The following is a 144179-nucleotide window of genomic DNA, read 5'->3' on the forward strand; positions in this document are numbered from 1 at the left end:
AGGAATATACAGGATATAACGGGTTATAAGGACGGGATTAGTTATACGGCCGGAGAGTATATAATATATATAATATGAGGAATATACAGGATATAACGGGTTATAAGGACGGGATTAGTTATACGGGGGGAGAGTATATAATATATAATATGAGGAATATACAGGAATATAACGGGTTATAAGGACGGGATTAGTTATACGGCCGGAGAGTATATAATATATAATATGAGGAATATACAGGATATAGCGGGTTATAAGGACGGGATTAGTTATACGGCTGGAGAGTATATAATATATAATATGAGGAATATACAGGATATAACGGGTTATAAGGACGGTATTAGTTATACGGGGGAGAGTATATAATATATAATATGAGGAATATACAGGATATAACAGGTTATAAGGACGGGATTAGTTATACGGCCGGAGAGTATATAATATATAATATGAGGAATATACAGGGATATAACGGGTTATAAGGACGGGATTAGTTATACGGGGGAGAGTATATAATATATAATATGAGGAATATACAGGGATATAACGGGTTATAAGGACGGGATTAGTTATACGGGGGGAGAGTATATAATATATAATATGAGGAATATACAGGATATAATGGGTTATAAGGACGGGGTTAGTTATACGGGGGGAGAGTATATAATATATAATATGAGGAATATACAGGGATATAACGGGTTATAAGGACGGGATTAGTTATACGGCCGGAGAGTATATAATATATAATATGAGGAATATACAGGGATATAACGGGTTATAAGGACGGGATTAGTTATACGGGGCGGAAAGTATATAATATATAATATGAGGAATATACAGGGATATAACGGGTTATAAGGACAGGATAGTTATACGGCCGGAGAGTATATAATATATAATATGAGGAATATACAGGATATAACGGGTTATAAGGACGGGATTAGTTATACGGGGCGGAGAGTATATAATACATAATATGAGGAATATACAGGATATAACGGGTTATAAGGACGGGATTAGTTATACGGCCGGAGAGTATATAATCTATAATATGAGGAATATACAGGATATAATGGGTTATAAGGACGGGATTAGTTATACGGGGCGGAGAGTATATAATATATAATATGAGGAATATACAGGATATAACGGGTTATAACTAAGGGATTAGTTATACGGGGGGAGAGTATATAATATATAATATGAGGAATATACAGGATATAACGGGTTATAAGGACGGGATTAGTTATACGGGGGAGAGTATATAATATATAATATGAGGAATATACAGGATATAACAGGTTATAAGGACGGGATTAGTTATACGGGGGAGAGTATATAATATATAATATGAGGAATATACAGGGATATAACGGGTTATAAGGACGGGATTAGTTATACGGGGGAGAGTATATAATATATAATATGAGGAATATACAGGGATATAACGGGTTATAAGGACGGGATTAGTTATATGGCCGGAGAGTATATAATATATAATATGAGGAATATACAGGGATATAACGGGTTATAAGGACGGGATTAGTTATACGGCCGGGGGAGAGCATATAATATATAATATGAGGAATATACCGGATATAACGGGTTATAAGGAGGGGATTAGTTATAAGGGCCGGAGAGTATATAATATATAATATGAGGAATATACAGGATATAACGGGTTATAAGGACGGGATTAGTTATACGGGGGGGGAGTATATAATATATAATATGAGGAATATACAGGGATATAACGGGTTATAAGGAGGGGATTAGTTATACGGCCGGAGAGTATATAATATATAATATGAGGAATATACAGGATATAACGGGTTATAAGGACGGGATTAGTTATACGGGGGGAGAGTATATAATATATAATATGAGGAATATACAGGGATATAACGGGTTATAAGGAGGGGATTAGTTATACGGCCGGAGAGTATATAATATATAATATGAGGAATATACAGGTATATAACGGGTTATAAGGACGGGATTAGTTATACGGGGGAGAGTATATAATATATAATATGAGGATATACAGGGATATAACGGGTTATGAGGACGGGATTAGTTATACGGCCGGAGAGGATATAATATATAATATGAGGAATATACAGGATATAACGGGTTATAAGGATGAGATTAGTTATACGGGGGAGAGTATATAATATATAATATGAGGAATATACAGGATATAACGGGTTATAAGGACGGGATTAGTTATACGGGGGAGAGTATATATTATATAATATGAGGAATATACAGGATATAACGGGTGATAAGGACGGGATTAGTTATACGGGGGAGAGTATATAATATATAATATGAGGAATATACAGGGATATAACGGGTTATAAGGACGGGATTAGTTATACGGGGGAGAGTATATATTATATAATATGAGGAATATACAGGGATATAACGGGATATAAGGACGGGATTAGTTATACGGCCGGAGAGTATATAATATGAGGAATATACAGGGATATAACGGGTTATAAGGATTGTTAGGTTGAGGTTGTTGATCCAGTGAGAAATCAGAGGCCATTTTGGAGTCAAGAATTATCCCCCCCCCCCCTTTTTGATGCAGAATTGGAAATCTGTTCTATGGATGTTTTTTTTCTGCTCCGGGACGAGCGGCGAGGATGATCTTGATGGACAGCAGTCCGGTCATCGCTCATCGCCACTTTCATATGGCATGACTGTCATTCAGAGAGAGACATAAGACTCCATTGTGAGTTCTAAGCACGGTGCACATAGCAAATCTGAATATTTAAAATAAATAAGGGCACGGTGCTCTTCCGAATATACTCGATACATTGTATGATTTAGAATACACACCTCTTCTATAATCAATACCACAATTCTGGAACGGAAAACCTTAGAACCGTCTGTTTTATTTCATATTGCGTTATAATTCAGAAGACTCAGACATCCCGGCCCACGTCTAATTCTTTACACAAAATTATTTTTCCCTTTTCCCCTCAAATTAAACCAAATTTAACAAATTAAACCCTCGTAGCGCTTAGTGCCGCTTTTTCTCCTGTCGCCTCGCGGAGTGAAAGTTTCACCGCCGCGGGTAACGTCTGCGTTCCGTATAAATAGGGTTTATGTCACCAGGGGTTTGATGTCAGCGACGTCCTCCCCTACATCAGGAACTGACCTAAGACTTTCTGACGCGCGCCCCCCCCCCCGATGGCGGCTGCCAGCCTAAACACGAGAAGATATTCGATCGTCGCTGGGTAATAACAGAAAAGGATTTGTTTCAGTTCGCTGATCTCACGGTGAGAAATTGCATAGCCATTTTTTTTTTTTTTTTTTTTTTGAACCCAAACGCTGGAGATCCTCAGGGTTCCAGAAATACTTCAACAAGTAAGGTAAACAGCCCCGTCCTCAAGTTCCAAACGCTGCGTCCTGGAGGTAAAGCAGAATTAATCTTCCTTGCGGTAAACACTATAATAATTCCACGGGTCATACATCTCTGTATAAAGTACACAGTTATAAAAGCGTCAGCCATTCTGAAATATTACAGAATATAAGAGCAGACCCCGCATGACCCCCCCCTCCCCATCAGTTCTTTCCCAACAGAATGTTGGAATTTTTGATAATTAACTGGAAATTCTTAAGCATTTTAGTATTACTTATTTTAATTGTATTTTCAGAAGGACCAGCGAGATAAGGATTGGAGGACTTGGGTAGATGACTTTACAGAAGGACTCAAGAACCTGGATGCGTCCAGAAGGTATGTTCTCTTAACGTATGTTTAATCTTATAGGTTTTCCCAATTTGGGTTTCCGTTTCTCTTAAGCGGAGTGTAGGGTCCGGAGCTCGGGTCTTGGGAAATGCACCTTAACAGACTAGAGCGTGCAAATGTTTTGTCTAAAATGTTTTAATGCACAGGCGCGTCCTCTGAGGGTATAGTGCAGGGGTGTCCAAGTTTTTTCTGCAGTGGGCCACTTCATCAGAAACATATGTGTGCGGGGGCCGCACTCATTTTTCACTGAGAGAAAATATGGCCTTTTAGCTTTATAATGCATACTAATACAGGGTTAATTTGGAAAAATGCCAAAAAAAAACACCGAAAATAATCATCCGCAGGGGCCCTGCTGCTTTCCTGTGTTGCTCAGCAGCGTCTCTTGCTCCGTCGAGGGGACGCAGGAACCCAGTGGAGTCACCCTTTACGTGACTCCGCTCTGTTCCTGTTCCCCCGGGCAGGTGGAGAGAAGTTCAAACAGACTGCGAGCAACGCAGATGGAGACAGCACCCCTGCGTAAGTCTGCGAGCGGCACCGGAAGATCTGCAGTTAAGATAAGGGTGGGGAAGGGTGTGTGAATGAGTGTACGTGAATGAGGGAATGAATGTTTGTGATGAATGAATATGCATGTGATAGCATGGATGTGTAAGTAGGGGGGGCAGGGCACAGGGAGGCTGTAGGTTATGTGCATGTATTGGCTGCTTGTGCATGATAGGAGTGTCATTGCTATGTTAAATATATATGATTACTAGCAGCAATCACACTCCTATCATGCCCAGGCATACCCAGCTTCCAGCATGTACTGGCTGACTTGGCATGATAGGAGTGTGATTGCTAACAGCAATCGCACTTCTATGATGCCCAGGATCCAGCATGTACTGGCTGCCTGTGCATGATAGGATTGTGATTGTGGTTAGTAATCATATATATTTAATCTAGCAATAACACTCCTATCACGCATAAGCAGCCACAGTACAAAAGCAAGCAGAAATTACACTTTTATCATGTCCATTGGTAATACTTACATTTTTGTTTTTTTTACTTTTTCCTGCTCTCCTCCAGTGTGATGGCCCTCTCCTTGCCACGAGGAACACCTTCTGTTGGCCCGCCCCCCTTGAACATCCCTCGCTCAAAGCCGCACAACGGCTACTTTGAACTTCGCAGCCGGGCAGCCTACGGACCGGCAGACCACTGTGTGAGTGAACAGGACCGGCCAGGCCGCACGTTGGACGCCCCTGGTATAGTGGATACATGAGGCGAAAGCTCTTGGGTGGTCTTGACCTTTAAAGAACCTACATACTAATTTGATACATCTTAACAGATGTCACAAGAAGAAGAAGCTACAGCCCTAGCAGATAGAGTGATTTTGCTGTATTTTCTATAAGGCACTGCGTACTCTGTGTACATCAGATACCCTTTAAACTGGGGTTAAAGGGCATTATATACAGGACGGGGAATACGGTAGTTAGTGGACCAGAATTATATACACGACGACAGAACTTTTCAGTTTTTAAGAATTCCAATTGGTCGTTAGCTTCTGCTTGCGTTTGGCCAGCATCAGACCAGCGGTCTCGACATCCCCGTAATTCCCGAATTCCCTGTCCACATCAACCCGGATCATTGGAACAACTGCTGAGAATATCTGGAAGCCTTCAGCTGCTGAGAACCCGAGCCGAGTAATAGATAACCGCGGCGGCAGAAACCTCGCGCAGCAGGAGAAGTCACTCGCTCTTCTACGCATCGGATCGGAACGCGCCGCTAAACGTTTAAACGCGGAATTAGCCTCTACCGCTTCTGCTGGGAGCGTGAGGGATCCGGGCGTCTGGCGGCAGGGGCTAATGCAGCGTGGGGTGTTAGCGTGTATAGCTGTGTTAGCGTGTACAGCTGTGTTAGCGTGAGTGTTTGGATGTGTGTGTGTTGGCGTTGAAGGTCTAGTTGTGTTAGTGTGAGTGTCTGAATGTCAATATCCTTCTAGAGATGGGTGTCTCCAGAACCGTCCCCCAATATGCTAGGTGAGGCCTGACCAGTGATCTGCCCCTAGCTATACAACCCGGCACCCTGCTTGCTTTGTCACATTGCCCACTAAGTCCTCAGACATAATTACTTCCGGTCGCATCTTTGTGATAACCACCACCCTCGGTAGATATGGCTTTCACAAATAAACATTTTCTAGAGAAAACATGGAATTTTAGGTAATAAAATGAGCAGAAAGTGTAGGACGGTCTCTTAATAACAAAGAGAATGAATGTAAGTTTCAAAGCATGGCGGCTTTAATATTATCCCTGAAAGTCAGAGAACGTACAAAAATACGCAGATAACTACATTGTTGCATATTTGATCCCGCGGGTGCTTTCTGCCGGGGTGCGGCCTGAGGGGGGCGCTCGGGGGCGCGCGGGGACACGGACGCCCAGATGCATGATCAATGAGAGCGGCTTTTGGGCAAACGACCGCGCGTCCGTGCTCTGTCGTGACGGAAGGATGGTTTGAAAAAACTCATAACAAACCTAAAGCCGTTTAATTAAAGAAAAATAAAAAAAGGGGGGGGATTCCTACGAATAACAGAAGAGACGCATTCACAGACACGCCGATAGCTTTTCATTTGGTTGCACGGATCCTGAGATTTATTCGAGAAATTAAATACAACTGAATTTCCGACATCTTCGTTCGAGTCATGGAATTATAATAATATCAAAAAAAAAAAAAAATCAGCAAAAACAGATAAACCGCATTCATTTTTAAACTTACCCTGGCCAACAGGTGGCAGCGCATGCGCGTATAGTAAGGCTGAGATCGGCCAACCCGCCTCTGGTTCAGGCTAGTCCCGTGTGAAATGTAGTCCCCGGTATAGCGCGACGCGCATGGGTAATCATTTTGGGGTTATTTAACCCGTTGTACCCAGTTAGGCTGAGTTTCTATGGACGCCCAATTGGCCAACATTAAAAAAGTCATCGCGCTCTAAATATGCATCAGATCCAGCTGTGAGATAATCACTAAAATACTGGTTCTATTCCATACCGGGGTTAAATAGCAGGAATTATTCTAGTAAACGAATACTGCATGGCAAAAAAATAAAAATAAAGATATATTGCGGGTTCAGGGGCGTTAAACCTTTAACAGAGTTAATATTTGGAGAACAGAAAGCTCGTTTAATCATCTTATTAAAAAAAATAAAAAAGGCCCAAAGCTCTGATCTGTGATCTATACGTGGAGTTGATCTTTTTAAATGGATCAGCGGTTCTCGTGATAAGACCTGGGCGCCTATCCCCTTTCCGAGCACGCACGTGGCCGACGGCGGCTAACTTATTATACGACTGGTGCAGGACTCGCGGGGAAGATGCGCGGGCCCTGGTCAGTATAGACTAAAGCCCAGCATACAATGTGTACGTGCCTCTGATAATGCATAGTTTTTTACGAAGAGGTTTTTTGTTTTTAGCGAGGGGTATTAATTAGCGGATAATTTATATTCGTTTTATTTACGCGACTACGTAAATTCCTTCAGAATGTTCAATTATCAACGGAATAAAAGCGTCTCGGAAGTTTCGGAGGGTATTAAAAGTCCGCAGGGAAGGATGTCAGCTGTGTTAAGGTTATTTGGCTTACAAAGTTTAAATAAAGTTTTTGTTTTTTTCTTAGTGGAACAGAACCTCTAAAGCTGCTTAGTGTTTTAATTGGCTCTTCTGTTTTTGAGGGAGGAGGAGCTTCTTCGCTTACGAACGCCTACGGCCCCCACGGAGCCGACCAACCCCAACTCTTACTGTGCGGACGGCCTGTAAACGATGGTCTAAAGTCCAGCTTATGGAATCGACCACTTTGGAGCCCAAAGGCTTGCGCTCTAATGATTTTTTTTCCATTATACCCCACCTGGGTAAGGTTTTTAAAATATGGAATGGCCAAAAAAAAACAAAAAAAAAAAAACCTCCTGATGGTCAACATCAGGAAGACTGCAAATGAACTTTAGACGGTGACTAACATTCTAAATATTAACCGCTTACAAAGACGTCCAGCTGTGATTAACGAGGGAGGTTAGTTAAGCATGCGCGGAGTTTTGAACAGAAATAACAGAGAAAACATAACCTACATGGCACCCTCTCCGCCTCACATCGAAAGGTCTTTATTCTTTCAACCACCAGAAGAACAGCCTTTGAAGCGCTCAGTCTTTTCGGAAGGAATGTAATAATAATAATAATAACGCGTGATGTGCAAAGAGCTTTGTCTCGGGGGGCCGGGAGCCGCCGGGGTCTGTTTATTTGTCGGAGCTTTTGCGCGGCCTGCGGAAGCTGGACACGTTTTCGCTCAGTGCGTAAATCCTTCGCGAGAACTCCTCAAACTCGCCCAGAACTTGCTCGTCGCACTCCACGGCCACGGCGTGGTCCACGGGGATGCTGTTGAAGGCCTCCAGCTGGCCTTCGGTGCCGACGATCTCCTCCGCCTGCTCCACGGCGCAGAGTAAACCGCCGGCTTGCGGGGAATGTGCGGGGTGGTGAGGAGGCTCGGCCCTGGCGCAGTCCGCTCGCTCGCTCTGAAGCAGAGTCCCGTTGACGGAGCAGGAGTTGTCGGAGGAGTTTTCTCCCTGGCTTTGGTCGTTGCTATCGTTGGTCGCTGCGCTATCACAGTTAAGGCTCTCGGAGAAGTCGTTTTCCTTGGAGACGTCCGCGCTGGCGTCCAGAGACGAGGACGCGTGCCGTCTGACTTCTTTCACGGGGACTACGATGGCGACGGGTTCGGCCCCTGCCGGTACGTAGCCGGGCGGAGTGCTTTTGTATTGCAGCCTCTCGTTTTCCGAGCTGGCTCGCTTGCGGAGTCCCTTGTCCGGGGTGGGCGTCCTGCTGGAGAAACCGACGTCTTGGCCTTCGAACGTGGCGCTCGGCGGTCTCTTTGGAACCGGGATGGCACTTGAAATGTGATGCCGGTCACTGTTGTAAGAAAGTAACAAGAAAGACAAAGTAAATTGTGGAACATCGCGAAGTCCAAGTCTGCTGTAAAGACTCAAACCTTAATCAGTCGCTGGTCTCGTCTTCAGGAGCCGTATGTCTGTCCCGCGCATGTCTACAGTCCTTAAAACTATACACTTTATTATGAATAGAATTACCCATGCTTTTGGTGTATTATATGTGAAAGTATAATACATATAATATATGAATATTATATTATATAATGTATAATACATGTATAAGATTATATAACATATGATTATATATTATACATATAACATATGATTATATATTATACATATAACATACGATTATATATTATACATATATTATACTATTATATATTATACATATATTATACTATTATATATTATACATATATTATACTATTATATATTATACATATATTATATGATTATATATTATACATATATTATATGATTATATATTATACATATATTATATAATAATTATATATTATACATATATTATACGATTATTATACAATATTATATAATTATACATATATTATATGGACTTTCCTTTTACCAGGTATAATAAGTCATAATGAACCGTGGGTTATTTCAGGCAAAACAAACAATAAATCAGTCCGTTTGTCACGGCGAGCGTACGTTATATTAAAAGACTAAATTGATAAAAAAAGAGCAGAGAGAGAGTTTTTAAGAAGGGACGGGCCCTATAACAATCTCCTTAACCTGCAATAAAAACAGAGACTTCCCAAACAGCCGCGACCGCTTCACGGACTGTCTCGCGTCGAGACCCCTCTGAGCTGGCCCGGCAGATGTACAGAAACTACAGAAAGTAACCGATTCCCAGAAAAAGAAAAGATAAATGGGGTGAAAATAAAAAAATAAACGGAACGAAGTCAGCTGTATATACGGCGTTAATGATTCGCATCCAACACTTCAGAGCGATTTATAATTTATAAAACTCAATCGGGTATCCAGAGAAATCAGCGGATTAGACAGCAGATGGCCGAAAGCAGGAGATCCTGATTGCCTGGAGAGCGTCCAAAGGCCACAGCGGATTGTTACGGCATGAGACGGCCCAGCGGCCACGGGGATTCTTTAATCTTTTATTATTTCATCCTTCCTTTTTGGCAAACTATGACATCATTGTTGTGCGAACTATAAATGGTGATGTTTAAGTTGGTTCTGTGCCACATGACGTTTCTCGAGCTTCGCGGAGAGCCAGCGCCGCGTCAATGCCACAAAACTACAATCACTTCTCACCATCGTAGCCTTTTCTTTATTATTATTTTAATGCAAGCAACCAAGCGCTAAAAGACGGCTGACGGGATATCGCAGAAGCGACAATGCCTCTTTGTTGACCAAATAACGGCTGGCCGAGTTATCGCCGTTGGCGTGGATGCATGCCATATCCATCAGGAAGGGCTCCGATAAATTAATAGGATTACGCAGACGCGATAAAACGCATGCTAGACATGTTCTTCTGTACGGTCTCGTTTAAGCCGACGCTTTCATAGCTTAACAATTACAAAATGAAGAAGCGGCAGGGTTATCCGTCGGCAGCCCCGGACACACAAACCGAACGGCACACGGCAGGCATGTAATACACTCAAAAGGAAAGGAGCCCGGAGCTGCGGGGAGGGCGTTGGTAACATTTGGACATTACATTGAAATCATAAAAAAAGCATGCAAGACCATAGAACCTGCTGGCAGATCGGCCCCATTCGGCCCCCGTCTAGTCGCCCGTTTCTCCTGCTGTAACGACTCAAACCTTAATCAGTCGTTGGTCTCGTCTTAGATTCAGGAGCCGTATGTCTATCCCATGCATGTTTAATACCCTTTACTGTATTACCCTCTACCACTTCTGCTGGGAGGCTGTTCCACTCACTCTACCACCCGCTCACTAAAGTGAACACCACCATAGCTATGCAGACAACTAAGGGAAGCTTACCATCTGACCATCAGCCCATGCTCCATGAAGGTTTTTAGGTTTGGGAGAGTCTGGCGTAAATCCGGCGTGCCCAGCGCATGCTGATACCTTAACTGGAAGAAGAAAAAAAAAAGAGTGGATTTTAAGTGACTTGGTTAATGAGTTTGAGTGGAGTGTATATCACACTGTATACATTCAACATGAAGAGGTTAAAACACTCGCCCCAAACGTAAAAAGTTATTTATTTTTTAAAGAATTCTACATTAATTTATAGATTTATATTGTGAGTTAGTGACATATAAGAAACATAGAACTCCGTAGCAGATATGAACCGTTCGCTCCGTCCGCCTGCCACATTTTAATGACAAAAGCACTCTGACGAGAGATGAATCCGTTATCTCTTATTATTATACTTACTTTTACAGGACGCACGTCACACACAGCTACAAAATAACAACCATGCAGACCTAAACCCTTTCTAAAATACCCCGGCTTATTATTATTATTAAAGAACGGACACAGAGGACCCGGCCGGTATTTATTTCCCAATAAAAAACTGCAAGTGTGAAGAAATAGAACAGAATATATGTATATTAATTAACATGATATAATATATATAAATCCTAATTAAAATGATATACTAATATATATATATGTATATTAATTAACATGATATTGTAATATATATATATGTATATTAATTAACATGATATTGTAATATATATATGTATATTAATTAACATATTTTAATATATATATATGTATATTAATTAACATGATATTTTAATATATATATATGTATATTAATTAACATGATAATTAATATACATATACACACACACACAAATATATATATATATATATATTAATATAATATGATATATTAACCCAAAGGGAGACAACCAGGTAACCGGCGAACGCCGAGGTCCGGAATTTGGGATTTAGTATGGCGAAGGGGGTCAGAAGTTTTAACAGGGGGGCCATCCGCGCCTCTCGGTACAACGTGTTAATCTGAGAAGGTCCTCGCTATTGGGGCTCATATGGAAATCATAAAAATGTTCCAAGGTCCGTGCGAATGAATCATTTATTAGCAGGAATCATTCACTGGGTGTTAATAAAAGAGGGCTATGCAATAACAAGTGAAAGAAATATTAAAAGTTCTGAACGAGCATCAAACCAACTCCAAAAACAGCATATAAAACAGGCCGTAAAACCGCGATTACTCCGCGGAATGCAAACTCCGGAAACTTTAATTAAGCGCATGTTTTACAGGGTTTGTCCTGTAATTTAACTCGGTGTGCGCTAAAAAAATAAATAAAAAATATATATAAAAAAAAAAATTTAAAATGAAATTGTTTAAACAAGGTAAAAAAAATGTAAAATACAAAAATTATATATATATATAAATAAAAAAAATCAGAAATATTTAACCAGCCTAGCGTTCTTTCTATGGAATCGTGAATATGCAATCTGTGAAAAGAAAATACTTTTTTTCCCCCAAAATCGTTAAATTATTACGCCCTACGTTTGTAATGGATTCCCGTTGTAAAATAACGTCCTGCTTCTCCGTAGTTTCTGGTTGAAAACATTCCGGCTCGAAGGTCTGTTGCTTTAAAAGAGACGGCTGTAGGAGGTCAGACCGCTGTCACGTAATGGAGGAGGAGCTTTGGAAGAATGGCAGGACTCTATTGCTAAGCAGCTCCAGCATCTCAAACATTTCAATGCAGTTAAGTGAGAAGGGACATCGAGAAAATGAAAACCTCAGGCGCAGCATTTATCTGGGAATATTTTACGAGGCACCCTAAGTGGAACAGCAGCTTTAAGGTTTGCGTACCAACTGCTGAAAGACACGTCTTGCATTAACAAAGATGGTGACCCCCCCGTTATGGCGTGGGGGGGGGCTCAAAGTGTTTTCAAGGAGTAATTGACCGTTACTATTCTTCCGTGACACGGACTCGTCAAATATCATAATTCTGTATAATGTAGAACGGGACATAGAGGACACATGGAAGGCATTAAAGATTTGACAGCCATGTTCTCCTGCCCCCCCCCATTAGAACTTGACCCTCAGTTTGGCGGACAGCTACTGTTACAAACAAAAAATGTTTAAATTATACGTAAAAGAGCCCAAAAAATAAAATGGACAGCTTAATGACCTCGCTTCACAAAGCCTTTAGCAGGCGCAGCCGACGGGATTAAGCAGAGTCCTGACCCCGCGTAACGAAGCCTCGGCCAAGGAATTCTAGCTTTGGAGACGTAATCTAGAACTGGTTTTCTTCTGTTTAAGATAAATCGTTACACGCCGGACATCAGACGAATAAACAAAAAGGAAAGGAAAGATATTCCGTGTATCCTGGCTGGGACAATTAATGGTTCTCAGAGACAGCGAGGAAACCCCCCCCCCAATAAAAAAATAAAAAGATAAATAAATTCAAGAAAGAAAAATGAGCAGAAATGAATATTTTCTTTGGCCCCTGAAAAGTCGAGTGGATTGAGTGACATCACGCGACGGTAGACAGCGAGACCCCGCTTGTCGTTTAAACCGACGGACGATAATCCGCGGGGCCGCCGTAGCCGGTGTCTAATGGCGATGACATCATACTCCGTAGACGTGTGACAGACAATAAATACAAGATGTAGCAACGTTCTAAACGCCGTAAACGTGCGGGGGGCGCCGTAAACATGCGGGGGGCGCGCCGTAAACATGCGGGGGGCGCGCCGTAAACCGACCGTCGCGTGCGTTGATAAAATGTAACAAATAAATCATTCTTTGCAGTATCAGATTACCGCAGATGGACTGAATGTCGTCAAAGATATTTTTTATTTTTTGGGTGACTGTAATCAAATTCTGCTGCTACTACGAGTGTTCCAAGTGGCTTGCGAAGAATTGTTTTTTGTTACATTATATTAACGCATGCGACGGTCGGTTTACAGCGTTTAGAACGTTGCCACATCTTGTATTCATCCAGCGCATCGGTCGCTAGAACATTGCTGGAAACCTTCGCTAAAAGACTCTGTAACTTTCCGCTGTCTAACGGCTCGTTTGTTTCCACTTTTTGTCATCGCTGTGACTGTAAAAGCGTGCAAAAGCGGAGACGGCCGCTCAGAGACGACCAGAAAACGTACGACGAGACAGGCGTTCCCGGGCTGCTGTTAACGAAAGCCTCAAAGGGCTGTTATTTACGGGAGGATGACGTCAGCTCATCGGTAACATTTCATTCGTCCGAAACATTCGAGATGTTATATTTGGAACGCATGCTCGAGTCTAAGAAAGTCCTCGGCTGCGCAATCATCATAATCTCTCATCGGAGGATTCCACGCCGCTAAACGGAACGTTCCTTCCATGTCCCCATAATAATAATAATAATAATAATAACTAATAATAAATAATAATAATAATAATAATAAATAATAATAAATAATAATACCAATTTTTTTAATTAAATTAATAATAAAACAAATAATAATATCTGCCATCCTAAAGAGCCTGAAAAAGTATCACAAATGGACTTTGGTTAAATTCTCATTGGAATTGTCTCTTCGTTGGATGGTTCCTCCTCATTCGGTCTCATGGAGTTGGCGGAGTTGGTACGAGGATCTGATGGGGGGGGGTCGGTTCTGATGGGACCGACTGCATTCAGGAGGCTCTCACGGGTCAAAGCAGGACTCTAAATGACAGTTCTAGAAATCAGGGTCGTCCTATAGTGGGGGGGGCAATAAGCCAAGATACTTTGAGACCACCCAACGATGACCGCCATAAGGTCCCCCACTACAAGCAAACATCTGCAAAGCTCTTCGTCGAGAGACTAAACAGCACAGATCCGTCTGATTAGATATATTTTGGGGAGAATTGAATGGGTTCACAGAAAGCGCCGTTCACGCGGCGTGGGAGGGAGCGTTTTACCGTAAAACGGGCCACAATGACAATTCCTTGATGTTTTTATGGTCTTTAGTCTTGCACGGAAAAATTTATCTTTTTGTCATAAAAAAAGGAAGGCGCGTGGGGATTGGTGGACGTGACGGGCGGATGATGTCACTCGCCGGGGCGATTGCATTTCACAGAGTAGTATCTACGGGGTCCATTAGCGCGGCGCGCCGAGGTGCGCCCGGATTGGATTATCCTTCAAGGGCCAAACGGACGAGTTAAGTGGTAACAATAGAAGGAAGAGAGTTTATAGAGTGCATTAGCGCTCGTTTCAGCCACTCGCAGACCGCGTTTACGAGACGTCTACACGAAGAGCAGTGAAGCGCTGCCAATGTTTGGGGAAGATCGTGGGTTTTTTATTATTATGTTCTTTTTACAACAAATAACCTTTATTCTCGAGGCTCATAAAAAAAGTGATGGATTACATGGGGACGGGGAGCACATTAATCTGTCTTTATAGAATTCACGGCGCTCACGTGCTCTCAGAGTACTCGCCGGGTCAAGAGACAGCAACGCCGGACGGCTGGGAACATGCGCAGGAGAAACGCAGGAGAAACGCAGGAGAAACGTCTTCGCTCGTCTCTACAACCTAAACCGGGGCAAAAAAAAAACTGGGGGTCTTCTGCTTTCAAAAAAGAGGGTATCCACTCAAGAGGGGGGTTATTAACACTTTGATACAAAGTAAACTTCATAATGAAGTCGTAAATCTGGGTCTAGATGGGTTTCAATTTTTACCAAAATACTGTATTCTTAAGGAATTTAAACACACATGGGATAGACGGCTCCTGAATCTAAGACGAGACCAACGACTGATTAAGGTTTGAGTCTTTACAGCGGGAGAAACGGGCGACTAGACGGGGGCCGGATGGGGGCCGATCTGCCGGCAAATTCCGGGTTTGTGGCTATAATAGAGACGTAAATTAAAAAAAATAAAAAAAATTGAAATAGAAAAATGCAAGGATGAAAATACCCAATTAGGCAAAAAAAAAAAAAAAAAAAACCAAAAAACACAAAACTGGAAAAAAAAAAAGACAAAAAAACCCCCCCTAACTGTTGAGTAAAATTGAGTAAATTATGGAAAGTCGGTAAAGACGAAGCCATTTGCCGGCTCCATTTAAATTGTTGTGGTTTAGCGTAAACGTTGGACGGGGAAATGAAATATTTGAAGCATAGATTACGGATTAAATGCTTTATTAGCTACACGCAGAAGACGACTTTATTTTTATTTTATTAAAGTCGGGAAAAGCCTCAAAGGGATTTTAGAATTTTTCCAAAAATGAACATGGAGTCGGATGCGATCGGCGTTTCATTTCGCTTTTGGGAGAGGTGGAAAGCGTGGATTCCTTATATACCGGTATATATTATATTATATAAATATATATATATATAATAAAACCTTAAAAAATACATTAAAATGAACCTAATTCACCTAATGTACCAATGTAAAATATTTTACTAAAGATTACATTACTAAAGAAAAAAACAAAGACTATCGTAAACTAATGTAATCGTAGTTACTCTAACGCGCTTTTGTCAGTGATTGTTGGATCGTAATATATTGGGCCGCCCGTTGCCATAGCGCATGCGCGATATCGGTGAACGGAGGTCAGTGTTCCATTTTATTGCATCTTGCGGAGGTCGCGAGAAGGTCGCGCTGGAACTTTTGGCTGGAGCGCACTACAGGTGTAAGGCTTCCGATTCTATTCCAACGGATAACTAATCCGAGCCTCCGGACTCCACCTTCACAGATATTATTATTATTATTCCACCCCGCTGTATTATCGGATTGTGTTCCAAAACAGAGCCCGTCCAATAAAAACACTAATCCCTGCCTCGCTGTAACCTGGAAATTCTCGTGTCAGCAGTATTTTTAAGGACGCGACAATTTCATTATTTAACGCCACGAAGCAGCAGCGCCGCTGCCTGCAGACCAAGTTCTTCAAAAAAAAGGCTTTTGCTGAAACGCCGCATTATTACACACGTTAAATCTGGAATTTCTAAGAAATTCACAAGGTAGAAACATAGAAGACCCCCGCCTAGTCTGCCCCTTTTTCCTGCTGTCTTCGTCCCCAGGAGCCAAAAGGCAACAAATGGCTTGTGAATACATTAAATAGTTGTCTATTCTAGAATCGGGATCTTTGGTGAAATTGTTACCTTTTTATTAGTTTTCAGGACTTCATCAAATCAAAGAAACTTCTGATGTCCTGAAACTACCATTTTTTTTATCAATAGAGCGCTATCCGCTCCCTTGTTATAACGCGTAATGTAATCTTGTTATATCGCGACTTGGCAGGAGTGCCCGATTCCTTCGCCTCCCGAGAAAAGCCAGCGGTGGAGCGCGATGAGGCGATCGGATTCGCTCCCCGGGTAGAAGCGAACGTGATCCTTTCGTGCCGTGAAATAAAGGAAGCGTGCGCGGTGGGGGGCTTTCCACAACTTCAAAAATAATTAAGAAGAAAAAAAAAAAAAAGATACGCGAACCGAATTGCAGATCCCTCGGCGCCGAACGAAGAACAAAACAAACGCACGCCTGCCAGAGCGTTAAAACAAACGCCGGCTTACGGGAAGGAGTGACACAAATAACAGAAAATAAGGCAAAAAAGGGAGAGATTTCACTGCCAGTGACCTTCATATCTTCTCTATACGGTATAACTCTGTCTACAGCGCGAGTTTGATAAGTTATGAACAATTGAGAGCCGCTACGACAGTCGGTGTGGGGGGGAATTGGGATTTTTGGCAGTAAGGGGGAAAAAAAACCTCACAGAAACATCTTATTTCACGCATCATGTTTTGATTTTGTTTGAACCGCATTTACTTCTGAGGCCGGGTTGTTCTAGGAGACACATATCGCCCCCCCCCACGCGCAGAAAAGCAGTATTTCAGTCTGTTGAAGCCGCGATACGTTCTACTACATCACGTTAAAAGCAGGAGTGTTCTGGGATCAACGTAACTAAGACGGCTACTCGGGGCAGGAGGACCAGGGGCAGGAGGACCAGGGGCAGGAGGACCAGTGTCACCCAATGTATAGAAGTAGGCCTGGAGTTCACCAGGGATGCCATGGACACCTTTACAACGTGCGTGGGCCAGATAGAAGAGGGCTATTCCTTAATGTAAGGAGGGGGCAAATGAGAGGCTTCTTACCCCGGCGCTGTTTGGTGGAGGACCAGCCCTGAACAGAAGCCCTTCCAGCGAGAGGAAAGCGTAACTTTGCCAACGCCATCTAGTTGGCTGACCCTTTGCTCGGTGTAACAATGGACACGCAGAGCTGGGAGAACGCATTGGTCTTCTGACAGAGGACCCTTAGAACGTACATGTACGTCCTTAAAAAGAAAAGCCCATCAGGACGTACCGGTACCTACTGACTTTGTTGCAGAGTCTCTTTGTTGGGAGGTCCGGGGACCTGAAGCCCACCTGAAGTTCACTCAAGGAGAGCGCATGAATCATAATCAGCAACACAGTGTGATCAGCACCGATAGATAAGGAGGAGAGGGAGATGATAATGAAATCTCATAAAATAAAAAAAAATAAAAAACAAACAAAACAAAAAAAACACATTTATGTGGAGCCCAATGATTTCATCATGACATCACCGGGATGAAAAATGTAGGAGAGGCCCGCAAAGGGATCTCGAGCCATACTGCACTAGGAACAAACCCCCCCCCAAAAAAATAAATGAGAAAATAAAAATATTTAAAGTGTCCATTAGCTCTACCACTAACAGTAAAAAGTTACTTAAAAAAACCAGAACACTAACCAAAACTCATAACGCCAATATGTGATATATGGTAACGAGTAAAGCATGGAGCGGGTCCTCGAACATAAATGATATAAATTATATATATATATTATATAGCGTATTATAGTATATACACGAGTATAGTATTTGTATCGATTCTCTCCATTTATGTTTTAAGTATTTTTAAGATGTCCCCATTTCTCCCGAATAAAACGACGTATAATTTGTGCGGGTTCATCCAATACGGAAAAGGGGAATCACGGTAAAGACGACAAAAAAATAAAAATGGGATAAACTGGGGTTGTTTGGGTTGCAGAAATATGATCAGCAGGCACAAATCAGAGATCTGTCCGGGGAGCTTTCGGGTCATAAAACTCCTAAGGTTGGAGGAGAGAAATTCCAGCAAAGAAAAGGAAAAGCTTTTCCCTGCAACAGTCAGGGCGGTTAAGATGCGTAAGCGTTCCGAGTTTTTCTTTCTAGTAAACATTCTGGGTTATAATAAATAACTTTATAGCCTTCGGGGGCAGGTAGGATTCCTTTTTTACCCTCTCAGCAGATGTGGGAACATGAAAGGGTTGGACCGGAAAACTAAATTAATAGGGAAAAAAAAATTAAGAAAAAAAAAAAACCATTAAAAAAACAAATAAAATTAAACATCGGCGGATACCTGGGCTATGTTTTTGTTGAGGAGGTAGACTCCATAGTCAAACTGCAGCTTCTCTCCACCTTTTGGATACAGAGGGAACCTAGAAAAAAAAAAAATATATATAAAACGGTGAAAAGAGGTGAATTAGCGGCGCCAAATCCACGCTAATAACGCGGAGGCCAATTCCACACTGAAAGCCCACTTTATGCGAGTGCGGGGGTCCTCATTGCATGTAACATTGTAACGTATCAGCGGGTCCTTCTGGGGTTAAAACCAAAGTGAGGGCCGGTAACAGTTATCTGTAAACGTGGGGTTCTGGGTAACGGAAGCAGCTCGCCCCCCCCCACCTGCTTGCTATGTGGGTCTCTCGTCATCTTAAAGGGACCGGAAACGTCACACACAAGGCGTTACATTAAAGGTGATATCGGTACCGGTCTGCTTCTAGCATTAACCCCACGTATCCCTCTGCAGTAAAGCCCGTTACAAAAGTTACCGGTTGACCCACAGAGCCGGTGTGACTGTTCCTTTAAGGAGTAACCCTTTCTGGATCAGACGTGAACGCATTGCAGACTCCCTGCTCCGGGTCCTCTGGCGGAACCCAATATACGTTCTGGCAACTTCAGACGGAGTGCGAAAGCAGGAATGAATCCAGAGAGAGGAAAGCGAGTAAGCGCGCATGTTCTAACGAGCTGAAACCTCGGAGGTGACATCCACCTAAAAACTCAGCAAAACCCCCCTCGCCTGTTACTCCGGATACCGCGAGCGTCGCGTGCATTAAACACCACGGAGCAGACATCGGGAGTCCAACAAAAAAAAAAAAGTTCACGCCGGTCGGCAGATGGGGAGAGAAAGTCTGCCGCGAGCTGCAAGTTACACGGAGCAGACATGTCAGACGGCGTCACGGGCTCAGAGTTTTATAGATCGGATCCTTCGTGCCAAGCGGAGCGCGAACCGCCAGCCAGACGCTTTCACCGGGGAATTAACCTTTTCAGCGTGTCACATTGTCACAGAGTATCAAAAATTTACACGGACGTCCCCAAATTAGTAATTTAGCAACAAGCTCACCAATATTTAAGTATGGAGTTGAAAGATGAAAAAAAAAACTAAAGTATTAACAATTCGCCAGTGACAGTGATCCGCTGCTTTTCTAGAATGTTCCATTTTATTTTGATAAAATCTAATTGTGTTTTCAGATTCAAATTAAACATCAGCAACCCCCCCCATCTGTGTACACAATGGGAGCAACCACCTTAACTTCCTGTTCTCAGGATCCACAAGATTAACACTTCCTGTTATCTCCTATCGAGAAGTTGCTGATTGTGGCTCATTGGTTTAGGATGGGGAGTGACATTAATAGCATTCCCGCAGAGCTGCATGATCGCCAAAACAGCTACACTGATTAACAAACCCCAAAAAACGTTTAATAAATTCAATTTATGACAGGTCCCTTTAAATCAGGGCAGGCCATGGGGTAAATCAGACCGCGTCACCGATCCCGATATCAGAGGTGTCAAGAATTTCAAAGCTCCGTCCCAATAAATCATTTCCACAGACCCGAGAAACAGTTAAGTAAAAAAATAAATAAATAAAATATACAAAAATTATATATATATATGTAACATTTGCATTTCCATGGTGATGAGGAGTTTGTCATCGTGAGATATTTCCTGTCAATGAATTTTAACGGCAGGTTTTGGTGCCCAAAATACACCAGCGTTTTCTAACGCAAACTTTCTCATGAATTTCGGGAACTTGCTGGAAACTCTTCCTTCGTTTATTTATTTTTCTTACCTCTAGGACTGATGCGAGACTTTACTGTATCCAGAGTTTGGAACGGTTTACATAAAAATATCATCGCTGGGGCTGATTTACCTTTAAAGGGATTCTGGCGCTTAAACCAATCCGTGAAGGTAATCAGCGGAGATTATCGAGTCCCGTCGTTTAAAATGATTTGTTACATAAACTTTCCGGAATAAAAGAGTTCATGCGGTGTGTGGTGACATTTTGGACACTCTGGGCACCCATCTATGGCTCCTCCTACTTCCTGTTTTCTGCTCCAATTATAACATGTAACTAGGTTTTAAAAGCTGTGAGTAGCCAATCAAGAGAGGAGGGGGACACGGGTGCATGCTGGGATATATCCAGCAAGAGATGCGCAATCTATATGTTTAAAGGGACACTGCCGCCATGAGTTTCCCCCATTTCAGGTTAAATCAGGATTTTGCACAATTATTTTACGTTTAAACCGTTTATAAAGCCGGTTTCCGCTGTTTCTATACACTCACAAAACTGAATTTAATTTCCCCAAAACAAAACCCAACAAGGAATTCTTCCCATATTTTTTATTCCCAGTATCTGATTTATAATACGCTTTAAAAAATACTGCACTTTTTTTTTTACCCCAGTTGTAGTTTTTTGCCCCCATAATATAAAGTTTTCAGGCAGCTGCATATCAGCCGTTTGTATGATTCCCGCTCTGTTATCTGATCCCCGATCTACTAAACACCGCGACGCCTTATCATACTAACTGTGGGAAACAATAGAATGGCTCAGTCTTAATCACCCAGCCGGACTCTCTCACTAATGAAAGTCTACGGAGGAAGGGACTTCATTAGCATCGCCATAAAGCATCGGCTCAGTGTGGCGTTTGAGCAGTAATCATGAAAGTCAACCAACCTCAATTTGCAACCAAAATTACTATTAAAAGTTTGAGAAGAAAAAAATAAAAAATAAAAGTCATTAAAAATTGCTAAAATAATAATAATAAAAAAGTTAATTTTGGTTCATTTCGTGGACAAACATTTTTTTCTGTAAAGTGCCGAGAATCATAGAACGGGGAGGACTGCTTAAAATCTAGAAGCAAACGCAAGGAATAAAACTAAATATAAAAAATTAGCCGTTTTGTGATTATCCGGGAACAAACGATCAGACGTCGTGGAAAAACGTCAGACACGAGTGGTGTCGGCTCCCCGAGATAATCTGCGTGACAGAAACCGCTGCTTACGGCCAAGCCAAATACACTCGATTCAGTAAAAGCAGGGCTTCTGAAGACAGACTCTGCGCAGACCCCGCCGGCCGGAGGATAAGCAGTCATTTCGGGGAGAGATTTTCCCGGTTTGATGAAACGCACATGCTGCACCATGAAATCTCACGGCCAAATCGCCTCCCCGCTACCAGACGTCTCGCAGAGAGCGCTCGCAATCTTTGGATTATACTAAAATCTGCGAGATAAAATCCATGGGGGGGGGGACTATCTCGCACCCCCCCTCTATTTCATTTCACAAAGGACGGCTGAGATAGCTCATCTAAATGTTTATTTATTAAATTGTTTTAGTCTGGACACTTCAAAGAGATTTAAAGATAAAAGGCTGCAGAGTTGTCTGAGAGTTAGACCCAGGACCCCCCCCCCAAGTTAGACCCAGGACCCCCCCCCAGGAGTCAGACCCGTCTCTGTTGACTGGACTTCCAGCTCGCCCGGCTTGTCGTCCTGTCCTTTTTTTTTTTTTTTAATCAGGGATGGTTTCTCATAATAAATTTCAGATAATGCCCTAAAAATTCAACACTTGTATATTTAACCCTTTCAGCAGCACGCAGACGACAGCACAGGAGACCGGAACTCATCCTGCCGAGCTGGCAGAAGAATTACCCAAGAATCAGCATCTCAACGGCGGATTTCACAGCCCGGACCCTCGTAACCCGGGACCCCCGCGTTCCCAGCGTCCAGACCTCAGGTTCCCAGAGCTCTCTCCCCCTGCCCCCCCCCAGTCCTGGCACGGGTCTCCCCGAAACGCTCCAACTATCTGCGGATTCCGGAGCCTCTGCTACTCACCAGAGGCGTTGAGATTTAACCCGCGGGGGCCGTGTTCACGCCAGAGGTTTAGTAAAATAATATTGCGCGTTACTAATCAACACATGAATGTTTTATTACGCTAGTAACCGACGCTCTGTAATTATCTCTCGAGGTCCCGAGCGGGGAGCGATCAACAAGAAAGCCAAGGAATGTTCCCGCGGAGCGTCCCAGCAGCGAACCGCTCTCTTTAATACGGCCCCTGTGTGTTTCTGGGGGGCCGCCGATGACCCATCCGTGTAACAGAGAACCGGCGTTTGGACCAAGTCTACCGGGATAGCTCTACGAGGGCTGCTTGGCAGCACGGAGGGGTAAGAAGGGGTCTGCGGGCGGGGGTGGGGGGGGCAATGAGAAAAAAGGAGAAAAATGAGGAAAGTCTGGTCTCTTACTCTCGTTCCTTCTCCGTCAGCTTGTCGTTGATGTTGTCTTTGATGGCGGATCGGGAGCCCTTGTGGAGGATGGGATACCGCAGGGGGACTTGCAGAAAGAAGGATATCATGGAGACCAAGTGGGCCGTATAACCCAGCGCCACCGCTACACTCCCATCATCCTTTGCTGCCAGGGAAGAAGAGGAGCCGTTACGCGAGGATTGCGTGCCGCGCCATTATCTTTTTAACTAAACTTACCCAAAATTCCCTCCACCCCCCCTCTAAACTAATATAAACAGACATAAAAATATATTAAAAAATATAAAAACATAATATATTTACAAAAAAATAATACAAACAACATGAACAAGTATATAAAAATGGCATTATTGGGATTATTTTTATTATCATTTTAAGAAGTCCCGTGATCACCTGATCAGTGAACACAGCGATCACGTGACATCAGCTGCTGCTATTGGTTTCCGCAGTACGGTCTCATTTGACAGCTAGTGCCCCCGCAGGTGGCGTCGCGCTACTACACCAATTTTTTAGGGCGCAACAGAAAGGAAAACCCCCAGCCCCCCCCCCCCGCCCCAAATAAAAAACAAACATACACAGTACCTTGAAAATCCTCTGAATTCGGTAATTTCACGCCGCATATGAAATAGTCCTTTTGGTCGTGCTGTTAAGAGAATAAATCACATGAAGCGCTACAGAAACGAGTCTGAAACAGAGATCCATGCGCAGGCGTCGGAATTTATTCATTTACTTCCCTAAATCAGATTTCCTGAGAAATAATGAAATAAACGGCTAATAATTCACTGGAAGAATCCATTGAAATCATTTAAGTGGACCAGCCTCCCAGCAGAAGTGGTAGAGATGGCTGAATTGAGGCCAGGTGATTGCTTTTTGGGCAGCCGGCTGGGGAATAATATTTGTGGATGTAATGAGTGTTACTCGAGGCGATGAGCAGCCTGAAAGAATAACGCTGAGTGGAACGGGGCGGGCTGAGTGACAAACGGGTCGGCGGATTAATCAGAGATTTAATGAACGGGCGCTGAAAGAGCTGGCGGGATGGAAGAACTCCATTAAGTTAATGATGCCCATTAGTCTCTGCCGGAATTACTACGAGAGCGGCAAACGACCAAGGTCACACGAGGACAATCCCTCGCTTACAGATCGGGGGCCACAAAGCCGGCCTCGGAGTCGCAGCGGGGCAAAGATTCTCCCCGGATACTCCGTTGTTTCATGAAGGGGTTAATAAAGGACAGGAGGGGAGTTTATTCCAAAGGAGGAGAAAAATTACAACAAGCGGAATCTAACACTAGAGAGTCAGAGACTGAGATGAGACGGAAGGGAGTTTTACTTTACTGAGAGGGCAGTAGATAAGTGGAACAGCCTCCCGGCAGAAGTGTGCAGACTGGGAATTTATCCTGCATTAAATACAACCATGAACTGACTCTCGGCTGGGCCAGGAAAGCCGCTCCTCGGGTAATTCCTCGCGAGCCAAGAGCATTTATATTTTTGGGACGACGACATTGATCACAGCAACAGATAAAGGAAGGGATTCTTTACAGCGAGGACACTAAAGGTACGGAATCCGCCGCCGAGGGAGGCGGTCCTATCAGAAATATACGTTAACAGGGCAATAAATAACAGAATAAACACTTAAGAGCTTTTTAAATGCAAGGAGGAATCATCTTTTGGAGTCAAGAAGAAATGTTTCCCCCTAAGTGACAGAATGTGAAAAATACCTGAATTGAGTTTCTTCTTTTTTTTTTTTTTTGTGATTCTTTTGAACCAAAAGCGGGACGGATCGGTAGGAGGTTCACTAAAAACGCACAAAAGCCGTAAAATAACGACGGCCTTCCCCGCTGGTTTGCGGATTACTCACCACGTCGATGGGATAAATATAGGAAAGTTCAGACAGCAGCTGCCGGCAACGGATGGTCAACTGAGCGTTGGTCTTCAGGAAGGATTCCCTGAAATTATAAAAAATAATGATAATGATAAAAACGTAAGAAGCGACAAATCCCTCTACAGACCTCACAAGCCTCCAGACCACGGGGGCCACAGAATGGAGACATCTACAACCAAGTAGAAAAACGCGTATCACTCCCATCACTCCTGGGTTCCAACGGTCCTTTATCACTCCCATCACTCCTGTGCTCCAACAACAGCCCTTTATCAGTCCCATCACTCCTGTGCTCCAACAACGGCCCTTTATCACTCCCATCACTCCTGTGTTCCAACAGCCCTTTATCACTCCTGTGCTCCAATGGCCCTTTATCACTCCCATCACTCCTGTGTTCCAATGGCCCTTTATCACTCCCATCACTCCTGTGTTCCAGTGGCCCTTTATCACTCCCATCACTCCTGTGTTCCAGTGGCCCTTTATCACTCCCATCACTCCTGTGTTCCAATGGCCCTTTATCACTCCTGTGTTCCAACGGCCCTTTATCACTCCCATCACTCCTGTGTTCCAATGGCCCTTTATCACCCCCATCACTCCTGTGTTCCAATGGCCTTTTATCACTCCCATCACTCCTGTGTTTCAATGGCCCTTTATCCCTCCCATCACTCCTGTGTTCCAATGGCCCTTTATCACTCCCATCACTCCTGTGTTCCAATGGCCCTTTATCACTCCCATCACTCCTGTGTTCCAATAGCCCTTTATCACTCCCATCACTCCTCTGTTCCAACGGCCCTTTATCACTCCCATCACTCCTGGGTTCCAACGGCCCTTTATCACTCCCATCACTCCTGTGTTCCAATGGCCCTTTATCACTCCCATCACTCCTGTGTTCCAGCGGCCCATTATCACTCCCATCACTCCTGCGTTCCAATGGCCCTTTATCACTCCCATCACTCCTGTGTCCCAATGGCCCTTTATCACTCCCATCACTCCTGTGTCCCAATGGCCCTTTATCACTCCCATCACTCCTGTGTTCCAGCGGCCCATTATCACTCCCATCACTCCTGTGCTCCAACGGCCCTTTATCACTCCCATCACTCCTGCGTTCCAATGGCCCTTTATCACTCCCATCACTCCTGTGTCCCAATGGCCCTTTATCACTCCCATCACTCCTGTGTCCCAATGGCCCTTTATCACTCCCATCACTCCTGTGTTCCAATGGCCCTTTATCACTCCCATCACTCCTGTGTCCCAATGGCCCTTTATCACTCCCATCACTCCTGTGTTCCAATGGCCCTTTATCACTCCCATCACTCCTGTGTTCCAATGGCCCTTTATCACTCCCATCACTCCTGTGTCCCAATGGCCCTTTATCACTCCCATCACTCCTGCGCTCCAATGCTAGGAACCCCAAGGAAGCTGCCCCATCAGCAAATAGCAAACCGGCCACCAATCTTATTCTAAAAGGAGGGAAATCAATCCAAATAATCAATTAACCAGCAAAACAAACCACAAAAGACAATTAAAATGTAACTTTCAGTAAAGTTTCCCTAAGACGCTTGGGGTGAAACACAAAGAAATAGGGCAATCAGAAAACCTTACATTAATTACAACTCATTGTGTCTACATCCGCTATTTAGGCAAAGGTTTCCTTTTAACGTATTTTCGAAGGATAAATGTTAGAACGAGAGGCCGTAACCTGAAACTATACAGTCAGAGGCTGAGATGGGATGGAAGGAAGTTTTACTTTACCGAGAGGGAGATAGATAAGTGGAACAGCCTCCCAGCAGAAGTGGTAGAGGGTAATACAGGGAGGGTATTAAACATGCGAGGGATAGACGTGCGGCTCCTGAATCTAAGACGAGACCAACGACTGATTAAGGTTTGAGTCTTTACAGCAGGAGAAACGGGCGACTAGAGGGGCCCGGATGGGGCCGATGTGGCCACAAACTTTAGGTTTCCAAAGTAGATATTTTTTTTCTCTTTTTTTGTTACCTTTTCGCCGTGGATTCTTTCCTCAGCTCACTCAGAGATTCTTTCTGCTTTTGTAATTTCTCGTGTTCCGCGTTAAACGTATTTCCTGAGATAAATAAAGTGAGAAGTAAAATAACGCCCATGCGCCGTCGCTCGGCCCCTCGCCCGGAGCCTGCAGGAAGCTATAAAAACCTCAGAACGCCCCATTTCTTCTCAGCGGCACGGAGCGGAGTTCTATTTTTTTTTTGCTGGTGATGGGATTTTTATGAAAAGGCCCAGAAACAAAAGGAAGGGGTGGGGGTGTTGTGTAAAGTGTCAGATGCGAACGCAAAACCATCACTAAACGGGAATAAAGAGAAGCGAAGTTTCCACACACGGAGTCAAACGTTCAAAGAAAGAACTTCACTGAGTTATCACGCTAGGGGGAAACATACAAGCCGCGCGATAATGAAAACAACGCAAACGCACGGCGGCATCGGCTTTAATTCCAGCCCGCCCCGAAAATACATATAAATATATATAATCAATAAAACATACAAATATATATATCAATAAGAGGATAACTGGCAGCCAAATTATGTTTTTTTATTATATTAAATATTTTACATAGGAAGTTAAATATTAACTGCTGTCATATTGAGGAAAGCAGCCAGAGAAGGGTCTGCACTTTAATTAAGATTTTCCTGATTTTTAATTATATTAAATTTCTGACCTTTGTAATATGTTAAAGGGTTAAGCAGGGTGATGGAATTTGAGAAACCAGTGAGCCGGCCCCCTGTATAATGTTTAGATAAATCAGTGACTGGCCCCCTGTATAATGTTTAGATAAATCAGTGACCGGCCCCTGTATAATGTATAGATAAATCAGTGACCGGCCCCTGTATAATGTATAGATAAATCAGTGACTGCCCCCTGTATAATGTATAGATAAATCAGTGACCGGCCCCCTGTATAATGTATAGATAAATCAGTGACCGGTCCCTGTATAATGTATAGATAAATCAGTGACTGCCCCCTGTATAATGTATAGATAAATCAGTGACCGGCCCCCTGTATAATGTATAGATAAATCAGTGACTGGCCCCCTGTATAATGTTTAGATAAATCAGTGACCGGCCCCTGTATAATGTATAGATAAATCAGTGACCGGCCCCCTGTATAATGTATAGATACATCAGTGACCGGCCCCCTGTATAATGTATAGATAAATCAGTGACCTGTATAATGTATAGATACATCAGTGACCGGCCCCCTGTATAATGTATAGATAAATCAGTGACCGGCCCCCTGTATAATGTTTAGATAAATCAGTGACCGGCCCCCTGTATAATGTATAGATAAATCAGTCACCGGCCCCTGTATAATGTATAGATAAATCAGTCACCGGCCCCTGTATAATGTATAGATAAATCAGTGACCGGCCCCCTGTATAATGTATAGATAAATCAGTGACCGGCCCCCTGTATAATGTATAGATAAATCAGTCACCGGCCCCTGTATAATGTATAGATAAATCAGTGACCGGCCCCTGTATAATGTATAGATAAATCAGTGACCGGCCCCCTGTATAATGTATAGATAAATCAGTGACCGGCCCCCTGTATAATGTATAGATAAATCAGTGACCGGCCCCCTGTATAATGTATAGTTAAATCAGCGAGCCGGCCCCGTGTATAATGTATAGATAAATCAGTGTCCGGCCCCCTGTATAATGTATAGATAAATCAGTGTCCGGCCCCCTGTATAATGTATAGATAAATCAGTGACCGGCCCCTGTATAAAGTACTCACGTCTGTCTCGCAGCGCTTTCTGCTCTTTGTGTAAGAGATCGCCCTCTCGGCCCAGGGCCCTCTTCTGTCTCTCCAGCTCGTCGTGAAGCACCAGGATCTTGAGCCGCAGGCACTCCGTCTCCTTCTTCTGCGGACGGCGGACACAGAAAGGCTTCGTCAGAAACCAAATCCATTTCCCGGACATTTAGCCTCCCGCGTCTGCATTCACACGGGGAGCGGAGATCGCGCTCATCCATTACTTTACGAGATCAGGAACTTAACGCGAGAGGAGAGGCAGCCGGAGGGGGGGCGGCGTTACTAATTAATTCCCCACCCCATCATTACAATCATTAACAATAATTATTAATCATTAACCATACAGATAACGAGAAGGGCCAGAGGCATAGAATTACAGAAGGGGTGGGGGCGACAATGACCATACCAACTCCCTTACAGAAATGTAATATGTATAATATATAATAATAATAATAATAATTATTATAATATTATATTATATATATACATAATCTAGATTGTAAGCTCCTGTACTCAGGGCCCTCCTCACCTGTTGTCTCTGTTAGTCAATGTTATATACTACTTATGTCCTGTCTACCCATTGTACAGCGCTACAGAATTTGATGGCGCTATATAAACAATAATAATAAATATATTATTTATATATAGTAATTAAATATATATATATATATATATATATATATATATATAATATCTATCTTCCAAACATTACCAGCTGGTTGCTGGAGGAAGTCAAGCGTAGTTTCTCTTCAATTTCCTTGCCCACTTTTTGGACGGTTACTTGAGTTTGTTTGATTGCGCACTGAGCCCGATGAAGTCTGCAAAACACAACAAATGGAGGAAAAAAGGGGGATTTAACTCTCCAAGCGCCAAATTTCCACAAATCTATATTCGATAAGATAAATAAAATATAAATCCAACGAAGCCAAACAAAGTCCATCGATTGGAGAAGGCTGTATGAAAGTGAAATGTGGGCAATACATGCAATAAAACAAAACACTTTAGATTGTAAGCTTGCAAGGCAAGCGCTCTTCACCTAACGTATCAGCTCGTCTTGGTCAGACCCTTGGAACGCAGAATTGTTGGCGATAAAATACATTTACGTATATTTGCATCATTTCTCCCACTTTCACCCGGTAGGATGTACCATAACGTTCTAAGATCTAAAATAACGTTCAAAACACATGTTCAGGAAGCGTTAAAACGCCGACCCCCGCGCACGTACGGGGGTCCGTCCGTTATAAGAGCGGACTTTAAAACATGTGGCTGTAAGTCAATCGTATCCGACTGCACCGAACCATCAAGAGGCGGCTTCATGCGCAACGAGGGATCTCCTCGGACCGCCGGGGGGCTAAGTGAGCAGATCTAGGGGGATTAACAGAGATCGCATCAGTGGGAGACCCTCGTTCAGGAAGGAATACGGCAAAGCCCCCCACGTTACAAAAAAATTAAATAAAATCCAGGACTCGAGGCTCGGCCACAGCAAAGAGCGAAAGCAGCAGCCTCGGCCGGGTGCAAGGAGAGGCTTCACGAATAATGAGTGTTTCGGGGAGGAATAAGTGGCAAAGCAGGGGCAGATGCGGCCATCATAAAACGAGAGCAAGAAAGTAAACAAAAAAATAAATAAAAAAACTTGTCAACTAGGTTTGTAATTTTGTGTAATTTGAAGAAATTGGTATATTTTTATGCCATATCTAATAATAATAATAATAATACCTGATAACACCGCTGGCTTTGGTCATACGGAGGTCAGAAGTTTTATTTCTTAATGCACGTTGGAGACCCTTTTCACGGCATAAAACAGGAGCATGCGCGGTTTAGTTATTACCATTAGAATATTAGACCTGCGCTTGTCTGTACACTTCCTGCACGTGCTCAGTGGCGCTCACACTGAAGTCACTGAAGCCGTAGCCAATCGCTACGTTAGAAAAACAACGCCAAAATATCATACATGCCGATACCCCTGATTAGTTCAGCCCAGCTCCTGTTGAACTGAATGAGAACCCTACTGAGCATGTGCAAGAAGCATACTGGGGTATGCAACCAGCCGTCGGTAAAGGCAGCAGGGGGAGGAGCAAGAAGGGGAGGAGCCAAACAAGACAGAAGAATGGCAATAACTTTAGAACGCCTCCCCCGATTGGGATCCAGTAAAATGCATCTGGGTGCAGAGAAAATGGACTCCAATACGCATTTTAACATAAAAACAAGGCTGGTGTCATTTAATGTTAACCCTTTACAACACCAATAAATTAGAAGTTTACTCAAATACTAAAAAGGTGTACTAACGGTTCCAAATTCTCAAAATCTACTCTACCCACTAAACCATTTTACAATGCTTTTTCTATATATATATATATATACACACATCATATCAGAGTCTCCCTTTTAATGGTTTTTTACCTCGTACAAATATACACTACCGTTCAAAAGCTTGTGACCACTAAGAAAATGCATTGTTTTAGAAAGAAAAGCAGATTTTGTCCATTAAAATAACAATATCCAGAGCAGACGGGGTTAATGTTGTAAATCACTATTGTAGCTGGAAACAGCTGATTTTTAATGGAATCTCTTCATAGGCATACAGAGGCCCTTTATCACTCCCATCACTCCTGTGTCCCAATGGCCCTTTATCACTCCCATCACTCCTGTGTCCCAATGGCCCTTTATCACTCCCATCACTCCTGTGTTCCAATGGCCCTTTATCACTCCCATCACTCCTGTGTTCCAATGGCCCTTTATCCCTCCCATCACTCCTGTGTCCCAATGGCCCTTTATCACTCCCATCACTCCTGTGTCCCAATGGTCCTTTATCACTCCCATCACTCCTGGGTTCCAATGGCCCTTTATCACTCCCATCACTCCTGTGTTCCAATGGCCCTTTATCACTCCCATCACTCCTGGGTTCCAATGGCCCTTTATCACTCCCATCACTCCTGTGTTCCAATGGCCCTTTATCCCTCCCATCACTCCTGGGTTCCAACGGCCCTTTATCACTCCCATCACTCCTGTGTCCCAATGGCCCTTTATCACTCCCATCACTCCTGTGTTCCAATGGCCCTTTATCACTCCTGTGTCCCAACAGCCCTTTATCACTCCCATCACTCCTGTGTTCCAATGGCCCTTTATCACTCCCATCACTCCTGTGTTCCAGCGGCCCATTATCACTCCCATCACTCCTGTGTCCCAATGGCCCTTTATCACTCCCATCACTCCTGTGTTCCAATGGCCCTTTATCACTCCCATCACTCCTGTGTTCCAATGGCCCTTTATCACTCCCATCACTCCTGTGTTCCAATGGCACGTTGTGTCCGCTGATCCAAGTTTAAAAGGCTAATTAATCGTTAGAAACCCTTTTGCAATTATGTGGGTAAAATCAACAAAGTACAGACAACACTGCTGAATGAATTCCTGGTGCTGTCCCCCCCCATTGGCCCGCTGCAGGGCATGCTGGGACAGGGTCCCACCTCAATCGGAATAAGCCGCATACAAATGAATTACCTTTTTTTTTTTTTTTTTTACAGTCTCCCCTCCCCCTTACAAAGGCTGTCTAAACCAATCAACATGTGAGAGATAACTTAACGGGGAAGAATGATCGTGGAGAACCTGAGAACAGGAAGAAAACATGTATATACACACATATATAACTATAAAATGTAGAATCTGTCTTAAGGGTTAAATATCTAATTTCTAACTGACGTCACACCCTCCGGCTTTATCAAGCATCCGGAATTCTTTTTCAACTCCAACTGATTCTTAATTCTCTTAAATTGAAATTAAGAGGGCAACTCGGGCCGATCCATTTAATAACAAAGGTGGGATAAGCGCAGAATTTACCTCTGACCCCATCTTTCAGCCTTCCTTTCCACTCACACGTGAATTATAAAGCTACGCCACATGCGTGTATACATCGCCACGGGATAAAGATTAGAGCCCGAGCCACGGTACGTTAAATATTTACTCGGTAATTCCGTATCAAAACCGGATTTTAAATGAAAGATACAAATTAATCCCCGTTTTGAAGTTTAAGAACTTCAATAACGTGAACATTCCGCGAGATAAAAGGAAACGACTTTACTTATTAATTACTCATTATTTATCGTATTATTTAACTAAGCAGATCCTGCGGCAACATGGCATCATCGATGAAAAAAGCTTGAACATGCGTAGGTCACATTCTGATTTTACATTTTTAATACATACATATATATAAATAAAATAAATATAATAAGTTTTAACATATATATATATATATATATTAAAATGTATTTTTATTTTTAGTTATCATAATCCCATTGCACAGCACTGCAGAATATGATGGCGATATATATATATATATATATATATTATATATACACACACACACACACACATATATATATATATAATAAAACAAAAAGTGCAACGTGAGATAGACAGCGCAGCAGTGCCACCTGGTGGCAACAAAAACGTACTGCATTAGCCTACAAGGAATATTGCACATATTTACTGCTCAAAATAATAAAAGGAACACTAAGATTACACATCCTAGATCTGAAGGAATGAACTAATCGTATGACATACTTCCGTCTTAGTTGAATGTGCTGACAACAAAATCACACAAAAATTCTCAATGGAAATCAAATTTATCAACCCATGGAGGTCTGGATATGGAGTCACACTCAAAATCACAATGGAAAACCACACTACAGGCTGATCCAACTTTGATGTAATGTCCTTAAAACAAGTTGCAATGAGGCTCAGTGTTGTTTAAGTGTTCCCTTTATTATTTTGGGCAGTGTACATTATTATTTATTATTAATAATAAAGGGCCAGCGCATTTTACAGAAGACACCACCCAGCGTACAAATATTGCACCAATAAATATGTTAGTTTGGAGCTATTAGACTTGGGTTTCTTATATTCATTTTAAACCATAAATGCAAAGGACAATGCGGTATAAAATCAAGAACAAAATAAATGCTTTTATTAACAGCCTGGATATACGGTACATTTCTACCCAATGCAGACCTGTGCGTATGTCAGGTATATCTCAAGTGTATATTACAAAATATATACATTGGATTTTTGTTTACAAAACCTTGGGAAAAAAAATAGCCAAGATAATGTCGCATCTGTAACAATTATACGGGAGAAGAGTGTGTGTGTGTGTGTGTGTGTGTGTGAAAGGCTTGACATCTGCTTGTCTGCCCTTTATTGAATTGGATAGAGAGCAGGTAATGAATGGAACAGACGGAGGATAAGCAACGCTCTTTTTGAAATCTGATTGGTGTTCCCTACGCAACGAAACTGAGAAAAAAACCCTAAAGTGCGAGCTTTTCTGTACATTAAGCATCACTGTACCTTTAAACGCCATGAGGAACCAAACAGAGTGTAATGGCGCCACCTTGCGGCCACAGAAATTACTGCAACAGCCTTCTTCAAAAGTGAATTGTGTTCGTCTACTTGTAATCCTGCTGGAAACCAATAGAGCAGGGGCGTCCAACCTGCGGCCCTCCAGCCTGCTGCAGGACTACATCTCCCATCCTCCTCAGCCAGCCCCTCAGCTGAAAGAGCATTATGGGAAATGTAGTCCTGCAGCAGCTGGAGGGCAGCAGGTTGGAAACCCCTGCCTTATAGGATGAACGCTGTATACATTATATGCCAGAGGCGGGAACAGAGATGTCCAACAGCAGGACCTAAATTATAACTCCATAGAAACATAAATGTAGAGAAGGAAAGGCCATTAAAAACGATTCCATCTGACTATATACGCTGCGCTGGAACGGGGGGGGGCACATCGCAAGTTTGACAACGGATTTCACAATCTACCCATACATTCCAAGGAGAAAGAATGCCCCCGGCTGTCTGCCTTAAGCAGAACGCCCCCTGCTGGTGCTACGCCACTAACCCCCGGATGGTAATATCATGCGCTAAACAGCTCCCACACAATAGCATCTGTATATACAAAAAAAATGATCTAATTGCCAGATTTTGTTTTATAAATGTAACTGGAAATATTACTGTACACGTGTAACCCCCCCCCGCGCCTTTTACTTAACAAATATGCTAAATAGTTCTGAGAACTGGTGAATTTCCCAAAACGTGCTGCAGAGCTGACGATCCGCGGGGCCGCACCAAGCACAAGCCTTCGCTTTTCTAAGATGTGGCTTTTAAAAAAAAAAATTTTTTAGAAACCCCACGCAGCGTTTTCCCTTTATATGCAGAATCGGCACTAAGCAGGTTTGTTAAAAGACGTTTAATGAGCGTCAGATGTGTGACGGAAGACAGATGGACGGAAGACAAATGAAAGTTATTACGGAAAAATCTAATTAATTAAATACTTTTGTTTTTAGCCCAAAATCCTGCAACTGGTATCTATTAGCATCTATCTTGGCTATTTTTCAGTCCTGCAGTTATGTTTTCCAGGTGGAAATATTTGGATCATTATCCATTAAAAAAATGATAATTCACCAGATCAGGACCACGGCCATCACGGCTTCACATTGCTTAAAAATGGAATCGTCAACTTATCGTATCAAAGCGGAAAGCTGGCCGACGCAGCGCGAGAGACCGCAGCGGCTGATTTACCAGCTGCCCGGGCAATAAACCGGCTGAGATGCGAGTCAGACGGCTGCAGCGATGGATCATTCGTCTTGATCGCTAGCCATCCGCACGAGGAGGGACTCGAGGGTTGCTGGTCCCCAAATGCCTCTTACGACGGACAGCAGAGGAATCCACTATGGATCTATTATAGCGATGGCATTAAAACTGACCATGAGATTAACGCACGCCAAGACCAGTGCAGAAGGAGGGGGCTCTGTTCTTTTGAGCTTACAATCTATTAGGAGGTCGAGGGGCAATGAGACAGAAGGAGAGAGGCTGCTTGGGTGAGGAGGGTTTGATTGCAGCGAGGGGGATGTGGACCGGTCACCGGTCTGGACTGAGCTCGGGTCGTAGGTATTAGGAGGACAGATTGAAAGCTTCTGCGGACGGACGGGGTTTTAAGGAGGAGAGAGTCTCGGAACGGGGAATTCTAGAACGCCGGCAGAGGGCAGGTAAAATCCGGGGTACGAGAGCGGGACGTCCGGGACAGAGAGCGCCCCTCTTACCTGAGCAACGAGAAGACGTCATACGAGTTCCGGACGCAGCTCTGATCCACCTGCAGATGGCTGTTCCTCTGGGACTCTGTGTGACTCTGCAAGAACAAACATATATACATTAATATAAATACCGGTATATACATACATATAAATATATACACATATATATACATATTTATATATAGGGAATTAATAGAATGGGAATAAACTGTAAAGATGAATAGAAAGCCCCGCTGTCACAACTTCCCCTTAAAGCGCTGCAGTCCGTACGAGACGACTCGATAAAGAATCTTATTATACAGATACATAGATATATATGTATATAGAAGCATAGATTATATATATCCTGGATATAACGCACACACACGTCATTTCATACAGATCATAAGCTCATGAAAGGGGCTCTCAGAAGCCCAGCATTCTTGCCAGGAAGTTTGTATCATAAGATTACATGGCAGGCTCAGCTTCTGAAGTATCTGTAAATGTATCTTTGTTATATATTTACCTTATTTGCTCGATTATAAGACAAGGGTTTTTTCACTTGGGGGGGCATATGAGGGGGGGCACAGTGGCAAGCCTGGGGGCAGATGTGCATAACTGGGGGGGCAGGTTGGCAAATAAAAGGAAATAAATTCAAAAAATATTTTCCCCAATCATATCTTTTATTAAATATGAAAAAAGTTTACATGAATTAATATTTACTGATAAAACTTTTCTTACAGGGTCGTCTTATATTCAGGCCTTTTCTTTTATTTGCAAATTAATATTCACATTTTGGGGGGTCGTCTTATAATCGAGTAAATACGGTAATAACCGCTCCACGTTTCATTGTACGGCGCTGGGGAATATTAGCCCATAATAAAGAACATAACAGACATTCGCTCGTCATTGAAAGCGAGAGCGATAACGAGTAAAGCGTATTATTACACAATGTTTCCGGCGAGCGCACCGTGTAGGTGAATGCAACAATCACCCTGCGTTCGCTTACCTTGCTTTCAAACGAAGCGCCGTAATAACCATCATTCAGGCCAAAGATGATTTCGTTGGGGTTACAGGCGCGAATCTGGAAGACATAAAGATGATTAGTGCGGGTCACGCGCTGTAACGAATGAACGCGCCCGCTCCGCGCGGTCATATTACAGTCTTAATTAAATATTGAAAGCGCGAGAAACGGACATTTTCCCCCCACTAGGTTAGTAAGGCTAACAAATATAATTTTAGTGGGACCCCACCCCCGTAGCAGCCGCGTATAATTTATATACATGTCAAATTGTGAATAAATGTTTTTTTCCCCCAAGTTTTTAAAATTTTATTCATAAAAAAAGTCTTATATTGTTATTATGTCTTATATTATTACTATTATATATTAATTATATATTATTACCATTATATAGTAATTAATTATATATTACTACTATTATATATTACATTATTACTATTATATATTACATATTACTATTATATATTATTACTATTGTATATTATTACTATTATATAGTAATTCTATATTATTACTATTATATATTATATTATTACTATTATTATATATTATTACTAATATATATTAAATTTTTACTATAATATATTACTATTATATATTACTACTATTATATATTACATTATTACTATTATATATTACTATTATATATTATATTATTAATTACTATTATATAGTAATTATATATTATTACTATTATATATTACTACTATATTATTACTATTATATATTATTATTATATTATTACTATTATATATTAAATTTTAACTATGATATATTATTACTATTATATAGTAATTATATATTACTATTATATATTACTATTATATATTATATTATAACTATTATATATTATTATTATTATATATTATATTTTTACTATTATATATTACTATTGTATATTATTATATTGTTATGGTTTCAAAAGAAAAAAAAACTACTTGTCTGGAGGAAAAAAAATTATTTGCGGGTGTTCACAATAAAAACACGAAAAATTCTTAAATATACTTACAAAAAACAAGCAATTCTGATCAACACCTCAATTATTTGATATTAGACTGTAAGCTCTAAGGGGCAGTGCCCTTCATTCCTATTGGACCCTGACCGGAACGTTCATGTGATTCAGGACTAATTATACTTTATCATCCTGTAAACGGTAAAGCGCCAAGTATATCCGTTACTGCTGTATGAACACATTAGATATACCTGAGGACCCAAATATCGCAGGCCATCCAGATTCACTTTCCACTCAATGAGCAGCCGGTAAACTTCTTTCTTCCCTCCCCAAATCCGCACCACAAAACACGACACGGACGTGTCCAGCCGGTCGGGCACCAGACCGAAATCAAGACTTCGCCACGTGGGGTTCTAAATCATAGAAGAGGAAACAATTTCACCAAAGCTGTGAAGAAGACTCACGACAACCCCCCCAACTCCTTATCATACTGCCTGTGGGAAATAATTATGGCTCGGTCTTGATAACCCAGAAGGACTCTCTGACTAATGAGAGTCTATGGAGGAACGGACTTCATTAGCATCGCCATAAAGCGTCAGCTCAGTGTGGTGTTTTGGTCGGGAAAGTCACCCAAAATATCACATGACTGACACCAACGGCGGCTCCAGGGCTGCAGATAAAGAGAGTTTATTGGAACAAAATGAGATAAAACCAGGTTTTTACCAATTTAGACTGTAGTTACTGTACACAGCGCCGGAGGAGGGGGAAATTAATGTATACAGTGCTGGAGGAGGGGTTATATTACTGTACACAACGCCGGAGGTTATTAATGTATACAGCGCCGGAGGAAGGGTTATTAATGTATACAGCGCCGGAGAAGGGGGTTATTAATGTATACAGCTTCGGGGGTTCTGACCCGGTGAGACAGATCAGTAGGCGAATGCCCTGACGGCAAAGCCAGCTCGTGGGACTTCTCTTTTAAAAACATGTTGCAGTTTAATAAAAAACATACTTAGAAGATAATGAATAAAAGTAAAAAAGCAATAAACACATTTTATTAATTTTAAAATAAAACGGCTGAAAATGTTTCTCGGCTTACCAGAGAGTCCCGGACGACTTCGCTCTTGTAAAATTCTGTAACAGAGAAATAATAAAGACACCAAAGTCGCTAAAACTTTCACTTCGTGGTCAGCGATTCGCCAGCCCCCCCGATGTTATTAACAATGACAAGACCGGGTCTTTACTGCTGCCCAGGAGAAAATACCCCACAACGGGATATTACGCTTCAAGGGGGCATATGCATGAAAGTCCCTATAATGGCGCGAGCCCCCCCTTTAACAGCGTGAAGACCACCCTGCTTTATTCCGAGCCGGGATATCGGGCTGTATTTTCAGAATCACACCAGACGGCGGTTATTGGGTTAATGTCGCTCGCATCGTGCACTTCCGTTTTATTTTTAACCCTTTCTGCGATACCTTTATACATTCTGGAGTCGTTGCACAGGTGAAGCGTGAAGTACGTGTCGAGGAGACGGTAGCCGTTTCTACTGACGACGTTCCTGGCGGCGATGGAACGCAGGTGGCGCAGGCGTCTCTGCAAAACACAAGAGCCAAGACACGGGTTACAGCGCAGCCAATCAGAGCGAGAGGGGGCGGTACAACGTAGGACGCCCCTGCAACAAATGATAAAAACAGTAAAAAAATACTAAATGATGAAAATTATAACAGTTAAATAAAAAATAATAAAAATAACAGTAAAAAACTCGTTAAAATTATAACCAGTCAACTAGCCTAGGACAAAAAGGAAAATAAATAAATATATTTATAATAAAAGGCGCATTCAAATTTGACTAACAGATCATTTTCATAAAACAATCACATGACCGAGTAACCGTGTGTGATTAGGACGAAATTACCCCCAAAGGGGATTTGTACAAATAACACAAGCATAGACCGGGGGGGATGTTAATCAGAGACTTGTGATTTGGGCTCATTTCACGAGAGAATCATGTGACGGCGCACAGAATCCACGAGTGCCCGACGTCCGAGAACAGAGAGCATGAAAGCCGGAAACAAACCGAAGACCGGATAAAACAAAGCGCTTTACAATTATTTTACCGTTTAAAATTGGTGATTTATTTCATTACGATTTCAGGGTAAAAATCCAAACCCCTCCCCCCCGGAATGATCTTTAATGACGACTTATGCTGTAAATGGAAATGGAATTACGCTGGTTTATATATAATAAAAAAAATAGACATTAACAGACCTCCGCTTCCTGGGGTGCAATATCAACAAAATACCCTCTTGTTTTGAGAGGGTGGTACATAAGTGGAACAGCCTCCCAGCAGAAGCGGTAGAGGGTAATACAGTGAGGGTATTAAACATACATGGGATACGGCTCCTGGATCTAGTGAACAGGATAGGAGCAACTGCCAGATATTTCTAAGGATGCTTGGCATTGCCGTGTTATTAAAAATGTACAGTCCCGCAGACTAAAAGCTCTCTTTTTTCCCCCCAGAATCCTGTTGGAATGCGAATGTAAAACTTCTTTAAGTAGCGCAGCCGGCTCACAGCTTAAAAGCTCATCTGAGACACTCGGGAGACCACAAATTCACATGTAGAAGATAACGGGGAGGAAAAACAAACCAATGAACAGAATACGGCAAACTACGCTAGATGAAGCTAGTAGGGACTGATCTTACCGCGCAGAGACACTTGATACTACGCGAATATTAGCCTCCAATACAGAATAGATCACGCTAGATTGTAAGCTCTTTGAGCCGGGCCCTCCTCACCTGTTGTGTTATATACTACTCGTTATGTCCTGTCTACCCATTGTACAGCGCTGCGGAATATGATGGCGCTATATAAACAATAACACACATTGTACAGCGCTGCGTAATATGAGGGCGCTATATAACACAATAACACACATTGTACAGCGCTGCGGAATATGATGGCGCTATATAAACCAACAATAACAGCAACGCGTAGGCCGTTCCGAGCGGCCACTTTATAGGCAGGACTGCCTTATTATTACAAATACACTCCCAAGATAACGTTGCCGGGTAGAATTAGATGCTGGGACCCTGCAGAATGCATGTTTTAAAAGGCACGTGGGGTGGAACGGAGCATGGGGGTAAACGCGGGGGCAGAAGGAACACTGGGGTCCTCCCCCCCATTTTTTTCCTCTAAAGCTGTCATTTGTAACAGAGCATGGCCGGGGTGATCAGCAGAGTTGGTACGCCGATTGTACCCCTGCACCTGATTAAACAAAGGCTTCCTCGTCAAGTCATTTAAAGAGACAGAAAAATAATCCCCCGGCAACCCTCACCGACTCATGGCAAGCGGCATCTCCGGCAGGGCAAATAGCTGAGGGGGGGGGCAAATGCATATGGGGGGATTCTGCAGGATGTGCCCCCATGTATTAGGCAATGTGGAGCCCACGGGAAGATAACGCGTCCTCTGGGTTAAATACCGGCGCTAAGCGCTGTAATAAATGATACATGGCGATCACACCGGCATCGGGTTTTATTGGGGTGGAATAATAACCGGCGCACGGATAACGCCTGTGACATCGTTACTCTATAAAGACAGGAAGAGATTATCACAATGTTACTAGAAAATCCTCTGCGAGTCGCTTTACACCCCGAACATTTAACCTACTCAGCACAAGACGGGTATTACCCCTCAAACACACACTAATGCGACAATCCACTTCCACGACAGCAGCTCATTGTCACGCGTGGACGACATATGTACGTTAACGCGTGTGATAGGTGCATGCAGGACATGTGATCAGCTGAACACGTCTCGCTGCATGTGATATACTCATGTGATATACTCACCTCCGGGCTGGGGGTCTATTCACCTCCCCCCCAAAAAATAAGTGCTCCCACTGCCAATCAAGGGGAAGGATCCGCAGACCATGGAGAAGGGTAAGTGGGCACTCACAGAGGGTTAGGGTTACTCACCGAGTATTTAATATGCATTCTTCTACACTGGGGGCTGTTAAGGACATTAGACTTTCAGGGGATCCATCGCCCAGAATTCCTACAGTCGTGTTGGTGTTCAGCGGGGGGAGCAAATTATATGGGAGGGGGGGAATCTGCAGACAATGGGCCACGCATTAAAGTGCACACGAGGCTTTCATTTGGAGTGCTTTCCCGCACAGCGAGCATTTGGCGAGCCTCCTCCGGGGGGGGGGGGATGATGACAGAATGATGTCATACTGAAATCATGCAACTTTGCAACACTTTAGGGAAAGCAGAATCTGGATCACACAGTGACTCCTCAAAAAATCTGCTGGATTAACCCCTTCCACCCCGGTCAGGTGTATAACCCCAGCAGGTATACATCTCTCATGTTACGTGCACCGGCTCCTTTGACGATGACCCCGTTTATTATGCGCTGGTAAATCCCACGCGTTCTGCCTGTTTAACAGCCACGCTGGATACGATCGGTAGATCCACCGAGAGAAACAGATGCAGCCCAGGAATACGATCGCAAGCGATATAAAGGTTACAAGCTTTTCTTCTCCTTTTGCCCTCATATTTCCCTAATCCCTTTAACCCGTAAAGGGCCGTTGGAACCCAGGAGTGATGGGAGTGATAAAGGGCCGTTGGAACACAGGAGTGATGGGAGTGATAAAGGGCCATTGGAACACAGGAGTGATGGGAGTGATAAAGGGCCGTTGGAACACAGGAGTGATGGGAGTGATAAAGGGCCATTGGAACCCAGGAGTGATGGGAGTGATAAAGGACCATTGGAGCACAGGAGTGATGGGAGTGATAAAGGGCCATTGGAACACAGGAGTGATGGGAGTGATAAAGGGCCATTGGAGCACAGGAGTGATGGGAGTGATAAAGGGCTATTGGAACACAGGAGTGATGGGAGTGATAAAGGGCCGTTGGAACACAGGAGTGATGGGAGTGATAAAGGGCCGTTGGAACACAGGAGTGATGGGAGTGATAAAGGGCCGTTGGAACACAGGAGTGATGGGAGTGATAAAGGGCCATTGGAACACAGGAGTGATGGGAGTGATAAAGGGCCATTGGAGCACAGGAGTGATGGGAGTGATAAAGTGATAAATTCCAGCCTCGCTCATCACTTCCAAAAAGGTTTCGAGGTTTGAGGTAGAGACGTCTCATTGAAAGTGTCAGCTCCTTACTTATAAAGTCGTTTCCAAGGAGTAGAATGTTAGAACAAGAGGCTATATCTAAGAGTCCAGGGTTTAAGGACTTTTTACTTTACAGATACGATGGCAGCCTCCCAGTAGAGGTGGTAGAGGGTATTAAACACGCATGGGATAGACATACGGCTCCTGAATCTAAGACGAGACCAACAACTGATTTTGAAGTTTGAGTCTTTACAGCGGGAGAAATGGGCGACTAGACGAGGGCCGGATGGGGCCGATCTGCCGGTGAATGCCAAGTTACTAAATTCTCAAGGAAGAAAGTGGCGGCTAACCGAACCGCACCCCCAACCCCCCCCCCCCCCCGGGATTACGTGTCTTTCCTGCACTGTTTAGCATGGAAATAACCGGAAACCCGATGCAAATCCTGTCTGTTTGTGAGGAGGGGGCCCTTTGTGTAAAAGATAGCGCTCTTTAACCCTTGGAGTGCCGGCCACGTACGGTCGGTGGCAGTCTGAGCCCATCCAACGTCAACTACAGTAACCGACTTCACCATTCGGCGTTTAAAATATCATGCAGAAGGAAATTAACTGCCCGTTTCTATATAATAATAATAATAATAATAATAATAAGGGAAGTGGAAAGCGGCCCCAACACTTTTGTAATGCATTTTATTACGCAGAGTTGGGGAACTAGGATTTGCACAACAGAAGCCAAAAAAAAAAAAAATGTTTAAAAATACAAAACAAACCATGAAGACTGTATCAATATTTAGTTTCTTGGTGCAGTTTTCTAAAGGAACACAAAGTTTCAAAAAACATACGCTTCTATTTACTGAAGATGAATAATATCGAATAATATCGCATGTGCAGGAAAAGAACGGCGAGAGAAATAAATACTGTAGAAGAAGAAGAAGAGACAACAGGACATTGGAAGAGGAGATGAGCCACGACTGTGGGCGCCTGCACACCATTCGGGCGCCTGCACACCATTCGGGCGCCTGCACACCATTCGGGCGCCTGCACACCATTCGGGCGCCTGCACACCATTCGGGCGCCTGCACACCATTCGTTTCTGGGACAGAAATTCCTCTTCTAGCTGCACAAAGTCCGTCCTTCCAAACAAACAAACCAACTCGCACGACCCAGATGAAAACTACTGAAATTTACTAAACATAACTTTTTTTAAAAAAATTTTTTCATTGGACAGAAAGAAAAGCAAACTGCGTCATTAGGAATAACATTCTATATTTTCATTTAAAAAAAAACAAAAAAAAATAAACTTATGGTCCCAGCAGAAAAATGATTTGTTGGCGTCAGAGAAGAGCAATTTTATTTACGCCTCGTCTCTCCGACTCTATTCTAATTGTATCGCACGTTTATGGGGTTAAATGTGTTTGATCGTCCCTGTTTTATTGATCTGCCCTGCCGTGATCAAAGATGTTTAATGTTAAAAAGAAGCTCTGCCGTTAAAGCCTTGGTGTCGGCGGCGGGGCGGCCGCGGCTCGCTGGGGCTTAATGGTACATTATTAATACTCTGCTTTGTAGCGCAGGCTTCGGCGGAAGTCGCTACGAGGCAGGGCTGGATAGGCGTCAGCACGGGGTCTCGCTTAACGAGCATTAAAATGTTTCTGGCCCCGGCTCGTGACACGCGTGAGGTGCAGAAAACACTACCCGGCTTCCTAGACAGCGGCTTCCATCTAATTGAAGTATTCAGCAGGCAGGGTATGTGTGTTCTGTATCCACTACTACTGCTCATTATCGAAAACAAAGGGCCATCAGGACGAACTACCAGATATCTGCCCCATATATCAATATCAAGACTACAAGAGAGGTAGAAAAAGTTACAAGAGAGGTGGAAAGTTACTCATTGGGACTGCAGCCTCAAACAAAAAAAAGCAACTTTAGTGCCTGGAAACCAATCAAATCTTACTGTCTACGGGGGGCGGAGTTTAGGATAACCTGTCGTCTCTGCTGTTCTTGCTCCGTACCCAGAATGCGCCGGGTTTTAAATAAAAGGAGTGTAGCAGATTTGTAAAACATTTTTTTTTTTTAATTTCTTCATATAATTCCAAATTCTGGTAAATAAAAAAAAAATAAAAAAAAAAAAAAAAAATCACAAAATGAAAATAATATATTTATGTAAAAGTTTTGGGAACTTTTTTTTCCCAGCGTGAAAACACCTGAAGCGGATTCAGTTTTTAACTTTTATCCAGAGCGCTAAAAATAAGAGGAATACGTCCGCAGCGGATCCGGTTCATCGAGTTCTACGGCGGCAGCGTTTTCCTCAATATCTACGGGTTCGCCGGTTTCTGAGCCCCAACTACCGATTACCTGGAAAAATCTTAGAGCGTTCAGTCGCAGATATCAGAACGCGGCTTTTCGTTATTTCAAGAGATAAAAGATTAAGAAAACAATGTGAAAAATACTGTGAAAGGACAGTAAAAGGAGGCTGATTCAGTAAATCTGTTATAACAAAGGAGGGGATTCTTCACAGTGAGGGCAGTAAAGGTATGGAATCCACCGCCGAGGGAGGGGCTCCATCAAATACACCGGATGCCTCCGAAAAGGGTAAAAGCAGGACATTCAGGGGTATAAATATTTTAGGGCTTCTTGATCCGAGGAGAAATCTGATCGGCTTTTGGAAGGAATTTTCCTCCTCAATGTTAAAATCCGAGAAATAGCTTAATTGGAGATTTTTTGGATCAAAAGCAGGAAGGATGGGAAGGAGGGATGAATTGGATGGGCTAAGGTCTTTTCTTTCAACCTGAATAACTATGTTACTGCACAATAACAGAGCATTTGCACTAGCTGTGTTATAAAACACGCTACATGCTTACATGCTACATGTTACGGAACATTGAACGCCGGCCGTGAGAGCCAAAGGCGCGACCTTGCGAGCAGGAACCTCCTCCAGGGCTTAAAGGGTTAAACTTTTCCGGCACGAACATTTAGAACGGCATTAAAGGAAACGATGTCATTGCTCTTATATCTCGCAGGCACCCTGTCGCAGCCAGTACAGCCTTAAACGCTTGGTTCTAATAACCCCCGGACGGGCTGCGCATGCCCACCTTCCTCCCCATTCGGATACATTATGCCAAAGAGGATGGTAGTCATTTGCCCGGAACTTCCATGGGTTTTAATGAGTGGGAATGCGATGACACCTAAACATTTCCTATACATTTCCTAGGAGAGGATAAAGCACAGCTTGTCATTTTAAGGGATTTTAACTAGTTCACTGCTGCAGGATGTTACAATTTGCAGTATTCTTATTTTATTATTGGTCAGTATAATGAATAACAGCTGGGGAGGATCACATATTAACCCTTTTGTTTTCAGAGGGGGCTCCAAAGCCAGTCAGTGTTACTCATGGCCCCCCAATGATATCGGTTATCTGCTACACACAGTACATGCCCCGTATCAGGGCTAATCGCCCTTGTAACAGGGGGCAAGACTGGGGGTGACCCCAGAAAGCAGCTGAAGGTGCAGAGCTGTGCATCTCACCTGCTGGGTGTGCAGCTCGACGTGCAGAGACCGGGCCGCCGCTCCGGGACCGGAGACTATCCCGACTCCGGAATTTATGGGTCCAGAAGACGCGTGCAAAGTGTCCCTCCCTCCGCGGGCGGCCGTGCCAGGCCCACTCATGGCGTCAGTATACAGCGGCCGCCGATTCTCTCCGTGACAGCGGCTGCAGCCTCCTCTCAAGCACCACTGCCTGCCGCTTCCTTCCGGGTCCGCAGCGCGCGCCACTGGCGCGCACGGTCTACGGAAGCCGAGGAGGCGTGGGCGCGCGCGGCGGGGGGGTAAAGGAACACGCGCAACGTGACCGCGCTCTAGCTCCTAGCCACTGTGTAGCCGCGAAGACTTGGAGTCACGCCCACTCCGCAAATCCGGATTGGCCTTCTGCTGGTGTTTACATCTGTCAGCCAGCGAGGAAAAATGAGACGAGCTCTCTGATTGGTTAATTCTTGAGGCAGCGTTATTTTAACAGGTAAGCTGCCCGTGACAGAAGAATGTTTGCTGGGTATGAGGGGATCGCAGGGTTCTACAGCCCTAAAAGCCCTAATAATGTGTATAGAAACAGCAGGAAATAATACTTTTATGGTATTTTGTGCCATTATTATCATATCCCGTGTGTCAGGGCTGCATGGTGTTTATTTACCTCACAAAAAATGCCACAGCGGGGCAATCCTCCAGGATCTGGCCTTCCCTTGGGGGCGAGGAGTAGGCCTCAGAAAAAGATGGGGGTCCGGTAGCCTTCTTCGCAGACGTACTTCTCCAGAAGACCTCGGCCTTTTACCTTAAATTCCGTTGAGTATTTGTTTAACCCGTATTGATGAAGTAAGACTATTTTTCCCGCACGCTGTTTATACTTGTAACGCTATATTTGTTATAAAATATAAAGCGTAAACAGAAATGAAGGAAAAAATGCAATTTTCTTATTTTTGCTTTTTTTCTACAGGTTAGGTGCCACCGCTGAAAAAAAACGATGTTCCGAAACCCCATGTGCATCGATTTTAACAGCCAAAATCCCTCGTTCTACACCCGTGACCACCTCCGTGCAGCACTCGGACCAGACGCTATATTCCTCCACAGTTACCTCTTCACTCGACGCTCCAACAGGTAAGTCCTGGGAGATCAGAGCTCGGCGGCGCCTCCGTGTGGCTGTCTAATGTGGAGGTAAGACCGTTCATGAAATAATGAATGACGACGACACACAGGTATGAAAGCAACACAAACGTATTCTCCATTTATAACCGCTCAAACCACTTGTATTTCCCTCCTCAAAGTAATCTACAACCTGGATAATAGAAAATACCCCTAGCTAAGCGATGGTGCGCTTGATGGGGCCTGGAGTGATGGGAGTAGCACTTCCCATTTTTTCGGCTTTGAAAGGAAAGCACTTGTTGTCGATGATGATTTCTGTCTGACTTTTCAAACAGCAGCTGGACCCGGATATCGCGGCGACCTTGCTGTAAGGCTCCTCTCTGCGTGGAAGGCAACCTGTTTCATCGGTCTGCTCAGGCTGAGTCTCTATCCTCCGAGTCTGATGCTGCGCTCTTATGCCGGAGTCCTGGCTCGTATATTCAGTCATCGGGCAGGGACGGCGTTTGCTTTTTCTGTATTCTCTACAATCTCTGCATGTCCTTCTCTGAGAGGGGCTTTCACTCGGGCTTCCCTACAAACCTCAGTCTGCTTGTATCAAAACAGGACCGCAGGGGCTCTCCTCACTCTCCACAGCCCCCTCTTTCAGCCAACGTCGCTCCTCTTTTCCAGCTCATGGGAAAATTGCTATTGGATGGGAAGCTGGCTTCTCCCATAAAGTCATTTGCCAGCTAGTCCTTAAGCATGCTGAATGTTGTAGTCCCCGTGAGGTTTACTCTGCGCATTTTTTATTTTTGTGTTATACATTCAGGAGTACATTTCTATTTTTTTCTCTGGGAGATGTATTAAAAAGGCATGACATACAGGGCTATAAATAGAATAACATTAATATTTTGGAGCTTCTTGATCCAAGGAGAATTATTTGCACAGTTGTTTGTCAGAAAGAAGTTCAATGTAATTAGGAGTAGATTGCAGAGGTTTTTCATAACTGGACGGCACGTCTGATGATATCATGTTGGCATCATTGGTTTTTCTAAGTAATTTCTTACTCGTGGCTCCAAACAGTGTTATTTTTCACAGGACAGTCCTGATTTTCAGGCATTGTCCTGCTAGCTGCTCCGGGGCAGTGGGGATCATGAGCCGGTTGGGGAGATCACCAGCCCAAGGCAGTGAAAAGCAACAGAGGTTTCTTGTTGCAGCACAGACCTCCATTGCAGCTCTCAAGTGACCACCTTGTGGTGCTAGCATCGCATGGAGGTTGCTATAGTAAGAAAGGTGGGTGGCTAGGCCATCGGGACCAGCAGTGCCCATCTCCTGTCATAAATGCCACACAGGTGGCCTGATTTGGACGCCTGATATGTTGGGGGGGGGTCGATTTTATCTTGTTTGCAGCTCCGCTTTCCTTAATTATATCTGTTGTGATAAATAGTTTTGCCAGAGACCCTGCAATGTATTTTTTGCACTAAGGGATCTTTCCTGCACTGTTATTGGTGACATATCAGGAATATTATTTTTCTATATGCCCTACTTAAGAATAGAACATCAGAATCCAACCCAGTTTTATCCATGGGGCAAATCTAGAATATGAAAATACACCTTTTTGGCTTTCTCTCTGCTACCCGTACTTTTCTGTGTTATTTTTTTTTCTTTTCTAAAAATGTGTAATTTTAAAACCATCCTGTAGATGGTGGAAACGCTGCACGGCACAAAGCAATTAATTTCCCTACTGAGGTCAAACTAATGGTTTATGATGTTAATGTGGGGCCAATTCTAGCAGGTGGAACACAACAAACTCCCTGTATTCTAGAAACCCAGAAGGATTCAGTCTTCCAAGTTCCAACCGTGTTAAAGAAACAGGCAGGTGTGTTCTTTTTCTAAGACCTTACTGATGCAAATAGTGTTAGTCTCTGCCTTAGTCCAACTGTCGAGACCTAATCCAAAGGCAGCTAACCGGGACTGTCCAGCAAAAAAGGGACACTTGGGAGTTATGTTGTTAATTCCATGCTAATACCCCTGTATATTCCTCATATTATATATTATATACTCTCCCCCCGTATAACTAATCCCGTCCTTATAACCCGTTATATCCCTGTATATTCCTCATATTATATATTATACACTCTCCCCCCCATATAACTAATCCCGTCCTTACAACCCGTTATATCCTGTACATTCCTCATATTATATATTATATACTCTCCGGCTGTATAACTAATCCCGTCCTTATAACCCGTTATATCCTGTATATTCCTCATATTATATATTATATACTCTCCCCCGTATAACTAATCCCGTCCTTATAACCCGTTATATCCCTGTATATTCCTCATATTATATATTATATACTCTCCGGCCGTATAACTAATCCCGTCCTTATAACCCGTTATATCCCTGTATATTCCTCATATTATATATTATATACTCTCCGGCCGTATAACTTATCCCGTCCTTATAACCCGTTATATCCTGTATATTCCTCATATTATATATTATATACTCTCCGGCCGTATAACTAATCCCGTCCTTATAACCCGTTTAGGGCTGCAACTAACGATTATTTTAATAATCGATTAGTTGGCCGATTATTTTGTCGATTAATCGATTAATCGGATAAAAAAAATAATGTATTTTAAATTGAAGAAAAATTGCAATAAAAAACGTACAATTAACACTTTCATCTCTTTATTGCAATGGCCTCTCTCTATTCACCTTCTTATTTTACTGACATAATAATAAAAGCTACAAGAACCCAAACACGGTGTTTCTCAAACCAGGTTTTAATACAAAGTTATTAGTAAATATTAATTCATATGTTAACTATTTTCATATTTAATAAAAACTGAGAAAAAAGCCTTTTGATTAAATTTTTTTATTTACCAAACTGCCCCCAGTTATGCACATCTGACCCCCAGCTTGCCACTCTGCCCCCATATATGCCTTATACCTCTTATATGCCAGATTCCACTGTGCCCCCTGATATGCCACTGTGCCCCCTGATATGCCTTATACTCCTTATATGCCAGTGATATGCAACTGTGCCCCCTGATATACCTTTTACCCCCAGATATGCCTAATATCCATATGCCTTATACCCCCTATATGCCTTAAAAATTCATAATACCCCCCATACACCACTATAACTCACCCATACACCACTCTGCCTCCTCCCCCCCTCCCATACACCACTCTGCCTCCTCCCCCCCTCCCATACATCACTTTGGCTCCTCCCCTACCATACATCACTTTGCCTCCTCCCCTCCCATACATCACTTTGGCTCCTCCCCCTCCCATACTCCACTCTGCCTCCTCCCATACACCACTCTGGCTCCTCCCATACACCACTCTGGCTCCTCCCCCTCCCTTACATCACGTTGGCTCCTCCCCCTCCCATACATCACTTTGCCTCCTCCCCCCTCCCATACTCAACTCTGCCTCCTCCCCCCTCCCATACTCCACTCTGCCTCCTGTGAACCTCCGTTTCTGACAAGACACCAGGGAGCCGGGTAGAGAGGCAGAGTGGCGTATGAGAGGGGGAGGAGCCAGAGTGGTGTATTGGAGGGTGGCTCCCATACACCCCTCTGACTCCTCCCCCCTCCCATACACCGCTCTGCCTCTCTTCCCGGCTCCGTTACTGAAGGCACTTTCACTGCAGCTTCATAGAAGCCACAGTGTAAGTGAAGGGCAGTAACGGAGTCTGTCTGTGCGATGCTGACCCTCACCGGATGACAGAGAGGATGATTCTCACATCGCACAGACAGACTCCGTTACTGCCCTTCACTTACACTGAGGCTTCTATGAAGCTGCAGGGAAAGTACCTTCAGTAAGGGTGCCGGGTAGAGAGGCAGAGTGATGTATGGGAGGGGGGAGGAGGCAGATGGGAGGGGGAGAGAGACGGAAGTGAGAGACCTGCCGACAGTGAGGGGAATCCAGGTCCCCTGCAGCGTTGCGGGGGATCTGGATTCCGGTGTTATAATCCGATCTCTGTTTGAGGTCGGATTATATAAGGAGAGGAGTTTTTCAGAGCATTTGCTCTGAAAAAAACCTCTTTTTATAATCGATAAAAATCGATCCGATTAATCGATAATGAAAATCGTTGACAACGATTTTCATTATCGATTATTATCGATTTTATCGATTAGTTGTTTCAGCCCTAAACCCGTTATATCCTGTATATTCCTCATATTATATATTATATACTCTCCGGACGTATAACTAATCCCGTCCTTATAACCCGTTATATCCTGTATATTCCTCATATTATATATTATATACTCTCCGGCCGTATAACTAATCCCACCCTTATAATCCATTACATCACTGTATATTCCTCATATTATATATTATATACTCTCCGGCCGTATAACTAATCCCGTCCTTATAACCCGTTATATCCCTGTATATTCCTCATATTATATATTATATACTCTCCGGCCGTATAACTAATCCCGTCCTTATAACCCGTTATATCCTGTATATTCCTCATATTATATATTATATACTCTCCCCCGTATAACTAATCCCGTCCTTATAACCCGTTATATCCTGTATATTCCTCATATTATATATTATATACTCTCCCCCCGTATAACTAATCCCACCCTTATAACCCGTTATATCCTGTATATTCCTCATATTATATATTATATGCTCTCCTCCCCGTATAACTAATCCCGTCCTTATAACCCGTTATATCCTGTATATTCCTCATATTATATATTATATACTCTCCTCCGTATAACTAATCCCGTCCTTATAACCCGTTATATCCTGTATATTCCTCATATTATATATTATATACTCTCCCCCCCGTATAACTAATCCTGTCCTTATAACCCGTTATATCCTGTATATTCCTCATATTATATATTATATACTCTCCCCCCGTATAACTAATCCTGTCCTTATAACCCGTTATATCCTGTATATTCCTCATATTATATATTATATACTCTCCCCCCGTATAACTAATCCCGTCCTTATAACCCGTTATATCCTGTATATTCCTCATATTATATATTATATACTCTCCGGCCGTATAACTAATCCCATCCTTATAACCCGTTATATCCTGTATACTCCTCATATTATATATTATATACTCTCCCCCCGTATAACTAATCCCGTCCTTATAACCCGTTATATCCTGTATATTCCTCATATTATATATTATATACTCTCCGGCCGTATAACTAATCCCGTCCTTATAACCCGTTATATCCTGTATATTCCTCATATTATATATTATATACTCTCCCCCGTATAACTAATCCCGTCCTTATAACCCGTTATATCTCTGTATTTTCTTCTTTGCAAATAAATAATCTAGCCCATATGTAAAAGACTTATAACCTGAGAAGTATGAGTGGTTTCTGTTTATTCTTTATCCACGTACTGAATATAAAACTGTGTTCAAAAACTCAGTTCTTGTGCAAAATGGTGAAAGGAGAGCGATTGGATAAATTAATTGGTTGCTCTGGTTCTTAGACTTAACTAAAACGATTTTTCCCCCCAAAAAACACTTAATATACCGTAGCAAGCTTGTGATACTGTTGAATTTTAATTTAACTAATTTTTACAGCCAAGAGAAAATCCCTGGAAAAATTCCAGAGTTCATACCGGCCAACGAGCAGAGAATGATATCCAGGACGGCAACGTCACATTATCGGGGTAGCTCTGGAGGGCAGGAAGCATGGGGCGGGGGGGGGGGTGTTAAATTGGTGGAACAATTGAATGTTCCTGTGTCTTGGTATGCTGTAGCATTAACATTACCCTTCATTGGAAATAAGGGTCCCAAACCCCGAAAAGCAGCCCCAGACCATTACCCTTCCTCGTCCAAACTTTATGGCAGAAGGCACTATGCATTCCGGCAGGTAGAGTTCTCCTGGCGCCCGCCCGATGGTTGGCATTGCACGTTATATATATCTCTTCGGTTTGTGTCCAGCTACGGACACCCATTTCATGAAGCTCCGCCCACACAGGGCTTGCGCCGATGTTGCATTCGTAGGTAGTTTGAAAGTTAACAATCATTTATATGCTCTAAACTCGTCTACCCCACTCTCCAAGTGTGAGTGTGGTCTACCACTCAGTGGCTGAGCCCTTTCTTCTATGTCACAATAGTATTGCTTACAGAGGACCGGGACAAAAGGTGGCATCCTATGACAGCGCCACGTTTTAGAGTCACTGAACGCTTCGGCCAATCCGCTGCCAACGTCTATCTATGGAGACGGCTGCCTGTTAGCAATGGATAGGGCTGAAACACCTAAACTCCGTAATCACAAGGGGGGGTGCATACCTTTGGTCATGGTTTGTGTAACCAAGCGACTTGGAATGGGTTTTAATTTTCACCGTTTAATGTATAAAGCCATTTCTATACACATTATCAGGCCTTTTATAGTAATGCAGTGAAGGTATTAAAAATGCATGGGAGAGGGCTCCTGAATCTAAGACAAGACCACGGCCGATTAAAGGCCCCCCTTTTATTTTTAAACGAACTGGTTGTACCGATCAAAAATAATTTGTTAATGTGTGATATGTAGGCAGATTGTTTGTGCTAGCGTCTTTGTTTTACAGAATAAATAAAAACCACACCATTTATTACAAATGAGCATTTAATATTTATTATATATATACATTCATCTCATTAGTAAAACATTGTAATTTTTCATCGGACAATCATACAATAAAAATTGCACTTTTCCCAAATACGCATGCCCGCATTACGAAATTAACACTGATTATAGCTCCTTTAAATACAGAGGACGTTCTGACAGAAGAGGCGGGCGAACCAAGGACGGCAGAAACTAAGGCAAAGTAGATTTCAGTTTATGCACCCAAAAAAACCAAAACTGGGGTAACCACTAAAAATTGCATTGGTTGTGCTTTTAGAAAGGGGAAAAAAGTTTTACCAAAGCCAAAGAAACTGCATAAAGGGTTCAGAAGATCCATCTCAAGGAAAATCTCAGTCAGGAGGAGCCAAACGCCAGGGGACTCGATCCGTAGACATACCTTTGTATAAAACCCAGGAACTCGTACTTTCCTAATCTGTCCAAATAGAACATTTGAGTGCAGCTGGAGATTTACTGTAAAGCAAACCGGTTGCTATACGCTTAACTTCCTTCTGCACCCAGTAGGATCAGCGGTCTACCAACATGGCTTCCAACTCCTAAAGGATAGGAACATCCGATAAGGGAAGGAAACGTTAGAAGACCCTATCTGGGAGCTGAAGACTTGGACCTTTCCCTGGAATTTAAACGCTAATATCACTGAAGACCACATGTAGAAGACATGGTCCACCAGCCAAATCCACCGGCTACTTGCACCCCTCGAGGGCACCCGGGACCCAGGCACTAGTCAATACCAATGCCAAGACATCGGTTTACCATCGGAGGTCTACTAGGACGGCGGCAGGACGTTTTCTACTCATTGGCTGTTCAAACGATCTTTGGAGTTCCAGACGCACCATGGGCTGAAGATTGCATACCTTTGCCAACCAAACCGCATGGCGATGGAAACTCAAGGCCAGAAGCCATATATTTTAACCGCTCGGCCGGTTACGCACACTTCCGGTTACTGTATAAGTTTCTTTTAAGTGCTACAGATCAGAAACTCACATGAACGGTTCCCACCAACACACTCCGGATTAAATCCCGAGAGGCTCATCGGGATTCAACCAAACCAGGAGAGCGTTTGGCACGAGAAACAGCAATACTTGCAGAAAAGAAAAAAAATATACAAAAAGTTTAGTGTTCTGGAGACCTAAACTGCTGTAGAGCGCTACATTTGGTATTAAATCTAGATGACTTGTACTCCACCCCCCCACCTCGCACATTCTAACACCAATTCACACGGCTTTACTCGAGAAACTCGCTCAGAGTAAAAGAAATCCTCTTTAGAAGGAAAAGAAAAATAAAATCTACGGAACGTGACACAGAAATGCTTGAACTGGAGAAAGTAGAGAGGTCATGCGAGGCGAACGGCGTTACCGAGAGGAGCAGATACCGAACGTTACGGCTTCCAACAGCAGTCCGAGTAAAATTTTTTTTTTCTCTTTTTCTTTTGCTAAATACATTCCAAAAAAAAGGACAAACACGATTGCTGTCAAGGTGAAAAATCGCTTTCAATCGTTGAGCCCATCAGTTGATTTCCAGCACCTCGGTCTCCTGGAGGCCGTACTTGGTCTTATACTTGTCGAAGAGTTTCAGAAGAGCGTTGAGATACATTCCGTGATACAGATCCACGTCTTTCTGGCTTGGGTTTTCCATTTTGGGAACTGTAATCGGCTCGCCAACTGCAAGGGGGGAAAAATAAAGAGGATATTGCTTCTAGAATCTGGACCGTTAGCAATTCTACACAATAGGCCGGTGACCCTCGTCTACATAACGGTAAAATTACCAAAGCAACGGGACACACTGAACATTTAACGGGTTTCCAGAACCACTCGTGGCAATGCTAGTTATTCCAGTGGAACGCCTGCTTTCCAGTAACAATTTTTAGGAGGACGGGCTTTGTGCAGCTTTTTGAGAAGACTCCATGAGTCCCTGTTAAGTCCCAATGAGTTAAATGAGAACACGGCCCAGGGTCTCAATTTAGGCCAAAAAAGATTTTTTAGAGGACAAACATTGACAGTGAAATATTATGAGACTCTGCATGACCTCAGAAGCCCGTTCGTCAAAAATAAATAATCCGAACATCGGTATCATCAACCCATATGTCAAACGGAGCACGATAAAAACCTACCAACAGTGTTTATGGGCGCTGCATAAGGCACCAGACCCCAGCTGTCTGACGAGAAGAAACCACAGCCGTGGAAGACGCATGGGGCAAAACCGATGTACTTCTGGAACTTCCTCTGTATCCACCGACCCCAAGAGCCTTCTTCAAACACCACCTGCTTATACGCTTCATTCTCACCGAATGAGTAGATGGGAACGAGGTCGGCCCTGCGACGTATAAAGATACATTAAACTCACAGGCTCAATAAGTCACATGCGTATCTGTACGTCACCGCGGTCAGCATCCGCTTACCCGTGCTGCAGGGCGATCTTTACAAAGCCTTTTCTTTGTTTTAACGTGACCACGTTTCTCCCCGGCGTACAGTTCAGGGACTCGGCGGCTCCACCAACAACTATAACTACAGCATTTCCGGTGCCATTTTTGGACAGAATGTAGTCTATAGCATCCCGATCAACCGGACATATACCTGCAAGATGGGATAAATAGCTTCAATCACTCTAAATAGTAGATTCTAAAACCTCTTATTTCAATCTTTTAAGATAATATGGTTCAACTTTGGTACGATGATTACTTTATTGGAAGGGTGGTAGATAAGTGGAACTGCTTCCCAGCAGAAGTGGTAGAGGGTAATACAGCAAGGGGATTTAGACATGCATGGGATAGACATACAGCTCCTGAATCTAAGACGAGACCCAATTAATGTTTGAGTCTTTACAGCAGGGGAAACGGACGGCGAGATAACAGAGACCCAAGAAGTTTTATTTAGTTATGTTAATGTTTTGTCTGGTAACGGTCGCTTTAACAGAGACGGCTCAAGGACTGAACTTCACAGACAACATTACCAAAGCATAATAGGTTTCATATCAAGCCTAAAATAGCCTGTAGTTAGGGAACTTTGCCAATAGCGTTTAACGTAAGATTTCGGAAGCTTGCCAACCTCAAAGTTCCGGCGACGGCTTTGTCAAGGTCAAGCAGCGCTGCCATTTAACTACCTAGGACTCTGCGAAGCACCTGGCATGCCGCAGACAAGAGCAGAAATTAAAGCTGGAACGGCATATACCCCGGATCATGATAGAACATTCTCCTGCCCTGGCTGTGGATGATTTTTTTCTTAACCTCCGTGATTTGGAGGGGGGGGGGGTTGGACACTGACCTCCCGACATCAAGTAGTCCCGTAGCACCGGCATGCGGAAATTCCCAGCCAGCGTGGCGAGATAAGGCTTGATCCCTGGGAACTTTTTCGACACGTTGGTGGCTTCCGTGCCAAAGTTACAGAACGCTCCCAGGCACATTATTCCGTGAGGATGGTAGCCGAAAATATAGTTCCTGCTAGGAAGCAGGTTGTGCGTTTTAACCAGCTGAAAGAGAGAGATAATATAAATATATAATCCTTAAATAGGGATATCCCAAAGGAATAACATTTAAATTCAGTGTCCGATTTATTAAGATCTGGTTTGGTTACCTGCAGAAACCGCACGGCCTCTCAACGATCACAAACACGCAGATAAGGACAGAAAGCACAAAGGCCAACTCTGTTATCACCTGCGGCGTTTACAGCCCAGACGAGCCACGGGCAGAACGCGTTGGGCAGGTAGCGGGGGACCTTGAGCCACTCGGGAAATCTATTGAAGCAAAGTCCTCGCAAACAGCTAAAACACGATACTCTGCCCATCTTTAACCAGAAGCTTCACTTAGAGCATAGGTGGGCCGTATGAGGGTCTTGAATGAATGCACCAGAGCAAGTAAGCGGTGGGGGGGGCAGGGGGGAGATATAAAGTGTGAGATATATATATATATATATACTCTGCCTATAGGTTTGTAGAATATTGTTAAAGCTTCATCATTTAATTTGATGTTCAAGTATTTTTATTTTTTAAGTTTTTTTTATTTATTTATTTATTTTACGGTGGGGGGGGGGGTTCTAGATCACCACAGCAGCAGACAATTATCCTGCCAATGGGTTGCCACGGCAATATGAAGTTTTTGAAACTTTGTACCAAAGTTATCCCCTGCTGACTCTAGCAAACAACGCTCATAAACAGTAGCCCAGAGTACAGAGCCGTGCACTTTACCCTTTCATCACCTATTAAGGCCAAAGTAATAAAAAATGTGTCATTTTCTCCAGTTATTGAGATTAAGCCGCTGTCCATTTACATTCATCGAGCGGAGAATAATTTCGAGGTCAGAGTACGAAGGGCAGACGATATGCAACGCTGTATCCAACGAGCGCGTTTCCCCGGCACACGTATTAAACGTATGGACGTGTATGCATTAAATCTCCCCCCCATTTAGAATACAAATCCCCCGGATGTAGTACATTAACATATTAATTAAAGCTGCCTTAAACCAATCCCGTCGATGAACATTTGAACTAATATACAAGCAGTCATATATAATGAATATAATATTAATGGCCGAGTAACGAGCACCTCTATGAACTCCAGAACACCGCAGAGCAGTTATCGTGGCCCAAACTACCAGACGAGCTCACCGAGTCCTTACACTAAACGATATAACGAGTCCTAATCGACCAGAGATCCCCTCGGACTAATTTAGGCTCATAGTAAAAGGGACCTCATAAGCATCGCCATAAAGCATCAGCTCAGTGCGGTGATTGAGCCGGGGAAAGTCGGCGACGGCGGCTCCAGGTTCTCTTTTTAATGTAGAGACACCTTTTAAAGCCCAAATATCTCACGGCAACTCTGGTTCTTTGACTCTAAACCCAAAAGACGACATCGTCTCATGATTTAATAAGTCATGTTGGACAGCGCGGGAATTTCTCTTACTTACCCTTATTGGGAAATAGTCTCTGAAGTAACGCCAGACAGCCCAATTCCGGACCCACGTGGATCGCCTCCCACCTAGGATAGGGATAGACATTTTAACCAAAAAGGTGTGGTTTTATTTTTATGCTTTATTCAGAACCCGTGATGTTATAAAGCACGTTCTGCCAACGCAGCAGATGGCCAGCTCTAAACTCTGGGTCGCTTCAGAACCCGGCGCCATTCTGGTCCGGTGTATTCCTACGGCACAGACTGCACCGGAGCCCCGCATTTCCAGATAGAAAGGGTGGGACGCGATGTACCCCTAAGAAGCAGCGCACGTCAAATACGGAGACAAGTGGGGCAAAGTCCAGCGAGAGCGATTACATAAAATCAGATGACGCCAATATAGGAAGTCATAAAGAAAAACCGGCGCTAGGCATAGTAAAGGAAGCCGACGTCACAGAATTAAAGATCCCGGACCACTGACGGAGCCGTATGCCTGTCCCATGGATATTTAATACCCTCAGTATTACCCTCTACCACTTCTGCTGGGAGGCTGCTCCACTTATCTACCACCCCCTCATTAAAGTAAAGCTTCCTCACATTACATCTCAGCCTGTAACCCCGTAGTTCTAGATTATGGTCTTTTGTTCCATCATTTTTCCTCCCCCCCAGTTCTCTTGTGCGCCATTACATTAGAGCCATTTGCCTAGGCTCGACCCCTCTTGGCTGGAAGTTGCCGGCTCTCCCATAACCCCGCCCCTTGGGGGAATTGATTGATTGATGGGTACGAAGCTCTAGCTTGTGCTGCTTTAACACAACTCACCTTTACGAGGAGTATTCCAGTCAAACACCAGCCAAGCGAGGTATACGGCCGCGATGACCCAGCAGTCCGTGCAGAAGACGTACAGGAGGACCGCAGTGCAGGTGACCCCTGGGACCAGCAGAAAATTAACCAATTTACAGATTAAATACTTTATGCCGGAGTCGGGAAACGTGCCGTTACCAGATCCGCGGCGTTACTAATTTATCACCGCGCAACGAGCAGCCATGGCATCGGGTATCACCTTAGATTAGATACCGGTTACCGTGTTAGCCTGCCCTATGGGTGCCATAATAGACTAATAGACGGTTAGCTACAAAAAAAGGACTAATCATTTTATCCCCCCCCCCCGGGGTTTGGGGTTCATCCAGACATATTTAGGGCGAAAGCCGCAGCCCCTCCAACTCTAAGCGCACGCGGCTTATTTATTATAATAATAACCCAAAACGTACCCATTATCAGGAAGCTGACGACCCACTGCAGGACGGAGATGATCTGGAGATGCCGCTCCACCCTGGATTTGTCGAGCCAGGGCACGGAGGCCAAGTCGTGGACGGCGGAGAGGATGCTGGAGCCGGTACCTGGAACAGAAGAGCGGCGGCGGGGAGCCGCGGTTACTGCGTGCGCCGGGACGGGGTCAGCAAGGGGCAGAAAAATCTGCATTTCATAAATCACACAATCCGACGGTCCATCAGACCCAGTCGCTCCAGCTAGGCCGACATTTTAGATCTATGCTGCTTGTATGAAGACTGTTAACCCTTTCACCTGTAAGGTCGCAGGGGTTAAGGCTTCCCTCTTCTCCAAGACTCATGCCATAGCCAGAGGTCCTGCCATTAAATCAACGACAGCACTTTCCGCGCATGCACAGCTTAACACGCGTGTCATTTACCGAGTAGTTCTATACGAAAGGCGAAATCACGACGTGTATGTTTAGTCATGACCGTTGTACCCACATACATTAGATCTACAGCCCCTTGTATTCTTACTGGAACATGTTCCATCATACAATAGTGACGCATCACTCAAACACAGAGTTTAAATCAGGGAGCTTCTCAGCCGTCACCTGTGTGCAAGCAGGGTATTCAACCAACACACTGTATGTCGGTCATGTGGGGATGACGCGCTGCCCTTGAACGCTGGCAGGAGTTCCCGTCACCAGGCGTATTGCGTGTCACCGCGCTGTTTATTTCCTACGCGCTCATAGAAATATTTATAAAGTCATTTTCTGCACGCGCGGGGCAGGGAGACACAGGAGGGGATGGAAAAAGGAACGAGATCCGAGTCATCTGGATTTTCCACGCCTGGACGCGACTAAACGTTCATGCGCACGACGGAAAGAACGGCTGGAAACTTTCTGATCGGACGCTTCATCCCCTGAACGCTCCGATATTGGCCCCAAGATCACACCGGCCCCCCGATTTTAATGCTAGAGAGTCCTGAATCAAAGGCATAGACGCTAATTCTCTTTACAGGCAAGTAGAACCCGCTGGCAGATCAGGCCCCCCCCCCCATCTAGATTCAGGAGCTGTACGTCTATCCCATGCATGTTTAATACCCTCACTGTATTACCCTCTACCACTTCTGCTGGGAGGCTGTTCCACTTATCTACCACCCTCTGCGTAAAGTAGGGAACAGGTCTCCAGCTGGACACCTCTGTTCTAGAAAACAGGAGCTATGCATGGTGGACGATACCCCTGATTCTGCGCAGGATACCACTATATTAACGACAGAGGCGTACAATGTATAGATTGGCAGGGGGATACAGACAGTTGAAGTGTGTATACCGGAGACCAGGAGGGGGTGGGCTTTTCACTAACAGGAGGGATGTTTGTAGAAAGAGTTAAACTCCCCACCATCACTGCGCAGGAAGGACAAGGTTGGCCGTCTATAACGCATACAACGAGAGATTTAACACTTACATCACCGAGTTATCTATACATGATACAGGGGCCGGCTCGCCGATTTATCTATACATTATACAGGGGGCCGGCTCAACCCTTCCTGCAGGAGAAGCCCTCTGGGGTAACGCAGTGTGATATCTTTCCTGCAGTTTAGTGAATAGACCCCCCCCGCATTACATCAGGACTCGCGTCTCCGCATCACGTCTCGATCCCCCGGTATAAATCACGCCAAGGTCCTCCAGAGATTTCACAATCGTTATTCCTGTTAAACCAAGGATGGGGCTTTTAACCGAAACGCTGGAGAGCGTTAAAAACTATTTAAAAAAAATCTAACCTGCGCAAACAGTTAAGGGGGTCGCCTAACGCTTCTTAACCCTTTCAGTACTAGAGATGCAGTTGTCATGCTTGTATCGCTTAACAGCAAAGTACAAAGTTACTGTGTTACAAATAATGTAATCCAATGTACTTTTTTTTGGGGGGGGGGGGCGACACAATATACGTTATCCAGTAAATTCGTTAAATTATCTGCTGCTGCCGGGGCTGGAAGAGCAGTCTTTATTTTTTGTGAAGCTTTATATAGTCCATTCACAGACAGTTATAATACAGAACATCGTATGGTCATAATGCGATTCCGTTAATAATTAAAAATAAGGTTATTTCGCACCAGAATATAAGAAAATAAATAAAAACCTATTCATAAACCAGATCATTACTCCAACAACAGAGTGCTTGCCTCTACCACCTCTGCTGGCAGTCCATTCCAGAGTTGAATTTGAACATCACTGGGTTTTTATAGAAAGATGCAAGTGCAGGGAATCGCATCCTAGCAGAGTTGGTGGCGGCAGCCTCTGTCAGACAGCAGCAGGGGTTTAGCTACATCTGAAGTTAGGTATCCAGGTGTCCGATGGAATTCTTATGGACAGCGTGATGCTCAGTTTAACACAGAAATATAGAATCTGCCCGAAACCCGAGTCAATCCTTCGTATTGGGTCAGGAGTTATATGCAGGTTTAAATTCCCTTCCTGTGTTAGCCTCTACCACCTCTGCTGGGAGGCTGTTTTTTTCTACAATAATGTTTATGTGCGAGGTTGAAAAATCATAAAAAAAAGCCTCAAGATATATAGCTATGCACAGGATTGGCCAACAAGTTTTACTGCAATACTAGCCGCACCAGTGCTAGGACAGCCAAGGGTCACATGGAGACAATTTCAAGCCCATGGGTCCTGGCATCAGCCTTGGAGGGCAGGCCTGGCACTCGGTGTTAAAAGAAGCACACCTCCAGCTACCTATACACAACACGTTCCATACCGAACAAGCCGAGTGTCCAGTAAACAATTACTCGCCGAGATTAGCCAGCGGATAAGCCATCGCCATAACAGGGGGGGCAACCAGAATCCTCAACCACTTTAAATTCCCAGTAGGGGGTACGAACAAGAAGGCTGCTACCCACATTCAGGGGTTAAAAATAATTAAAAAAAAAAAAAAAAAAAAAAGCAATTTATCTAAAATGTCCTCCAGAAATTGAGCTAAACACAATGGCATTGGTAACATCCTGTCAATAACATGACAGGTGAGTTACATTAGATTGTAAGCTCTGCGGGCAAGAGAATGCAGTATCCACCAATAATACAACTCCCACCATCTAGACCCTTCCATGGACACCTCGTTACCACCTGCTATAGGAGCGGGACAGGAATGTGTATTATAGAGAACAACAATAATCTGGTTGCATACCTTATATTCAGAAAGAATAAATAATAAAATAAAAAACCACAACCAAGAAGCAAGCCATGCATACATAGCAACCGGTAATTACCAAGACTTATGGATACAATGCATCCACCCATATAGATCGTTACACAAGCATTTGGGAAGTAGATTTAATCAGTGTTATATTATATAATTATCATTAAAAAACAGATTATTATTATTGATACAGTGCATCCAACACGAATATAGATTGCTGTATATTTAACCCTTAATAAAACAACAACATGGTGAACAAGCTCAGCATATAATTGCAGCTAATAGGAGAAATTATTAACCCTCCGTGTACCAGAGGGCAGATGATAAATGAAATAGAATATAGGTAGGTGTTATATGATACATATCCAACTGCACACAGGGGGCAGGTTAATGACCCCCTAACAGGTAAACAGCTCGTTGCTGGCTCACATACCCCCTGAGCCCAGGGTATACCTCCCAAAACGGGACCTTACCCCTTAGTACCCCGGAATAGGCTGCGATGATGGTTTTCATGGCTGCGCTGGGGGGTCTTTCTCAGCACACGAGAGGCAGACAGCTCAGACCCCGGCCACCGACCGAGCAGCTCTGACACCAGCAGCCGCCGCTCCCGCTTTATATAGCAGCCAGCACAGGCGGACTCAACCAACAGACGGCAGGGGGAGGGGGGACGCGGGGATCACCTGCCAGTCCTCCGGTCCAGAGGGTAAATAATGCAGAGATGTGGCCGGGTTCTGGCATGCGGGGTGCTGGCCAGCTGGCGACAGTAACGGCAGCAGCTGAGTGTCAGGGAGCAGGTGCTAGCCCGAGACCTCCTGCATGGTGCTTACCTGCTAGCCCCCTACTGCATCATACCCGCCTGCTAGCCCCTTACTGCATAATACCTGCCTGCTAGCCTCCTACTAAATAATACCTGCGTGCTAGCCCCTTACTGCATAATACCTGCCTGCTAGCCCCCTACTGCATAATACCTGCCTGCTAGCCCCCTACTGCATAATACCTGCCTGCTAGCCCCCTACTGCATAATACTTACCTGCTAGCCCCCTACTGCATAATACCTGCCTGCTAGCCCCCTACTGCATAATACCTGCCTGCTAGCCCCTTACTGCATAATACCTGCCTGCTAGCCCCCTACTGCATAATACTTACCTGCTAGCCCCCTACTGCATAATACCTGCCTGCTAGCCCCACACTGTATAATACCTGCCTGCTAGCCCCCTACTGCATAATACTAGCCTGCTAGCCCCCGACTGCATAATACTAGCCTGCTAGCACCCTACTGCATAATACCTGGCTGCTAGCCCCCTACTGCATAATACTAGCCTGCTAGCCCCCTACTGCATAATACTAGCCTGCTAGCCTCACACTGTATAATACCTGCCTGCTAGCCCCCTACTGCATAATACCTGCCTGGTAGCCCCACACTGTATAATACCTGCCTGCTAGCCCCACACTGTATAATACTTACCTGCTAGCCCCCTACTGCATAATACCTGCCTGCTAGCCCCCTACTGCATAATAACTGCCTGCTAGCCTCCTACTGCATAATACCTGCCTGCTAGCCCCCTACTGCATAATAACTGCCTGCTAGCCTCCTACTGCATAATACCTGCCTGCTAGCCTCCTACTGCATAATACTTACCTGCTAGCCCCCTACTGCATAATACCTGCATGCTAGCCTCCTACTGCATAATACTAGCCTGCTAGCCCCACACTATATAATACCTGCCTGCTAGCCCCCTACTGCATAATACTTACCTGCTAGCCCCACACTGTATAAAACCTGCCTGCTAGCCTCCTACTGCATAATACCTGCCTGCTAGCCCCCTACTGCATAATACCTGCCTGCTAGCCTCCTACTGCATAATACCTGCCTGCTAGCCCCCTACTGCATAATACTTACCTGCTAGCTTCTTACTGTATAAAACCTGCCTGCTAGCCCCACACTGTATAACGAGTGCCTGCTAGCCCCCTTTTGCATTTTGCTTGCTTGCTAGCCCATTGCTGTATGGTGACTGTCTACTAGCCTCCTGCTGCATAATGCTTGCCAACCAATCCTTTTTCAGCGTGGCCATACATATTCACCAAACTATACATACTTGGCACATACAGGGGCTTAGTTAGGACAAAGACTGACCAACGACAGCAGGACGGACCTTAACGGCGACGGCGCGCCTCGGCTTCATATACGTGTTTTCAGAAATACTGCCGACGATCGCAAACATATCAGCAGCCGGCGATTACACGTCACTGAGCCGCCGGCACTATATACAGTAATATAACCCCCCGCGCTGTATACAGTAATATAACCCCCAGCGCTGTATACAGTAATTACCCCCAGCGCTGTATACCGTAATATAACCCCCAGTGCTGTATACAGTAATATAACCCCCAGCGCTGTATACAGTAATATAACCCCCCAGCGCTGTATAGAGTAATATAACCCCCCAGCGCTGTATACAGTAATATAACCCCCAGCGCTGTATACAATAATATAACCCACCAGCGCTATATACAGTAATATAACCCCCCCAGCGCTGTATACAGTAATATAACCCCCCAGCGCTGTATACAGTAATATAACCCCCAGCGCTGTATACAGTAATATAACCCCCCAGCGCTGTATACAGTAATATAACCCCCAGCGCTGTATACAGTAATATAACCCCCCAGCACTGTATACAGTAATATAACCCCCCAGCGCTGTATACAGTAATATAACCCCCCAGCGCTGTATACAGTAATATAACCCCCAGCGCTGTATACAGTAATATAACCCCCCAGCGCTGTATACAGTAATATAACCCCCAGCACTGTATACAGTAATATAACCCCCCAGCGCTGTATAGAGTAATATAACCCCCCAGCGCTGTATACAGTAATATAACCCCCAGCGCTGTATACAATAATATAACCCACCAGCGCTATATACAGTAATATAACCCCCCCCAGCGCTGTATACAGTAATATAACCCCCCAGCGCTGTATACAGTAATATAACCCCCAGCGCTGTATACAGTAATATAACCCCCAGCGCTGTATACAGTAATATAACCCCCCAGCGCTGTATACAGTAGTATAACCCCCAGCGCTGTATACAGTAATATAACCCCCCAGCGCTGTATACAGTAATATAACCCCCAGCACTGTATACAGTAATATAACCCCCAGCGCTGTATACAGTAATAACCCCCAGCGCTGTATACAGTAATAACCCCCCAGCGCTGTATACAGTAATATAACCCCCAGCGCTGTATACAGTAATATAACCCCCCAGCGCTGTATACAGTAATATAACCCCCCAGCGCTGTATACAGTAATATAACCCCAGCGCTGTATACAGTAATATAACCCCCAGCACTGTATACAGTAATATAACCCCCAGCGCTGTATACAGTAATATAACCCCCCAGCACTGTATACAGTAATATAACCCCCCAGCGCTGTATACAGTAATATAACCCCCAGCGCTGTATACAGTAATATAACCCCCAGCGCTGTATACAGTAATATAACCCCCAGCACTGTATACAGTAATATAACCCCCAGTGCTGAATACAGTAATATAACCCCCCAGCGCTGTATACAGTAATATAACCCCCCAGCGCTGTATACAGTAATATACCCCCCAGCACTGTATACAGTAATATAACCCCCAGTGCTGAATACAGTAATATAACCCCCAGCGCTGTATACAGTAATATAACCCCCCAGCGCTGTATACAGTAATATAACCCCCAGCACTGTATACAGTAATATAACCCCAGCGCTGTATACAGTAATATAACCCCCCAGCGCTGTATACAGTAATATAACCCCCCAGCGCTGTATACAGTAATATACCCCCCAGCACTGTATACAGTAATATAACCCCCAGTGCTGAATAGTGTTGAATAGAGGGTGAAAATCCAAACGCATGGACCTTTCGCTCCCTCTAATCAAACGTTCTGTTATTGTTCACTGGTTCTGTCAGTGGCGAGTCTGCCCTTCCAGACACAGAGGCTCGCTGGACCCTACTAAATCATCAGTGTAGCCAACGGATCCTACAAAGACTCTTCACAGTGGTTGGCCACCAGCTGGACAACCTTGGAGCTCCAATCTTAGAGGCATACGGCATGGCGTCCTGATGCCTTCCTATTACATAGTGCAGGACGAAGTCCAGGTGGGGTAAAATATTAGTAGTAGAACATCTTCGAGCAGCCTTGCCCGTACCTGATTAGTCCAGGCTGTTAGACTCGCATCCAAATATTATGGTCAACAATGCTTACCCTCGGTGTGAGGACAACGCACTTGCAACACCGTCTGCCTACCTGTTACCTGATTGACCTTAAACTACCAGATTATCCAACATGGAAGGGATTCTTGGCTAGTATAGACCTTGGCATGACTGTAATTGTTGCTCTCCAGCTGAAGCCAGAAGATCAGGATGAGAATAGATTAGAAGCATGCTGGCCGGGGAGGTCGGGCGCCATTTATCCCGGTGGCCAAGTCCACAGAGTAGTCCAGTGTTATAATGTTCCAAAAAACAATTGGCAGGCGATATGCTTGGTGGGCAATATCCAGGCCCATCCTATACACATTTCCCTAAACGGGTGCATTGAAAGCACATATGTGGGCCACAGAAAGGATCCAGAGCGGGCAAATGCTAGATAAAGTTGCCTTATGCTCCTAGTGGCATGATGTGGAATTGCACTTAAACACAAATGCTTGAAGCAATAGCCCAAAATATTCAAATCGGACCCATCTAAGGGGGCAATTGCCCCTTTGCCCTCCTTGTCAACCCTCCCCTACATGCTGACAGAGACTTTAACCATATATTGGCAGTGGGTCATCGGAAGGTGGGACAGTATAGGATCCTAAAGAAAAACATACTGTAGCTTCTTAAATTTCTTTTATTATTATTTATCGTTTATTTCCAAACTGTGTTACATTGTACCCGCCGGATTATTGCGATGGCCAGTCACCCCCATGTGGGTTTTGACCGGAGTCTAGACAGTCGGAAACACATCCAAATATTACGATCAGCAATCATTTGGCCTTGATATCAGGGCAGCGTCCTTTCAACACACCGTCTGTCTGCTAACCATACGAATTCAAACCGGCAAATTACCCAACGTGGAAGGAATTCCTGGCTGGTGCCGAGCCTGACATGTAGGGCCGGATTCGTTTCATCACTTAATGGTCTGTAGGGGATAAGAAGGGTTCTGTGTCATGCTGAGCGCGGGTGGGAAATGTGGAAATTGGGTTAGATGTGGGCAATGTGAAGAATAGCTCTTGGTGTCTCTGGAGAGGAGCAGCCCTTGTAGTCAGTCTTGTGTAAGGGCCGCCATTGGCGTTGGAACAGAAACGTTGGGAAACGCTGACTCAGATTCTGTAGCTTTTCACTTACTTCTGTCTTGTATTTTTCCTTTTTGTTCTCGGTATAAGGTTCCCCCGCCCCAGAGGACGCGTTCCTTCGGGGCTCCTTTAACTTTTTAAAGGGATCTTCCGCCATGTTTTTTTTCCTTGGGCATCAAGACAGAGGACAGGGGTTTAGAGGTGAAAAGGGTTGGTAATAGGACTTGGCTTCAGCGGTATAACAAGATCATAACCAATATACATCTACATATATAACCTATATACATCTACATATAACCTATATACATATATACATATACCCAATATACACCTATATATAATCAATATACATCTACATATAACCTATATACAGCTAAATATAACCTATATACAGCTACATATATAACCTATATACAGCTACATATATAACCTATATACATCTACATATAACCTATATACATCTACATATAACCTATATACAGCTACATATAACCTATATACATCTACATATAACCTATATACAGCTAAATATAACCAATATACATCTACATATAACCTATATACATCTACATATAACCTATATACATCTACATATAACCTATATACAGCTAAATATAACCAATATACATCTACATATAACCTATATACAGCTAAATATAACCAATATACAGCTACATATATAACCTATATACATCTACATATATAACCTATATACATCTACATATAACCTATATACAGCTAAATATAACCAATATACATCTACATATATAACCTATATACATCTACATATAACCTATATACAGCTAAATATAACCAATATACATCTACATATATAACCTATATACATCTACATATAACCTATATACATCTACATATATAACCTATATACATCTACATATAACCTATATACAGCTAAATATAACCAATATACATCTACATATATAACCTATATACATCTACATATAACCTATATACATCTACATATAACCTATATACATCTACATATAACCTATATACATCTACATATAACCTATATACATCTACATATAACCTATATACATATATACATATACCCAATATACACCTATATATAATCAATATACATCTACATATAACCTATATACAGCTAAATATAACCAATATACAGCTACATATATAACCTATATACAGCTACATATATAACCTATATACATCTACATATAACCTATATACATCTACATATAACCTATATACAGCTAAATATAACCAATATACATCTACATATAACCTATATACATCTACATATAACCTATATACATATAACCTATATACATCTACATATAACCAATATACAACTACAAATAACCTATATACATCTACATATAACCTATATACATCTACATATAACCTATATACATCTACATATAACCTATATACAGCTACATATAACCTATATACAGCTACATATAACCTATATACAGCTACATATAACCTATATACATCTACATATAACCTATATACAGCTAAATATAACCAATATACATCTACATATAACCTATATACATCTACATATAACCTATATACATCTACATATAACCTATATACATATACCCAATATACACCTATATATAATCAATATACAGCTACATATAACCTATATACATCTACATATAACCTATATACAGCTAAATATAACCAATATACAGCTACATATAACCTATATACATCTACATATAACCTATATACAGCTACATATAACCTATATACATCTACATATAACCTATATACATCTACATATAACCTATATACAGCTAAATATAACCAATATACACCTATATATAATCAATATACAGCTACATATAACCTATATACATCTACATATAACCTATATACAGCTAAATATAACCAATATACAGCTACATATAACCAATATACATCTACATATAACCTATATACAGCTACATATAACCTATATACATCTACATATAACCTATATACATCTACATATAACCTATATACAGCTAAATATAACCAATATACATCTACATATAACCTATATACATCTACATATAACCTATATACATCTACATATATAACCTATATACATCTACATATAACCTATATACAGCTAAATATAACCAATATACATCTACATATAACCTATATACAGCTAAATATAACCAATATACAGCTACATATATAACCTATATACATCTACATATATAACCTATATACATCTACATATAACCTATATACAGCTAAATATAACCAATATACATCTACATATATAACCTATATACATCTACATATAACCTATATACATCTACATATAACCTATATACAGCTAAATATAACCTATATACAGCTAAATATAACCTATATACATCTACATATAACCTATATACAGCTAAATATAACCAATATACATCTACATATATAACCTATATACATCTACATATAACCTATATACAGCTAAATATAACCTATATACAGCTAAATATAACCTATATACATCTACATATAACCTATATACAGCTAAATATAACCAATATACATCTACATATAACCTATATACATCTACATATAACCTATATACATCTACATATATAACCTATATACATCTACATATAACCTATATACAGCTAAATATAACCAATATACATCTACATATATAACCTATATACATCTACATATAACCTATATACAGCTAAATATAACCAATATACAGCTACATATAACCTATATACATCTACATATAACCTATATACATATATATACATATACCCAATATACACCTATATATAATCAATATACGTCTACATATAACCTATATACATCTACATATAACCAATATACATCTGCAAGCATTTAAGACCATTAAAGTCTCTTCTTCACAGCTGGATGGGAACCCCGTAGTGCCATTTACTGATATATCACATGGTGCTTACTGGTTTCTAGAGGGGCAGCCAGTATTCCAGCTTTTTATCCTGAGATATCAGGAGTGGGACCAATACAGCGTTTTTTGTATGTTAAAATATTTTTCCTTCAAAACCCTTCCAGATTTTTAAAATGCTGAACAACAGGTAGTCAAATAACCCAGAGATCTATTAAAAGTATTACTCTCTGAGTTATAAGTTAAGTACATTAAAATAAGAAAAATACTACAAAATACTTATAGTTAAAAATATATAATTCAATATAATTACCATTAAATCACATATTTAATTCTATATTATTTAATTCTATTTAATTCATTCTTTTAAATCCTAATATTCCCTTAATAAATATAATTTAAAAAAATATATATTTGCAGTCCCCATGCTGTTGAATGTCGCTGGATATCTGATTTTTATTAACGCCATGCTTTGTTCACGTGAAGAAATCTATACTGGAATACAGGTGAAAGGATAAGCACACACGGAAGAGTGCAAGAGAGACCTTCAATGATGTAACCGTCCCGATACTTTCTGCACAGCTGTCTCATTAGAAGCCGGGGGCTGAAGCTTCGCCCTCTCACCCATTACTTAAAAAAAAGAGTCGGCTGAGTTCGTTCAAATAAAAATCCGAGCATCTTGTTAAGTAAAGAACCGAAAAGTAGAGATTCGAACTTTAATTCTAGCAGAGGGAGAATATTCCGTAGGATTTTCAGATTTTTTTTTTTAAAAAAAAATCTGAATTTTATGGCAAATAAATGGTTAAACCTCTTAAAGGTTCCACCTACTCGCCCTTAGAAACGTCATTTTTAGTTACTGTTCGCGGCTCGAACCTTTCCCAGAAATAATTCGTTAATCGGGTAAAATGTTGCGTTATTCATGAATCTTTAGGGAATGCTTAATCGTCATGTGACACAAAAGCAGGCACTGATAGGCTGTTGCCGTAGAAAGTGAAAAAAATGTATGTGGTTAAAAGCCCATAGTAAAGAATACAGCGATAAAAGGCTTTAATATTCAGTATTAATTGGCCTTTTTATTTAATTTTTTTTGCAGGACTTTTCTGACTGAGAGACCCCGGAATGGTTAAGAATTGCCGTTTTTGTTTTTTACACATTTGGAAAGAATTATAAAAAAAAAATATTTTTGCACAACAAAAATGTAGGTGCTCTCTGTCCCGGGTTTTGTAGACAAGTCCTTTATTAGGGGGATTCTGTCTAGTGCCCTCCGTTGTTTGAAAGAGTCAGAGGTTTAGATGGAATGAAAGGAAGCTTTACTTTAACTGAGAGGGTGGTAGTTGAGTGGAAGAGCTTCCAAGCTTAGGTGGTAGAGGGTAATACAGTGAGGGTATTAAACATGCATGGGATAGACATACGGCTCCAGAATCTAAGACGAGACCGACGGCTGATTAAGGTTTGAGTCGTTACAGCTGCACTCAATTTTGTAGTGTCTTTCATTTCACCGTACATACACACACACGCACCACTGTCAGCCACACACACACACATCTACTTTCTACAGCCTGTGTCTCCCTTCGTGTCACATGATAGGTGCTCCATCAGAAATGATGAATGGAGCGAAAATCTATGGAAAGGGAATGATTTCTGTGAATATTTTGGGGATCCAGCAGCCCCAGGAATGGCGTTTCTAACGCGGAATTGAGTTATAAAGAGTTAAATTCGGCAGAGTAGGCGGAACAGCAGCTTTAAACAGTAAGCTTAGTGCATCGCGGAGCAATGCGTTTCAGATCTTATCTAAAGCCACGAATGTGACCCTTGGGGAAAGGGGGGAACGTTAAAATATTTGGTGGATTTTATATATATTTCTTATTTTCGTCTTGAATCCAGGCCACGTGGGTTTATTTCGTGTGCCGAGCTGTGAAAAGATGTAGGGTTAATTTACGCACAAATCTTGAGTCATTTCTTTTTTTTGGAAATAACACAAATATTCCAATTCCCAAAATAGAATTCATAAAGAATTTTGCGTGTTCTGCAGTCTGCCAGCTGCTCGCGTTAAGTATATATATTATATTATATATATTATATGTTTAGCTACATTTTAATATTTTGGGCCATTACATGGGCATTTTCTTTGTGTTTGAATTGTAATTCCACAAATAGCCACCGGGGCATCTAGATACAGCATTTACATCTGCGCTAGATCCTTTCTGTGCTCCTGTGATGCATTTTCTATGTAGTCCCTTTATGTAAATATATTTACAGCACTACAAAGTGTACATTAAGGGTATTGTCTGTGCGGTGGGCTGCTCCTCCTTTCCAATAAGCCTCCCCTCGTTTGTTATATATATATATATATATATTCGTGTTATATATGTCGTGATAATGTGGAACCGTCCTGTGATGTCACAGAGGTCACACAGGTATTTAGAGAATAAAATGTAAGCTGTGAACTTGCTGAACTCTTATCTCATCTCTTTTATCTCGTTCCTGGACAGACAGATACGGGGGAAGCAAACCCTCCCTTGCATTAGTTTTTTTTTATTGATTTGGGTTTTTGTGCTTTTTTTGTAACGTTATTGCCAATCACGGAGTGAGGCTGTGTAATTGTGCATCATGCAGAAAGCGTCGAGGGTTATATATATAAAAGGAGATTCCGGAGACTCCGGGTAAACCACCGCTTCTCCGGGTCTCCGGGCCACCGCAGAGAATCTCATTGGTCTAGGGAGTGGAGTTCAGGCAATCTGGTTTTATCTCTTTTTCTCCCAATAAACCCCCTTTATCTGCAGACCTGGAGCCGCTGTTGCTGTCAGTCATGTGATATTTTGGGTGATTTTCCCGGCTCAAACCCCACACTGAGCTGATGCTTTATGGCGATGCTAATGAAGTCCGTTCCTCCATAGACTTTCATTGATCAGAGAGTCCGGCTGGGTGATTAAGACCGAGTCATTCTATTATTTCCCACAGGCAGTATGATAAGGAGTCGGCGGGGGTTTAGTAGATCGGGGTGGGAGTTCCCTTTCACATCAGAAGGAATCGATATCCTAAGGAATACGATCAGCATCATTTCATCAGCTGACTTTTCCCCAAACTGCTCCAGCGACAAATATTATTATATTACGCAACGAAAGCCAGCGATCCCGTAATCTTTGGGATGTCCGTCTGTCCAACGTCTGCTAATTACAGAGACCTTCTGAAGGTCAAAGACAGCCTGATGTCTGACTTTATCTCCGTCTCGGATTTCACATTAACCACGAGGCTTTTTGCCTATTTTTCTGTTTTATAAACTATTTTCTGGTGCTATTTTTTTTCTCTCTCCGGGTTTATGTTAAACGATTGGCTTTTTATTTACTATTATTTCTAGAATGCAGGGGGGGGGTCAGGGGCCGTTTGAAATTTTTATAAAGTTGGAAACAATGACCCACCAGAGAAGGAAGACAATAATAAGATTCGGGAATGTGAACCGTGGACTGGGGGGTTCATGAGAACAAGTTGCCCCGGACTGGAAATAGTCCCCCTCTTTGTGTTAATGGCGGTCACGCCACTCGGGGGGGGGGTCGGTGGGGGAAACGGGGCTGTTGGCTGAGTGTTCCGGAACTTTGTTCAGGGGAATAGGAGTAACGTTTTAGTCTTTTGTGTCGGTGAAATAATAAGTCAGTGTTCAGGATCAGGCACGGCCTGTCCACGCTCAGACATTGAGTTAAAGCGGTTTGGCCGTAGACAGCGGGACATGGTTCCCCCGCAGCGCTGAGAGAGACTCATCAATACCTGGTTTTGAGGCTCAGGGGGTAATAATTTTATCACATGGGGTTATAGGTGACGCTTCATTTTGGTTAATAAATAAACGATATAAGTATTGAAATGACGCTGTGGCTTTTATCTAATGTTGGTTGAATATCTAATGACCTTCAGCACCAAAAAAATGCAACAAAGCAGGAAATTGTTCCATCGGACTCAATGCTACTTATTGTAACGGTAAACGTTCACTAACAGCCAGCCTGTTCTGCGAAGCTTACAATCTACTCTCCTAATACCCACAGCCAGCATCCTGAAGAAACCATCCATGCTCCCCACCTTCGAGATACCCGGCCACCAACATCTCCACATCTACCTTCGTCCATCTCATTCCCTCTCAACCTCCCAATGGATACCCGCCGGGATATCGGCCCCATCCGGCCCCCGTCTAGTCGCCCGTTTCTCCCGCTGTAACGACTCAAACCTTAATCAGTCGTTGGTCTCGTCTTAGATTCAGGAGCCGTATGCCTATCCCATGCATGTTTAATACCCTCACTGTATTAACCTCTACCACCTCTGCTGGGAGGCTGTTCCACTTATCCACCACCCTGTAATTAGAACGTATAATTTCTAAAGTCTTTGGAGTTATTTCACAAAAACCTTAGTCAGTCGCTGGTCTCGTCTTAGATTCAGAGCTGTAAGCCTATCCTTTAACCCTTTAACTCTATTAACCTCTAATACACTGTATCGCCCTCCTAGTGTTATCTAAGACGCTGACCCTCTAGCTTTAGAATATGTTAATATAATCATTCTGTCTGACAAAAAATTATTTTTACTTATTTATGATGAAGTAGAGCATAATACTGTAATAATCATGAATCATCAGTCAGCATTATTCACACGGCGAGTGTCCAGACCTTTGAGCTCATAGAATACTTCGACACATTACAAAGGTTACGATTGTTTGTGTCTTCATACGAGTGATGCGAGCAGATTTACGTGTTACACCATACAGCCCAACATCTAAAAACTGTCTCTATACATTATCGGGGCTTTTAGGGCAGTAGAACCCTGCGATACCCTCATACCCAGCAAACATTCTGACCTCCTAGAAAAGAGGGGCATCAGGGGAGGAGAGAGGGGGCATCGGGGGGGGAGAGAGGGGTATCAGGGGCAGAGAGAGGGGCATCAGGGGAGGAGAAAGGGGCATCGGGGGGGAAAGGGGCATCAGGGGAGGAGAGAAGGGCATCGGGGGGGAAGGGGCATCAGGGGAGGAGAGAGGGGGCATCAGGGGAGGAGAGAGGGGCATCAGTGGGGAGAGAGGGGTATCAGTGGGGAAAGAGGGGTATCAGGAGAGGAGAAAGGGGCATCAGGAGAGGAGAGAGAGGGACTGGACAAACTAGACAGTTGTTGAGGTTCTTAGAAGGCCTATCGTGTTGAACAATATAGATTTAGCAAACCCTCCAACATTTCAATCCTCGAAGCTGGACCCTGTCGTTTGGGGGCATGGATAGAAGAGAGTCTGGGCCAGAACTATCCACCCAATGATGTATTAAACAGAGCCTGGATATGATGTCATATTGTGAACCTCTTCGACCATGATCACCAGTGCCTGCAAAAGCAAGACAGTTGGCAGCACTGTTCTCTTTGAAAAAGGACAGTTGGGAAGTACGGTTTAGAAAAATCAGAATACTTAGTAAAGAAGCCGCTACTCCTTCTGTGTTTCGGTTTAATAACCACATTCCAGAAATGCTGAATTCTGAAGGAATCCGGCCCAAAAAAAACCAAGGTGCAGAACGGGAGAAATAAATAGGCTTAATTACCATGGAACATAAAAAGGTTTTGTTTAAGGATTAATGTTCAGTTCCTATCGCGTGCAGAAGAAAATATTGGCTTCTGGAAACAGCGAAAAGTTACAAAGTTACCATGTCGGGCGACGTTTGGATGGTCTGGGGGGGCTGGAGCTTACTTTCCAGAACTTCTTAGAATCCAGAAGGCCGCGTGCAGTTACATTTAGTACAGATTTCTTAAAAAGTTGTGAAATTGGTTGTTTTATGACTGTAGAACCCGGTGATACCCTGCAAACATTGTGAACGCCTACAAAAAGGGCATCGGGGAAGAAAGTGGGGCATCGGGGGAAGAAAGTGGGGCACTCTCTGGCACTTTAAGGCCGGCAGCTGCCTAATGACATAAGCACAGCCGACAGACAGCACCTTAAGAACAGCCCCGGAGGGAAAAGAAATTGGACGGAGGGGCCACATGAATTTAGTGCGGACAAGGTACCCATGGTCAGGCCTGTTGAAGGGGTTAAGGCATGACTAAGGGAAATTTTGGCACTGAAGGTGTTAAGCTAGTGGCACGTGCAGGGGCCAGAAGGGAGGGGGTAATTACCCTCCCTTGGGGGGTATATAAGGAAGGGTCGTGGCCTATAGGGGCAACCATTTTAAAGAAAATTTTCCCACCCATCCCTCCCCTGTTTTGGCATTCTGCCGGGTACTCTGGTTTTAAGCTGGTACGGTGCAGGAGTTAACCATCTAGGTATGGTTACTTGTGGTGCACAGAGGTGTAAGTGCAGAACACTCCAGGGGCATGCGCCTCTGTGAATCGTAAGGTCATGTGACTGCCGCGCTGGGGGACGCCGGCAGTTTCAGCAGGGATACAGGTGGACACGCCCATACCAGCAGGTTACTGATGTGGTTATTAATTTGGTTATTAAGTGGTTATTAAAATGGTTACAATTGGTTATGTTATTTATATATAGTGTGTCAAATTGGTTGTGGTAATAATATTTGACACTTTGTAACATGTTAATAAAGGTTGAGTGTCGCGGTGCTGAAGTTATTTCAAGTCCGCACCGCGGACAAATAATTCCATATCTGACATTAATAAAGCTTTTAAAATAAAGAAGTGTCTCTTGTTTTATTTGTAAAGAGGTACCGAAACTGGACGCTACTACATTCATGCTTTTATGCTCACGTACCATGTCCACCCGGTGCCGGATCAGCGTATGCAGATCGGATGCGTATGAATCGATGTTGGGCGAATGGCCAGCTTCTCGTTGTCCTCGCTCTACAGAACAGAGCCACAGACACAGCTCTGAATTTTGTCCGAACTAAAAGGTCAGGAAATGGAAACGTTGATTTTATGGAGAAAGAAGACTGTATTTGAGAGAAAAAGTTTTATTAACAGCAAATAATTGGACGGATTTCTCTTTCATTTGAGGACAGAAAGGACCGAGCACCGAGAAAGGACCGCGACTGAGCCAGGCTCACAGACTGAATGCTCATGGACAGGGCAGAAGCTGGGTAGTCCTCAGGACGAGGCGCTTAGCAGGATGGCCCTTGGACAGATATCGCTTGTTTGGATGGCCCTTGGACAGATCGCTTGTGAGGATGACCCTTGGACAGATCGCTTGTGAGGATGACCCTTGGACAGATCGCTTGTGAGGATGACCCTTGGACAGATCGCTTGTGAGGATGGCCCTTGGACAGATCGCTTGTGAGGATGGCCTTTGGACAGATCGCTTGTGAGGATGGCCCTTGGACAGATCGCTTGTGAGGATGGCCTTTGGACAGATCGCTTGTGAGGATGGCCCTTGGACAGATCGCTTGTGAGGATGGCCCTTGGACAGATCGCTTGTGAGGATGACCCTTGGACAGATCGCTTGTGAGGATGGCCCTTGGACAGATCGCTTGTGAGGATGGCCCTTGGACAGATCGCTTGTGAGGATGGCCCTCAGGCAGGGCGCTTGGCAGGATTGCAGTTAACGAGGCCCAGCTGACACCATCAGAGCAAGAGTTCCCAAAGCCGTGAGAGCGGCCACTAGAGGCTCCAAGTGGAAATGGCCACAAAACCAGAATAAATCAGACAGGAGCCTGGAACGCAGGGTGGACTCGCACCCAATCCACCTTTGTCCCTCTTGCAATGAAGGCTTAAAGGGGATCTGTGTCCCAAAGGGGCAAAAAATCTTACAAAACCAATCAGCGACATAACAATAGGCGATCCTAAGAACCGGCAGTTTAGATGGCGGCTTCCATCGTATGCACATTAGGCTGTCTTCTAATCCATATACGGGAATATATTTTATTTTAATCTGTAAAGACAGACAAATGGGTTTATTTAGTCTGTAAAATGAAGATTTGGGAAGTGCATAGCGTGGCATCGCGTATCGTAATTCTTCCGCAACTTGCTATTTAGTAAATATACCCCAGAATAGAAAGCTGCGATTCCATTGAGTTATATTTTGTTTATTCATATTTTTTTTAGAAATAACATGCAATTTTTTTTTACATTTTATAAATTATATATTCAATTCTAAGATAAAAAAAAAACAAAAAAACCTGTATTTATTGGAATGTCTGAATGGTGTAAACAATAACAATTACATCAGAATCACGTTCTAGATTTGTTGTATGCCAGCAATATGAGATCTGATAAGCCGGGGGTCCGTGTGATATTCAAAGTCCTTATTCCGAGCGCGGGTCCTTCAGATAAAGGTCAGGTGCTTGTCGGCCGGGACGTTGTATTTGGTTTTGTGCTCTTCGAACAGTTTGCAGAGCTCCTCCATGTACGTCTGGTGCATCCGATCAATCTCTTCAGCCGACGGGTTGGAATTTTCGACGACTTTAATGGGCTTTCCAACTGGAACGGACAGCAAAAGAATCTTATTTACCGTATCTTATAATATAACGTTATATATCCAGGAAGAGACCGTGGCATGGCAGGACATGGACAATCTTTACTGTATTTTTTTTACTCTTTTTCTAACTTTTTTCTAATAAAACATTTTTAAATTTTTTTTTAGGAAAATGTGTATTTTTTTTTTTTAAACCCATAACTATTAATTATTTATTTATTATTATTATTATTTAAGTTATTAATTCTAAAATAATACTTAAAATTATTATTTTTTTTAAGTATTTTTTTTTAAAATAATACTTACATTTCCAAAATACTAATAAAAAAAAAAAAGATCGATGTATCTGTAAAGGCTAGTGATTATTTTATTTATATTTTTTAATCTATTATTGAGAATGTTTAATTTTTTAATAATAAAGCAAAAAAAAAAAATAAAAATGATGTTCAGAGTTCCGCTGAGATTTTTTTTTTTTCTATTAATATTTCACCCTTTTCTAGGTAAGTCAGCCAATGACGTCCCATCTGGACAGTTTGCTGATACTATTAATAAAGGCGAAGAGACACGATCTGCTGAATACGCCGCGTACGATGAAGAGCGCGATTAGCGCCGATCACACGGCCAATGGTTTATCCATCCATCTAAAGCCAAGTCCCCGGGAGTAACCGCGTGTTAGGCGTGTTGGGAAGGACTGCCGTGTTCCTCACTAATGGTGTCGCTAATGACCCACGCGGTGCTCTCTTGCGCTCTCTCGGCAACTAATTGCGGATGCCTTAAGTAACGGACAGACTCATTAAATGACATTTTTTCTAGAATTGTGATAGTATGTTTACTAACACTCAGTAAATCCAGGCTCCCAGGTCCCTCGATAGGACATTCTGCAGATGCAAGCATATCTCCTACGTGTGTCCTCATTAATCTACTAAATACACCTCCCAGCTGTCCTTGTTTAGTTTTACCAGTCCCTCTTTGCTCCACAAATCCCATTTTCTCCTCTGTCCCCTCCTTCATGCCTTGATACCCTCTGTTTCCTCCCCGGTGCCCCTTTTTCCTCCCCAATGCCCCTCTACCCTCCTCTGTGCCTCTTTTTCCTCCCTTGACACCCACCTCTCCTCCTCTGAGATACCTCTTTTCTTCCCTGATCTCCTTCTCTCCTCCCTTAATGCCTCTCCCTCCTCTTCTGATGTCCCTCTCTCCCCCCCTGATGCCCCTCTCCCCTCCCCTGATGCCCCTCTTTTCTAGGAGGTGAGAATGTTTGCTGGGTATGAGGGGATCGCAGGGTTCTACAGCCCTAAAAGCCCCGATAATGTGTATAGAAACAGCAGGAAACGGCTTTATACATTAAACGGGGTAAATAAACCCCATTATTCTTCTAATAAATGCCCCCCTCAGTTACACAAATAGCTATAAAAATGGCACAAAGTAATATAAAAAGTATTGGGAAATTTGTGCCCCTAACGACACCCCCTAAAATAAAAGCCCCCCTCTCCAGTCATGTTCTGGTTGATTTGTTCATGTATACTGTTTTATACTAGAGTTACAGTAAATAAGCTAAACAGTATCTTGTAATCATATATATATAAATATATATATATATATAGCTCCGCGCATGCACAGGCACCCAAAAAATGCACCATTTGCATATCTGTAATATCAGGTTCAATTAAGCTAACGTGGCCATAAAATGTGTCCAGATCCCCTTGATACTGAAAGTGATATATATATATATGAGATGTATATACATTTAAAACCCTGACTTTTTTTTTTTTTTTTTTTAAATATCTTCACTTTTATAATTTCTTGGGTTTTCCAGAAAAATAGGCGCTAATTTTATAGAATAATCAGATATTTTAATATCGGAAAGGAAGAATTACTGGAGCTACAGAAGGCCAAACTGAAGCTGGAACGTGTGCCCCGCTCAGCTTCCATTGGCTGTTCCGCGTTCCAATCTTAGAACCTTGAGATTCGATAGAAATGCATTCATTTCATAGATACTTTTGTCCTTTCCAAATACTTCAGTCCCTCGTTGGAAATCCCTGGAGTCGCTCCGACTCACCTACGGTCCATATGGGCTTTCTGTAGGGTAAGAGACCGAAGCTGTACTGAAAGACCCCGCGAGCGTGGAACAGCGGCAGCGCCACCCCCATGGCTTTCTGGAGCTTCTCCTGTATGAATCGGAGCCACGAGCCCTTCGGGTTGTCCACCTGGTCGAAGAGTTCGTTTTCCCCAAAAGAAAAAACGGGGACGAGAGACGCACTAAAAACACGAGAGAAAAGAACAAAAGAAGCGAACGAATTATTATTATTCATTCGTTTAGAAAGGAACGGTGGGCGTGGCTATCTTTTCAGGGGTGAGTTTGGGAGAAGCGACCCCCGTAGAGGATTCAGGGTGGGCTTTAGTTTGGAGGAAAAGCGAACAGCGGATTGGGGGATTAATCTATTGAGCTATGACATCATTATGATGTATCCAATCAGGTTGTCCGCATCCTGCGTTGTTGGTATACTGGGGACTCTCCAGGTTTGACCCGGAGTCTCCTGGTAAACCTTGCTCTCCAGGGTCTCCAGTGTTTCGCCAAACTCCCTCTCCCTCCACTCCCCATCCACTAAGGGCCCCTTCAAGGGCCCTATCACTATATAAACTAGCCACACCCCTTTATATAGCCACTCCCCTTGAAGAAGGAGATCTCCAGGTATCCCCACTTGGTGTAGAAAGAATCTTAACCCCGCCCTTACAAAGGCTGCCGGAACCAATTAACAACATTCAGCAACTTAACGATAGGGGAGGGATAACTTGTTGGGGAGGAATAAACAGGTCCTTATTGAAGCATAAAGCATTACCCGTGTTGTATCGCGAGTTTGACAAATCCCTTTCTGTTTTTCAGCAGTAGAGTGTAAGCTCCGGGTCGGGCATCCAATGATTCTGGAGCCCCGCCCACCGCGATTATAACGGCATTTCCCTTCTGTTTATTCTGTAGTAAATAAGCCGCGCTTTCTCGATCTGATGGAATGAGACCTAAAAAGACAAATATTCAAATATATATAAAATAAATAAAAATAATACATTAAAAAATACAAATATTCTGCATCAATTTAACTTTAAAAAAAAAAATAACGTTTTAATACAGTGTCCCAGCAGAAGTGGTAGATAAGTGGAACAGCCTCCCAGCAGAGGTGGCAGGGTAATACAGTGAGGGGATTAAACATGCATGGCATAGACATACGGCTCCTGAATCTAAGACGAGACCAACGACTGGTTAAGGTTTGAGTCTTTACAGCAGGAGAAACGGGGGCCGGATAGGGGCCAATCGGCCGGGAAATTTTGTTTTACTGTGTAGGATTGAGAGCTGTAGGTGATTTTTGGTTATTATGACGGTTGGGAAATGTTAGTAACCGAGCCACGTCATTAGGTGATGTTTGTAGGCTCGCTCTGTCCCGGCGCCCCGTTGAGTTGAGTGGAGACTTTTCTAAAAGACGCCACCGAGGCAGAACTCAAGAGTTTACCGCAGGCTCAGTGTGAAGTCAATACCAAACCAAACTTAAGCTGAAGTGCTCCTCACCTTCCCACGGCTGCACCCCGGGGGTCGCTGGATAAAAAGCAGGTGTGGCAGATCAAATAGCGTTACATAGAAACTCAGACCCTGTCGGCGGATTGGCCCTATTCGGCCCCCGTCTAGTCTGCCCGTTTCTCCTGCTGTAAAGACTCAAACCTTAATCAGTCGTTGGTCTCGTCTTAGATTCAGGAGCCGTATGTCTATCCCATGCATGTTTAATCCCCTCACTGTATTACCCTCTACCGCTTCTGCTGGGAGATTGTTCCACTACCATTCCATTGTATTGTGCAAAAGAATCCATGTAAGAATGAGTCAGAACACTCAGAGTAAAGAATGTATCTTCCCCTAATGTGTTACTAAAAACAAACAAACATAAAAGGTTGGCATAAAAGTCCGCCTGGCAAAGTGCAGGGTAAAGGTACAGCTCGGAGCAACTTGGCCTGGGGAGACCAACGGCTTCGGCGTCAGGAGTTAAAGGTCCGTAAGAGCGACTCTATTGGTCGCCGTCAGGGGGCTCCACTGGCCTCAGCCAATGAAGGGCAGCTGCGTAAAGGGCCAATATGGGAAGATGCGCGTTAGTCGTGAAAATATTTATTTCTGCATTTAGATTCTTTTGGTAACATTTCGTTTTTTTTGTGAATTTGCTTACAGCTTATTGACTAAAAACCCAGAATGCGTTAAGTTGGATCTCCTGGTTATAGAAATGGAATTTTTGCTAATCGCTGGACAAACAAAATGTGTTGAGCCGCGTCTTCCCATCACAGGAATTACCCAGAATGTATGTATTTCTGGTGCTTTGGGCTGCGCATGCCCTGGGTTCGGTTCTCCGCTGATGTCACACTAAGCTTGTTGTGATTACTTTTTATTTCGAAAGTTCTTACCCCCGCTCATAATATAATCCCTGAAAAACGGAGCTCGGAACCAGAGCGGAAGCATCAGGAGATACGGAGTGATTCCGGGGAAAAGTTCATGAAATCCCGTCGCCTCTGTGCAAAAATTGGTGAATCCCCCGGCTATCAGAACCCCGTGGGGGTGCGAGCCAAATATATAGTTCTGCTGCGGGTCCAAGTCGGCGGTTTTCACCAGCTGCAATACAGAAAACACAACAAAAAGACTGAACAATACGATATCATAATAAGTATAATAATTCACTGAGAGGGTGGTAGATAAAGGGAACAGCCTCCCAGTGGCAAAGGCTTAAAAAGTGAGGGAATTGATATGGGTGAATTCAATTTTGGGTGACCTTCCCTGTTTGAGCTGCTGCTTTATGGCGATGCTAATGAAGTCCGTTCCTCCATAGACTTTCATTAGTCAGAGAGTCCGGCTGGGTGATTAAGACTGAGCCATTCTATTGTCCCCCCACAGGCAGTATGATAAGGAGTCGGGGGGTTTAGTAGATCGGGGGTCAGATAACAGAGCGAGAATCATACAAACGGCTGATATGCAGCTGCCTAAAAACATTATATTTTGGGGCAAAAAACTACAACTGGGGTAAAACAATAAAAAAGCAATATTTATGAAATAAAATATTTTGAATTTGATGCTAGGAATAAAAGAATTTGCTGCGATATTCCCTTTAACCACTTAAAACATAGAAAAATGTATACAACAAAATGAAAAATGCGGAAAAAAAACAAGCATTTTTTTCCCGTCACTTGTTTTTGTCGCCGGAGATCATCCCGCCCAGGAATGCGTTAATCAGCGCTGACAAAGGTCGGTTTCGTGGCAGCCCCCCCTCCCCCGTATCACGTTATTTCACGCTCGTCACATCGATAAAGTAACGCGATAGCCATACAGGTTTATTGATCTGCGCTAATCTGCGGGAGATTACGGCAATTTAACAGATATGGTTGGTTAAAAACAAATACAAGTCAGAGACAAATATTTATGTTTTTTGCTTATTAGAAAAAAATCAAAATGCGATATTCCTCTGATTCACCCAAAAAGTGCTTTTTAGTCTTTAATTCTTTATTTTTCCATTTCAAAACAAAATGATCTCAAAATAAATCTCGCCACCCGCCTGTTTTCTGGGAACACCACACTGAGCTGATGCTTTATGGCAATGCTAATGAAGTCCGTCCCTCCATAGACTTTCATTAGTCGGAGAGTCAGCTGGGTGATTAAGACTGAGCCATTCTATTGTCCCCCACAGGCAGTATGATATGGAGTCGGGGGGGTTAGTAGATCGGGGATCAGATAACAGAGTGAGAATCATACAAACGGCTGATATGCAGCTGCCTGAAAACTTTCTATTATGGGGTAAAAAACTACTACTGGGGTGAAAAAGAGCACAATATTTTTGAAAACGATTTTTTCTGTGATCCTCCTATCACACTGAATCGTAACAATGTATGGTTAGAAAGCTAGAAAAAGACGTGCTGTATGTTGATGACGTTCAATGGATCCAAAACATCCCTAACTGCTTTGATTCAGGTGAAGGAAACAAAGGGGAACGGATCCTTCATAACCCCCTAGGTAGTGAGCATAAGCCCTGCATCCATGGGCTTTAAATTTTCCCTTGTACCCCTGAATACCCTTTTTTTTTGCTAAAATTTAACCCACTTTGCATTCTACCTGCTGCCAGCCCCACTACAGGTTACGGATTCCGTAGCTTTACGGCTCCTCTCTGTTACCCCCCCCCCGCTCTCTGTTTAAGGTGGAATTGTGTCTCTGCCGGTATTATTTGGAGTCCTGACGGATTCCTGGTAATCGAGCAGCACGGATTTCTGATGACCGACGCGCTCTACGCTGCTCTGTCGAGTTAAAGTCAAACTATGAATATAAATAAACAGGTCGCCGTCTTACGCCATCGCGCTCTAATACGTGACACATTCAAAACAACGGGAACGCGGTCTGGGTTCATTTACAGTTTGCAGAAGCCTCCAAAAAAATTATCATTAAAAAAAAACTTACTGTATCCAGACAAAAAAAATATAAAATTTAACAAAAAAAATCCCTGGTTTATTATTATTATTATTATAATTATTATTATTATATTGTTTTATTATTCTATTATATTTATGTGGTTTATATGATGTAAATCACGTAATAGAACGTAAATCGGGTAAATCTCCCTCTCGCTGCAACAATTTCATGTAAATAAAAGAAAATGACTCCCGCTGGAGATGAGCAGAGAGAGTTTTTATTGCCGATCTACCGTATAAAAGATTTCCCTGGATTTGGGTAAAACCAGGACACCCACCCTCTGCGAAATTAATTGTTACCTAAATTTGTTCAAAAGCCTTAAATGCCCCCGAGGCTGTTTACTTTGCTCATAAAGTTCAATGACTGATTAACGCTGCCAAAGTACCGGGCTCAGGATGAAACGAACCCGGGGGGTGAAATAACAATGACGTGAACACAAAAGTGTATAACAATAACATAAAAACAGAGCGGTCCCTTTAAATTACATATCATATGATAACTGAGTGTCCCCTTTAAATTACATATCATATGATAACTGAGTGCCCCCTTTAAATTACATATCATATGATAACTGAGTATCCCCTTTAAATTACATATCATATGATAACTGAATGGTCCCTTTAAATTACATATCATATGATAACTGAGTGCCCCCTTTAAATTACATATCATATGATAACTGAGTATCCCCTTTAAATTACATATCATATGATAACTGAGTGTCCCCTTTAAATTACATATCATATGATAACTGAGTGTCCCCTTTAAATTACATATCATATGATAACTGAGTGTCCCCTTTAAATCACATATCATATGATAGCTGAGTGTCCCCTTTAAATCACATATCATATGATAGCTAAGTGTCCCCTTTAAATTACATATCATATGATAACTGAGTGTCCCCTTTAAATCACATATCATATGATAGCTGAGTGTCCCCTTTAAATCACATATCATATGATAGCTGAGTGTCCCCTTTAAATTACATATCATATGATAACTGAGTGTCCCCTTTAAATTACATATCATATGATAACTGAGTGTCCCCTTTAAATTACATATCATATGATAACTGAGTGGTCCCTTTAAATCATATATCACATGATAGCTAAACGGTCCCTTTAAATTTCTATGTGGTCTGCTTTGCAAAAGCAGCCAATCAATGGAGAGAAATGTTGAACCACGGAGCAGGCATTCCACTGCAACTCTGGAGCTGCAGCTTCTCCCTAAGATAATTCATTCTACTTTCCAGGTTTAAAGAATCCAGATGAAGTGACTTAGACCACCCTCTAATACGCATTATTTTATAGTAAAGGGGCCCTTTAATGTAAGTAATTAGTTAGTGCACTTTGATTATGGAAATTGGCATTAATACGGCAATAACATGAAAGGGTCTTTAAACGCCCCGCCATGAAGAACTGCGCTTTTGATTATGTTTGTTGAGGTGCTTCACTAGAAGTCAAAAAGTTAACCCCTTAATGACGAAGCCGTACATGTACGGGCTCAAAATGCATTGTTTTCAATGGGTTTAAGGACGGCCCATTGTCCTTAAGGGGCACAATTTTGATAACGCATTTCGCAATGCTGAATATTTATCTCTATTTTCTCACATTGATGTTCCTGTAACTTTTTGAATGATCCCACGTCCGAGCCATAAATACTTAAGGAGGTAAATATTTATTATGGCTTCAACGTGAATTTTGAGGAGCTCCCGCGGAATCGTGCAGCGGGGGCAATAAACGTTATCTAGAAGATAGCTCGGAACCGTATGTTCTCGATAAACGATGCACAGCTTGGGATGGAGGGAGATCGGGGAGCGCGCCGTCCGTCCGCTTGCTTACATTTAATGCTCATGGTCACTGTTTTATTGAATTAATATCCTCTTCTTATTGGTTAATGATTGGCCCTTCAGTTACTACACGCGTGACCATGAACTCTGTTTAACCAGAAAACGTGGAAATAAACATGTTTTTCTTGGGCGCGCTTTACCATTGGGCTCTCGGCTCTGTTTAATGTTTTACTCCCCGCTTGGTCCAAGGTGATCGTTGTAGCGGAGCCGCGTTCCGCTGATAATACCTCGTATTTCTAAAATCCGTAGAACCAAAACAAGTTACGTACCTCTGCCCCGCACCCCCGGCCCGCCCAACAGAGACACGACGTTTAGAAACACCCTGTTTGGGAATGAAGCTGCCGCGTTATCGGCAGGACTCGGAACGCTCGAGTTGGACCCAGAGTCTCCGGGTAAAGAGCTCCTTCCCCGAGTCTCCGGGATCGTTTCCTGTTTCCTCTTTGCCCGGTCAGGAGAGCGACGAGTGGTCATACCAACTCTCTGCTCATGCTGGGCAGACCCCCAGCTCACTTTCTTCTCCCACCCAGTTCCTTTCCATTAAAGTTTTTGTTAGGTAACCCCTGTGTGTAACCAGCCTTGCCCTCGTGTGCTGTTTTCCCCACCCCACAGGCATCTAGGCCCATCCCAACCCAAAGCCCCTTCCCAAGTAGAGGAGGAGTGCTGGGTAGCCCATCCCGGAAAGTTTTTTTTAGGTATGGTTTTTCTTGTCTCTGCCGACAGGTTGGGTTGGGGTCACTCTGTAGGGGGGGGGGTCATGCCCCCCCCCGATGCACCAATTATTAAATGGGTCAGGTGGGGAAATCAGAGATCTGCTTCATAACTGACTCATTTACATACCTCCAAACAGTCTCAGTTTTTGTGGCAGAGTCCTGATTTTTGCCCAGTAACCATGCGTTAGAGGACCCTGTGGTAGGAAGGCGCCACACCTCTGAAAGAGTAAGAGGCAGGGTGGGAAGGGCATGGAGGGAGAACTGCATGAGCAACATGGATAAGGGGAGGGTGAGACAAAGTAAGAGTTTGTAGGTATGTGTAGGTGTATGGTGTTAGACTGGATGCACACTGTTTTAGTGTGTGTATGTACTGTTTATATGTGTAAGTGCATGGTGTTATAGTGTGTGTGTGTATGTACTTTATATATGTGTAAGTGCATGGTGTTATAGTGTGTGTGTGTATGTACTTTATATATGTGTAAGTGCATGGTGTTATAGTGTGTGTGTGTGTAAGTGTATGGTGTTATAGTGTGTGTGTGTATGTACTGTATATATGTGTAAGTGTATGCTATTAGAATGTATATGTATGTATGTGTATGGTGTTAGAGTGTGTATCCATGTAGGTGTTAGCGTGAGCTTGCGTGTTAGTATGGGTGTTGGTAGTGGGGGCACTGAAAGAAATACTGCAGCTAGAAGCTAATAACCCTAAGATCACCGTTGAGAACGCTGGAATATGACATCATATCCCGGCACTTAACTAAATGGACAGGGCATGGAGTTGAGAGCCGGGTGGCCACTGGGACCCTTCCCTGGGTCAGGCCTATGGGATCCCCAACCAAAATACACTACTGTGTGCTATCAAAATATTATTCCATCAAGTTAGAACTTCTCCCCCGATTTTGCTTAAAAAAAACATTTTAAAGAAACTTCTTTCATCTTTTTTTATCAAAGCAGAATTTGCTTGAGTTAACCTTTTCAGTGCCAGGAAGGTGTCGCACCCACATATGGCGCTGGAAGATGAAATAAGAAAAAGAGCTTTTAGTATAAAAAGAAAAGTAAATAATTCGATGTAAACAGAATCAGGATACTTGACAAACCAATTGAAGATAAAGAAAGCTTAGCAAATGATTTTAGGGACGCTTGGCTTGTATTCGTCTGCCAAAGACGTAAACAGATTCTCAGCAGATCAACAAAAAAAAAGCCAAATATTTGCTTCCTGTTCTGGAAATGTGGTTATTAACCCAAAACGCGAGCATTCCACAGATCTCTGTATTACGTTTTATTAAGCCTGCAAACAAGCAGGGAGAGAGGCAGAGAATGAGAGAGTTGATAAGGAACTTGGAGAGGGAGTGAGTCCGCATGCATACACGTATGTAAAAGCTAATGTGCGTGTGTTAGCGTGACTGTGTGTGTATGTGTTAGAGTAAGTGTGAGCGTGACTGTGCGTGTGTTATTATGAGTGTCAGTATTAGCAGGAATATGTATTTGTCAGTCTGTGTGTGTGTGTAAGTATAAATGTGTGAGTATAAGTGTGTGAGTATAAGTGTGTAAGTATAAGTGTGTAAGTATAAGTGTGTGAGTATAAGTGTGTAAGTATAAGTGTGTGAATATAAGTGTGTAAGTATTAGTGTGTAAGTATAAGTGTGTAAGTATAAGTGTGTAAGTATAAGTGTGTGAGTATAAGTGTGTAAGTATAAGTGTGTGAGTATAAGTGTGTGAGTATAAGTGTGTAAGTATAAGTGTGTGAGTATAAGTGTGTAAGTATAAGCGTGTAAGTATAAGCGTGTAAGTATAAGTGTGTAAGTATAAGCGTGTAAGTATAAGTGTGTTAGTATAAGTGTGTAAGTATAAGTGTGTGTCAGCATTAAAAAACCAAAAACTAAAGAAAACATTTGTGAAAGTGTGTGTTATGGCAAGTTAGTGTGTGGCTGCAAGGGCAAGTGTGAGCCAGTATGTTTGTGTGTAAGGGCAAGTGTGAATGTGCGTGCGTATATGTATGTATTTTGATAGACTTTACACACTTTTTCTGTTATGGGCCTTGATTCACCCGAACACACCTTTACTCCAGGGGCCACCCGAACACACCTTTACTCCAGGGGCCACCCGAACACACCTTTACTCCAGGAACTACCCGAACACACCTTTACTCCAGGGGCCACCCGAACACACCTTTACTCCAGGGGCCACCCGAACACACCTTTACTCCAGGAACTACCCGAACATACCTTTACTCCAGGGGCCACCCGAACACACCTTTACTCCAGGGGCCACCCCAACACACCTTTACTCCAGGGGCCACCCGAACACACCTTTACTCCAGGAACTACCCGAACACACCTTTACTCCAGGAACTACCCGAACACACCTTTACTCCAGGGGCCACCCGAACACACCTTTACTCCAGGGGCCACCCGAACACACCTTTACTCCAGGGGCCACCCGAACACACCTTTACTCCAGGAACTACCCGAACACACCTTTACTCCAGGGGCCACCCGAACACACCTTAACTCCAGGGGCCACCCGAACACACCTTTACTCCAGGGGCCACCCGAACACACCTTTACTCCAAGGGCCACCCGAACACACCTTTACTCCAGGGGCCACCCGAACACACCTTTACTCCAGGGGCCACCCGAACACACCTTTACTCCAAGGGCCACCCGAACACACCTTTACTCCAGGGGCCACCCGAACACACCTTTACTCCAAGGGCCACCCGAACACACCTTTACTCCAGGAACTACCTGAACACACCTTTACTCCAGGGGCCACCCGAACACACCTTTACTCCAAGGGCCACCCGAACACACCTTTACTCCAGGGGCCACCCCAACACACCTTTACTCCAAGGGCCACCCGAACACACCTTTACTCCAGGAACTACCCGAACACACCTTTACTCCAGGAACTACCTGAACACACCTTTACTCCAGGGGCCACCTGAACACACCTTTACTCCAGGGGCCACCCGAACACACCTTTACTCCAGGGGCCACCCGAACACACCTTTACTCCAGGGGCCACCCGAACACACCTTTACTCCAAGGGCCACCCGAACACACCTTTACTCCAGGAACTACCTGAACACACCTTTACTCCAGAGGCCACCTGAACACACCTTTACTCCAGGGGCCACCCGAACACACCTTTACTCCAGGGGCCACCCGAACACACCTTTACTTTAGGTGTTTATTTAGTATTGTTTTACATTAAAAAAATTGACAGTCTTCCTAAATCCAGCAACTGAGTCCACCCTGAACCCCGGTGCCATAACCCGTGTATGTGTGCTAGCGTACAATGCTAGGCCGCACACCAAGGATGTATGGTGCTGCTGGTGGGGACTCGGCGGGGACTTTAGTATTAATTCCTCTTTATAAGGGCTGTCAGGGGCCGTTTCCGGTCCCTTTAAATAATTAGGAAACAATGTTACTACGCTCCAGCTTTGCACATTAATAGCTACTCTGTTCATCTGTTATCACAAATGGAAGTTTAATACCCGGCCTACTCTAATATTTACCCCCGGGGTAAAGCGATAAATGTATAAAACATACTTTGACATGCAGCAGTGTGGTCTTGTCTTCAGGTTCTGAGGGGCATTCACCCCACATCGGGGTTTTAAAGTATTTCCGGTCATCTCTGTCCCACCGTTGCTGATATGTTTGTACCGCCTGTAGTTTATTTTTATTTGTTTTCTGTCTTTTGTGATCGCCCTAATGTGAAGAATGTTGGATGTGTGGGTTGTCTGTGCGTGACCCTGCTCACATTGTTGGTGGTACGCCTTTATGATACCTTGCTATTTTCTTGTAAGCCATGTCTTCTCCGTATAATAAAGAAAGCTAAACAAACAAAACATACTTGGATGTTAGAAATGATCAATCGCTCACCGGCAAATAAAATGGAAGTGATTATCCCCGGTGTTTGGCGCCACCTTGTGGTCATATTCTGTACTACAGCATCATCATCTTTCTGTTAAATTGGAAATATTTACTTTACTGAGAGGGTGGTAGATAAGTGGATCAGCCTCCCAGAAGTGGTAAAGGCTAATCCTGTGAGGGAATTTAAATACACATGGGATAGACCCAGGGCTCCTGAATATAAGAAGATACCAAGGACTGATTAAGCTCAAAGGGGAAATTTTTTCCTATTTAAAAGAACAATGATCCATTTGTGATTCTACAAGAAATTATATACACATTTGGAGTCACTAGCCCCCCCCCTTGGTATAACCAGGCAGAATTGGCCTTAATCTTGAAGTATAATGGCTATCATTAGCTACTCATTTATGTGCCCATCAAAAAAACGTTCTCCCCACTTCTCTCCCCCCTGTTTCTCTCCCCCCTGTTTCTCTCCCCCCTGTTTCTCTCCCCCCTGTTTCTCTCCCCCCGTTTCTCTCTCCCTTTCTCTCTGTTTTCCTCATTCTCTCTCACTTCTCTCTATTCATCTGTCATTATTCTCTCTCTCTCGACCCCCATCTCTTTTTTTGTCACCACCAGTTTCCTAAACATACACGATGGTCGTGCCTTACTTTCCCACAATGACAAGGCTACCGTATCCAGTATATAGAAGGATTACTCCAATGCTCCATTTCAGCCGTAGAAAGCCCCAGTCGCTCTCTTTTTTCCATCATGCGCAGTTCTCGGTTCTGGACGACATCTCCTATGATGACACTCTCTGGGAGAGCCCAGCTTCCAAGACTGTCACAACAACTTGGGGACTTTTGGCGACTATGAGAAGGGATTGAAAGCTTGCGCATGCATGCCTAAAATACTAGTGCAAATCAAACACACGTGCAAATCAAACACACGTGTGCGTGCAAACATGCCTGGTAGTGCTGCCTGACGGCAGACAGACGCGATATAGCGGTTGTAAATAAATAGCATGTTTGTGACATGTACAGTATGACGTTGAATAAACTATATATATATATATATATACTGTAAATTATAATATAAAATGGAAATATATATATACTTTATCCCAAAGAACAAATTAAAATGAACTATTGATCTGGTACTAAGAATCTGGTTCATAAATTATATCAATAGCAGATTTGGGTAACACACTTGGCGAGTGACTATATAGAATCTTCACGATTAAAGGGTTAATATTTCAGGAGTCTCAGGTTCAGCTCATTTAGAGATCTCCCAGGTTTGCCATCCAGGCAGCTCGGAGATTTGAGTTCATAAAGGTCATAAAAACATGAATGACGTCACCACCGCCTACCACTAGGTGGCCCTGTAGCACCTGTCCCATCCTGAAGAAGGAGACAGATTGGCCCAGACCGCAGGCGTTGGTTGAATTATTTAATTATTTCTGTCTTGTGGGGGGTTTTTTGCCCCTTAATGTTTAAATATAAGGAATGCGACCCTCGAGGGCCAAAAGCTGACAGTTTTCGATCTCTTCTACAGAAAAATGAACTTTATATGTTTTTTAACGATGGACTCGGTGTTATCCCAAATAATCCATACAATATACAAGGAAAAATGTATGGAAGGTATAGATCAACAGGTATGGATCAAAAGAAAATGGATTTTGAGTTAGTTTTTACTGAAAAGGGGCGTAAATAATATCTCTTTGTAAAAGTTGGAATAATTAGGAATTGAAAGAAAAAACCTTGGTAGCGTTTATACCTGAAACAATATTACTGTCTACATCTATATAATTAAAAAAATAATTAAGAATATATTTCAAAAATGTCACGTACCAGATCAACCAAAATCAGCATATAGTTTGTAACAGGGAGCAGATGTCTTGATGGGGAGGAATAATCACAGAGAGCTTGGAAACAGGAAGTTAACTTGTATACATATTCATTTGTTTGTAAACACCATTGTGCTTTTTTTTTTTTTAGCGAACTGTAGCACAATTTGGGAAGCGACAAATACGCTTAAATGAGGGTTTAAATTGAAAGCTTCTAGAACTCGGTGCGTGATTTACGATGTGTAATACCCGGAGACTCCGGCCAAGCGCTCATAAAACGATAAAATGGCCTTTTCTTGGGGGAATAAGATAATAAAATACAGACGAGTCAGCAATTAATGCGGGTCACAGATCAATGGGGGGGGGGTCGGATTCTTTGCTGAATAAATGATCTTTATAAATTATTATTGTTCTTCTGGCTGTGTTTAGCGGATAAAGCCTCTCCTCTGCCGCCGTTGCCCTCTCACGCCGCAGGTGGTCTCCCTGGTGGGCCGGCTAGTTCAGAGATCTGTGTGGCACCGGATTGTATTTTAGTTTACTGAGCGGGTAATCAATGAACGATGACTTTAATGAGACACAAATCACCGATCGGATAACAATTTGTTGGGTTCAGAAATGTTAAAAGTGAGACCGATCGATAATATCAGCGATCAGATAATAAAAACTAAAAAAGTGTAATGTAAAAAACAATAATAAAATATTTATTTTTATGTACAATGTGTGTGTGGGGTGGGTGGGGTGTGTGTGTGTGTGTGGGGTGGGGTTGTTACCTGTATGATTTGAAGGACCTTCCTCTCGCTTTCTCTCTCTATGATAGTTGTCAGTTATGGGAGGTGGAGGGGGGTCATCAAATCATAACGATCCGATCACTCCTATTGGTCAGGAATGATCTGATCGCCGTCACTACACTCTCTTGATTGGCTCTGCAGCAGTTTGCCCTGCTTGTACATGCGTAGCTGGCTGGCACTCTAGTCGAAGGCATCATTGGGCTCTCATAGCGCAGCCTCTGCAGGTAGTGAATTCCACATCTTTACTGCTCTTACTGTAAGGAACCATTTTTGTTGCTTTAAGTAAAGTTTCTCTTGTTCTTTGTAAGTCCTATTAAATATCACACGAAAGGAGACGGGTCCAGCTGAATGAAAATAGAATTGGCTCACGCTAATGCGTGTGAATGGATGCTGCGGACCCCCACCACTTACATTCCAGCGTCTCACAGATATCATTTCATTCATAACCTACACCTGAGTTAAAGTACAGAAAACGACTTTGCTTACTGTGATTGGGAAATAATCTCTCATGTATCTCCAGACCACGCTGCTCCTGAGGAAGTGGCTTCTTCTCCCGCCTTGGCTGGGGGTGTCCCAATCATAAAACCAGTAGACTCCGTACAAGACACTGATAATCCAGAATCGGGTGAAGAGGAGAGCGATGAAGATGATGATGCAGGTCTGGGCTGTCAGAGAAGCGGAGAGAAGGAACGTTACGGCGGAAACTCGGGACCCATGACTTAAAATACTCCTACTCCCACTATTATCAGCCAGCAACATCATTGGTTGGGCAGTAACACGGAAAGAGCGTAATATAGACTGAAACTCACCGAAATTATTAAAAAAACATGGAATGGGTGAAATAAAAGTCCTGTTTTTTTTTTTATTCTTGCATACCCTCACCTGAAACGCGCAAACCTGAAAGCGGGAAGCAACTCACATATTAACGGAACTGCGGGTTGTTTTGTGAGTGTGAGTGTGAGTGCGTCGAGTTTAGTCAGTCGAGATAAAAGAGATAAGAAACCATAACGCAAGTGACTTCATTTTTAGTGAATAGACTCCAAAATGATATTTAGCTCTGCATCTGTGATGACTGTACATACGCGGCTGCACAGCTATATATATATATATATATCTCATTGCAGGTGATATATTGTATTCTGGGGTGGAACTGAAGGCAGTCTAGGTGACAGCGCATGCACATACACCGTATACATATATATATATATACAACAAAGCAGGAGATGGGCGCACCCCCAGAAAGCAGGGTTTAAAACACCTGTCTGCGGCAGTAAATATTGGGGTTCCCGTCACACTATACGGCCGTCTATCGCCTCGCCTGTCACTACGTCGGAGTACCCCAAGTTTGGCGAGTCCGGTCTAATTTCGTCATGGCTCCAAGGAGCTGAATCAGCGGGACTTTAACCCAAAAGAGACTCTCATCCAACTGAAAGTCTTCACTCCATTAACGAAGCATTTGTGTGGTAAGTGGGGCGCTTAACCCTAAGGTTTGATCAAAACCTGCAAATCTGCACAAAAAAATACATAAGAATTAGAAATGAAAATTGGGGTACTTTGGCGTAGTGGCGGGGTGGGCAATAAATGGCCGGATATTGTGTCAGAATTTAAACAGTTTTTGCTGGGTGTGCTAGGAATTTTTGCTTTGTTTACATGTTGGGCACTTTAGCCGCAGTATGCTTTTAAGAGAGTGCTTTCTTTTCTGTATGAGAGAGATATATGAGAGAGAGAGATGTGTGTGAGAGAGAGAGATATATGAGAGAGAGAGATGTGTGAGAGAGAGAGATGTGTGAGAGAGAGAGATATATGAGAGAGAGAGATATATGAGAGAGAGAGATGTGTGTGAGAGAGAGAGATATATGAGAGAGAGAGATATATGAGAGAGAGAGATATATGAGAGAGAGAGATGTGTGAGAGAGAGAGATATATGAGAGAGAGAGATATATGAGAGAGAGATGTGTGTGAGAGAGAGAGATGTGTGAGAGAGAGAGATATATGAGAGAGAGAGATATATGAGAGAGAGAGATATATGAGAGAGAGAGATATATGAGAGAGAGAGATATATGAGAGAGAGAGATGTGTGTGTGAGAGAGAGTCAGAAATGTGTGACAATATGTCTAGCCGGTGACATTCGACATCGTCCTGAGGGCCGGTTCTCTCGGGGGCTCCCAGACCCTCATTCTGCATTTTTTGGATTGAGATTCATTAGTATTTATGCTATTTCAGCAGATAGAGATAATTATAGAATTAGTTGAGACAGCACCGAGGATATGAAGATAGAAATGATTAAAGTGACAGACCTGTTTTCATGCGCGGCGGAGCTCGTTTTGCACGCACCCCCATGCATTTCACTGCATGCAAATAGGTGCAGGCATTCTGTAGATAATGAACTTAGAAAATAAGACTGCTGTGTCCTGTAACTCCGCCCCCGGCTGCCTCTGCTGAAAGCAGGAAGCATTCCTAGGTACACTTCCTGCACATGCTCAGTAGCACCGCTGTTGAATTCAGCCAATTACAAACAGATAAATGGCAGAACAAATGGCCGGGGCCTGAACTGAAAGGGTCCGGGGTTCAGACGATGCGGATGAACGAGACACGGCCAAGGACCGAGAAAGGTTTGGGAAAATGGCCAGAGGAGACGGAATGAACGGCTCTTATCTGCTGTCAAAGTCCACGTTTAGAAAGCATTCGGCCAATCTACTCTCCCCGTTCTACCAGCTGCTGTAAAGCCTGACACTTTACTTAGTAATTGTCCCCTCACTGAAATGCTGGAAGGCTGTTCCACTTATCCACTACTATTTCAGAGGGGGGGGGCTTTTTAACATCGCATCGTAGCCTCATTGTAGTCCATGGCCTCTTCACCTGACATTCCTCCTCATTCCTCAATTTCAGCACTGGATTTAAATGTCTAATTTAACCCTCTAAATCCTGTTCCAATTTAGTTGACCTTCTTAACGGTCTCTTAGGATACCTCTATGTCAGGGGCGTCCAACCTGCGGCCCTCCAGCTGCTGCAGGACTACATCTCCCACAATGCTCTTTGAGCTAAGGGCCTGGCTGAGGAGGATGGGAGATGTAGTCCTGCAGCAGCCGGAGGGCCGCAGGTTGGACGCCCCTGCTCTATGTCCTTCTTGAGATGGCGTCTCCAATATGGGGCACAAAACGTTAGGCGAGGTCCTCCGGAGATCCTCTAAACCGGTTTGAACCTTTGAGGTCCAGACCGGTCTCACATCCCGGCCGACGCGTTTCTCTTATCTCCGCTATTATGCAATCGGGGGCAGCAACGATCCGGGATTCCTAGCAGCCTATCTCCGGTCATCGGGGCAAACGGAGCCGCAGGTTATTGGCGTTCATTCATAATTTAAAGTCCTAGCCAGAGATCAGGTCTGTCGGCTTCACTTATCAATGATGGGGGGGGGGTCGGTCGGGGGGGGGGGCAGGTCACCCCCCAAGAGGTAGAGAGAGAAGGGCCGGTTACAATGTAACGGGGATGATATTTAGCCAGAACTTCACTTAGGATCGCGGTTTCGAGAGTAAAAAAAATACTTTTTTCCTCCCCAATCTAGAACAGTTTAGGAGTCGCATATGCGCATGCACGCCAGTTTCATCACGCAACGACGCATGCATCAAAAAGTTACGGGGCCTGCTAATTATTTGTCAGAAAAAAGAGAGCCTCTCATATAGCTCTAGTAGCCTATAAAAAAAATAATAATAATGTAAAAATAAATAAATAATAAATAATAAATCTCCAAAGCTAATCCCAACAGGAAAGCGTATAAAGCAAACAAAAAAAACTAACAAGTCCTTTAAATAAAATACAATATTTATTCCAAAAGTAATATGTAAAAGTCCAAAAGAGAGCAAATACTTACAGAAATCATAAATAAAATTATAATAATAATAATAATAATAATGATAAAAAAAAATCCGCCCAAAAAATCTGCTTATTTTTCTATTTCTTTGAATTTTTTGGGGTATTTTTTTCTTACTTTATTTATGATTTCTGTGAGTGTTCAATGCTTTCCTTTTTATTTATATATATATATTCTATTTTATATATTATATATATAGACCGTCTATAGGCCTGGAACCCGTCCGTGATCCTCTCCTCCTCATTGAGTCATTCAAACAACTGGGCTGTTTTTAGGGCAAAAACAATGATTTTGAGGAAAGAATGCCGCGTGTGATGCTGTTCCTGATTGATCGCCATCATTTGGCGAATGCTTATACTTAGCATTATCAATGTGTAATAATAAGCATATTATATCGCGCAGCGTGAAGTCTGCGTCCTTACCCAGCGCGAGGAACGAGAAGACCCACTGGAGGACCGCGGCGGTCTGCAGCCTCCTCTCCAAGGGGAGCGAGCGAGGGGCGAAGTCGATCTTCATGCTCAGCGGCGGCGGCGGCGGCCTCGGGAGGTCTGTGCAGCGCGCGGAGGACACGGCGGCTGGGACTCGCAGGTCCAAAGTCTCCCTGTCGTTACGTGACGTGTTACAACGTTTCAGCGCAAAGCAAAAAAAAAGGTTACTTATTGGTGCTTTGTGTGGCTTTATCAGCGTGAGATAAGCTTCACACCCCGCGGGGAGGACATTTTCCTTATCTGCGGCCTTTAAGCCGGTAATGTTGCCCCGTTTCAGCGTTCCGGGCCGCTGCCGATGGGCTTTTTGTGCACGAGGAGTAACAAGGATTTTAGGAAGCATTTACACCATGTCTTGATCCTTTCCATGCTCCCACTATGTACCCTCATGCACAATGCATCGCCGGTTCCCCGCCGCGCTCCGGATTCTGCAGATCGTCTCCCCGTTTCAGGCGCCGCGCAGCGGACGTCACAGGGACCTTGAAATGTAAAAATAGTCGCCTATTTTTAGCCTGGCGGCCGGAGCAGCGCGCGCCGCGCACGCCGGGGATCCGGATCCTTTCTCCATCTATTACGGTAGAACAAACAGCATTAAATCTCATCCAACCACTGCATTCTATAGCTTCATTTATACATGAAATCATTATTATCATTTATATAGCGCCAGTAATTCCCGCGGCGCCTCTTACAGTCCCTACGTTAGACGGCATTCGGGGAAGACGGCTCGGCTCGCAGGCTTAGAGTAAAGAAAGAATAAAGTGATTACGGATTAAAAGAACGCCGTGTATGAAATAAAACCCGCCAGACGCGGACTCCAGTGGGACGGGTATCATTATTCACTTTTGTTTAATGATCTGTATAATTATTCCTCCCCTGTTGTTAAGTTGCTGGCTGTTCTTGATTGGTTCAGGCAGCCCTTTGGTAAGGATGAGAGACATGTGACCCGGTGGAGTGACATCACAAACACTAGTTGCGGGCTTGTGAATGGGAGGCGGGACTTTTGGCCTATAGGACTCCGCCTAGTGGCCCCATAATATAGCGATGCCTAAAATCAACGCATGCCGCTGTCCCACGCAGATTCACAGAAAATAAGTGTTGACCCCGTAGAAGGAGCATACAAAGGATTCATTCATGGCATTTACATACCACCCAACATTCCAGGTGTCCAAATGGGGACGCGCGTGTTGGGGGTGCGGGGCAGGAGGTGGGGGGTTGGACCAGTTCCGGAGCTGCGGTGGAGGTCTGTTCATTCTTACAGCTCCATGGACTGGTCAGGGTATATCCCCACCTGACCCACGATCCCCCCCTGCCCACAAAAGCGAGACAGTTGGCAGGTTGCCAAAGAACAGGACCGCCCTATAAAACATTGGCCTGTTGGGCGGTATGATACGGTATGATACTATAGAGGTGGAACGGCACCTTTATTTTACTCGATATCTTCTACTCGTCTCTCCGCGTCTCCACAGCTCTGCACCGTGTTCTCCGCTTCTTCATTCTTCCTTCTTCTCCATTCATCCGCTTCTTCCAATCCATCCAGGGGGGAGGGGGGGTTTTCCCCCATGGGCTGCAGAAGTGCTCCAGGTGGCCACGGTAACGCGGCGTATCACCGGAGACGAATGGACCAATGAGAGTAGGAGGAGGGGAAGTTGCCGTGGTGATAACAGCACTTTCAAAACTTTGAGCCACTTTTTATCCGTTGACACTCGGCGTTCAGCGGGGGCGGGGGGGTTATTTAAATTTTTTTTTAAAAAAAGAAAAGGACGATTCTCTGCGGCTCACAAAAAATGCAAAACTATTTAAAAACATGCAGAAGAAGGAGCTGTAACGGATCAGTCAGTGTGTAATGAGAGAGGCAAATAAAGAGGAGACGGAGAAAGCAGCGAAAGGTCGGACACCGAACTCTATTGGCTTCTGTAGAGGGTATTAATATTTCATACCGCTCCTTGTTTAACCCTTTGAGTGGCCGGGTCGGGCACTTCTATGACTGGACGGATTTTTGTAGTGTTACTATGTGATATATATTATACATGAGATGACATGGGGTTAATCGCGGGGTTAATGTGTCCGGTGTGGGGGGGGGCTTCTTTATAAACATGGAACAGCAGAAGTGGGGCCGCCCCCTGGAACTGCTCATCACTGCACACCTCTCATCACACCTCCACGGAACATTCTACCGACCGGGTGACGCATCACGGGTTACAATGTGTCTACAGGAAACATCAGATAAGAGATACATAGATAGATAGATAGATAGATAGATAGATAGATAGATAGATAGATAGATAGATAGATAGATACATAGATAGATAGATAGATATAATAAATAGATAGATAGATAGATGATGGATAGATAGATAGATAGATAGATAGATAGATAGATAGATAGATAGATAGATAGATAGATAGATAGATATAATAAATAGATAGATAGATAGATGATGGATAGATAGATAGATAGATAGATAGATAGAAAGATGGATAGATAGATAGATATAATAGATAGATAGATAGATAGATAGATAGATAATTGATAGATAGATAGATAGATAGATAGAAAGATGGATAGATAGATAGATATAATAGATAGATAGATAGATAGATAGATAATTGATAGATAGATAGATAGATAGATAGATAGATAATTGATAGATAGATAGATATAATAGATAGATAGATAGATGATGGATAGATAGATAGATAGATGGATGGATAGATAGATAGATAGATAGACGGATAGATAGATAGATAGATGGATAGATAATTGATAGATAGATGGATGGATAGATAGATAGATAGACGGATAGATAGATAGATAGATGGATAGATAATTGATAGATAGATGGATAGATATAATAGATAGATAGATAATTGATAGATAGATATAATAGATAGATAGATAGATGGATGGATGGATGGATATAATAGATAGATGGAGTGTAAGCCGCACGCAGTGGCCGCACAGGGTTAAACGTTTGGGGCTGTCTGGCGCTGTGATGTCGGACGGCGGTTCCTGTAATTTAATAGAATGAAAGCTGAGTCACTGTCCATGCGCGGCTCCGGGGGCCGAGGTTCTGTGCGAAGCGCGGTGGCTCATGGGGTTTATGGTTTTATAGAGAACCCAGAAATAGGTTTATTTCATATGACTGTTGTAGCTTCGATTCTCCGGGCTAGGCTTAACTCCCCACTAAAAACCCCCCGATAATGACCCCGCACACCATAAATATGGATGAGAAAAGGCCACAGCCAATTGTATTTATTAGAGTCATTGTCACGCCAAAACCTGAAACAATAAACATCGGTGCATTAACAAAGACAATGACTCACAACTCCAACATGTAAATATATACAATAAACACAATGAACACACCAAGCCTGCCAAGCAATCCAGGTACCAGAACCAAATGCCACTTAAGGAAGGGACACACCGAGATGCCCCCACCCTGACCTGAGGTTCCAGCACTGACAGCCAAGAACCTCCCACCAGATGTTACCAACCATTCACTTACCACCACATTAACCCCCTGGATACCGGGCAAGCTGCCGCCCCACAGACTGTGACAAACGACACAAACCTACAAACAAAAGAAAAAAGGGGAGGGAGGGTGGGACGCGCAACCAGGTAAGCTAACCACAAAAAATGGTTCCTGAGCCCGGGAAAGCAGCCACTTATATAATCTTCCCCCAACTCCACCCCCAAAATTCCCGCCAAAAAGCCTACCCCTCCTCCGCACAACAGTCAGGGCCCACTATAGCCCATGCTGGCCCCCCCGTGGGCATCAATAATGACTCTCAAAAAACAAAGCGCACGTATTGTGTTTTTGGGAATTAAAATAAGACACAGAACCCCCTCCCCCGAAATCCATTCAAAATATTTTAGGCCTGGTGAAAACCTAGAGCCCCCTGCCATTTAGAAACATAGAACCCGCCTGCTGACCGGCCCCATCCGGCCCCCGTCTACTCGCCCGTTTCTCCTGCTGTAAAGACTCAAACCTTAATCAGTCGTTGGTCTTGTCTTAGATTCAGGAGCCGTATGTCTATCCCATGCATGTTTAATCCCCTCACTGTATTACCCTCTACCACCTCTGCTGGGAGGCTGTTCCACTTATCTACCACCCTCTCAGTAAAGTAAACATCCCATGCATCATTTCACCAGTGAATGGGACAGATGTACAGAATGGGAAAATCCACCTATAGAAAATTCTATCAGATATAAGATCAAAAGAAAAATGCTTAGAGAATCTTCCGTCTTTGTGATGCATTTATCCAAACTCACGTCACAAATAGGCCCTGCGTTATTATTTATTGACTTCTATAGCGCCACCATAGTCTGCAGCGCTGTACAAGGGGTAAACCGGACATAACACATAACAGTTTGCACAGAAAAAGAAAATGAGGCGGGCTCTGCTCAAAGAGCTTACAATCTATTCGCGCTACATGATAATTATAAAGTAACATATTTGATAAAATACGTAAAGATATTTCAAAAGGGTTTTTTTTTCTCAAATTTTATCTAGCTCACTTAACTTTATTCATTTTATTTAATCAATAAAATTGTAGAAAAACTTATTGTTTTAATTTTCATTTCTGCCAGAAGCAGAGAATACCAGTATTTTTATTATTTTATTATTTACCAATATCCAAGAAAAAAAAATTAAAATAAATAAATATTTGCTCATTTCTTAAAATGTAATTCAGATTTTTTCTTCTATATCTAATAATAATAATAATAATAATAATAATATTTTTCCGGTAAGGAAAATGTGCCATCTCTGCTCTCTTTGACACATTGCAGGAACAGAGGTTGCCATGGTAACAGCTGTGCAGGGGAAATAACACATGAAGCAGGTAGTTAACCTCATAAGTGCTGGAGGATTGCCTTGGGCAATAAATAAAATGTTTTCTTACCCTGTTTCGTTTATTCAAGGTTTCATTTGCAGTCAGATATGGGTGGAATTGCTGTATATCTTGTTGGAATTTGATTGTTTTTATCTATTTTGTGATTCTTTTATAACTGGAAAGAAACCGAATAGTAATCTGCAAGCCATCTACCCTTTCATTGTGTTTTATATACATTCAATCAAATGAGAGTTGTAGACACTGAATGCAAAAGAGGTGTCTGAAATATCAATATAATTATAATTAAAGAGGGTGGTAGATAAGTGGAACAGTCTCCCAGCAGAGGTGGCAGAGGGTAATACAGTGAGGGTATTAAACATGCATGGGATAGACATACGGCTCCTGAATCTAAGACGAGACCGACGACTAAAGTTTGAGTCTTTACAGCAGGAGAAACGGGCGACTAGACGGGGGCCGAATGGGGCCGATCTGCCCACATGATTCTAGGTTTCTAAAGTAGAGAGAAGTTTTATTTTATGACACTCCCCCCGCTAGCCGGTTATGGATTTACTGGTTTTAGAATCAGTCCAGCACAAGTGGTGAATCTAAGGGGTTAATCATGAAATGATACAGAAATAGCCCCGATAGGTGAGTAATGGTGGATTGTCCCGGGGCAGATCATCCGACGTACCCCTGTGGTGTTCAGAACCGGAGGCGCTGGACAGCTACCCCACGGGAACGTATCTGTAATAGAATGACTGCGCGTTAATAAAAGAGAATGTAACAGAACTGCTACCAACACCCGCCTAGGGGTTAAAGGGGCAATTACAGCAGAAATGCCACCACGCTAAACAAAGAGGGGGCTTTTACATGAACTCCTTTGTGTGGGGCTGCCGACGCGGCCATTGATTGGGGGACAACAATAGATTGTGTGATTTTTACATGTAATTTAATTCTCTTTCACATGGCCCACACGGCAACCCTACTGGTTTGTTTTTTAAGTCCTCTCCGGATTATGAAGGGTTAAGAGCTCCCACCCTTCTTATTGAGTGTCTGACGCTGCGTGCTGACGAAAGAAGGAGCCGAGTCTCCCCATCCAACCAACCCCCACCCAGCCCTCCCCATCCTCATCACCCAGCCCTCCCCATCCTCATCACCCAGCCCTCCCCATCCTCATCACCCAGCCCTCCCCATCCTCATCACCCAGCCCTCCGCATCATCATCATCATCATCCGTGGATGCAGAGACCAAGGTGGGTGGGACGGCTTCTTCAGAGATGCTTCTCGGCTGCCTCCTTATTGAGGCTTGGCGTTGACACGATTTCAAAGTAAATATCAGACGGAGGAGGGTTGGTGGATGAGGATGTCCGTCACGATCGCACCCCTGCCCTTTATCTGCAGAATGGCGTAAGCAGGGGCTATTCGGAAACCTCTCTGCCCCGGGGAGACGACGCATTCTGGAATTCCTGGTGGAAGGTACCGAGAACTCCTTCCGTGCCCCTTTTTTGTTGTTGTTTACAGCTCAAGGAGATTCTGTTGTGCAGTTGCTGCTGGTGGACGTCGCAGTTACGTTAACGTAAGAGAAGGTGGGGAGTGGAAGGACACCCCGAGGAGGTAGATCTGCAAAATGACTTAGAAGAAAAGAAAAAAAAAGCAGGTCTCTGGGAGGTGTCTCTTATCTGACGAAGGTTCTTACCGGCGAAGGATAGGAGAGACCCAGTTTTTGGACTGAAGAGAGAACAGAAGCCAGCGTGGCAGTTGATGCCCTCCCGTGTCTGGGGCGAACACAAGGGTTGATTTGGGGGATTTCAGTTTTGCATCTTGGAAGCTGGAAGGCCGAGTGGTTTGAGGGCTCCTGAAACTCCCACCGGTTGATCTGTCACGTTGGTGATCATGGCGTGGCCTTGCATCACCAGAGCTTGCTGCATAGCTCGCTTTTGGAACCAGTTGGATAAGGGTGATATTGCCGTACCCCTGGTCTTTACCAAGTACTCTGAGGTCACTGATGGAGTTCAGCACCATACATACCTTCTACAACCCCAAAGTTGTCCAAGTTCCATAGAGGGACAGCCACCTTCGGGAGATATGGATCATGGAGGACATACTGGGCCCTCCAAAGACTTGTCCCATCAAGTTTCTAGCAAGCAGCAGTGTGGCTCCACCATGCGCCAGGATTACAAGCCTTGGAACATCAAACCGGAGCCCAGCTGCAAACCCAAAGACGAGTACCACCCTTCAGAGACCCCCTTCGAACAGGAGACCCAGTACAAGAAGGATTTCAAAGCTTGGCCCATCCCTCGTCGTGGAGACCACCCTTGGATCCACAAGCCCTCTCCAGGCCTCACTGCCCCAACAGCCTCCAGCGAGGCCAAGAGGAAGAAGGAACCACTAAGCGTACCAGAAAAGCGAATTTCCGAGACAGTAAAAGCGGAAGCTCCTGAACAAGGGGCGGCTAAAGTCAGGGCAAATGTCACATTTCGTAAAGAAGCTGAGGTGGAGCCAAGAGCGAAAGAGACTCCGGAGAAAAAAGTCAGAGAGAGGTCTCCAGCTGGAAAACCTTCCGACGGCATCATGAGAGCCAGGGACGCCTCGGATATCTTTAACAGACAGATCAAAGAAGAGGGCACCGGGGGATCATCATACAGGTCAGAAACTAACTTATTCCGGTAAACAGCACTTTTTTCCTGTATTGTAAAGAATTTGCCTGCATTTAGATTGATACAAATGTAAACAGTTAAAAAAAAGTACTTTTCTTCCAAACAAACTTTGGAGTATTAAAACGAATTCCGATTGGCTGTTACATAATGTCCACCACGATGTGTTTTTAAGATGATTAAAAAAAAAAAACGAACCCGCTCTTCCTCGTTTTGCTTCTCTTCTGAAGCAAATTTTATATAAAAAAAAAATATACGGAAAATAATATTTTAATAAATAATTTGTTTTTTTGGGGGATTAAAACAAAATTGAACAGCAAACAATTAATAATCGCTGCGTTATTTATTAAAAAGCAGGCAAAAGAGAGCATTTGGCGTTATTGGGTTTCTATTTCTTTTGGTCTTCTAATTCTGGCCTGAAAACCCTGATTCAGATTAGATGTTTATACCTCGTTTCCATGGATACTTCTGTATTGGAATATTATATATGTGAATGTATATCCGGGGTGCACAGAGCTCGTTACCCTGAATATTCTGCGTGTATTATTATTATTGTTAGATGTAGATAATGAAACCCGGCAAGAAAACCATCCATAAATACCAGGCCTTTTTACTGGAGGTGTGCAAATGTATCTACTACTCCTTTTATTGAAACTTTTGCATTCTTTAAACTGCCTGTGATGTTGGTACAGGGTTAACAGTGGTGAACGTGTATTCTCCTAGATGTATCAGTCAGGGGTCCAAATGTCTTAGATTCAGGAGCCCATGCATGTTTAATCTCCTCACTGTATTAACCGCTACCACTTCTGCTGGGAGGCCGTTCCACTTATCTACCACCCTCTCATTGACCTAAAACTCCTTTATATAATCGCGTGAAACCAATTCATGTTGTGTGTAGCTATGTTATTAGTCTCGTGCGCTGTCCGCAGTGTATGGTGCTGAAAGATATACATTATCAGGACTGGCAAACCATACGGATAACTGAGACCCCTCCCAACCCAAAGGAATTAGAGCATGAAGGGTAGGCATCTATTTCAGGGATCGGCCCCCTTTCGGCCCCCGTCTAGTCGCCCGTTTCTCCTGCTGTAAAGACTGAAACCTTAATCAGTCGTTGGTCTCGTCTTAGATTCAGGAGCCGTATGTCTATCCCATGCATGTTTAATCCCCTCACTGTATTACCCTCTACCACTTCTGCTGGGAGGCTGCTCCACTTATCTACCGCCTTTTCCATAAAAAAAAACCTATATTTCCTTAAAATAATTTTGTAGTAACAAGCTATTGAAAAATAAGGAAAATAATGCTCATTATTAAGTAATCATTAAAATAATAATTTGACCATGACCACTCGGAGTCAGAGATATCCCTCCGCTGCGTTGGTTTTTGGATGCGGGGGGTAAATGGACTGCAGCCACCTCCCGCCCCTCGTAGAGGTTTTTTTTTATTTCAGTTTTAGGTACTGCATAGTAGTGATCTCTCGCAAGCGTTTCACTCTCCTCCTCTAGGACCCTCCTCTTTTCCTCCTTGGCATCTCGGGGATGCAGAGCGCAGGTGGGTGGGGTATTTCTATCTGGAGATGCTTCCCGTTCCTCCTTGTCGGCTCGATTTTAGAATTTAGAATTTTTTCCTTTTTTTTCGGAAATCTATATAGAAGATAAGGAGGATGGATGGAGGGATAGGTGAGCGGAACGTCTGATTTTACCTCAACAAAGCACTCGTCTTAGGACCAAGGAGACCTGGTGGAAAAAAAAGGAGAGGAGAACGTCCAGCGTCTTACGGGAAGCTGTCGGCCACCTCATTTTTCTTTAACCTCCTTGCGAAGGCGTGAAAAAAACAAACAAATTGGGAAATAAAGAGATCGCCGCGGTTATTGTTTCTGGGTCGGAAGGAAAACGAAATAGAACCCAGGCGTCTTAGATACACCCTCGAGGAGGAAGAAGAAGATGGCGTGGCCTTGTGTCACCAGAGCATGTTGCATCGCCCGCTTTGGCAACCAGCAAGACAAGAGTGACATCGCAGTCCCTTTAATATTTACTAAATATTCGGCGGTGACAGATGGAGCGAAGAATTCACCACGCCCTGGGTCTGCTGCCATAGAAACGCAGCCATCGTTGGGGGATCCTTACTATGGAGGCCGACCTCGCTTAACCAGAGAAGGCTCGGTCATGCAACAGGACTACAAGGCGTGGAAGTCGAAGCCGGAGCCCAGCTGCAAGCCGAAAGTCGAGTATCAGCCCTCCGAGGCGCCGCTGGAGAGGGAGACGCAGTACAAGAAAGATTATAGGTCGTGGCCCATTCCTCGCCAAGGCGACCATCCGTGGATTCCGAAGCCCATCCCGGGGCCCGTGGTCCAGACGCACGCCAATGAGGACAAAAAGAGGAAGGATCTTATGGGGGCCGTTCTTCCCCCGGCCGAGAAAAAGAGCACGGAGTCGGCGCGTGCGGAGAGCGCCGAGCAAAGAGCGGGGAAGGCACCGGTGGCGTTCAGCGTGGCCCCTGAGATCCTGATATCGGTGGTGGAGGAGAACAAGGAGCCCCAGAAAGCAGCCAAGCAGACTCTAAGCTCTCTCCAAAACCAGGTCAACGGGGAAAGCAGAGCCGCGTCCTCATACAGGTCAGACTGCGCATGCAGGACAGAGAAAGATTTAAGGGGTCTTCGCGGTAATAAGAAGGTTAGGGGTCTTTCCAGCCAGGGCCAGTCCTAGGGTTTTTGGCCCCTCAGGCAAACCGTGATCCAGGGCCCCCCTAGCTATTGGCCCATGAGTGTGAACTGCAAACTCGCTGTCCATCCCGGCTCAGTATAGGGTGCTAGCAGCAAGCAGCTGGAACTACTCTTGGTTGCTGCCTTAATCAGGACTGTTGGCAGCTATGGGCAGTCCCTTAAACCTTTCTTTTTTTGGGGGGGCTCCACTTCTTCACCCCTCTATAAATCCCCACCACTCCTTCCTAACCTCTTCCTCCACCACCTTTTTTTCGAACTCTTTGTCCGTCTCCTTTTATTAACCCTCCTCATGCTGGTTACTAAACTTCTACTCTTCCATTGGTTAACCCCCAGACCCCACCCCTTATAAAATGTTAAAGACCCCTTGTGTGTTCTTTCCTTAAAGTACGCTGGGCGGGGGCTCGCTCATCCCTAGTGGTCTCGCGGAGGAAGGGTCGCGGCTGCACAGGCACAATCTATATCATAGATGTGACATCATATCTTTACATCATATGTTGAGGCTGCTCGAGGTGCGAGGGAGTGGCAGCGCAGGCACAGACCACCCTGTTCTGCGTTTGTACAGAGAGATGCCTGATCCCCCCACTTGCCCCATAGACGCCGTGGCAGCCCCTTTACTGCTTCACCCCTAGGGGAACTCCTAGTTTGCCTATGCGGTGAATCCGGCCCGGTTTCCAGCTATTGTTTAACTACAACTCCAATGATTCACAGCCACCAAAATGCAAGAGTGGGACATCTGTTGCTCTTAGCTGCGCATGCACATCGAAAATACATGTATGGTCTTCTTCATTGCACTTGAGTGAAGCTCTATCCCTGCTGCTGGCACTGGGAGGGAGGGAAGGCATCTCATTTGCATATGGGGAGGATTACGCTCCAATGCCCCAAAAGTGGCGGCGCCATTTTAATATTATAAATGCTGTCTGAGCACCTTGGGAGTTGCAGCTTCACTTAGCAGAATAGGACCAAAAAAAGCTGTTTATTCACCCAAATTACATTTTGTTGGCAGATTCTGATCAAAGATTCACGAGCCGTATGCCTATCGCATGCATGTTTAAAGTCCCTCACCGTATCAGACACTACCACTTCTGCTGGGAGGCTGTTCCACTTATCTACCCCCCCACATTAAAAAAAAAACTTCCTTGCCTTCCATCCCAGCCTCACTTTAAACAAGAACTCAAGAACTGGCACCAGAAATGTTTTCCGCATTCTAATGTAATTATTCACAATAGGAAAATAAACATTTTCTCCAATAGGTTAGTCTCGTTGCCATGGAAATCACCAAATTACCTTATAATCACCTTAAAATATACAGCCTTTTCTTTACTGTTTGTTACAAATAAGTGACTATGTAACATTTTTATTTTTTTTATTTTTTGTAGTTCTTTTTTCTTATTTTATATATTAAGGAATAAAAAGTATCTTTTGTTGCGATTGTTTCGCATTCTATGGGTGGAAATGATGTGAAATTCGGTAATTCGATGATTTGGGAATTACAGGGACGCTGGAAATGGTTGAATTTCACCGTTTTGCGGTAATTTCTACCCCGACCCGTCTGTCGTAATCTGCGATTCACGCGACGAGGAGCAGAATCTGCCGGCAGATCGGCGGGGAGGAGCTTTCCGGAACAAAGACGGCACAAAAGCCCGGCATCGATGGGGGGGCCATCAGAGACATAGGGGGGGCATTTGGTTCACGCTGCTTGATCGTATGGGTATCTTACAGAATTGCCCCTGGCTGGCAGCTGCAGCGTGCGAGTGTCACATTTAATGCTATGGCGAGGGGCATATTGGGGGCAGTTCTGGAGACCCCCATCTCCTGAATGACATTTATATTCTGGAGAGAGGTCAGAGGAGGGCGACTGAAATGGGAAAGGGGTTTACAGGATAAAAATGATCAGGAAAGACTAAGAGATCCCAATATGTCTGACTTGGAGGAGAGAGACGGGGGATGGGAGAGACGTTTAAACGCATAAAGAGATTTAATAAAAGGACGGGAGGGGAATTTATTCCAAAAGAGGAGAAAAATTACCAGAATCTAACACTAGAGGGTCAGAGGCTGAGATGGAATGGAAAGAAGTTTTACTTTACTGAGAGGGTGGTAGATAAGTGGAGCAGTCTCCCAGCGGAAGTGGTAGAGGGTAATACAGTGAGGGTATTAAACATGCATGGGATAGACATACGGCTCCTGAATCTAAGACGAGACCAACGACTGATTAAGGTTTGAGTCTTTACCTAAATGGGGAATAAGATGGGCCGAATGGGGCCGATCTGTGGGGCAAAGATTTTTATGAAGGGGTGCATCGTATTTTTAAACCTGTGTGGGCAGAAAATGCTGCATCTGCTGCAGAACCAGGAATGAGGTTTCCAAAAGTATTAAATTCAGCAGAACTCCAGCTTCCTGTAAATGAGAGAGTAAGCTCTGCAGCCGAGACCCTGGCGCTGTCCTGGGACAGGTGTGATGGCTGTGTTGTAGAAACGCATAGAAGTGATGAGAGTCCTTTACATTTATCCAGGAAATGGATTTTTTCTGTTTTTGTGAGAAAAGGCAGCATTTTGAATTTTTATCCGCCTCGGGTTTTATAAGACGCACTCAGTAACCCGGGGGCAACGGGGTGTTCTGGCCTGGGAGCCAATCTCCCTATTGTGCCATCAGGGTCCCTGCTCAACAGGATGATTAAAATGGAGACGACTGAGCCCGGCGCCGTGCTCCGTTAAAAAGTTGAGCTCCGGGATATGATGTCATATCCCTCCCGCCAACGGTACGTACGGGGCAAATGGGGTGGCAGCTCGTGGCACTGCCCTGGGTTTACTTTATACAGTCAGTCTTTGGGTTCCAAATCCTTATGTTCCTCTTTCTTCCCATGATGCCCCTCTCCCGATGCCCCTCATTTCTTAAATACATGGACAGAGGTGGTGCATTCTGGGACGCTCGTGATTATTTTTCGTGTGACATCATAACATAAATTTAAAAGAGACCTAGGTTACTGCCTATGGCCACTAACAAGGTGGGGGCCTTGAGGTTGGGTTTAGGGTTGGGGTTAGGCACAGCTTGGGTTTAGTTGGGTACCATGCGTACGGCTCACTGGACTGACATATTTTGAATGAAGGAGTCACGCTGCGGACACATATGGCCTATGGTTCTTCTTGGCTCTCTCATTCCATGGAAGGTCTCCTCTCAGTCATCCGGAGCGTTTAATATTCCGGGGCCTTCTCAGTCTGCAGGAATGGAGGATATTTGCCCTCAGAATCTTCATTAAATTGATGTGACCTCGTACTTTGTGCCCCTGGGTGCTGGTGTATTCTGGACTAGGCAGACTAGGTCTAGGGTGGCAGCTCCCTCCTGGGTAATCAGGGTCTCTTAAGCGCCACTGCTCAATGGGTCAGTCAGCTGATTTCCCCAACCGTCCTATTAAGAGGGGGCAGCTGGTGGCACTTCTCTGGATCAGGCCTGTGTTAGCATTAAAGGTAATCACCCCTAGGCAGGGCCGGACTGGCAATGACGAAGCGGCACTGGCACTTTAAAGCCAATGGCCGGCTGACGATGTAGGTACGGCCGCAGGCTGGATACGTCTGGCCGAGCGCTATGTTTTTATGATTGAGTGGCAGATCTGGAGAATGTGTGGCTGGCGGCCCACCGGGCACTTGGGATCCTCACAGGAGACATATCTCAAAAAAAAGATGGTGGAAACCTCCGCAGACGAGTTTCCAGAGCCATTTGTATCCATAGACAACAGGAACCTGGTGGAAGCCGCTAGGCCTCTGCAGGAGGGGTGGACGTGGAGAGCAGATTCTGATATTTATTTAACTCTTTTTGTAGAGAGTGACACACATGAGATGTTTCTTGAAAGCCGCACATCTCCTTAGAAAAAGTATTGCTCCTGGGAGCCATTTGCCCCTAGGGCATCTGCCATCTGTCAAATGTAATTGCGGGCTAGAGTGACAGATGGCGGCCCTCGTCTCCGCTCCAGCTGGGGCCCGAACATGCTCCTTCCGTTCTTAAAACCTTGTGCCTTAAACACAGCAGGGGGTGTCGGGCAGACATTTGCGAAATGGAAGGGGTGACTGTAGCGGGAGAAGGTAAAATGGTGACGCGATATCTAGAGGTTATAAAATACAACATATAAACGGAAGCCAGGAGGCTTTTCCACTTATCTACTACCCTCTCAGTAAAGTAAAACATCTAAGCCTGTGACCCTGTCAGTTTCAGGTTACGGCCTCTTGTTGTAAGTCCCAGGGCTGCCTCCCTGTCGCCGGTAATGAACAGTCTGTCGGGGTGCGGGACTCGCAGCTGCTCCACTGCATTAGCCCGAGCCCAGGGGACGGCCATTACCGGCACACGCCTGTGCCATCTCCACACATTCACCTGCCGCCAATGTCCACGTCTCCATACATCTCCATAATGCGCTCTATAGTCTGACACGGGAGTCTCTCACACAATAGAAATCCATTCATTATTCCCTGCAGGGTTGAGAGGCATTGCGCATGTTTTGGAGTGGGAAATTACGGGGTTAATACAGTGCTAGAATTCAAACGGGGAACTCACCGTTTCTTATTACTACAATCAGAAAAAGCATTTTACAAAAATCTTGCACTGTTTTCTTTTTTACCCCAGTTGCAGTTTTTTGCCCCATAATATAAAGTTTTCAGGCAGCTGCATATCAGCCGTTTGTATGATTCTCGCTCTGTTATCTGATCCCCGATCTACTAACCCCCCCCGACTCCTTATTAAACTGCCTGTGGGAACAATAGAATGGCTCAGTCTTAATCACCCAGTCAGACTCTCTCACTAATGAAAGTCTATGGAGGAAGGGACTTCATTAGCATCGCCATAAAGCATCAGCTCAGTGTGGTGTTTGAGCCGGGAAAGTCACCCAAAATATCACATGACTGACAGCAACGGCGGCTCCAGGGCTGTAGATAAAGGGGGTTTATTGGCCGAAAACCAGCATTTACCAGGGGTTAGTTTCATGGATTTGCGTATAAGCGGACCGACGCCACTTGGTAGCACCGCGTCTTAAAGGCATACAGCGCCATTTATTGTACCGGGACGCCACGGAGAGGGGGGCGACTGGGGTCGCTTCTCTGGGTCCCGAGGTGAGATAAATGCATCGCTGAGACTATCCAGATAAAATAAAAGCTTATTGGACGCAGTGACCTACTTATTGGTTTTGGGACAGTTGGCCCCAACTACGGTGTTTAGGATTAGAGAAACGCTCCCGACGTTTTGGGTACATTTGGCATTTTTTTTACTTCTAGCAAAATGTATTTTATTCTCCAGACTATAGAGCGTCCCTAAAAAATGATATGCTAATAAAATAATCTCCCTAATGTGTCATTCATATATATATGAGCAAAAAAAGACAGAAATAACCCAGAAATAACCCATAATCGCTGGTGCTATTGACGACTAAACCCGGTAATAGCATTCACCGGATAATCTTCTAATTCATTTAAAGCTGGTCTTTAGAATCCGTGTTAACGAGGATAAATGTCAACGAAGAAATCTATAAATGCAAAAAAGTGAAGCGCAATATTCTAATTAAATATAAATGTTACACCTTCTGGTGAAGTGGTGCTGCAAAAACACGGGAACAAACTCCCCAAAATGTTCCAAATTAAATACAATCAAAACCACACAACAAGTGTCTGCGCACCCAAATAATAAGTGAGTAAATTATATGTGCAACACAAAAATAATATGTACGAAAATACCCTTCCAGCGAGAGTTCCCACACACAGTATCCAAAAGGTTCATATATAAAAGGAAGAGAAAAGAAAAAATTAAGCAGTGTGGGATAAAGAAGCTCCTAAGGAGATCATCACACTCTATGTATGGGCATATTTATGCCCTTTGAATTGTAAGGGTCCGATCTGCTTAATAGCGTTTTTTGTAAACGTACTTCGATATACTACACCATCATTTTTTTTTCTTTCTTTTTTTCCTTTTATATACGAACCTTTTGGATGCTGTGTGTGAGAACTCTCGCTGGAAGGGTATTTTTGTACATATTATTTTTGTGTTGCATTCTATGGATTCATTCTATGGATTCCCTGTTGGTTCCTGAATCAGTCCATAAAATATCAAATTATTCATCAAAAACCCGTTGGGATCCAGTAGAGCCCAAAAGACGCCAAGAAGTGTATTTTTATTAGACTTTTCTTTAAATGAACGTCTACGCACCCAAAATTCCATTCACTGCGGGATGTAAACAACGTGTTAAAAACATTTGAAATAAGTTTTTTATTTTTATTTTTTTTTTTAGAACTCCATACCCTTAAGAAACTAAACAAACTATTTGACTTTTAGAAGTTCTTTGAATAAATTAACCACAGATTATTGGCCCGTTAATCTATGTTAATTGTTAATTGATTTGTCGTTTGTAGTAGCGTGTGAGGAAAGTGCTGTCATAGCGGCACCGCTGTGATGTCATAAGCCGAGGATATCTCACGCTGCCATATTTTATGGGCCGATATACTTCATACATTACATTGAGGGGAGGACATGATAAGTTAAACCAGTTTTGGAGTAGCTATTGTTTGGAAAGTTCTGCAACCTTAAGGAACTCAGACATTCTAGAGTGTTATGGAGACTGCTCTGTTCTAGAGCCCTGCGCGGGACTGTTTTCTTAATCCCGTTCCCGCCCGCTCCCGCTGAATTTCTGACCATTACCACCTGCTGCCCCAAAGTGTGTGTTCCAGTCCCGCCCGCTCCAGCAACATATGTGTCCAATTCCGCCCGCTCCCGCAAACATCATTCACAAACATTCATTCACTCATTCATAGATACTAATCATTCACAGATACTCATTCATTGCCTCAATAACGCATACTTGTTCATACAAACTCCCCCATCCCTTTACCTGAACTGCAGATTTCCCACAATGCCTTCGTGTTGCTCGCACACAGCGTCTCTTCTCTTGTCCCGCCGGAATGGAGTCATGTGACGTGACGTAACATCACGTGACTCCGAAGGGTGCATTTTCGTTGTTCAGCCCGAATACCAAACATACGAAGACAAACATACGAATCTTCGTGTTCATCTTCGTCTTCGTTTACTTATCTCCCTGGTCCCTTCCCCATCTAGCCTACCTTATCTACGCAGCATCGCAGGGGTTAACGGGAGCGGAAAACCCCTCTTCGTGTTTGTCTTTGTCAATAGAGTCGCTCGAACGGACCTTTAACTCTTGGAGCGGGGGGACCGTGGTCTCGCCAGGCCAAGTTCCGCCGTCAGGAGTTAAAGGGCCGTGCGGACGACTCTATTGGTCGCCTGCAGGGGCCTCCTCTGGCATCAACCAATTGGCGCCCAAGTCTAGCAGGTACATTGTCTGACCGCCTGCTCCTGCCCCCAACACCCGAAAAACCGCCCGCACCCGCAGGTTATTTGACGAGTCCCGCAGGACCCGCACCCTGCTGCAGTCCTCGAGTCTGAAGGGCACTGCTCCTGTTCTCTGGAAAGCTGTACAAGCTGGGAGAGGGATAGACTGACAGTGTATGTTTGTGTAATTGTCATGGGGTTAGAGTGAGTGTATGTTTGTGTAATTGTCATGGGGTTAGAGTGAGTGTATGTTTGTGTAATTGTCATGGGGTTAGAGTGAGTGTATGTTTGTGTAATTGTCATGGGGTTAGAGTGAGTGTATGTTTGTGTAATTGTCATGGGGTTAGAGTGAGTGTATGTTTGTGTAATTGTCATGGGGTTAGAGTGAGTGTATGTTTGTGTAATTGTCATGGGGTTAGAGTGAGTGTATGTTTGTGTAATTGTCATGGGGTTAGAGTGAGTGTATGTTTGTGTAATTGTCATGGAGTTAGAGTGAGTGTATGTTTGTGTAATTGTCATGGGGTTAGAGTGAGAGTATGTTTGTGTAATTGTCATGGGGTTAGAGTGAGTGTATGTTTGTGTAATTGTCATGGGGTTAGAGTGAGTGTATGTTTGTGTAATTGTCATGGAGTTAGAGTGAGTGTATGTTTGTGTAATTGTCATGGGGTTAGAGTGAGTGTATGTTTGTGTAATTGTCATGGGGTTAGAGTGAGAGTATGTTTGTGTTATTGTCATGGGGTTAGAGTGAGTGTATGTTTGTGTAATTGTCATGGGGTTAGAGTGAGTGTATGTTTGTGTAATTGTCATGGGGTTAGAGTGAGTGTATGTTTGTGTAATTGTCATGGAGTTAGAGTGAGTGTATGTTTGTGTAATTGTCATGGGGTTAGAGTGAGTGTATGTTTGTGTATGGTGTAATAGAGTGAGCGTGTTTATTTACATGCTTATTGCATGTGTTAGTGCATGGTGTTAGCATGCGCGGAGGGTCTGCCGTGGCAGAGATATCTTTACACTGCTCTTTGTTTCCGTAGGAATGAGTTCAAAGCGTGGACCGATGCCAAGCCCTCGAAGAGTATAAGAACCCGCTCCCTTTACAAGCCCCCCGAGGAAAAAGTTTCCCACGAAACCAGCTACAATTCCCAATTCAAGGGCGAAGCCAACCAGCCCGGGGACAACAAGCTGAGCGACCGCCGGAGGATACGCAGCCTCTACAGCGAGCCCTACAAGGAGACCGTGAAGGTGCGTGACGCACGGTTACCGCTTACATATATACATTTACACATATATATATACACATACATACATTTACACACATATATATATATACACACATACATACATTTACACATATATATATACACATACATACATTGACACATATATACATTTACACATATATATATACACATACATACATTTACACATATATATATATACACACATACATACATTTACACATATATATATACACATACATACATTGACACATATATACATTTACACATATATATATACACATACATACATTTACACATATATATATATACACACATACATACATTTACACATATATATATACACATACATACATTGACACATATATACATTTACACATATATATATACACATACATACATTGACACATATATACATTTACACATACATACATTTACACATATACATATATACACATACATACATTCACACATATATATATATACACATACATACATTTACACATATATATATACACATACATACATTTACACATATATATATATATACACATACATACATTTACACACATATATATATATACACATACATACATTGACACATATATACATTTACACATATATATATACACATACATACATTTACACATATATATATATACACACATACATACATTTACACATATATATATATACACATACATACATTGACACATATATACATTTACACATATATATATACACATACATACATTGACACATATATACATTTACACATACATACATTTACACATATACATATATACACATACATACATTCACACATATATATATATACACATACATACATTTACACACATATATATATATACACATACATACATTTACACACATATATATATATACACATACATACATTGACACATATATACATTTACACATATATATATACACATACATACATTTACACATATATATATATATACACATATATACATTTACACATATATACATATACACATATATATATATATATACACATACATACATTTACACATATATATATACACATACATACATTTACACATATATATATATATACACACATACATACATTTACACATATACATATATACACATACATACATTCACACATATATACATATATACACATACATACATTTACACACATATATATATAAATAATTAGCCGTGGCCAAGCAGAAGGGGAAGTAACACATAATTATCTTATTCATTTGCTGCAATTCCAGAATAAATTAAATAATAAAAAAAAAATTAACTTCAAAATGTCTAAAAATATGTACTTTAATATAGTGTTTGTTTTTGTGAATTTAGTAAAATGAATACAGGACAAGTACAGTGCAATTTTGTGCCATTAAGTAAAATGTGTTGATTTTATGTGATAGATGTGCGGTGTATCTATGGTAGGCGCCGCTCCTGTGCGATGTCTTCCTTACTGCTGGAGTATGATGTCATATCCCCGTCTTTTAAGGACATGCGATGCGGGGCGGAAGAACTGTGTGCTGACTTAGCACTGTCCCCCGTAGTGTTAGTGGGTCGTTTGGGGAGATCGGTGATCTCGCTTTTCACCGGCCCTTTGAACAGCGGTGCTACAGGGCGCCGGACTGCCCAAGGGGGGCGATGGACTCCCTGTTTTGCTGAAGAAGGACTGCTGCACAATTCTAGTCATTTGCAAAGAAAAAGGAAACTTCTTTAGTGACATTAGAAGGGGGTGATGAGCATTGGCGTTTTTAATGGCCTATGAGCATGGGGTTTTATTAGATTCAGGAGCCATATGCCTATCCATTTCACTCACTTTCCTAACCTTTAGCACTTCTGCTGGGAGGCTGTTCCACTCATCTACCACCCTCTCGGTAATGCCCAATAGCTGGGCCTTGCTCCTCAAATCCCATGAAGGAATCCCAAAACGGCAGAAATAATTTAACCAAACAATTGTGATATAAGTAAAAAAAAGTATAAGGTTTACACCCAATATTATAGAATAAAACATAGATAATGGAATGAAGGGACCTTTAATATTTCGCTACTAGAGAATCCATCCTTATCTCCAATACCCGAGCAAATTTCAGTCACCTCTATGCCGTACGTCATCGACTCATCACCAGCACGTAGGATCCAAGATTTAGAAGCTGTAGCCCATAACGGACTAGTAACATAGTAACACAGTGTCAGGGACGGGGTCCATACAGACGACTGTAATGACCCAGAGCACCCCAGGAGTTATTGCGCAGTAGCGGAGTCGGACAGGGCCTGTGAAGGGCGATTGTACTCTCCCGGGTGGGCATCTAGGGTTGTGCAGTCCAGAACAAAAGAAAGTGATATCCTGCAGGCACCCTGGAGCCGGCATGAGACATAGCTCTACAGACGAATGTGCAGGATGCTGCAGGCTGGGAGTATGGAAGCCAAGCAGAGTAACAGCGGAGACATAGCAAGCAAGGGGGACCGAGCAAGACATACATGATACAGGACACAACAAAGGGGAGGGAACAGGGCAAGGAACACAGGGGATGGAGTGAGGAGCCGAGATCCCCAGACGCTTCTCCTTTAAGCAAGGATAGGACATATTAACTCGGACGTGGGGAGAGGAGAGAGGAACCAGAATCCTCAGATGATTCAGGGAAGAAGGGCAAAGGCACATAAGAGACAGACGCACATAATCACAGGACTAGCCTAGGACTGTGTGATCACAATTGGAGATTTAGTCACATTTTATGGCCATAGGATGCTTAGCCCACCACTACGCCAAAGCACTCCAATATTCGTTGGGTCCTAACGCTAAACCCTGCCTACTGAATTAATAATAAGCTGAAACTTAACATTAAATCTAAACACAGAACATTGAAGGACATACCTTTACACTGCTGAATGAGACAAGGAAACAGAAAGCTGAAACAAAGAGCAGGACTGGAATCAAAGTATCAGAAGAAAACGGCAGAGCATAAGGAAATCCAGGAATGGATTACAGCAAAGGGGGAACTGTAGCGAGACAGGGGAACTCTAGTGAGACAGGGGAACTCTAGCGAGACAGGGGAACTCTAGCGAGACAGGGGAAACTTGAGATAAGCAGCTCCTTCCTTTCTGACTCCAAGACAGCAAACTAATTCTTATTAGATGTAACAATTGTCATGTGAAGGTGACTGGATGTGGTCCTACGTACCCTTACCTACAGTTACAGTTACAGTGTTACAGTTACCTTTCCCTCTTCTGGAACCCATTGTAAAGTTCTAAAGGTCTATCTGCCCCAAGTAATGCAGCCTGGGGTCTCCCATCTTCCCCCCCTGGACTTTGCGCTATCCCCAGACCTAGTCCACTGGGGCCAGAATCTGCATGATTATTCCTCCCCATTACGTTATCGCTACTGTTAGGTCGCTGATTCTTGTCGATTGCTTCAAATACCCTTTGTGATATTTTGTGACATTGTGTTTCTTAACCTAGTGTGATGCCATGTTTTTTAGCATTATGCTAACAGAATTCATGTAGGCGGCCATCTTGCTTGTGTTAGCTCCGCCCCTTCTTTACATGTGAGCACAATCTGATGATATTCCCTTCTCTCAGTTGATTGTATAATTGGAATAATGTTTGTGATCCATTCCAGTGGACCTGGAACCGTAGAGTAAGATGTGGGAACACATAAGCTTTCAAGACCTCAGAGGTCCTTTCTTCAGATTGCATCTCGCCCTGAGGGCAGCTCAGTTTTAAATATGAAGGGTAGTCCATTGATTTGATAGGAATTGTAATGCAGTTCATCATGTTTCCATTATTCAAAACTAAATTCTCCTACCTCTCCGTGTGTGTGTGTGTGTTCTTTTCTCGTTTGTGGTTGGTTTGTGTTCTATGTACAGGTTGAGAAGCCTAGTGTTCAGACTTCCAGACCAAAAAAGACACCCATCAGCCATAAGCCTGTGAAAAAGGCCAAGGAAAAGCAGACTGTACCTGGCCGGGTTTCCAAGAAGAAGACCGCGGAGGCTTCCCCCACCACCAAGCCTGAGGACAAGGAGAAGAGTAACGAGATTAACAATAAACTAGCGGAGGCAAAAGAGTAAATTCAGCGCACTTCTTACTGTTACTTTTATCATAAAGGCCACAAAGTACATGAGTGACTTCGCAATCTGCTTATGCTTTGATTGTATTCTCGAGTTAAAAAAACTTACGTTTTGGTTTTTTTTTGCATTTTTCTCGGTATTAGACACCATCACTTAGGCATCGGCACTTTTATTTTCATATATATATATAAAAAAAAACACATATGCAAGGTATTTTCATGCTGCCGATCTCGTTTGTGTCCGGTACGAAAACACGTGATAGATCCGGAGAAACGTTCTAGGTGCTACAAATCAGAATGTATCACGTTCTATGCCGAACCTGCCTCATGTGACGTGTATGACGTTCTAAGACGTCACCTAAGGGTCCCGGTCGGCCTAGCTGCGGTAGGATCTAGACCTTGGAATCGCTTTCTTAGCCTTCTTATAGGCAGCTTTATGATACGGTATCAATTCACACATGTTCCGTGGTTCCCCTAACCCTCCAAGCCACACACATCACACACACACACAAATATCACAGTGACAGTTGTGTTGTAATAACTTTCTTAGGGTTCGTGTCTGTGATACTGTATGTAACGTGATAAGAGGAAAACGTAACCACAACACACTCTAACGCCACCAAATCAGCATTTTCTAGATCTTTTTTTTTTTTTAACCCCTTAATGACAAGGCCCATACATCTACGGCCTCAAAATGCATTGTTTTCAATGGGTTTAGGGACCGCCCATTGTCCTTAAGGGGTTAAATATACACTTTTTAAGCAGATAGGGCCGGTCAGCATGGAAAGTTCAAAAAAATTACAGGGGCTGCTTAAAAATGACCTTTTATTGACTGGCAAAAAGAGAACATTTTCAGATAAATAAATCAACTCCAGATTTCCACTGATTTACCTCTTTTTGTCTGTCTGTTATGAAAATTATAAGATAAACGTTCAATTTTCTAATGTATCAAATGAGACTCTGATACATTTCATCGCCTCGAAATTCCCCGCGTTAGTCAAAGACGCTTTTTATTTTATTTTATTTTTTTCTAATTTTTGGGGGGATTTAAAAAAAATCCTGAATTTCAAAATATCCAAAACTTAGACTGTTGCATTTAAAAAAAAAAATAATAATAATAATAATAATAATAATAATAAACATTTTATTTAAGGGCCGATTTGAATTAGTGTTTTTTTTTTTTTTTTTTTTTTTTTTAAATATAAAGTTAGCCAATTCAGGTTCCAGATCACTCAGACCCCCCGCCCGATATGTGTATCGAAAAAATCTAGAAAACATATTATTTAATATAGTGTTAGTTAAATAAAAAAAAAATATTAAAATTACTATATCTGTTAGAGGCTTAATGGAAAATGATTTAAAATTTTCATCCTAGTGTCGTTTTTATACAGTTTTTTTTTCTATGTATTCTAATATTGGGGAAAGATAATGCAATATATAAGGTATATATATATAAAAGGAAGCAGTTGTGTATAGCCTTTGTTTTTGTGTGTTTTTTTTTGGCCTAAATTAAGTTTTTTTTTGTCATTAAGTCATTAAGTGATTAATGGAATCATCCGTAAACAAGGATAAAAATATTGTTTCCGTAAACACACTTAATAAATAAAATTAATACTTTATAATTGAAAAAATAAATAATTCCCGAAAAATAATTAGGGTATCACAAAGAAGAAGGGGAATTTTTTTCCATATACAAATAAAAAAAATAAATAATAATTTACCATTTATAAATAAAATACATTTTTAAATAAATATTCCCGGGAAAATGCCTTCTTGTAAGCTTAACAATGCAGAAATAATTGGTAAAATAATAATTACCACAGCAAGGTGACTCAAAACCATGAAAGGTTTAATACTTTTTTTTTTCTAAAATACCAATAAAATAAAATAAATAAATAAAAACTCAAAGATGTAAAAATTAAAAAAAAAAAAAAAAAAACCTTCAGTTTTAGCGTTATAAATTTTGGAATCTTTGCCAACTATTCCTAAAAAAACTGCTTCTGGATTTATGAGGGAACCAAGTGCAGAATGATGAATTCCTCTGTTTTATTAAAAATAAAATGACATTAAATATAATGAACACAGGCGATATTAACGTCTAAACCTAAAATGGCCAATTTTGATATTTATCATTAAAAAATTGGACCGTTTACAATTTGTAACATTACGATAGAAGTAATATAAAAAAAAAAAAAAAAAAAAAGCTAGAAGCTTTCTAATACCAAGCGGCCAACCGCGAATATAGCGGCTCAATCGACCGTGTTTGGTTGGCATGGCAACCATTGTACGCCGGGGAAAAGAAAGCTGTAGGGAATGCTCCCTGTTGTATAGCGCGCTTTGTTCGTTATATAGAAGGCGGTTTGCGTTGGGGTCTCGTGTTCAGAATGTGTCGGGGTATTTCCAAGCTTTTCTGTGCGTTAGTGGGTGCAGCACCCCCCGTAGCTCGGAGGGATAGCGATATCCTTGGGTTTGTTAAAAACGTGAATTCTTGTAATCCCAGTATGCTTGTGTGTTCTGTATTCTTTGTATCTGAAATGCATGTTATACACATGGCACACCTATTAGCCTCTTGACAATAAATATTGCTGTTCGGAGCACAAATTTCTCCTAGAAGTAGTATTTTATTTATTTATTTTTTGTCCGTTTTTCTGGAAATTCGTACGTCGATAGAATTTTCGGAGTGAATCAGCGAGGGGGTAGATGTTGGATACAGTAACCTAGCGGGATATACACAGCTACTATCACACACACACACACACACACACACACACACACACACACAAACAGCGGCTCATCCAAGGCTGCCGCGCTTGGGCTGATGTCAAGTTTTTTCCATTTTTTGCTACAGAGAAGGAAGGCGATGATAATTTACTGAGCGCTGAACACTCTTTAGTCTTTATTTCACGATTGCTGGGTTGGCCTCACCGGCCGCGTAAATGATGTCCTCATCTGGAGGTACAAAAAGGAAAAGGTATGCGTGTTAGCGGGAATGTCTGTTTGTGTGTAATGTAAGCGTGTGTTAGTGTATGCTGTTAGCATGTGTGTGAGTTTATGTGCTACTGTATGGCATTAGTGTGTGTTAGTGAATAGTGTTAGCATGTCTGGGTAAGTGTATGGTGTAAGCAATAAGCATGTGTGTGAGTGTGTGATGTAGGCGTATGTGTTACCGCATGGCGTTAGCACGAGTGTGTGTGTGTCACCGTGTAATTTTAGAGAGTGTGCATTGTGTTAGTATTTGGTGCAAGCATGTGCAAGGGAAGGTGTTAGTATGAGTGTGTGTTTCAGGTATAGGGACTAGGGAAAATGAGGGGAAGAGAGAGTGTGTGTGTGTTTGTATGTATACATATATATGTGTATGTGTATGATGTTGGTAGGTGTGAATGAATGTTTTTGTATGGTGTTATAGTGAGTGTATATGTGTTAGTGTACAGTGTTAGAGTGAGTGAATGTTAGTATATGATGTTAGAACGAGTGTGTGTTAGTGTAAGGTGTTAGTGTGAGTGTGTTAGCGTATGTTGTTAGCCCCAGATCTTTTTGGAACCTAGCATTGCCCCTGGAGAGGAGATCTCAGAACGCTCTCATGGTGTTCAGTTAATACGAAACATAAGTCTAAGGTTCCGTTGAAATCCACCGAAGAACCCCGGTAAAAAAAATGGAGGATTTGCCAGCCGGCTTGGCCGTTAATGTCCCCTCACTTCAGGATTTATGTTTTACAAATTCAGCTGTAGGGCGAAGCTTTTCTGACCAAGAAAGTCCTGGCAGTTCCGGTACCGGTCTCATCATTTATGAATCTTCTTTTTATAAATCTTCTGACATAGAGCACAATGTACAGCAGATGAAACACGAACCAAGAACACGTTCTTCCCTGGTCAACGTCACGCATCTGTGGCCAAGAAGCCACCCAATAAAGACAACGCCGCCGAGTACTTAAGTAAACTTGTTAACAGCTACGTTAACAAATTATATAAAGTTACAGCTAATAATAACCACTACTGACCGCCGCTTAACCCTTGCTGTGTTTGAGGAGACCTTTTTGTGAAGCCTGAAGATGTTTTGGGAAAAAGGCATTCTGGAGCTAGTGCTGGTCAGTTAGTCAGCGTAACATAGCACTCCATTCCGAGTTCTTTGTACACTACTGCTAACACATATACACATTCACGCTCACACACACGTACTTACACAAACACACACGCTAACACTCAGGTTTCTATGCAATCACATATGTATGAGAGGTTCATGGAAGCGTTTCTGCTAGGCAGTCTTGCGCGTGCGAATGATTTATTTAGCATCCGGTGTCCATTGCTTGATGGCGCTGATTACACGCAGAATCCGTACTGAACCGACTGCAGGTTATCTCAGGCGGGGGTCACGGGGAGCTGCATTGAAAGTAGGTCACAAAGATCTAGCATCGGCATATTTAAATCATTATTCACATCAAACAGGAGTCAGCTCGGACGTTTCAAAAACATAGAAACACAGAATCTGCCAGCAGATCGGCCCCATCTGGCCCCCGGCCAATCTGCCGTTTCTCCTGCTGTCAAGACTCAAACCTCAATCAGTCGTTGGTCTCGTCTTAGATTCAGGAGCCGTATGTCTATCCCATGCATGTTTAATACCCTCGCTGTATTACCCTCTACCACCTCTGCTGGGAGGCTGTTCCACTTATCTACCCCCCTCTCAGTAAAGGACAACTTCCTTTCATTCCATCTAAACCTCTGACCCTCTAGTTTTAAATATGGCTTCATGTTCTAACATTTCTCCCCCTTGTTCCTTGTTAAACACAAAGGAATTACCGGTATATATAATGGTTGCTGCAGCTCGAATTGGGCAAAATATTGACAATTTCATCAATGGGAGGTCTCATGAAAAGATGGGTTTTTCACCTACTTTCAAACTAAACTAGCACATTTCGACTGCACAAATGTCTCCTGCTTTGTGACATTATTGTTATTTATTTATTTTTGTGGGCTTTTTTAATTCTATTTTTTTTTTTTTGATGGCCCCTTTTCCCGGGAAGAAATTGACGTGACTACCGGTACTTTTTCCCTACGGGCTGCACCCTTCAGGTTTCAACTTCATGGCACCCAAAGGGTGCTTAGTAAGGGATTTTGTATAAATTTGTATCTTGTACTTAACCCCCCCTATCCCACAGGGCAGGAATAGAGGGTGGGGTGAGAGGGACAAACATGCACCTTCCAATGGTAAATTTATTATTTTAAGCCCCCCTCATCCCAACAGCAATAGGCTGGAGGGTGAGGGGAAAAACACAGCTTGGTGTCTGTTCCTCCCATAGAGTTTTAAATATTATTTAACACTCTATATACCCCCTTTAGGATTCCTTAATTACCCTCATCCCATTATGCAAGGGGGCCGGTAGGGCAAACGTCTGGGGACCCCCATTTTTTCTTTCTTTCTTTAGATTTGAAATGTTTCTATATATTTGAAAGGGCATGAGATGTTATGTTATGGGAGTTTCAGGTGAGGACATGAAAGTTCACATTAAAGTTGCAGTCCATGCAACTGAAGTTTGGATTCTGGTCATTTGAATTAACCCTTACCATGAACGGCCGCTTGACTTCTTAGTGAGTAGACCCATTTAATCTGCAACAGGAAAATATGGTTTAAAAACAGTTATATATGGCAATTTTGTTCATTGAGATCTAATATTTTCACCATTTTTTTGCTTCATTGGTTTCCGCTGTAGTCCACAGGCGAGTCGGTTTCCGCGTATGTTTGAAGGTTATCCTGAAATGCATTCGGAATGAGCAGTTTCACTGACGGCGTAGACAACGGCCCGTTCTTAGCCCCCTTCCTCTCGTATGTTTTGCCAGTTCTTGTCTCTTTCTGTTAACCTTTTAAATGTCAGCAGAGACGTAACACAAAATGTTTGGCCCCCCGCAAGTTGTGTTGAGGACCCCACTTTGTACCTATTCTGTCCGGAGTTTCTGCTTCTCAGTCGTGTAAATTATATTATGGAGCTAATAAACCCCAGGTGTCGGTTTTTTCATATAAATAAGCCATTTTTATGATAACTAGGGTGACCACATTTTATTTCTGCCATTCAGGGACACACTATAAAGCGGATGAGATCGCACACATGCACACACACACACGCACACCCACACACACATATATATATCTCACATACACACTGATTCACATTAACACGCATTAATATTAATTATTAGGAAGCCTGGGAACCCTGTGGATTTCAGATTTGATAATATATTTATAGTATAATATATACAGTCGTTACCAGACAGTTTCAGAGAATTAACCCCTTTATTTGCAGACGTTACACAGAGCCAAACAGACAGACAAACACAGTCACAGAATTCTCATTCCTGGACAATGCATTGACCCAGATTGAGACCTCCCAAAAGCCGAGACTTAAAGTCCATTTATGGGCCTGTCCGGGAAGCTCAGTCCAAAGTGCAAAACACTCCACTCCTCGTCTCCTGATTCCCGGGGGTTTCACTGCCTCCTGCGCTGCTTACTGCAACTGCTTACGGTCCTCACGGGCATCATCCGCATGGCAGCTTGATGGAGGGCTGTGCTAAACCTTTCTGCCCCTACCCCACAGTCATGTGATTCCAAGGGGCAGGTTGGCCCATCAGAACATGGAGGGTACTTTTCTGAACAGGGTCAGACTGCTTGTCATAGAGGTCTCAATGAGTTCATGTAAAGCAACGTTAAGTACTGTAGTACTAGCACAGCACCTCAAGTGAGCGTGTGTGTTTGGGTGTTAGAGTGAGTGTATGTGCTAGAGTGAGTGTTGGTGTTTAGGTGTTAGAGTGAGCGTGTGTGTTTGGGTGTTAGAGTGAGCGTATGTGCTAGAGTGAGTGTGGGTGTTTAGGTGTTAGAGTGAGCGTGTGTGTTTGGGTGTTAGAGTGAGCGTATGTGCTAGAGTGAGTGTGGGTGTTTAGGTGTTAGAGTGAGCGTGTGTGTTTGGGTGTTAGAGTGAGCGTATGTGCTAGAGTGAGTGTGGGTGTTTAGGTGTTAGAGTGAGCGTGTGTGTTTGGGTGTTAGAGTGAGCGTATGTGCTAGAGTGAGTGTGGGTGTTTAGGTGTTAGAGTGAGCGTGTGTGTTTGGGTGTTAGAGTGTGTGTGTGTTATTTACCGTTGAGCGAAGAAGGACTAGGGGCCCGTTTGGATTTACATGCTCCCCGGGCCAGAAGGTGCTAGTCTTCCCCCGGTGTTGACCCATCTCTGTTCCATCCACCCACAGAGTATGGTGGCCATTAGAGCAGATATTGGCACAAGGAGGGCAGAGAAGAGATGACAGAGCTCAGGCTGGGGTATTAATTGGCATTAGTGTCGCATCTCAGCCATGGCGCCACTGATATTGAGTGAGGAAAGGATTCAAACTCACACCACACCAAGAAAATCTCTGAGTGTCTCCTAGCCCCACTCCTCAAGTGGGTGCTTAATTAATATTAAAAATCAATTCATTGATTGATGCTTTTTCTCATTGTCGCCACACCGACAGAAATACTAAAACACACACCATGTAGACACCCGAGAACACAAAAAACATTGTGGGTCCCCGATTATCAGTTGTGTGCGAAATCCCAAAGAAAGGAATAACACAGAAAGGAAATCTACGTCTCTCCGGTTCGGTAACCACAAGCGACTTCCCGGTCTCTCTCTGCCGGTTCCGGGTTAATTATATTACAGTGAAGATGCGTTCCGGCCGTGCGTTGGCGAGCGATGCCTGCGCGGCTGCTCTCTTCACTGCTACATTCCCCGATAGCTCTGCATTAGAGACATTTCTTTATAATCATCAATGCTTTAATGCGTTTCGTTTCAATGGAACCAGACAGAAGCAAAAAACATAAGAAATATACCGGAACCCATGACGTATACTACTATTATCTTCTTCTGTCTTCTGTCATCGAGTGGGGCCTCTCAACCAGTTTAACAACTGAAGGAGGTTGTCAGGTTTACTTTAGAGTAGTAGATTAGTGGAACAGACTCTCTGCAGAAGTGGTAGAGGCTAATAAAGTGTATTAGGTGAGCTGTTGTTGAAATTCTTGCAGTTTAAAATTAAATGTAGACCTTATTCCTTCACTCTTTTGGAAGGAGGGTACAGAGGGGGCACAGAGGGGGCGCGCTGCACTAAAGATAAAGGCCACAGAGGGGGAGAGGTGCGAGCTTCACTTAAGAAGGAGAAGGGACAAGAGAGAGAGGATGAAAGTGAGAGGGAGGGAAAGACGAGAGTGTGTGTGTTAGTGTATGATGTTAGTGTGTGTGAGGGTATGTGTATGGTAAGTGTATGGTATCAGAGTGTGTGTTAGTGTGTGATGTTAGTGTGTGAGGGTATGTGTATATGTATGGTAAGTGTATGGTATCAGAGTGTGTGTGTTAGTGTATGATGTTAGAGTGTGTGAGGGTATGTGTATATGTATGGTAAGTGTATAGTATCAGAGTGTGTGTGTTAGTGTATGATGTTAGTGTGTGTGAGGGTATGTGTATATGTATGGTAAGTGTATGGTATCAGAGTGTGTGTGTTAGTGTGTGATGTTAGTGTGTGTCAGGGTATGTGTATATGTATGGTAAGTGTATAGTATCAGAGTGTGTGTGTTAGTGTGTGATGTTAGTGTGTGAGGGTATGTGTATATGTATGGTAAGTGTATAGTATCAGAGTGTGTGTTAGTGTATGATGTTAGTGTGTGAGGGTATGTGTATATGTATGGTAAGTGTATGGTATCAGAGTGTGTGTGTTAGTGTGTGATGTTAGTGTGTGTGAGGGTATGTGTATATGTATGGTAAGTGTATGGTATCAGAGTGTGTGTTAGTGTGTGATGTTAGTGTGTGAGGGTATGTGTATATGTATGGTAAGTGTATAGTATCAGAGTGTGTGTGTTAGTATATGATGTTAGTGTGTGAGGGTATGTGTATATGTATGGTAAGTGTATAGTATCAGAGTGTGTGTGTTAGTGTGTGATGTTAGAGTGTGTGAGGGTATGTGTATATGTATGGTAAGTGTATGGTATCAGAGTGTGTGTGTTAGTGTATGATGTTAGTGTGTGTGAGGGTATGTGTATATGTATGGTAAGTGTATAGTATCAGAGTGTGTGTGTTAGTATATGATGTTAGTGTGTGAGGGTATGTGTATATGTATGGTAAGTGTATAGTATCAGAGTGTGTGTGTTAGTGTGTGATGTTAGTGTGTGAGGGTATGTGTATATGTATGGTAAGTGTATAGTATCAGAGTGTGTGTTAGTGTATGATGTTAGAGTGTGTGAGGGTATGTGTATATGTATGGTAAGTGTATGGTATCAGAGTGTGTGTGTTTAGTGTATGATGTTAGAGTGTGTGAGGGTATGTGTATATGTATGGTAAGTGTATAGTATCAGAGTGTGTGTGTTTAGTGTATGATGTTAGTGTGTGTGAGGGTATGTGTATAGTATCAGTGTGTGTGTTAGTGTGTGATGTTAGAGTGTGTGAGGGTATGTGTATATGTATGGTAAGTGTATGGTATCAGAGTGTGTGTGTTAGTGTGTGATGTTAGTGTGTGTGAGGGTAAGTGTATAGTATCAGAGTGTGTGTTAGTGTATGATGTTAGTGTGTGTGAGGGTATGTGTATATGTATGGTAAGTGTATGGTATCAGAGTGTGTGTGTTAGTGTATGATGTTAGTGTGTGAGGGTATGTGTATATGTATGGTAAGTGTATAGTATCAGAGTGTGTGTTAGTGTATGATGTTAGTGTGTGAGGGTATGTGTATATGTATGGTAAGTGTATGGTATCAGAGTGTGTGTTAGTGTATGATGTTAGTGTGTGAGGGTATGTGTATATGTATGGTAAGTGTATGGTATCAGAGTGTGTGTGTTAGTGTGTGATGTTAGTGTGTGTGAGGGTATGTGTATATGTATGGTAAGTGTATGGTATCAGAGTGTGTGTGTTAGTGTGTGATGTTAGTGTGTGTGAGGGTATGTGTATATGTATGGTAAGTGTATGGTATCAGAGTGTGTGTGTTAGTGTGTGATGTTAGTGTGTGAGGGTATGTGTATATGTATGGTAAGTGTATAGTATCAGAGTGTGTGTTAGTGTATGATGTTAGTGTGTGTGAGGGTATGTGTATATGTATGGTAAGTGTATGGTATCAGAGTGTGTGTGTTAGTGTGTGATGTTAGTGTGTGTGAGGGTATGTGTATATGTATGGTAAGTGTATGGTATCAGAGTGTGTGTTAGTGTATGATGTTAGTGTGTGTGAGGGTATGTGTATATGTATGGTAAGTGTATGGTATCAGAGAGTGTGTGTTAGTGTGTGATGTTAGTGTGTGTGAGGGTATGTGTATATGTATGGTAAGTGTATAGTATCAGAGTGTGTATGTTTAGTGTATGATGTTAGAGTGTGTGAGGGTATGCTGTTAGTATATGTATGAGTATATAGTGTATATTGTGTTAGAGTGTTTGTAAGTGTACAGTGTTAAAGTGGTTAGCCTAGGGGTAGTGGCCCCTGGGGGAGAGGAGGGGAGGGGAGAAGGAGTAGGGAGAGAGTGTGTCTGTGTGAATATATGGAGTTGGAGTGAGTGTGTGTTGGTGTACAGTGTTGTGGAGTGAGTTAGTATGTGTTACTATGTTTTAGTATGAGTTAGTATGTGTTAGTATGAGTTAGTATGAGTTAGTATGTGTTAGTATGTGTTACTATGTTTTAGTATGAGTTAGTATGTGTTAGTATGTGTTAGTATGAGTTAGTATGAGTTAGTATGAGTTAGTATGTGTTAGTATGTGTTACTATGTTTTAGTATGAGTTAGTATGTGTTAGTATGTGTTAGTATGAGTTAGTATGTGTTAGTATGTGTTAGTATGAGTTAGTATGTGTTACCATGTTTTAGTATGAGTTAGTATGTGTTAGTATGTGTTAGTATGAGTTAGTATGAGTTAGTATGAGTTAGTATGTGTTAGTATGAGTTAGTATGAGTTAGTATGTGTTAGTATGAGTTAGTATGTGTTAGTATGTGTTAGTATGAGTTAGTATGTGTTAGTATGTGTTAGTATGAGTTAGTATGTGTTAGTATGAGTTAGTATGAGTTAGTATGTTTTAGTATGAGTTAGTATGTGTTAGTATGTGTTAGTATGAGTTAGTATGTGTTAGTATGAGTTAGTATGTGTTAGTATGTGTTAGTATGAGTTAGTATGTGTTAGTATGAGTTAGTATGGGTTAGTATGAGTTAGTATGTGTTAGTATGAGTTAGTATGGGTTAGTATGTGTTAGTATGTGTTAGTATGAGTTAGTATGTGTTAGTATGTGTTAGTATGAGTTAGTATGTGTTACCATGTTTTAGTATGAGTTAGTATGTGTTAGTATGTGTTAGTATGAGTTAGTATGAGTTAGTATGAGTTAGTATGTGTTAGTATGAGTTAGTATGAGTTAGTATGTGTTAGTATGAGTTAGTATGTGTTAGTATGTGTTAGTATGAGTTAGTATGTGTTAGTATGTGTTAGTATGAGTTAGTATGTGTTAGTATGAGTTAGTATGAGTTAGTATGTTTTAGTATGAGTTAGTATGTGTTAGTATGTGTTAGTATGAGTTAGTATGTGTTAGTATGAGTTAGTATGTGTTAGTATGTGTTAGTATGAGTTAGTATGTGTTAGTATGAGTTAGTATGTGTTAGTATGAGTTAGTATGTGTTAGTATGAGTTAGTATGAGTTAGTATGTGTTAGTATGAGTTAGTATGTGTTAGTATGTGTTAGTATGTGTTAGTATGAGTTAGTATGAGTTAGTATGAGTTAGTATGAGTTAGTATGAGTTAGTATGCGTTAGTATGAGTTAGTATGTGTTAGTATGTGTTAGTATGAGTTAGTATGTGTTAGTATGTGTTAGTATGAGTTAGTATGTGTTAGTATGAGTTAGTATGAGTTAGTATGTTTTAGTATGAGTTAGTATGTGTTAGTATGTGTTAGTATGAGTTAGTATGTGTTAGTATGTGTTAGTATGAGTTAGTATGTGTTAGTATGAGTTAGTATGGGTTAGTATGTGTTAGTATGTGTTAGTATGAGTTAGTATGTGTTAGTATGTGTTAGTATGTGTTAGTATGAGTTAGTATGTGTTAGTATGAGTTAGTATGTGTTAGTATGAGTTAGTATGTGTTAGTATGTGTTAGTATGTGTTAGTATGAGTTAGTATGTGTTAGTATGAGTTAGTATGAGTTAGTATGTGTTAGTATGTGTTAGTATGTGTTAGTATGAGTTAGTATGTGTTAGTATGAGTTAGTATGTGTTAGTATGAGTTAGTATGTGTTAGTATGTGTGTATGTTATGCGGGGGGGGTCACCCCTGCATGCAGGAAGATGGAGCTGGTTACACAGTTTGCAGGGGCTACAAATCCAGTGCCGGTCCAGTTTCTGGAAGGGATTCACCGGTAATTCACACATCGCCATAGTGATCAAAAGAAAAAGATTTTTTTTTAAAAAAATAGATGGAATAATCGATGTTTTGTAACCATTAGCCGTTTTATGTTTGATTTGCATAAATGAGCTAAAATTTTCTTAAAATGTAAATTATTATTTTTTTGGCTTCTAGGTGTGCAATAAACCCAAAGAATGATCCGGACCAGGAGCACCAAGTCACGGGACAGACCACGGCATCCGTACAGTAAATGTGTGTTTCTCTGCCAAAAACTCCATTCCAGGAGCCCTGCGTATAACCTGCATGAAATGTCTCACTGAGCAGAAATAAAAGTATTTGCTGCAATTGTCTGGCTGAACAGCTGACTGCGTACGTCCCAAGTGTCTCTCTTTCGTATGGCCAGTCTCTCTTTGTGTCCACAAAATCCTGGTGCTCAGAATGTTTGCTGGGTATGAGGGGATCGCAGGGTTCTACGGCCCTAAAAGCCCCGATAATGTGTATAGAAACAGCAGGAAACAGCTTTATAAATTAAAATAAATGCTTAGGATACAAAGTCACGTAACATTCCGACCCCTCCATTGTCTGTTTGTAAACAGAACCTTTCATGGTTCCACCGTTTAGCGAATATCTTCACAAATACTCAGAATAAGATGCAATTATGGAGTAATTATTATTCATTAACTTGGTAGCCAAAGGCTAAAGAGCCAATCTGTTCGGACATTGGATTGGAGCATGGGGATGCGACACATAAAATGTGGTCAAGAGTGCCCCATTCATACCAGGGCAATTGGCAAAAATATTATATATATATATATATATATACCACACAACACAGGGGTGGAATAACATCAGGTACTTAAACTAATTCTTTCAGCAGAAAACACACTGGAGTTGATTAACAGCTTATAATTCACTCACGTGGAAAAAAATATTTCTATAATATAAATATCCATTCTAATGGTTAAAAATATATTTACTCTACCTTCCAAAGGTTTGGGGTCACTTAGAAATTTCCTTGTTTTTGAAAAACAACATGAAATGGATGATAAATCCAGCGCAGACGGGGTTAATGCTGTAAATGACGTACAGAGGCCCTTTATCACTCCCATCACTCCTGTGTCCCAATGGCCCTTTATCACTCCCATCACTCCTGTGTTCCAATGGCCCTTTATCACTCCCATCACATCTGTGTCCCAATGGCCCTTTATCACTCCCATCACTCCTGTGCTCCAACGGCCCTTTATCACTCCCATCACTCCTGTGTTCCGATGGCCCTTTATCACTCCCATCACTCCTGTGCTCCAACGGCCCTTTATCACTCCCATCACTCCTGTGTTCCGATGGCCCTTTATCACTCCCATCACTCCTGTGCTCCAACGGCACGTTGTGATCGCTGATCCAAGCTTAGGTTTTTAAAGGCTAATTGATGGTTAGAAAACCCTTTTGTGATTATGTAACAGACATCATTGTTTTCCATGACCCCAAACTTTTTACACGATATTTGAGGGGCTTTCTTAAATATTTTTGCTCTAGCTTCGTTATCAGAAACTGATGAGTCGGGTTGTGTCCTCCAAACTTGGGGGGGGGGTGTAGTTTTGCAAAAGGAAGTTAATGGTTAAAAATAAAGGTATTTGAGAAGCCACATCCTGAGTTTGTAAATTTTACTAACGCTACCCAAAATCTAGGAGCAGCAACAAAAACACAGATGTTTACGACGTGAATTAACCGCATTGTTTGCTGGTAGTAAATGACCTTATTAAAAGCAAATGGCCCCAAAAAACCTCCCTGAACGTGGAGGGGCAGCCCTGGAATTAACGGTGCGTGGAATGGTAGTTAAATATACAGCTTTAATTAAATTCAGTATCAGAGCGCAGCAGGATAGTGCAGGGAGCGGGCCCCCAACCTCACCACAGTGCCACCTTTGTCCCCAAACAGCTTGTGAGTGCCGCCTTTGCCACCACACAGATTATCAGTGCCCCACAAACAGCCTGCCTGTCTGTGCCATTGTTTTCTCTAGATTGTCAGTGCCCCCAAACAGCTTATCTGTGCCATCTTTCCCCCAAACAGCTCGCTTCCCCTCCACACATATGGCACACATATGTAAACACACTTACACAAATGTATGCATGCTAACACAAACACTCATACTCACTAACGCACATACACAGTCACTCTAACACACACACTACCTTTCACACCACTCATGCCAACACACGCTCCCTCTCACACTTCCTACACATACATGCCAACACACAAACACTTACACATATACGCCTATGCTCACACACACACTTACACATCCATGATCACACATGCTTATACATAGACATCCATGCTCATACACGTCCATGCTCACATACACTTACACATACATGTCCATGCTCACATACACTTACACATACACGTCCATGCTCACACACACACTTACACATCCATGATCACACACGCTTATACATAGACATCCATGCTCACACACGTATACATACACGTCCATGCTCACATACACTTACACATACACGTCCATGCTCACACACGTAAACATACACGTCCATGCTCACATACATTTACACATACACGTCCATGCTCACATACATTTACACATACACGTCCATGCTCTCACACATATACATACACGTCCATGTTGACATACACTTACACATACACGTCCATGCTTACATACACTTATACATACATGTCCATGCTCACATACACGTCCATGCTCACATACACTTACACATACACGTCCATGCTCACATACACTTTCACATACACGTCCATGCTCACATACACTTACACATACACGTCCATGCTCACATACACTTTCACATAGACATCCGTCATTGGCTGCCCATTGCGTCCATTTAAAATCTATTTTCAAATAACTGGTGCAGGAATCATGATAGATGAGTAGGCTTTATGTACCCTTGGCGTAACCATACGTATTACAGAAAATGCCAAACTCTGGAAACGCAACACACAGTTACTTTTTTGCGATAGTTTCTATTTGACGGTTTGTGCGATTGAAAGGTGTGAAATACATTTGACTGCAGCGCTTTCCTTCCATGCCTCGAAAGTAGAAATCAGTTATCTTCCAGATACCTTTCGTTTCCTTCGTTTTAACCTTGAAACAGAGATTGAAATCTCGACTGAAAATGCGATCACGATGAATAGGTAATAATCATTATATTTAATAATATAGATAATAAATAATACAGATAATAAATAATATAGATAATAAATAATATAGATAATAAATAATACAGATAATAAATAATACAGATAATAAATAATACAGATAATAAATAATATAGATAATAAATAATACAGATAATAAATAATATAGATAATAAATAATACAGATAATAAATAATACAGATAATAAATAATATAGATAATAAATAATACAGATAATAAATAATATAGATAATAAATAATATAGATAATAAATAATACAGATAATAAATAATATAGATAATAAATAATACAGATAATAAATAATACAGATAATAAATAATATAGATAATAAATAATACAGATAATAAATAATATAGATAATAAATAATACAGATAATAAATAATACAGATAATAAATAATACAGATAATAAATAATATAGATAATAAATAATACAGATAATAAATAATACAGATAATAAATAATACAGATAATAAATAATATAGATAATAAATAATACAGATAATAAATAATATAGATAATAAATAATACAGATAATAAATAATATAGATAATAAATAATATAGATAATAAATAATATAGATAATAAATAATACAGATAATAAATAATATAGATAATAAATAATACAGATAATAAATAATATAGATAATAAATGATACAGATAATAAATAATACGGACAATAAATAATACGGATAATAAATAATACGGATAATAAATAATATAGATAATAAATAATACAGATAATAAATAATATAGATAATAAATAATACAGATAATAAATAATACAGATAATAAATAATATAGATAATAAATAATACAGATAATAAATGATCTGGCAAAACATACGTTTTGAATGGGAACGTCACAGTGTCCAGCGTAAGTTCATTTACTGAAACTGCCTGTAGCTTGGGCTTTTTTTTTGTCAATTAGTGCAGTTATTATAAAATATAATATCTTAAAAGCTCATGGAAGCTGATATCGGTGGCAGTCTGTGGCAGAGTCAGCGCCGTTTAATACATTTCCTGACGTTCTCTCCCTGCTCCTCCGCTACTCTTACAAAGGCTGCCATAAGCAACAGTGAGCAACGAGGCTCACCCCTAACGAACTAACACACACGCTCACACATACACACTAACACCCCCTCACCAATACACACAATAAAACCAAATACTAGCACACACACACGCTAACACCATGCACTAACATACAAAGAAACATTAACAAAATGTAGTGACGCACACTAATGCTAATAGTGTGTGCATGAGTGTAAGAGTGTAGTTTGTATGAGCATGTTGTGTGTGTTACTGTATGGCATAAGCGTGAGTATGTGGAATAAGCGTCAGCATATGGTATTAGAGTGTGTTATATTATGTTAGCATGTGTGTGAGTGTACATTAGGGTATGGTGTTAGCATGAGTATGTGTGTTAGTATGGGTGTTAGTGTTGGGTGTGGGGGGTTGTCAGCCTATGGTGTTTTTGTGAATGTGTGTGTCAGTGTGTCATATTGCAGAGTCAGGGCAAACAGCACCTGATAGATAAAGAAATACTGCATCTAACCACCACTAACCACAGGCTCGTCCCTGACAGTAACACACCCTCACTGACATGATAACATCAGATGCTAACACACACTCACCCTCAGGGGCATAACTAGAAACCGCAGGGCCCTGGGCCCCCCTAACTTCACCAGGCAACATGTCCCACAGTGCCACATTTGCCCCAAGTTTGCAACTGTCACCTTTGCCCCAAGCAGCTTATCAGTGTCATTCTAACCCCTAAACAGCCCGCCCGTGCCATCTTTTCCCTCAGCTCGTCGGTGCCCCCAAAAAGCTTCTGTGTTATATTTTCCACAAAACAGCTGGTTTTTGCCATCATTGCCCCCAAACAGCCCCTTGTCCCCCTCCAACTAACACTCTGGCACGCATATGTAAACACAATTACACACATACACTTACACTTAATTATACTCAGTAACACACACGTACACACTCATTCTAACACACACATACTCCAACTCACACCACACATTAAGGCTCACTTGCAAACACAACACCTACACACTCACGCAGACTCTATATCACACGCACACTTACACATCTATTCTCACACGCACACTTACACATGCACCTAAACACTTACACATCCATGCTTTTACATACAAATCCTTTCACAAACACGTTCATGCTCACATACAAACACACAAACACACACACACACGCCTCCCGCACCCCTTCCCTCTCCTGCAGCTCTCGGTCCGGGGCTCGCAGACTGTGTGACCGGCCCCAGTTCAGCGCTGGGTCGCGTATCGTGGCCCACACTGCGTTCCAGGCTCCTTATACCTGCATTAAGGTTTGAGTCTTTACAGCAGGAGAAACGGGCGACCAGACGGGGGCCGGATGGGGGCCGATCTGCCTGCAAATTCTTTTTTTCTGTTTTTTAGCCATAGGTGGATTAGTGGGTTAAAAGAAAAAAAAACCTGTACAAATGCAGGATGAAAGTGGTGTCAATAATTCATTATAGTTCAGTCTCCATGGAAACAAAAATACCTGCCTGCAGGGAATTCTCGCGCATGCTTGGCATAATTTCAACATAGCAGAGCTTTCACTTGTTGTAGGAATCAGCAGAACAGGCGACATCGACGCTGAGCTGCTTACAAGCCTAATCCCGAGAAATCATTGACCCAGAATTACAATGCAGCTTGTTATAAAAATACTGAAGTGTAACGGAAGGAAGAGGGTGGTGTATAAGTGGAGCAGCCTCCCAGCAGAAGTGGTAGAGGGTAATACAGTGAGGGGATTAAGCATGCGCGGGATAGACATACGGCTACTGAATCTAAGACGAGACCAACGACTGATTAAGGTTTGAGTCGTTACAGCAGGAGAAACGGGCGACTAGACGGGGGCCGAATGGGGGCCGATCTGCCGGCAGGTTCTATTTTTTTATATCACCCAACTAGATTTTTCACTGTTTTTATATGTATGTGGAGTCTTTGGTCAAAGTTGTTGCCTTTTATTGGACTCTTTCTAAAGAAGAGACCTCCGAGGTACTGAGATCTGAACCCTTAATATATATGGGCCTAATAAAGGGTGTAACGAGGACTCGTTTTTCTCTTTTGGATCCATTGTTCTGTTTAGGTGTGGATGGGTAACAGCGATGTGTGAGGGGCGCAGTTCAGAAAGTATGAGGTTAACCACGCGGACAGGAGATATCAGACCCTGCCGGGACATCGTTACGAAAAAAACACTTTGTTAAATAATGCAAAACGCCCCTGTTATTGGGTTTTTAGCCCCTCTTTTCTTCTCTCTGGGTATCTTCTCATCAGGAACATTCCATTTGGTTTCCATGGTGATTGCCTCACGTTCGTCCAACACTCTAATGTCCCTGACAGCTCCACTATAGAAGAACGCATAATAAAGCGCTCTGTGAGTGACACTCACCCTCTGTGAGCACTTAATATACCTTCCTCAAAACTAAAAAAAAGCCTTTTATTCGATCTAGAAGCTGCAGCCCTGTTGCTGCAGCTGACCTTCTCCTCAGTAGTCTTGCATTTGTTGCCACCGGTTGGATCCTTGAAGCAGCCAATCAGTGCCAGCAAAGCCGGAACACAAATGAAATGCCAAACGGACTGGACTGAAATCCACCTTTCTTTGCCGGTTTTCATTCTTCCCTTTTTTTTTTCAGCCGCACCACAGAATACCGATCCCGTTGTACAGCGTTACAGTATATGGGGGCGCTATAGAAAGAAATGTTACATTTTCTGGAATACTATTTTTTTTTTGTTTTTTGTGTTGCATTAACTATTCAGTGTAAAAAAAACCTTTCAATTTGAGTTATCAATTGTATAAATGTTCTTTAATATACTAATAATATTATTAATAATGCTAATATAATGATTATTATTCATTGATTTATAGAGTCCTGTCATATACCGCAGAGCTGTACAAAAATGTACAATTCTATATATTGTTTGTGATTCTGCTTGCTTTTGTATTTCTTCGCACTTTATGAGTGTTAGTTAAACCATTTAAACCACAATTTGCTATTTTTGTAAAAAAAAAAAAAATTCTAATCACCGAGTACCCCTGGAGAATGACCTCCGTAGTGTAGATATGTGGCTTTGATGATGGAAAATAACATTTTCTGGTAAATGTGCAAATTTTTATAAATCTGATTATTTTTTAAAATTTAAATAGCATATTGTGATAAAAATATACGTTTAATTTAAAAAAAAAATAGAAAATATAATATGGAAAAATATTACTGTTTTTTGTAACAATGTACAAAATTCCCTCTAAAATATATGTATATATATTAGATTATTTTTACCTGGAACCTCCAAAAAGAGTGAATTTTACTTAAAAAAAGTGAGTTAAAATGAAATTTTTTATCCTATTTTTATGCTATTTTTTATTTTGCTTGTGTTCATACAATACTTATTAGAGATATACTGTTTATTAGAAAAATTTGATTTGAAATTCAGAAAAATATTTCCTAGAAGAATTCTAGTGTAAATACAAGAAAATTTTGTCACTTTATATATATAAAAAATAAGAAAAAAAAATATATATTTTAATATAATCATTCAAAGCACTGATAAAACATTCCTTATAAAACAAAACATGCCTAAAAATGATATAAATTAAAAAAAAATATTAAAAACAGCTACTCACATATATGTGATACTTCCACTATCACTGCTATAATTATTATTGCTAATAATAGTACTATTATTATAATTATTAGCATAGTAAAAATATAAACTAATTAAACTCTAAACTCCTTGGTAACTCATTTTATCTTTAATCCAATTTTTGTAAATTAGCGTTTTAGGTTTCAATTGAAAATTAGGCTGTTTCAGATTCTGTATTGCTTAATTAATATATTAATATAATTTGACACCTTTTACACTTGTCATCATTTTTCATATATAAAAGAAAAGAATACAAATCTCACCCAATACACAAAATACCAGAATATGTATGCTCTTTTAGTGGGATTAATTAATTATTTTGCCAATAAACACTATATATTCAAAATAAAGATAACAAAGCAGGCAGCTATTATATATATATATATATTATATATATATGTATATATAAATAGAAATATAATATATGTATATAAATAGAAATATAATATATGTATATAAATAGAAATATAATATATATATGTGTGTATATAAATAGCAATATAATATATATATATATATATATATACATGTGTGTGTTTATAAATAGAAATATTATATATATATGTGTATATAAAAGAGAAATATTATATATATATATGTGTATATAAATAGAAATATAATATATATATGTGTTTATAAATAGAAATATTATATATATATATGTATATATAAAAGAGAAATATTATATATATATGTGTATATAAATAGACATATAATATATATATGTGTTTCTAAATAGAAATATAATATATATGTATATAAATAGAAATATAATATATATGTGTATATAAATAGAAATATAATATATATGTGTGTGTGTATATAAATATAATATATATGTGTTTGTGTATATAAATATAAATATATATATATATATATATGTGTGTATATAAATATAAATATAATATATAGATATATATATGTGTGTGTGTCCATCATTGATTATTATCCACTTAATGTAAGATAATCAATCATTTTGGAAGTGGTTCCCCGATTTTGGGGTTTCTAGAACACATATTTATGTTAAACAATATATGCGTTAAAATGTGGGCCACCCTGTACCTGCCTTGGTGGGGAGGGCA

The 144179-nt window shown here is 42.5% G+C and overlaps 5 protein-coding genes across 7 annotated transcripts in view; 2 read left to right on the plus strand and 3 right to left on the minus strand.

The window, feature by feature from the left end:
- Window positions 1-7855: 7855 nt before the first annotated feature.
- On the minus strand, window positions 7856-46750 carry UVRAG (UV radiation resistance associated). Its single transcript, XM_053456715.1, has 15 exons — window positions 46501-46750; window positions 39337-39454; window positions 38961-38995; window positions 38113-38274; window positions 36898-36972; window positions 35919-36004; window positions 29543-29648; window positions 28816-28942; window positions 27047-27131; window positions 25031-25118; window positions 23758-23818; window positions 23158-23323; window positions 18943-19021; window positions 10636-10727; window positions 7856-8676 (listed from the first exon to the last, which is right to left on the minus strand). Exons 1-15 carry the CDS (start codon window positions 46639-46641, stop codon window positions 8007-8009), a joined length of 2091 nt encoding a protein of 696 aa, XP_053312690.1. The 5' UTR covers window positions 46642-46750; the 3' UTR covers window positions 7856-8006.
- An 8946-nt stretch (window positions 46751-55696) lies between these two features.
- Window positions 55697-64147, minus strand: DGAT2 (diacylglycerol O-acyltransferase 2). Its single transcript, XM_053456721.1, has 8 exons — window positions 64043-64147; window positions 60375-60503; window positions 59926-60033; window positions 59125-59195; window positions 57488-57692; window positions 56626-56800; window positions 56338-56540; window positions 55697-55888 (listed from the first exon to the last, which is right to left on the minus strand). Exons 1-8 carry the CDS (start codon window positions 64080-64082, stop codon window positions 55734-55736), a joined length of 1086 nt encoding a protein of 361 aa, XP_053312696.1. The 5' UTR covers window positions 64083-64147; the 3' UTR covers window positions 55697-55733.
- A 15655-nt stretch (window positions 64148-79802) lies between these two features.
- On the minus strand, window positions 79803-100133 carry MOGAT2 (monoacylglycerol O-acyltransferase 2). Its single transcript, XM_053456722.1, has 6 exons — window positions 99959-100133; window positions 96155-96333; window positions 84572-84776; window positions 82978-83152; window positions 82197-82396; window positions 79803-80145 (listed from the first exon to the last, which is right to left on the minus strand). The coding sequence occupies exons 1-6, from the start codon at window positions 100050-100052 to the stop codon at window positions 79991-79993; spliced, it is 1008 nt and encodes a 335-aa protein (XP_053312697.1). The 5' UTR covers window positions 100053-100133; the 3' UTR covers window positions 79803-79990.
- Window positions 100134-106609: 6476 nt separating this feature from the next.
- On the plus strand, window positions 106610-135511 carry MAP6 (microtubule associated protein 6). 3 transcript variants are annotated; one of them, XM_053456718.1, is made up of 4 exons: window positions 106610-107501; window positions 118569-118776; window positions 122657-122853; window positions 135387-135511. In XM_053456718.1, the coding sequence occupies exons 1-4, from the start codon at window positions 106750-106752 to the stop codon at window positions 135460-135462; spliced, it is 1233 nt and encodes a 410-aa protein (XP_053312693.1). In that variant the 5' UTR covers window positions 106610-106749; the 3' UTR covers window positions 135463-135511. The 3 variants fall into 3 exon arrangements, with proteins under 3 accessions (XP_053312693.1, XP_053312694.1, XP_053312695.1); XM_053456720.1 differs by lacking the exon at window positions 106610-107501 and adding an exon at window positions 108949-110121; XM_053456719.1 differs by lacking the exon at window positions 135387-135511 and having other exon boundaries at window positions 122657-122858.
- An 8630-nt stretch (window positions 135512-144141) lies between these two features.
- The window catches only part of LOC128473933 (probable G-protein coupled receptor 25), a 1248-nt gene continuing 1210 nt past the window's right edge, over window positions 144142-144179 (plus strand). The window contains exon 1 of the mRNA XM_053456155.1: window positions 144142-144179. This exon is cut by the window's right edge and continues 1210 nt beyond it. Within this exon, the coding sequence (XP_053312130.1) occupies window positions 144142-144179 (38 nt within the window).

The sequence above is a fragment of the Spea bombifrons genome, chromosome 2, assembly GCF_027358695.1.
Source record: "Spea bombifrons isolate aSpeBom1 chromosome 2, aSpeBom1.2.pri, whole genome shotgun sequence".
Taxonomy (NCBI): Eukaryota; Metazoa; Chordata; class Amphibia; order Anura; family Pelobatidae; genus Spea; species Spea bombifrons.

Excerpts from the sequence above, each read along its gene's own strand:
- UVRAG (XM_053456715.1), bottom strand. The coding sequence starts at position 46,641 with ATGAGTGGGCCTGGCACGGCCGCCCGCGGAGGGAGGGACACTTTGCAC. Across the intron at positions 38,996-39,336 it reads CGACTCCAGAATGTATAAAG|AATTTTACAAGAGCGAAGTC; the intron begins GTATCGCAGAAA and ends TCTCTGTTACAG. Across the intron at positions 36,973-38,112 it reads TGCGATATTTGGGTCCTCAG|ATTCGCGCCTGTAACCCCAA; the intron begins GTATATCTAATG and ends TATGTCTTCCAG.
- DGAT2 (XM_053456721.1), bottom strand. The coding sequence starts at position 64,082 with ATGAAAACCATCATCGCAGCCTATTCCGGGGTACTAAGGG. Across the intron at positions 60,504-64,042 it reads CTATTCCGGGGTACTAAGGG|GTACCGGCTCCAGCATCCTC; the intron begins GTAAGGTCCCGT and ends CTTCTGTTCCAG. Across the intron at positions 59,196-59,925 it reads CTGGAATACTCCTCGTAAAG|GTGGGAGGCGATCCACGTGG; the intron begins GTGAGTTGTGTT and ends TCCCTATCCTAG.
- MOGAT2 (XM_053456722.1), bottom strand. The coding sequence starts at position 100,052 with ATGAAGATCGACTTCGCCCCTCGCTCGCTCCCCTTGGAGAGGAGGCTG. Across the intron at positions 96,334-99,958 it reads CTTCTCGTTCCTCGCGCTGG|CCCAGACCTGCATCATCATC; the intron begins GTAAGGACGCAG and ends CTTCTCTGACAG. Across the intron at positions 84,777-96,154 it reads GAGATTATTTCCCAATCACA|CTGGTGAAAACCGCCGACTT; the intron begins GTAAGCAAAGTC and ends TCTGTATTGCAG.
- MAP6 (XM_053456718.1), top strand. The coding sequence starts at position 106,750 with ATGGCGTGGCCTTGCATCACCAGAGCTTGCTGCATAGCTCGCTTTTGG. Across the intron at positions 118,777-122,656 it reads CCTACAAGGAGACCGTGAAG|GTTGAGAAGCCTAGTGTTCA; the intron begins GTGCGTGACGCA and ends TTCTATGTACAG. Across the intron at positions 122,854-135,386 it reads AAACTAGCGGAGGCAAAAGA|GTGTGCAATAAACCCAAAGA; the intron begins GTAAATTCAGCG and ends TTTGGCTTCTAG.